Genomic DNA, 144,179 nt, shown 5'->3' on the forward strand with positions numbered 1-144,179 from the left:
AAGAGTGGTTTAGGACAAGCTGTTTTATGGCAAAGGCATATTTGATAAGTGGGAGGCCTTCAAAAGTGAAATTTTGAGAGTACAAAGCTTGTATGTGCCTGTCAGAATAAGAGGTAAAGATAACAAGTGTAGGGAACCTTGGAATTCAAGAAACATTGAGACCCTAGTTAAGAAAGAAAAGGGAGGTGCATAGCAGGCAGAGGCAGATAGGAACAACTGAAGTGAATGCAAGGGAACAGTTAAGAAAGAAATCAGAAGGGCGAAGTGAAGGCATGAAGTTGCACTATCAGACAAGATGAAGGAGGATCATAAGGGATTCTACAGATATACTCAGAGCAAAGGGATTGCAAGGGACAAAATTGGTCCTTTGCAAGATCAGAATGATAATCCATGCATGGAGCTGAAACAGGGAGAACTTAAATGCATTTCTTTGCATCTGTACTTACTCAAGAGATGGGCACAGAGACCAGAGAAGTAAGGCAAAGAGGCATTGACTTCATGGACCCTATACAGATTATAGAGGAGAAGGTGTTTGCAGTCTTGAGGCAAATTAGGGTTGATAAATTCCCAGGGTCTGGCAAGGGATTCCCTTGGATGCTGTGGGAGGCAAGTGTAGAAAATGCAGGGACCCTAGCAGAAATACTTAAACCATTTGTATCTTCAGGTGAGGTGTCGGAGGATTGGAGGATAGCTAATTTTTTTTTCTTTGTTTAAGAAAGGCTCTAAAAATTAAACGAGGAAATTATTAGCCAGTGAGCTTGACATCAGTAGTGGGAACACTGAAGGTATTCTACGAGACTGGATATATAAGTATTTGGATAGACATGGACTGATTCGAGATAGTCAGCATGGCTTGGTGTGTGGTAGGTTGTGCTTACCTAATCTTATAGAGTTTTTTGAGAAAGTTACTAGGAAAGTTGATGAAGGAAAGGCAGTGAATGTTATTTACAAGGCCTTACACAAGGACTCGATGGGAGGTTCATTCGCATGGTATTCAAGACAAGGTAGTAAATTAGATTAGTCATTGGCTTTGTGGGAGAAGCTAGAAAGTGGTATTAGATGGTTGCCTCTCTGACTGGAGACCTGTGATTAGTGGATTGCCACAGAGATTGGTGCTGGGCCCATTGTTGTTTGTCATCTGTATGAATGATCTGGATGAAAATTTGGTTAACTGGATCAGCAAATTACGCAGATGATATTAAGTTTGGGGGTGTAGTGGACAGCGAGAAAGACTACCAGAACTTGCAGCAGGATCTGGACCAGCTGGAAAATGGACTGAAAAATAGCAGATGTATTTAATGCAGATAAATGTGAGGTGTTGCACATCTGTACAACCATCTGGGGTAGGTCTTACATGATGAATGGTAAAGCACTGAGGATTGCTGTAGAACAAAGGTATCTGGGAATATGGGTCCATGATTCATTGAGAGTGGTGTTACAGGGAGATCGGTTTGTAAAGAAAACCTTTGGTACTTTGGCCTTCATAGATTAAAGTCCTGAGTAGAGGAGATGGATGTTATTTTGTAGTTGTATAAGACATCAGTGAGGCATATATTGGACTATTATTTGCAGTTTTTGTCATCTGCCTACAGGAAAGATGTAAATAAGGGTGAAAGAGTGCAGAGAAAATTTACAAGGGTATTGCCAGGACTGGAAGACCTGGGTTATAAGGAAAGATTGAATAGGTTAGTACTTTATTCCTTGGAACACAGGAAATTGAAGGGAGATTTGATAGAGGTATATAAAGTTATGAGGAGTATAGATAGGGTAAATGGAAACAGACTTTTCCCTCTAAGATTGGGTTCTGACTGCAACCAGAGGTTATGGTTTAATGGTGAAAGGTGAAAAGTTTAAAGGGAACATGAGAGGAAGCTTTTTCACTTAGAGAGTCATGAGAGTGTCGAGTGAGCTGTCGGCCCAAGTGGTGTATGCCAGTTCAATTTCAAATGTTCAGAGAAGTTTGGAGAGGTACATGGATGGTAGGTGTATGGATGTCTTTGGTCTCGGTACAGATCAATGGGAGTATGCAGTTTAAATGTTTCTGCATTGACTAGATGGGCCGAAAGGGCCTGTTTCTGTGACTGGATAAAACGTGAACTGTGCACCCCATCCACAGATGCTGCCTGTCTTGTTGGGTATTTCCATGATTGTTTCTGGCATCTGAAGAGGCCAGTTGGCCCATTGTGCTAATTCCTGCTCACAGAGCAATTGCTCCTGTAACCTACCCACAGACATAGAACATAGAACAGTAGCTCATAACATTGTGCCAAGCCATTTAAATTAGCAATTGAATGGCCACCTCAACTAATTTAATTCTGCCTCACAATGTCCATATCCTTCCATTTTCTTCATATTCATATACTCATCTGAACATCTCTTAAAAGTCTCTAATGTATCTGTCTGTACCATTACCCCAGGCAGCACATACCAGGCAACCACCACTCTCAGTGTGTAAAAAAACAATCCCCTCACATCTCCTTTGAAATTATCTCCTCTCACCTTAAATGTTTGCCTGCCAGTATTAGATATTTCAATCCTGGGAAAAAGATACTAACCTCTATTCTATCTATGCCACTCATAATCTTGTAAACCTCTGTCAGATCTATCAGCCTCCACCACTCCAGAGAAAACAACCAATGCTTGTCCAACCTTTTGCTAGGTCATGCCTTGGCGCATCCTGCTTAAACCCCTTCTGCACTCTGCTCAAAGACACAACGTCCTCCCTATGATGGAGTGACCAGAACTGAACGCAGTACTCTAGATACAGCTAACTAGAGTTTTGCAAAGCTGCAACATAACTTCCTGACTTTTGAACTCAATGCTTTGACTAATAAAGGCAAGCATGCCATATGTCTACTTAACCATCCTATCTATCTACGTAGCCACTTTTAAGTAGCTAGGAACTTGAAGTCCAAGATCCCTCTCCACATCAATATTGTTAGGGGTCTTGCTCTGAACAGTGTACTGTCTCTTTACATTTGTCCTACCAGGGTGCAACACTTAACGTTTGGGTGGGTTAAACTCTATCTCCCATTTCTCTGCCCATATCTGCAACTGAATTCTTTGCCAGTCACCTATGTTATCCAGAACATCACTAATCTTCTTATCACCTTCAAACTTACTAACTCACCCATCTACATTTTTATACAGGTCATTTATATATGTCACAAACAGCAGAGGTACAGATCTAGCACAGATCCCTGCAGAATACCATTCATCACATACCTCCAGCTAGAATTATTCTCTTTGACTATTACCCACTTTTTTAATGCGCAAGTTGGTTCTGAATTCAAATGACCAACTGATCATGAATCCTATGTTTTTAAATAAACTGGATGTGCCTCCAATGAGTGATCTTGTAGACAATATCCACAGTTCTATCTTCACCATGCACCCTTGTCACCTCATCAAAAAACTCAATCAAGTTAGTAAGACCCAACTTACACAACACAAAACCACCTGGCTTTCCCTAACTCGGCCATAGTTTTCCAAATGTTCATAAATCCTCTCCCTAAGAATTCCCTCCAGTCATATCCCTGCCACAGACATGAGATTCACTGGTCTATACTTTCCAGGAATATTCCTGTTCCCCCTCCTGAATAAAGGAACAACATTAGCTACTCACCATTCCTCTGGGACCTCACCTGTGGCTAGAGAGGACACAGAGATATTGTTCAAGGCCCTTGCCTCTCTCAATAACCTAGGGTATGTCCCACCGGGCAGTGGGGACTTATCCACCTTAATGCTTTTTAAGAGACCCAACACTACCTCCGCTTTTACACTGAAATAGCCTGGCATATCAATATGCTCAGGACAGATATCGCCATACTCCAAGTACTTGCCCTTTGTAAATACTGATGTAAAGCACTCATTAAGAAGCTTCCAAAAATACTCTACATCCAAGTAAATGTTCTCCCCTTTATCCTTGTCATTGTCCTACCCTGTCTCTAGTATCCCCTTCCTCTTGATGTATGCACTGAATGACTTGGGATTCTCCTTAATCCTACTTGCCAAAGGACTTTTCATGGCCCCTCCTGGCTTTCCTAATTCCCTTCCTGAATTTTTTTCTGACTTTCTTATACTCCTCAAAGGTTCTGTTTGATTTCTTCACCACTGAAGTCATCACCTCTCTCGACAACCGAGGTTCTCTTACCTTGCCATCATTGACCTTCCTTCTGACTGCAATGCACTTGTCCTGTGTGCAGTTGGTTTTTGAACACCCTCCACATGTCAGATGTTTACTTACCCAAGAACAGTTGTTCCCAATTAACTCTCCCTAGTCCTTGCTTAATGCTCTCAAAATGTGCACTGTTCCAATTTAATACTCCCACAAGGTCCACCCTTATCATTATTTATATCTATCTTAAAACTTAAGGAGTTCTGGTTACTGCTCCTTAACTGCTCAACCACCTCAGTCTCCTGTCCAGGATCATAACCTAACACCAGGTCCAGTACAGAGCCTCATGTTGTTGAACTAACAACATATTGATTTTAAGAAACTCACCTCAATGCATCTAACAGATTTTGTGCTATCTAAACCCTTTGTACTAAGAAGATCTCAGTTTATACCAGGTAAGTTGAAGTTCCCCCATGGCAATACCCCTATTGCTTTTGCTCATTTCCTTAAGGTGCTTGCATAGCTGTTCTTCAGTGTCCCAGTATCTGTTGGGGTGGGGGAGGCAAACTCTGTAGTACAATCCCATTAGAGTGATCACACCTTTCCTTTTTTTTGAGTACCTTGGGAGCTATGATAGCTTAGCAGTTACCATGATGCTATCACAGCTTGGGATGTTGGAGTTCAGAGTTCAATTCCAGCACCATCTATAGAGTCTCTCTATGTCCACTCCAGGGAGCATGTGGGTTTTCCAAGGGCGCTTCATTTTCCTCTCCCAGTCCAACGACCTACCGTTAATTGTTCATTGCAAAGTATCCTGTGATTAGGTTATGGTTAAATCAGGGCTATTGTGGGTTCCTGGGGTAGGGCAGTTTAAAGAGCTGGAAGGGCCTATTCCACACTGTATCACAAAATACATGATAAACAAAATACTGACTTAGTGAATGAGCTCTCCATTATGTCCCCTCTGAGTGCATCTGTTGTATTGTTCCCTGGTTAGTAGTGCAACTCTGCATCCCTTCTTTTACTTCCCTCTCTGTCTTCTCTAAAACTTCAAACCCTGGGATATTAAACATCCATTCCTATCCCTCTCTCAAACAAGTCTCTGTAATGTTCTCAGCATCATAGTCCATGTTCCATGATCCATGCTCTAAGTTCATCACCCCTACCCATAATACTCCTGGTATTAAAATTCACACACTTCAAACTATCCATCCCATCATATCTATTACTTTGCTTCTGCCTGTTACTTAGGTCCTGACATCTACAGTTGATACACTCCCTGGTACCCTCTGTAGATACTGACACACTTCGTAAGAACTGATGTTAATACTAACACATTCCGTGTTAGCCCATGTAAATATAGACACACTGCTGGTCACCCTTGGTAAACAGTGACACTCTCTATACAGTCTGCACATCAAGGCCAGTTCAACAATCTAACTCCCACTAAAACTAGTCCCTTTGGCGTGTTTCCAGGATCCCACCAGTTCTTATAGATTCTAACCTTCACACACACCCGAAGCTCAGCTCATGGGTTGTGGGAAGAAACAGGAGTACCTGGTGGAAGCCCAGCAGGTCATAGAGAGAATGTGTAAACTCCACACTGATATTGCTGAAGATTGGGATCAAATCTGGACTTCTGGAGCATTGAAGTCGTGTCCTGTCACTGAATTAATGTTTGAGGATCAAACTGATTATATCCCTTAGGTCACAGCTTATTGGGGGCCCTGGGAGTGTGTCAGTAGATACAGGAGGTTCTGGAGAGGGTGTCAATGTTTATAGCGCACACTGGGGTGTGTGTCTGTATTTTATGTATGTCAGTGTGGCTATCAGGAAGACAGATGACAGGGCAAAATTGCAGCCAGTGGGATGAGTTGCAGTGTAACATGGGGACAAAATTGAAAAGGATGACAAATACAGAACAAAAGGTGATTTATTTGTATGCACACAGTATATGGAATTAGGTAGATGATCTTGCAGCACATTTAGAGATTGGTACAGTAGGTATGATGTTGTGGGCATCACTGAGTCGTGGCTGAAAGAAGATCATAGCAGGGAGCTTAAAATCCAAGGATACGCATTGTTTTGAAAGGACAGATAGGTAGGCAGAAGGGGAGGGGTGGTTTATTTGGTAAAAAGATGAAATCAAATCCTTAGAAAGAGGTGACATGCAGAATCCTTGTGGGCTGAGGTAAGAAAATGCAGGTGTAAAAAGATCCTGATGCAGGCCAGAATGTGGGCTACAAATTATAACTGGAGGTGGAAAATACATGCCAAAAAGGCAATTCTATCATTGTTGTGACGGATTTCAATATGCAGGTAGATTGAGAAAATCAGATTGTTACTGGATCCGAAGAGAGAGAATTTGCAGAACGCCTATGAGATGGCTTTTTAGAGCAGCTTGTGGTTGAGCCCATTTGGGGGAAGATTATTCTGGATTGGGTTTTGCATAATGAACTGGATTTGATTAGGCAGCTGAAGGTAAAGGAACCCTTTGGAGGCAGTGATCATAATTTGACAGACTTCACCCTGCAATTTGAGAGGGAGAAGCTAAAGTCAGATATAACAATATTACAGCGGAGTAAAGGGAATTGCAGGGGCATGAGAGAGGAGCTGGCCAAAGCTGATTGGAAGGGGACACTAGTCGGGATAATGGCAGATGAGCAATGGTTGGCATTTCTGGGAGTAATTTGGAAAATACAGGATAGATACGTCCTGTTACGTATCCAATAAGTGGGTTGCCAAACCAGCAGAAATGGATCACTCAGTTGGAGTCTGGATTACTAGAACTAAGAAAGTTTTATTAAAGAAACAAGCAACACAGTACTCTAATCAAAAGGATAATAAATGCAACAGTTCAGCAATGATAAACACACATGTACACAGAATTAAGATAACAGGATTAATCAAGCTCTATCGTTGTCTAGGGGTAAATGACCAGTTTCAAAGTGATGCAAAGTTCAGTTCAATTTAGTTCAGTTCAGTTTGCAGTAATCATTGCCATGGCAATGGACAGTGGGGGGAAGGAGAGAGAGAGCAAAACGAATGAATATTCAAAAACAGCTTCCACACACAGACCTTCGCAGTCAGCTTTCGGATGAGTCCTTTGTGATGTCATCTGAGGTCACCGACCGTGACCCCTCCGTTTCCAGATGCGATTGTTTCCCTGCACTGAACCTGACACCCAGGCAAGGGTGGACACACACCAGGTTCCCGCCGATCGTGCCTTTCCACCCTGTGCGTTTATGGCCCGGTACTTCCCACCGACTTGTGAGAGATGCACCGCTTCCAGGGTCTTGTTACCTTGGGTGTCGTGTGTGTCCTGCCTTAGTGAACCTGTCCCTTTTTATCCCCCTGCTGGCGTATCGCCTGTCCATCACTTCAAACAGTTCAGGATTCAAAGGGGGAGCCGCTCTTGACAGCCCCCTCCTTCTGTTACTCTCTCTCCCGTCCCTTCATTACACATCTCCAAATGCTGCTCCATTGTTTTCCTTAACTCTCTCTCTCCTGAAGACAGGTGGCAGACCAACTGCTGATCACACAGGACAGCGAACATCTTAATCTATATGTATTCTTGTCACAGTCCCAAGAAGATAAAGTATTCTAAAGGCAGGATGATGCATGTATGCCGACAAGGGAAGTCAAAAACAACATAAAAACCAAAGGCAGGGCGTATAATTGAACAAAAATGAGTGGGAAGTTAGAGGATTGGGAAACTTTTAAAAATGTGGAAGGCAACTAAAAAGCCATAAGGATGGAAAATATGGAATATGATGGTAAGCTAGCCTATTATCTCAAAGAGGATATTGAAACTTATTCACATAAATAAAGAGTAGATATTGGGCTACTGGAAAATGATGCTGGAGATGTAGTAAAGGGGGCGAAGGAAATGAAAGATGAATTAAATAAGTATTTTGCATCCACCTTCATTGGAAGACACCAAAAGTATGCCAGAAGTTCGAGAGTGTCATCGGACTGAAGAGAGTGCAATTGCCATTACTAGGGATAAAGGTGCTTTGGAAGCTGAAAGGTCTGAAGGTAGGTAAATCACCTGGACCAGATGAACTACACCCAGGGTTCCGAAAGAGATAGCTGAAGAGAGTGTGGAGCCATTAAAATAATCTTTCAAGAATCACTAGATTCTGGCATGGTTCCAGACAACTGGAACAGTGCAAATGTGACTCCACAAATTAAGAGGGAGAGAGGCAGAAGAATTAAATTATTCGTCGAGCACCTCAACTCCGTCCACCACAACAGACGGGATATCCCGGTAGCCAACAACTTCAACTCTGCTTCCCGTTCCCATTCAGATATGTCCATACATGGCCTCCTCTACTGCCATGATGAAGCTAAACTCAGGTTGGAGGAGCAACACCTCATATACCATCTAGGTAGTCTCCAGCCCCTTGGTATGACCATAGAATTCTCCAACTTCCAGTAATTCCCTCCCCCTCCATTCCTCTATCCCTATTTCACTCTACCCCCTCCCCCAGCTCCCTCATGGTTCAGCCTCCTTCTTCTCCAACCCACTGTTTGCAGGGCTATGACGTCAATGCTTCCCCTCCCCCACCCCTTTGTCTTTCAAATTACTGGTCTTTCAACTGAAGCTACAAGAATTCTTCAAATCCTTCCCCATCTTTCATTCTTCAGTCCTGACGAAGGGTTCCGGCCCGAAACGTCGACTCATCGTTTCTGACTGATGCTGCCCGACTTGCTGAGTTCATCCAGTGTTCTGAAAGTGTTGCTTTGATCTCTTGCAGCATCTGCAGATTATTTTGTGTTTGTAGTGAATTATAGGCCAGTTGGCCTAACCTCAGAGTTTCGGAAAATATTGGAGTCAATTATTAAGGCTGAGGTCTCAAGGTACTTGGAGATAAGTGATAAAATAGGCAAAAGTCAGCATGGTTTCCTTAAGGGAAAATCTTGCTTGAAAAATCTGTTGGAATCCATTGTGGAAATGGCAGGCAGGACAGGTGAAGGAGGATTAGTGGATGTTACATACTTAGATTTCCAGAAGACCTTAGACAAGGTACTGCTCACGAGACTGTTTACCAAGATAAGAGACCATTGTATTAGAGGAAAGATACTAGCATGGACAGAGGATTGACTGATTGGTAGGAGGCAAACTGTGAGAATAAATAGAATCTTTTATGGGTGATATGTCCATGACTAGTCAGTGACTAGTGTTGTCTGCAGGAGTCACTGTTGGGACCACTTCTTCTTATGTTACATGTCAACGATTTGGATAATGGAATTCATGGTTTTGTGGCCAAGTTTGTGGCCAATATGAAGACAGATGGAGGAGCAAGTTGTGTTAATGAAGCAGGGAGGGTGCAGAAGAACTTAGACAGATTAGGAGAATGAGCAAAGAAGTGACAGATGGAACAGAGTACTGGGAAGTATATGGTCATACACTTTGGTTGGAGAAACCAAAGTGTAGACTATTTTCTAAATAAGCAGAAAATTAAAACATTCTGAGGTGCAAAGGAACTTGGGAATCTTCATGCAGAATTCCCTAAAGGGTAATCTGTAGGTTGAATCAAAGGTGAGGAAGGCAAATGCAATGTTAGCATTTATTTGGAGAGGACTAGAATATAAAACCAAAGATGTAATGCTTAGGTTTTATAAGGACTGGTGAGGCCTCACTTGGAATACTATGAGCGGTCTTGGGCATTTCATTTAAGAAAGGTTGTGCTGACATTGGAGAGGATTCAGAGGGGGTTTCACAAGAATGTTTCTAGGAATGAAAGGGTTCTGGCTCCTCATCTTTTTCCCAGTGTTGATGAAGGGTCTTGGTCTGAAACATCGACTGTACTCTTGTACTCTTTTCCATTGATACTTCCTGGCCTGCTGAATTCTTCCAGCTTTTTGTGTGAGTTGCTTGGATTTCCAGCAACTGCAGATTTTCTCTTGTTTGAGCTGTCATATAAGGAGTGTTTGATGCATTTTAGGTCTGTACTCACTGCAATTTAGAAGAATGAGGAGGGAACTAATTGAAACCCATCAAATGTGGAAAGGCAGAGACAGAACAGATATTTCTATAGTTGGGGATTCTAGGAGCAGAGGGCACAGCCTCAGATTAGAGGATGTGCATTTAGAATAGAGATCTGATGGAATTTCTTTTGGCAAAGGATGGTGAATTTGTGCAATTTGTTGTCTCAGGTGGCTGTGGAAGCCAGGTCATTGGGTGTACTTAAGGCAAAGGTTGATAGTTTCATGATTAGTCAATGTGTGAAAGGTTATGGGGAGAAGGTGGGAGAATGGGATTGAGAGGCAAAAAGGATCAGCAGAACATGCTTAGTGAGACAAATGGTTTAGTTCTGCTCCTCTCTGTTGTGGTCTTATGGTATTTACAGAGGGTCAAGGGAGTGCTGTCAGTACTTTCAGGAGGTCCCCTTGGGAGTGTGTCAGTTTTTACAGGAGCCCCATGGAGCTTGGCAGCACTTAAAGGGGAATCCATGGAGTGTGCCTGTATTTACAGGGGGCCTTGCGGAGTGTGTCAGTATTCACATCAGACCTAGGGGGTGTGGTAGTATTTACAGGGGGTTCTATGGACTATAACATTTAGTAAGAATGTCTTTGGTATTGTAACAGTTTTTAACAGATGCACTGGGAAGTGTGTCAGCACTTACAGGGGGTTTTAAGCAGTGTGCCAGTGTTTACATGACATCCTGTGGAGTGTGTCAGTATAGACAGGGGGTCCCAGAGAGTGCTTGTCAGTATAGACAGGGGGTCCCAGAGAGTGTGTGTCCATATAGACAGGTGGTCTCAGAGAGGTTGTGTCAGTATAGACAGGGGGTCTCAGAGAATCTGTGTCATCCTGGTGTGTGTGTCTGTATTTACATCATGTCTCTGGGTAGTGTGTCATTACTTACAAGGGTCCTTTGGAATATGACTGCTTTTACTGGCAGTTTGTGGAGGGTGTCATTATTTTTAGTGGGTTCTGGTAAGTGATTTCCAGGGGATCCTGGGGAGTGTGTCAGTATTTCCAGAGGTACTGTGGAGTGTGTTAGTGTTTTCAGGGGCACCGGGGACCTTGGCAGTATTTACAGTGGGGCCCTGGGAATGTCCAGAGATTTACTGAGTTTCACTGTGGGGTCCCGGGGAGTGGGTCAGTATTTGTAGAGGTACCAGGCAGTGTCTCAGCACATACAGGGTGTCCCAAGGAGTGTGCCAGTATTTAAAGGGAATTCTAAGGAGTGTGTCAATATTACATAGGGTCCAAGGGTGTGCAATGATATTTATAGGGGTTCAAGAGAGTGTGCCAGTAGTTACAGGGGGTCCTGGGAGGATTAGTATCTACAAGGGCTTCTGGAGAGAGTGTCAATATTTACAAGGGGATTTGGGGAGAATGGTAGGATCAATATCGGTGTTGGTGAGAGTGCCTGTATTTACTAGGGGTGCCGGGGGAATGTTTCTGTATTTACAGTGTGTCCCTGGGTGTTGTTTTCGTATTTACAGGGAAACCTTGGAGAGATTGTCAGTTTATGCAGGGGGCTCCAGGGAAGATGCCACTATTTACAGGATGTCCTGGGAGTGGGTCTGTATTGACAGTGTGCCCTTGTCAAGTTTGTCAGTATTTATATCGGTTTACCATGGCATGTTTCAGTGTTTTTAGGGAGGGGTCCAGGATGTGTGTTAGTATTTATAGGGTGTCCTGGGGAGTGGTTTTGTATTTACAGGAAGTCCTAGGACAGTGTATCAATATTTACAGGGGCTCTCAGTGAGCTGGTCAGTATTTATTGAAGGTCCTGAGGAGTATCACACACAAAATTGTTGGAGGAACTCAGCAGGTCAGGCAGCATCTGTGGATATGAATAAACAGTTGACATTTTGGGCTGAGACCCTTCAACACCGAGAAGGAAGGGGGAAGATGCCAGAATAGAAAGGTGTTGGGGGGGAAGGGGAAGGAGGCTAGCTGGAAGGTGATAGGTGAAGCCAGGTGTGTGGGAAAGATCAGAGCTGGAGAAAAATGAATCTGATCAGGAGAGAAGAGTGGACTATAGGAGAAAGAAAATGAGGAAGGGACCCAGAGGGAGATGATAGGCAGGTGAGAAGAGATAAAAGGTCAGAGTGGGGAATAGAAGGGAGGTGTTGATATTTTTCTACCGGAAGGAGAAATTGATATTCATGTTTCCAGATTGGAGACTCCCAGATGGAATATAAGGTGTTGTTCCTCCACCCTGAGGGTGCCCTCACCTAGTACAAGAAGAGGCCAAGGACCGACATGCTGGAACGGGAATAGCAGTTGGAATTAAAATAGTTGTCCACTGGGAAATTCCGCTTGTGGTGGATGGAGTGGCGGTGCTCGATAAAGTGGTTTCTCAATTGACGACAGGTCTCACCAGTGTAGGGGAGGCCACATCGGAAGCACTGGATTCAATAGATGACCACAAAAGATTCACTGGTGAGATGTTGCCTGACCGGCAAGGACTGCTTGCTTCCCTGAATGGAGCTGAGGGAGGAGGTGAATGGGAAGATGTAGCACTTTGGCTGCTAGCAGGGATGTGCCAGGAGGGAGATTAGTGAGGAGGGACCAATGGACAAGGGAATCACAGAAAGTGGAGGGGGTAGAGGTAAAGATATGTTTAATGATAAGATCCCTTTGGTGATAGCGGAACTTGAGGAGGGTGATGTGTCGTATTTGGAGGCTAATTGGGTGGTAGGTCAGGACAAGAATAATTCTGTCACTGTTAAGTCAGCAGGAAGATGAGGCAAGTGCTGCTGTTTAGGAAATAAAGAAAATGCAGGTGAGAGCATCATCAATAGTGGAGAGATGGAAACCCCGTTCTTTAAAGAAGGGGGTCATCTCTGACGTCCTGCAATGGAAAGTTGCTTCCTGGGAACAGATGCAATGGAGGTGAAGGAACTGAGAAAAGGGTATATCATTTTTACAGGCGATAGGGTGGGAAGATGTACAGTCAAGATAAACATGGGAGTCAGTAGGTTTATAAAAGATGTTGGTTTATAAATGTTCGTCTCCAGATATGGAAGCAGAGAAATTGCAAAATGAGAAGGAAGTGTCAGAGATGGATCAAGTAAATTTTAGGGCAGGGTGGAACTTAGAGGCGAAGTTGATGAAACTGATGCACTCTGCATGAGTGCATCAAGCAGCACCATTGCAGTCGTCAATGTAGCGGAGGAAAGGTTGGGGAGTATTACCAGGGAAAGCTTTGGACGTGAATTGTTCTAGTAGCCCATGAAGAGGCAAACATATCTGGGGCCCATGAGGGTGCCTGTGGCTACCACAGAGTATGGAGAAAGTGGGAGGAGCTGAAGGAAATATTGCTGAGGGTGAGGGCCAGTTCTACCAGAAGGAGGAAGGTGGTGCTGGAGGGGAATTGGTTGGTTCTTTTATTGAGAAAGAAGTGCAGAGATTTAAGGCACTTGTGCTGGGAGATTTAGGAGCTGGATATCCATGGTGAAAATGAGGTAGTCAGGCCCAGGGAATTGAAAGCTACTGAGGAGACTGAAAGTATGAGAAGTGAAACAGATGTAGGTGGGAAGGGACTGAAACAAGGGGGTAGAATGCAGTCAGGGTATGAGGACACAAGTTCAGTGGGGCAGGAGCAGACAGAGCCAATAGGCCTGCCCTGACTGTCATGTTTGTAGGTCTCGGGTAGGAGGTAGAAGAGAGTAGTGCGGGGCAATGGAACTATGTGTTTGGTGGCAGCAGATGGGAGTTCCCCAGAGTTGATGAGGTCAGTGTTGGTAGATATTGAGTGATGGTACATGTCTATATTTTACAGTGGGTTCCTGGGGAGTTTGGAGGACTGATCATTATTGGAACATTTTCTCTGTGCCTTTTTTACTTTTAATATTTAAGTGCTACAGAATCTGTGCACATTTTCAGGCAGGTAAGTGCTTGCTCAGTGGGTTCAGTAGCGTCATTGTGTGGTGTTTACGGTCAGTTCTGTGGGAATCTCGCGAGGTCAGGAAGCATGTGTGTAAGATAAACAAATGTTACGGTTTTAACAGCAAAGACCTTCAGCGCATTTGCTCTGATGTGAGGTCTCCCAACAGAAGTGTAAACTCTGTCTCTCACCAAAGCCATTGCCTGGCAGCTCCTGTTTTTGTTTGTACGTTGAGGTTAGTGACTGAGCATGGAAACATGCCCTTTGGTCCACTGAGTCTGTGATCGCGAACAGTTTCCACTGACACCAATTACTCTCACCATCTACACTTTAGCTCCAATTCATGAACATTACTCCTGGAAATGGGAGAAGGTAGCTCACTCTCTCCCTAGGTAAACAGAGGGGGACATCTCACACATAATCACAGCTAGCGTACAGAGATGTTCCCAACAGGACTGAAGCAATCAGGTATAAGTCCGTCCTGGCATCCATGGCCCCGTGTTTATAAGTTACTACCTTCTGACCTCATCGCGGATTGTACTGTAAGCACACACCATGCGGAGATGAATAGATAGAGAGAGAGAGAGAGAGAGAGAGAGAGAGAGAGAGAGAGTCAGTCAGAGAGAGACAGAGGTAGGGAGAGGGAGGGAGGGAGAGAGAGGGTGAGAGAGAGTGAAGAGTGATGAAGAGAAAAAGGGAAGCAGCGGAGAAAGAGGTGGAGAGAAGGTAAAAGAATCAGATGGGAAGAGTGAAAGAGAACAGAGAAATGAAGGCAAAGAGAGAAAAAGACAGACAAAGATAGAGGCAGGGAGAGGGAGAGAGGGAAAGAAAGATAGCAGGGAGAGAGACAGAGAGACAAAGAGAGAAGACAGCGTGGGCACAGTGACAAAACAAGAGAATGCAGACTGAGAATAATGCAGTGAGAGAGAGGCAGGAGGAGAGATTGGCGGAAAGAGACAGAAACATGCAGGCGAAGAGAGCAAGAGAGAGATGCAGAGTGGGAGATGTAGAGAGAATGGCAGAAAGAGGCAGAGAGAGAGAAGCAGACAGAGAGAAAGTGAGTCTGAGAGAAAGAGAGGAATGCAGAGACAGGGCAGAGTGGCAAATGCAGAGAGTGAGACAGAGAGGGAGAAGGAGAGCGAGACAGAGAAGTAAACAGGGAGGCAGAGAAAAGGTGAGGCAGAGTTGGAGAGAAGCAGAAAGTTGAATGGAGAGAGTCGATGGAGAGAGGGGGACAGAATGGAAGAGTGAGAGAAATGCAGAGAAAGGGGTGCAGTAAAAGGGGTTCAGCAAGACAGCTTCAGAGTAAGAGGCAGAAAGAGGCAGATGAAGATGGCGAGCTGGACAGAGAAAGAGAGAGCAAGGCAGAGGGAGAGGGGGCAGAGTAAAAAGCAAAGTAAGAGGCAGGCGGAGGGGCAATGGGGAAGAGATACAGAGAGTGTCCAAGGGCAGGGAGGGACAGAGAGAGAGAGAGAGAGAGAGAGAGAGAGAGAGAGAGAGATAGAGAGATAGAGATAGGTAGATAGATAGATAGATAGAGATATAGATAGATAGGGATAGATAGAGAGATAGAGAGGGAGAGAGAGAGGGAGAGAGAGAGACAGACAGAGAGAGAAAGAGAGAGAGATAGGGAGAGAGAGACAGAGAGAGAGAAAGAGAGAAAGATGGGGAGAGAGATAGAGGGAGAGGGAGAGGGAGAGGGAGAAAGACAGAGAGGAAGAGAGGGACAGAGAAAGAGAGAGACAGATAGAGACAGACAGAGAGAGAGAAAGAGAGAGAGAGAAAGAGAGAGAGAGAGAGGGAGAGAGAAAGACAGAGAGAGAAGGAGAGAGAGAAAGAGTGAGAGAGAGAGAGTGAGAGAGTGCGAGAGAGAGAGAGAGAAAGAGAGAGAGGGAGCGGGAGGGGGAGAGAGACAGAGAGAGGGAGAGGGAGACAGACAGAGAGAGAGGGAGAGAGAGACAGAGAGAGGGAGGGGGAGAGGGAGAGGGGGGAGAGAGAGAGAGATAGAGGGAGAGGGAGAGGGAGAGAGAGACAGAGAGGGAGATGGAGGGGGAGACAGAGCTGTGAATGTTTTACAGTCCTGGTATACAAATAGACCACCTCCAGTCAAGTTCAGCGGAGAATTTGACTCAGAGTTACAATTGGGGAATTTGATATGAGTTCTCCTGACTGTAATGTGTCCAGATGGAAAATAGTTTGTTTCGTTCACGTATCCTTGAAACAGTGCGAAGAGGTCATCGTGAGAGTGGGGTGGGAAATGAAAGTGACAGGTCGCTGCTGACGTCTGAGTGCAGTAGCCACGCCAAGAGATGGCCCAGTCCGTGACCTGGTCCTGGTTTCTCCCGTCTCGGGAACTTCATTGTGAACACTGCCTGTAGTGCACTCGACTTAAGCAGTTGTGTGTGTGTGTGTGTGTGTGTGTGTGTGTGTGTGTGTGTGTGTCTGTGTGTGTGTGTGTGTGTGTGTGTGTGTGTGTGTGTGTGTTTTCAAGCGCGCGTGTCTGGGAGGGTGTTTGCTCTTTGCAATTTTCAAACCGCCCACTTGCGGTCCAACGGACTCCCCCCACCCCCCAGCGTGCGCCAGCTGAGGACTGGTCCTAGCCTCTTCAAGGCAGTGGAAACTATACGTCTTTGAGATACTTTCCATTGCCCGACACCTGCTGACTGACCCACTTTCCGGGACGCACTGAGTTCCCGCAGCCCGGTTCTTTGCTTCCGGCGAACGCGTGTCTAAGTGGGTCAAACGCTCAGAAGAGTCGGGCTGGGGGGAAGGCTGCGAATGACGCTGCCTTGCCATTCAGCAGGAAGGGGAGACGGGCGACATCAACAACCGCAGGTTTCGGGTGTTTGCAGCTACAACAGGAAGTGAGATAACGATCACCTGCAACTTATGAGAAAAACATGTTTATTTCTTTGCGCTGAGAGACTTCCTCCCGTTGCCTGTCTCACTCAAGAAAAGAATAATTGGTTCACCGAGTTTCCCTCACGCAAATGGATTGTCCTTGAAGTGACAGGTGTCAATCCTTGTTTTGGAATAAAGTGCTAAAGGATGTTCCGATAACTAATACACACACAAACACAGATACACGCACGCGTGCACACACACACAAACAAGCAACCAAAACAAAACACAGCTGCTGTTGTTTGGCCGGGATTGGACTTGTTGTCCCAAGCTGGCCTAAACCGGCAGCAGATAAGTTGTCTTGAGCCGGATTTTCCCACAGGGCGCTGGACGAACGAAAATAGCGGGTTGTGCAGCATCTGTGAAGGGAAACAGATAATCGACGTTTCAGGTTCAGGACATCGACTGTCCATTTCCCTCCACCGATGCTGCCTGCTCTGCTGAGGCCCCCAGGAACTGGCTTCATCGTACTGACTCACTTTCGGGGAGAACTCTTTGTCTCATGTTCTCGAAGTTTATCGGTTATTTACTTATTACTATTATTATTTCTTTTTGCATTTGCGCAGTCTGTTGGGTGCGGTGTTTCACGACTGTGACGATTGGATTTGCAGAATTTGCCCGCAAAAAATGATTCTCAAGTGATTAATATTTACTTTGACAATAAACGTATTTTGAACTTTGACCCGTTGGATGTGCAGTACTCCCTTGACGTCCCTCCTGCCTCAGCACCGGGCCTCCCGCAGTGCGGCGCTCCTCGCCTCTGCCTTATGCCCCGCAGTGCGGAGCAAACCTAGCGTTGCCTCATCACCAGTAGCCGGGTCTAGTAGACGCCTGTGCGCTGCAAGGTAAAAGCCGAGACAACACATAGAATGGCAATGAATCGGGACAAACTTTGAAGGTTTCGTGCATTGGAGATCGTTTTATTTCACAAAATATGAATTTTCGACGTATCTTTCCTTCTGAAATGTGTTTTTTAAATTGGGTATTCGCGAATACATCTGAACTGGGCTATTGGATGAAAGTTTCCAATAAAAGTTAACACGATGACCCAGTTTCTCTCCGTATATGCTGACTGATTTGCTGAGTGCTTCCTCATTAGTTTAAGATTTCCAACGTATACAGATGTTGTTTTAATTTTAAGTTTTTAATACAGGTATCTTAAATGCTCTCGTCATCAGTAAGAGGAAAAGCCCATTTATGTCAGTAGACATTTCAGTTAACAGGGGGCTGTGGGGGCCTGAGGGAATTACAGAGGCGGGTGGGCTGGAGAGATTACATGGTCAGAGAAGGGGTGAAGGAGCCGAGGGGTTTACAGAAATAACGAGAGGCGCCGGGCCCTTGGGGGTTACATAGATAGGGAAGTATGTAGGGGCAGGGGCAGTGGGGTGGGATTACAATGGCACAGGGTGGTATAGGAGACAGTTCGGTTTACAGAGGCAGGAAGAGGTGTGTGTGCGTGTGTGTGTGTGTGTGTGTGTGTGTGTGTGTGTGTGTGTGTGGTGGGGGGGGGGAGTTAAAAGGGATGATGGACCATATGGGATTACAGAGACAGGGAGAAGTGTATGGCCGAATAGTTTACTGAGATAAGGACGGGGAACGATGTAAGGGAAGCAAGGAGTTATAGAGATAAACCATGGTGTGGAGGCCCGAAAGGGCTATAAGAGACCGGGGAAGGGTGTAGAGATCTCAAAGTGTTATAGAGATAGGAAGCAGTATAGAGCCTGGAGGGGTTTACAGAGACGGGAGCAGTATAGGATCCAGAGGAGTTTACAGAGAAAGTGAGGTTTGTTAGGGCAGTGCGGGTTTACAGAGAAGAAAGAGGGGTGGGTCTCTGGAGGGAGTTACAGAAACAGGGAAGGTGTAGTGACCAGAGAGTTGGGAACTGGATGAGGGTTACAGAGATAGGGAACGCTTTAGGGGTACAGAGGAGGTTACAGGGATTGGAAAGGTGTAGGGGCTGGAGGGCGCTACAGAGAATGGGAAGGGTGTCGGGGAGGAGACAGGGAATGGTGAAGGAACTGGAGCGGTTTGCAGAGATGAGGTGGGGTATTGGGTCTGAGGACTTTGGAGGCAAGCGGGAATGTGATTTCTAAACGACCCAAAAGCAACAATCACAGATGCTGATAGTCTGAAGCAGGACATTAAATGGGGAATAATTCGACCGGTGTTGCAGCATCTGAGAAGAGAGAAGCAGAATTCTCGTTTCAGGTTGAAGAACCTTCATCAGAATTTCAAAATTATAGTATTGCTTCAATAGGACACTAGAAGTAACTCCAACCTCCGTGATTTACCTCATAGAACGATAGAGTCATAGACCACAGTAATAGGCCCTTCGGCCCTATTCGTTTGTAAAATTATAGTATTGCTTCAATAGGACACTTGAAGTGTCTCTAACCACAATGACTTCTCTCATAGAATGATAGAGTCATAGAGCACATTAACAGGCCCTTGGGCCCGATTCGTCCATGCTGGCCAATATGCGGATCACATTTTTTACACCTAGGCGATATAAATTTAATCCTTTCCTATCCACTTCCTCTGACAGCCTAGAACATCTGTCCTTCAGATAAAACCAGCGAGACATAGAGTAGACATTTTGACTCATCTATGCCAACCATTATGCTTATCTATACTGATCCTACTTGCCGTCATCGATTATACACCACTCTCTACCCATTCATGTACCCGCCCCGATGCGGGTTGTGTAATGTTTCTGCCTCCATCTCATCTGGCAGCTCATTCCCGACACCAGCTGCTCTTTGTGTGAAAAAGATCCCCTCTGATCCAATTTAAGTCTGTTGTCTCTCGACTTAAGCCCACGCCTTCTTGTTTTAAAGTCCCCTAGCATGGGAAACAGACTCTGTGTAGCAAGCCTTTTTATGCCTCTCCCGATTTGATTATACTTCTATAACGTCGCCTTGTTTGCTCCGGGGTGTTTGTGTGGGTGTGTGTGTGTGTGGGGGGGGGGGGGGGTGGAGGCGGAGGGGATCCATTCTCCCCTGGTAACTCGACTTCTCCAAAGTGCTGAATCTTCACCGCATCATTTCAGAAGACCATAAGTCCATAAGATATGGGAGCAGAATAAGGCCATTTGGGCCATCAAGTCTGCTCTGCCATTTCATCATGGCTTATCAAATTTTCCTTTCGGCACCAATCTTCTAGCTTGACGACCGTATGCCTTCATGCCCTGACCAATGAAGAATCTATCACCCTCTCCATTAAATACTGTATACATAAAGACTTGGCCTCCGCAGCTGACTTGTGGTAAAGGGTTCCACAGCTTCACCACTCTCTGGCTAAAGAAATTCCTCTTCCTCTCCATTCTAAAAGAACGCCACTCTATTCTGAGGCTGTGTCCTCTGGTCTAAGACTCTCCAACCATAGGAAACATTCTCTCCACATCCACTCTGTCAAGGCTTTTCATCATTCGATAGGTTTCAATAAGCACCCCCTTCATTCTTCTGAATTTTAGTGAATGCAGGCCCAGAACCATCAAATGCTCTGGGCCTGTGTTAACAAGAATTCATGAGAATGAAGGGTGAACTAATATTTCTGACCGAACCATTTTCTTTCTCCTAGATGGCGATGTTCCAAGTGTGACCTAACTAATGTTAGTTCAGGCCTAACGTCTTGTTTTGTGGCTGGCTTTTGACACATGATAAGTACTGGTACCAAGAGCTTCTGGATCACAACCAGGGTTCAAATACTTGCGTCCAAGTCTCAGCAGACTGGATGGGACCAATGTTTGCAGGGAGAGATGCAAGGCCCGACATCACCCTTGTCCATTTTCGTTGAAGTCGCAGAAACTCTGCCGGGATTTTGACGGATAGTTCCTTAACCAAAACTGATGCAAAGAAATGAATCACAAGGAGCTACTGAGTGATATCAACATAGAATTTATTGATATGACGGAACGGTTTGGAAAGTCACACTTCAATTGAAACCGACATGATATCTGTATTGTTTGGCTTAGGCAATGAGCGAGAGCTATTTTTTCATTTGTTACCATTTACAAAACTCTTGAAATATTTACATAAGTTCGCCAAGAAAATGATTGGGTAGAGAGAGCTTATATTCCATAATAGCTTGACTTCCCTCATGGTCTGCCCTCTGTGCCAGGGAAGCTTAAGGGGATGGGGGAAGGGGCGACGTTCTTTACCCTTGTGTCAAGGTTATCAAGTCCATTTTATTGGTCATGGTGATAACTGGATGAGCAACTAGGCTGGCTGAGAGAGTTAGCGGGCTGTGGTAGGATCTGGACTCAATATGTGGGCCCATTCTGCGTCCACGAGGAGGAATTTTTTCCATCACAGACAGGGATTTTAACATCACAGTTGACTGGTTTTAAACTGAATATATGTGGAAAAAATCCCCCTTCCCAAATTTCAGATTATTTCTTGAATTTGAATTCTTCAGACGGTAGTCGTGCAATTTGAACTTCAGACGTTGGATTTTTTATACAGGCACGTCCATCTAAGGACCGGTCCACCCCCAAATTTACTGGGAGCCCGCGCCGGGGATGTGGGATGTTCCCCGGGGCGGGAACCACTCTTCTCAGCGGAGTGAAAGAGGAGATTCAATGGAAGCGGGTTCAAACTGCGAAGGAGGAGAGGGTACTGTTGCTAGCAGAAGGGTCATGAGGGGCACTGAAAGCGAATGAAAGGAACAAGAAAAGAATTGGCAGGGTCGGGGAAAGGAGCACGAATCAGGAAGAGTTCTCTGGGAGTCGGCACGGACTCAATGGGCCGAACAACCTCCTACCTTGTAAGCACTCTCAGGGTAAGGGATATTCATAATGCAAAGCCGTTTATATAGAGGTAAGAAAATGATGCAAAGCTGATAAAATCTAAATCTCACAGGAGCGAACAGTATAATATATTGTATACGTAAATGCAGGAGAAAGGGTTTTATTTTACAAGATGTTGAGGTTGCAAAGGAAAGGCGATATACGTCAGGCATTTACAACAGCAGGAAACTTCTGTCGATTACAGCGGAGTTACTGCCTCTGGATTTGGATCGCTTTAAACATTTTTCAGCAAGTCCACCACTCCTGGCTCCGGTTTGGCTGCACGCCGGGGTTCCAGGTAGATGACAGGTCCCTGGTTCTGTCTCCATCTAGATGGGGAGAGAGGGGGAAGAGCTTAGTTTTCTCACTGTTTCTCTGTCCACCCAAATTGGTCTAACCGCGGTCCCTATAGGCCAGGCCTGCAGTTTACTGTCGAACTGTTGCAGTGCACAGCCAGCCGATTTGGCTCAACATGTTCGACGTTCTGTTCTCTGTTATTGAACCCCACCCTTCAGCCACATCATACTGTCAGCATGGATGTTAAGGGAGCGTCTCAACGTGGAAGGGGCGCTTTGAGGAAGTGCGGCACGTTGGGTGGATTGGTACTGAGGGAGATCTGTGAGAGGGGTGGTGCTGATGGAGGAGTGCACTGCAGTGCTGCTAATGTTAACAGTCCTCTTTAATTCTGCAATTACCATCAAATCAGCTATTCACAGCGTTTAGGACTTCGGGCTTCCGCGCTATCAGAAGCCGTTCGGTCCGTCGACCCTCTGTTAGCTCTGCCCCTCACCTTATTATATCCAAGCACGAGCAGTCATCAAGATGTTGAAGATAACGCTTTTGAAGAACAGAATCCTCAATCCGAAGACTGTGAGTGAGAGCTCTCGTACTTCTTTTTCTACCGGGGGAGAAAGGAGAGGAACAATGAGATGGCGTTCAAAGTTGCCCTTGGGAATACGAGAAAACGGAACAGGAGTCGTGGATTCACTTAGCCATATCTGCATCTTCCTGCCTGTTGCCTACCACTCTGTATTCTAAGCTTAGTCAAATCTCTCGCTCATCATGGCTTCGGATATGTCCAGGGACTTGATCTCCACAGCTATCTGGTGTCAGGTCCACAGATTTACTTTTCTCCTCCAGGAAGACACGTACTCCTTCCCGTCTTAAATGGCACCTTTCCTGAAATTTGTGCCCGCTACATAGTGTTGGGACCAACTCCACAATGGGAATCTCCCCTCTAATCCTCACTCTCTATCAAAGTCCCGCACAATCTCTTTGAATCGAATTACCTACCTACCCTATTATTGACCCAGCCTGCTCATTCCCAAACCCCACACTTGACCCAACCTGTTTACTTCCCGACCGCACTGTTGAGTCATGCGGCGAATTCCCCAACCCCATAATGGACCCGAGATTTTCACTCTCCAACTGCACTGTTGATTCAGCCTGCTTATTTCCCAACCCGCCTGTTAACCGATATTATTGCTCATACCCAACTCTCCTTACTTTAGCTTCTATCTATAGTTTCTGAGAATATAGTGGGCTACAGTGGATTGCAGTTGGTATTCCCAAAATTCCTTCAAGCATAAAGTTTGCATCGAATATTTATAGCAAGAACTTACCGTCTGTATCATTGTCAAATTCAACGCAACCCGCCTGGATATCATCTGAAAGAGATACAAAGTAACTTCATGAGTCTAGTCCATGGACAGTCATCAAATGTCACACTGATCAGACAGGGTAAGGAGCGCACCAGGGTCGGGGAATGAGCAGGTTCTGTCAACGCTGGAGTTGGGGAATGAACAGGTTAGTTCGATAGTGGAGTTGAAGAATGAGTGTGCTGGAGGACAGCAATGAATTTGGGGAATGAACAGGTTGGATCAACAGTGGGGTTTCTGGTGAAATGGTTGCATCAGCACTGTGGTTACTGAATGAAAAGGTTCGGTCAGCAGTGGTATTGAGGAATAAATAGATTGGGTCAGCAGTGGAATTGGAACGAGGAAAGTGGGTCAACACTGTGATTGCCAGTTGGGCAGGTCGATTCAAGGCTGAAGAATGAACAAGTGAGTTCAACGCTGGTGTCGGGGGAATAAACAAGTTATATGGAGAGTTACTAGCGTTTGCATAGTGGTTTTATTACAAGGATATTTGCTGAGCGAGGATTTCCTGGTCTGGGAGAAAGAGTAAGAGGTTCACACTTTAAATCAGGGAGGAACGGAATTCACCCCCTGGGTGTGAGGTTGAGTTTATGGGAATGATCCCAAACAAAGCTGCGGAAAGACCTGGTAAATACAGATGAGAGATGACCGCCACTTGTGATTCTATAACCATTTAGTTCATTTCCTAGCCGTTTCCCCGTGGGCTTCTGTAGTTCGGCACCCGAACTACTGATGTTTTGGGCTCTTGCTCGGTAGATGACGTTTGCAAATTCCACTCACTAGTGCCCCAGTTCCCGCGGAATCTTTCCCACTCACTGTGTCCCTGGTTCTTTCCCACCCTTGAATACCGCCAGATTTACTGAAATATTACAGTGCAATTTTTTTTTCAGCGTATTAACATATGCCATTTGAGTCGAGTTTTCGTGTTAAAACGATCAACGTACCGTCTGAGTAGTTGGTATTGTTGAGTAGGCATTTCATTTCATTCTTCACACTGGACCATGGCGCAGTCAGAAAAGCCAGTAGGCTGTAACTTCTGTCCTCGATGGACAAGTGAGAATCTTTTGGATTTCTCTGCTGGCTATCGCTGCCTACCGACAATTCGAGGGAGTAATTATTGGGGAAGTAGTCAGCGGCAAGGCAGGCAGCCGATACCGGTACGTCGCCGGCGTTCGGCGGAGAGGGTCGGAGATAATAGACGGACGGCGTCGGTGTCTCATGCCGGTCTGCAGAGGGAAAGAAGAAGACAAGGTGAACCCCTTGGTCAGCGGTCTTGCTCGTACTTCCGCCGATCCTGGACTGAACCCTGTGACTGACAGAACGGTCACAGCTTAGACACAGGCCATTCGGCACACTGCCTGTGTTTACTATATACCTCAGATCCCTTTCCCTCCTCTGTCCTGGACATACAGCGACACAGCACAGGCTTTTCGGCCCACCTAGTGTGGATAGACCATCGAAACGTGAAACGTGGTGCTTTTTGGGAAGTCAAATAGGGTAGGGCATACACCGCATGGCATTTCTGTCGATGAACATAAGGGCATTTAGGCTTTGGTTTCTAGCTCTTTGAAAGTGGCAGCACAAGTGGATATGGCGATGTATAAGCCATTTGGCTTCAGAAGGCATAAGGCCTGGATGCCTTAGAGAGGATGCTTCCGGTAGAGCTGTAGTCGAGGATCCTAGGGCACCAGCTAAGAGGAAAAGAGCGTTCCTTTAGAACTGAGGTGAGGAAGAATTTCATAAGCCTGAGGATGCGGAATCGGTGAAACTCTTTGCCCAGAAGGGCGGCGGAGACCAACTGGGTGGACTTATTGAGGAGATTAACAGATTCTGATTGGGAACTATGCTAAGAGCTGAGAATGGATGAATGAGGTTGAACAATTCAGCCACAATTGAATGACGGTGCGGACTCAATTGCCTGGATGGGCGAATCCTGTTCCTGTATCTTACATTCACCCTCTTGCCTTCAGAGGTGGTTTCTTATAATATCAGATCTAAACCTTGTAACCTTACAAGACGCTGGTATTGGCTATAAGGCGAGGTTGGGCTGATTTCTCTGGAGCGTCGGATGCTGGGGTTTGAACTGACAAGTGTTTTTTAAAAAAATTCTGAGAGGCATAGATAGGGCAGAACATCCACCCCCAGACTGAAAATGTCACAGACTGGAGGATAGTTTAAAGGTGAAAGGGGGAATGTTTGAAGGAAATTTTGGGGTAATTTGCTTTTACAAATATAGTGACAGGGACCTGGAGACGTATTTGGATAGACACACAACATGCAAGAGAACAGAGGGTTATGGATTATGTCCAGGCTTTAGTATAATTTGGCATCATCTTCGGCCAAAGGGCCTTGTCCTGTGGTCTTGTCCTATGGCCACATTCAGTTCCCTTCATTCTTTTTGCCTTGGCTCTCTGACCATGGTTTCGAATGAGCTAAAAGAGTGAGGGGTGAGGGCTCACTGTCCTCCTTGTATGAAAATTCTAAAGGTTTACCATAGTACATGGGATGGGGGCAGGAGGTGTGTGTACCCGGCCTCGTAACCAGAGAGAAAGAGGGAGTGGTAGGGGACCCATAGGAAGCAGTAATAATTTAATATGATCAGACACTAAGACCATCAGATATAGGAGCAGAATTAGGCCATTGGTCCAGTTAGTTTGCTCCGTCATTTCATCATGGCTGATCAATTTCCCTCTCAGCCCCTATCCCCTGCCGTCTCCCCGTATCCCTTTATGCTCTAACTAATCAAGGATATATCAAACTCTTCTTTGAATATACCCAATGATTTGGCTTCCATAGCTTCCCGTGGCAACCAATTCCATAGATTCACCACCCGCTGGCTAAAGACAGGCCTCATCATTTCCGATCTAAACGGACGTCCCTGTATTCTGAGTCTGTGTCCTCTGGTCTGAGACTCCCCCACCATAAGAAACATTCTCTCCACATCCACTCTATCGAGGCTTTTCAACATTCCCTAGGGTTCGATGAGCCCTCCCCTCTACCCCCCTTCTTCTGAATTCCAGTGAGTAGCGGTCTAGAGCCATCAAACAGGTCAACGTCTGGATTTGTTTGATAGTATTCAATTCAATAATAACTCTCTTTTGTCACAATTTACTCCTTGTCAGAGCCATCTCAGTGAAGTTAATTAAAGAGGTGGCAGACGCTTGGAAACTGCAATAAAAACGGAAAATGAAGAAAATCCTTAACAGATCAGGCAGCATCGGTAGAGAGGGAAACGGAGTTAACATTTCAGTTCTGGGGCTTTGGGGTCAGAACGGGATAAAAGAGAAAGCAAGTTAATTTGCAGTAGCAGTGAAAACTAACTCGGTTTTCCGATTTCTTGTTTCTGTACAAAGGGACTTTGGCTTGTAACGCCAACGATTCGTCTCCCCACAGATGCTACCCTACCTGCCGAATTTTCCAGCACTTTCTGTTAACATTTCTAAAGGTGAGGGATCTCAAACTGGATCAAGTTTGACTTAGATGAAGTTGTGGTTAATCAAGTTCCAAATCAAACTATCAGTTTGTATTCGTAGTAGTTATTATATGCAGAGTTTCAGACAATCGTACAAAAATGAGGTTTAAATGTTACATTGTTAAGTTCAATCAAACGTTATTTTTGTTGAACATGCTACTTTCTAATATACAATTACACTACGTACGCATGACTAATATATTAAAGTGATATTTACATTACATGTCCTTTATTAACGTATTGTCTCTGCTTGTCTGCGTCTTTCTCATTCCCACCTGCCCCTGCACATTTATCTGTCCGTCGATTCCCCATTTTTAATCAGCAGATAATTAGATTGCCTGCAAGCCGTCAACTTTACAAATGCTATTCGGAGCACAAAAACTTATCAAGCTGAAATGTCCTCTGACCAGAATGAGAATTCAGAAGTTAACCATGTCATCTAAAGAACATACCATGCGCCATTAAATGGGTACTGGGTGCTACGGGAGTTCTGGGTGCCTGATAGCTGGCATACTCTTAGCTCCTGAACTTGTTGTTTTATGCTGTATGACTGAACTCGTGGTTTTAGTTGTAGGAAGAATGTAGGAAGTGGAGATTATATCTCACGGGAACATTTGTTTTACACGCTCTTCCAATTAACATGAATAATGCTTATCTTTAACCGTTATTAGTTATTGAAGCAATCGACAGGGAAACAACCCTTTTTACATATTGGGTCCATCAAGCACATGTTTGAATTAATTCTAGAATGGTTTCATTTTATTGGATCCACATTAAAATTCGTCCGGACAAACCAATAAACCTCTCACCTACACCTTATGGTCAACCTGAAGTGACTAAGCCAGTGGCGTGCGTCTGTGTGTTGGGGGGTGGGGTGGGGGAGGTGCTTGGTGGTGGAAGCTTGTGGAAAAGACCGGGAAGTCGGGATCGAACCCAGTTGCTGGAACGGCGAGGCAGCGGTTGTGCCTGCTGTACCGCTGGATTGATTTCACCACACCACATGTAGTGTGTCTGGATGTTAGGAAGTGAGCAATCCTTCTGAAACACGGCTGGCGCCCTGGTGAAGGTGCTGCTACCATGCTGTCTGGGAGGGAGTCCCAAGGTTTAGAGCCAGTGATGTCTGGATGCCAAGAATATGTCAGTGGAAACTAGTCAGGTGAAGCTGAATAAAGAGTACTTGGTGAAGAAGCTTCTGGTCGTTGGGATCTATTTGCAGTAGAATTTTCCAATCTGGGGTTAACGGTAGGGGTCCATGACATAAAAAAGTTTGGAAACCCCTAGTCTACAGTCTCTATATCAACTCCCTTCTTCGTCCTTCCTCCAATACCCACTAATGTTCCCCTCCAGCTGGACATCTTTCCCTTCTGAATAAGTCCTTCTGGACAGCTCCGTAAGGGTGATGGTTTCACAGTATTCTTGACCTAAGGCAAGATAAAATCCAGAAAACATAGCATTTGGTAGGGAACTGAGTGAAGTATTGAACAGGGGAGCTGGGGTTCCTTTCCAAGTTCTTCGACCTAACAGTCAGGTCCAAACAAACATACAACACCACATGCGTCAGAAGTCCCCAGTCTTTCCTAAACGAGGAAACTAGTTCAATCAACGAACCAGACTTGCCGTTCACTTATTTCCAAGCAAGGCAGACTCACATAGAGTTATAATCTATGCTACTCGTATCATTCACACAGCATCACTTGTCCACACATAAGGTCTGTGCCGTGGTTGTATGTGTAGCAAGTGCATCTTACAGGGTTCACGAAGAGTGCATTGAGGTATCACATTCTCACTTACACTCTCTGGAATGTCTCTGGATTGCGGGCAATTTTCTGCTAAATAGACCATGTCCTAGAGCATATTATCTGAAAGTCGGACTAACTATAGCTTAGATTTCAGGAATTTCTCCCATCGCACTCTTATACTTACCCTCTCTCACCCTTGCACTCTCCCACATTGCTCATTCTGTCTATCTACTAACTTGCTTTATTCTACCTACTGATATCAGTCATTTTCTCTTCTGCTTACTTCCCTCTGATCCCCCTTCTCTTTACGTCTCAGTAATTATTTATCTATATATGTGTCTCTCAACTTCCATTACTCTCTACATACATTTCAACCATATCTCAGCTGTCTGTATTTGTCTATCCGACAGCGCCCTATCTATGTATTTGTTTATCTTCCAGTCTGTCCATTAGTTTGCTTCTCTCTGTAATTGTTCTTTGTCTTTGTAGCAATATTGTGGTTTATTGGAAACATTTCATTTACTGTTACAGTTTTAATATTAGAGTTAATATTTTAATTACCAACTTATAGCGAATGTAACAATTTTTAAAAGACAGATATATTAAACTGCCTTTAATTTGGGATGATAATTAAGTGAATTGGTTTACCAACTATTTAGCAGATGAAGATTACATATCTATTCAACTCATTGCTGAGAAATCTGTTTTTTATCTATTAAACTAATTGCTGAGAAATATGTGTATTTTGTTTTACTAACAGCTGAAAACATAGTAACTCCCAACGCACTCACTGGCTCCGATACTCTCTTTAGTTCTACGCTCAAATATTATCAGATAATACACTTCAAAGTTCAAAGTTTCCGACCCTCTACTCGGTGGCGGAACCAGTGTCATTGAGTTCTAGAGCCATAGGGTCCACACAACACAGAAACAGGCCCTTTAACCCATCCTGTCCATGTAAAGTATCAAGTACCCATCTATATTCATTAACCCCGCCTCTTTCTACCTTCTCTGCAACGTAAAACTTCCTTTCGTCCAAGATTATGGAACCTTGAATGACAAACATTGTTGAAGTTTGGATCAGGAAAAAAAAGTGAATGGATGATCAGTACAAACAAGCAAATCCGTTGAGCAATATAAAAGATGTAGGAGAGAATTTCATAACACAATAACAGCGAAATAAGAGCGGGAGTAAGCTCGTCAAGCCTTTTCACTATTAATTATGATCATGTCTGACCTCAACACTTTTTCTGTGCTATTTCCCCAAACGCCCCAGTTCCTCGGCCTTAGTATTTATCTATCTCCACGTTATCTTTTATTTAGATAGGCAGTAATCGGTACAGAGAATGTGCTGCTAGGAGAGGTCTTAGAGGCTGGTATCATTACAAATTGGAACATAACCAAATTCATGAATATGAAGTGTTTAAAGAGATATGCGGCAAATGCAGCTCAATGGCCTTATTTTCGCTTGGCATCGTGGTCAGCTTGGGCGAGTAAGGCCAAAGGCCTGTTCTGTGCTGTACAAATGGATGAATTTCCACGAATCTATAAATATATCAAATGACCTGCCTTTCATCTTCATTTTGGGGTAGAGAATTTCAGAGATTCACTATACTTCCAGGTAGAGCCTGGGTAGCTCAGTCGGTAGAGCATCCGACTTCTAATCTGAGGGGCCAGGGTTCAAGTCCCTGTCCAGGCGCTGCTTTTCAATTTGGAACAGTAAACTGCCTTTAGTAGACGATATTATCGAAGACATCTCAAGGCTTTATTTTTGGAAATCTGAAGGATATTCCACACACATGGTGGTGGTTAAATGGATTACGTAAGCTTGGGAAGTATGCGTTCTAACTGATCTAACACACAAACACACACATGCTCCAAGCTTTTTGTGTATCCGTCCTTGAACTCACGAGGCTGCAAGTCTTTCTCCTTGACAATTGCAAATCAGGACTATTCATTTAGGACCTTTCCCACATTCCTTGCAACGGAGGGCCATATGTTCTTTCGCAGAATACTGTGGGGAAATAGGGGAAGATTACTGGCATCTCGATGGAGACTTTTGCATCTTCTTTAGTCATAGGTAAGGTCTGAGCAACCTGGAGGATAGCTCGAATCTTTCCTTTATTTCAGAAGTGCAGCATAGATAATCCAGTAACATCAGAATAGTGAGCCTGATGTCAGTGGTAGGGAAATTATTGGAGATAATTATAAGGGCGACATTTGGAAAGACAGGGTGTACTGACGGATAGGCAGCGTGGCCTTGCGTTGGGAAAGTCTGCCTCATTAACACGATTGAGTTTTTTGAGGAGGCAACTGAGAGGACTGACGAAGGAAGGGCAGAAGACATTGTCTGTGGACTTCAGTAAAGGCCTTATGGAAGGCTCTACCACAGGGCCCTGCGTGGTAGTCTGATCCAGAAGGCTAAGTTAGATGAGAGTTAAGACTGTTCAGCTAATTGCATCGAAAATGAACTTCAGGATAGGAGACAGAGGGTAAAGCTGGAAAGATATTTGTCTGATTGGAAGGCGGCATCCGAATATTTAAATTGAACTAAAATGGTATCATTCGGGAACAGCAATGTACAGCAGTATATCATTTCAACTTTTCACCCTGGATTCTAATCCTATTGTCCCCTGACCCAATTCATCCAGTTTTCCTTGATTTATAACGAAGGATTTTTCTCTCTGAGATGAATTGTACCAAACAAAATCAAGGTTGACTTACGTGGAGTTACAGTCACAATCGTGCCAGATCCAAATGTTATTTTGTTGCTGATACCCACACAGTACTGGACAGCCTCACGAAAACACTACTTACGTGGAGCGAGAGTCAAGCTGAACCCAGGTACAAATATTATTCGCCGGCTTTTACCCAAACTGGGGCGAAAACCTCACCAAAACAACGTCTATGAAGTGGTACAGAAATACAAAACTTTGGGACTGATGAATATGGAACGCAATGGTCCCTGGACTTTAACAGGACTTTATAATTTTACATCTATCTTTTATCTCAGGGTTCCAGCATCTGTGGTTTTTGTGACAACACAAAAACATTTAGGGTACAGGATTAGACCCTCAAGCCTGTCTTGAACTTGAACTGATTTGTCCCAGGTTCGATCTCCTGACTGTAAAAGTTCTCCACAGCCTTCTATCTTAAGACAGGAGCAGAATTCGGTCATTTGGCCCATCGAGTCTGCTCTGGCAATTAATCGTAGCTGGTCATTTCCCTCTCATCCCGAATCCCTTCATGCCCTGACTAATCAAGAATCCCTTAACCTTTGCTTTGAATAAACCCAATGACTTGGCCTCCACAGCCACCTGTAGCAACAAATTCCACAGATTTACCACACTCTGGTTATGGAAGCTGCTGCTCATCTCCGTTCTAAATGGATGTTCCTTTATTCTGAGGCCATGTTCTCTGGTCTTGGACTACCCCACCTTAGGAAGCATCTTCTCCAAGGCCTTTCAACATTCGATAGGTTTCAATGAGTTTCGCGCCCCCTCCATTCTTCTGAATTCTAGAGTGTACATGCCTGGAGCTAGCAAACGCCCGGAATAATTTTCCTGAACCCTCTCCAACGTCAGCACATACTTTCTTAAATAAGGGGCCAAAACCGCTCATAATACTCCAAGCGAGTGCCTTACAAAGCCTCAATATTACATCCTTGCTTTTATATTCCAGTCCGCTCGAAATGAATGCCAACATCGCATTTGCATTCCTCACCGTCGGAATCAACCTGCAAGTTATCCTGTAGAGAATCCTGCAGGAGGACTCCCAAATTCCTTTGCACCTCAGACTTCTGAATTTCCTCTCAATTTCGAACACGTTTTTATTTCTTCTACCAAAGTGCATGGCCATGCACTTCCCGACACTGTGTTCCATCTTCCACTCTGTGGCCATTGTCCTAAATTGTATAAATCCTTCCGGAGCATCTCTGATTCTTCAAAACTACCTGTCCTTCCACCTATCTTCGTATCATCCGCAAACTTGGCCACAAAGCCACCAATTTTGTCATCCAAGTCATTGACATATAACGTAAAAAGAAGCGGTCCCAAAACAGACCCTTGTGGAACACTACTAGTCACCCGCAGCCAACCAGAAAAAGATTCCTTTATTCCCACTTTTTACCTCCTGTCAATCAGCCAATGCTATATCCATGCTAATATCTTTCCTGTAATACGATGGGCTCTTAACTTGTTAAAGAGCCTCATGCGTGGCACCTTGGCAAAGGCGTTCTGAAAATCCAAGTGTACAACATCCACCGATACCCCTGCTTGTTCATTCTTTAAAGAATATGAGCAGATTTATTAAGCAAGATTTTCCCTTAAGGAAACCATGTTGACTACGGCCTATTTTCACATGTGCCTCCACGTACACTGAAAGCACAGCTTTAACTATCAACTCAAACATCTTCCCAACCACTGAGGTCATAATAACAGGCTTTCATTTCGTTTCTTTTCCCTCTCTATCCTTTCGAAGAGTGGAGTGACGTTTTCAATTTTACAGTCCCCTGGAACCATGCTCCATTACTTCTTGAAAGATTATTACTAATGCCTGCAGAACCTCTTTAGCCATCTCTTTCTATTTTCTGATCATCCAGAACTTCACCCGTTGATAGTACAACACTCAGAAACACCCAGAAGGAAGAAATAAATGATGCAATTCAAAGGAGAAGAAATCACTGGAATCCTCAATTTTAAATAAAAGATCCCTTCCCCCATATGTTCCTTAGACAAGAATCTTCAGTTGGTGAAAATCCTCCTCACCCAACCTCCCAGCTTTCTCTTAATCTTACTCGGTTCAATAAGATCAGCTATCATCCTTCTAATATGCTTATTTTCAAGACTTACTTGGTTGTACAAGAAGCATGATCTAAGTAGCAAGTATTGATGTGCTGACGGATAAAGGTATACAGAGTCCCTGATTCCTTAAAAGATACCTTTATGGTGCCAATCGCACCAACAGGTCAACAGAGCGCCTTTTCTGGCAATATTTCTATGCTCCAAGAGGGAACAACGGATCAAATGATTGATAAGCAAGGATGACTTACTTGGAGTTACAGTCAGTCCAGTTCCAGGTCCAAATATTATTTTGAAGTCACTCTCCACACAGTGTGACACATCCATTCAAAATCTCTACGATCAATTGTGGCGTGCGGCCCGTGGGATACTGTGCACATTTACATGATGCTCACACTTCACGCTTTGGAAGGGAATTGTGCACCGAACGAAGAAATGAAAACATATGGACAAGAGTCGCTCGTCTGGCCCTCTGAGCCGGTTTTACCAGTCAATACAACATGGTTGATCCACCATCGCAATAACATGCACAACTCGCCCTGTACTTCTCCGTGCTTTATGCATAGACATAATTAGCTGCTGAGTACACGATTGGCTAAAACATCTTTTTAAAATCTATAAGGCCAATAATAGATATGTATAATTGCTATCTATTTATCTATCTTTCCATCTTATCTTTTTTATCCATCCAGCTATCCAGCCGTCTATCTACATTTAACCATTTATCAGCCTGTCTGTTTTTTCATACACGTCTCTGACTCTATCTTTCAGTTCGGCTTCATTTGAATCTCGATTCATCAGTCTGCCTGTTTGTCCGTCTAACTAGATTATAGACTACAGTAGACATTTTATTCCTAGACTGTGACATCTGAAAATGATTTTCAAAAGAAGGAGTAAGTGTTGAAGGAGGCATACAGAATATTTGTCTTCGCTAGGCAGATAACTGCAGGAACTTTGTGGAAGAAAATTAGAAACGATTGGTTTGGTCACCTTTGCAATATTATGCAGCCACTCTATAGGAAGGATTTGACGGTGTTGGAGAGTGTCCAGAAAAAGATTCATTATGCTGTTGCTCAGGTTGGAGAATTTCAGCTATAATTGATAGTCTCAGTTTGCCCTTATATCTGGCGAAGGTGAGAGTGTCCAGGTTAAGGTGTACACAGTGGTCTGGGGCCAACTTCAGCAGCAAAAGTTGGCTATGGGAAAGGTACGTAACGATGGAGGACATACGTTTAGAGAGGATTGGATGGTTATTCATAGAGGAATCTTTCATCTAGATGATGGCCGGGATCCGGAACGCCCAGCCAAAAGTTGTGGAAGCTGTACGCAAAATATTTCATAAATACGTAGACGACAACTTGAATCGCCAAATCATCAAATTCTATGGGTATCCGTCGAAAAATGGGTAGGTAGGAAGCTCATTATTGGCGTGGATATGTTGGGCTGTGGACTGTAACAGTAATATTACCTTCAAATTCTGTGAGTTAATCAATAACATGTCCTACTTTTTACTTTTCTGATGAAGAGAAACTCTGCCATTTTAATTACTAAGTTGAACAACGAGTTTTGTCCCACTTCCAAACGTTAACTTGTTGCCCATTCCATATATCACACACTAACTGAATTTAATACAATAAATACCCGCTGACCACCCCATTATAATACTCCAAAACTGAAACAGCCTGGTTACCGCAGCCAATCCCAAATTCAGGCACATTGGAGCTAATTATGCTCATAAACCTTCCATGTTAAGAGCAGGTGAGGGCGACTTACTTGGAATCACAGTGACTCTGGTTCCTGGTCCAAAGGTTAATGGTTGGATGTTATTCACACACTGTTAGATAACATTACAATAACCTGGATCGAGTAAATGACACTTTATGGGAAATATTGATAAGTGGCCTTAAATATAATGTCTGCTGTGCTGCATTATAAACTACGAATATAACTAATGTAAGTATTTGCTGATACATTATTTTATTTCTATTTGTTAAAGTATGGATCAATCTATAAATGGACATATTAGCTCAGTCACAGAAAGATACATCTTAGAAACAGACCCTTCAGCCCAACGAGTCGTACTGACCATTAAACGCCCACTTGCACTAATCATAAGATCGTACAGCACCGACACTGGCCCTTAAGCCCAGTTAGACCCTCTTGCACGTAATTACAGAAATCCTACCCTAACTATTTTTCTCTTCCCAAATTTTCATCAACTCTTTTCAGACTCCTGCATTTGCACACACACTGGAGGCAATATGTCCATTATCATTCCAAACTGCTTGATATTGAAACGGGGAAGGAAGTCAGAGAAAATCCACAAGGTCGCAGGAAATTCAGGCCAACTGCACACATTCAGCTCTGGAGCTGAGGATGGAATGCAGATCTCTGGAGCTGTCGTGGCGTTACCTACTGCCCCACTCTGCCATCTCATCTATGTGGGACTTATATCTCTTTTTGTCTTTCAGTTAACACTTTTTGCCTTCCAGCCCCTCCATTTTTACGTGAAGTTTAAGACATTTCAATAAAAAGAGTCCGTTATCCAATTTTATTTTCAACTAATCATTGAGATGGTAATCACCTAGAAAAGGAATTTATTTCACCTGAAGTAAATTGACCTGCAACCAGATTGAAAGCTAACCGATCTATCTAAGGGTTAGAGGTTGCACCAAATCGTATTTTCAGACATGTTGTGTCCCAGATTTACACTTCTTCCTTTAGCGTAGCCAAACATGAGCACTTACTGGGTCTATAGTCACGTTGGTCCTACTCCCGGATATTAACTTGCTATTGCCTGTATCATCCACAAAGTATTTGACCCTCTTTGAAATGAACCCGTTTCATTATATTTTAAAAGGGTCATTTGCAATGCCTTCCTTGTTAATTGACCCTAATTAATAAAAATACTAAGAAGGTTTTATCAATGATGTCGTCTGTATCTGAATCTAGGGGATGTGGGAGAGGTCTTATATTAGCACTGCCCTACTATTCAACATGAACTGATTTGTCCCAGGTCCCATCTCCTTTTTTGCACGAGATCGTCATAAGCTTGAATTTTCCAATCACACAGAAATTCATCTACTTACTCCTTCAATATCACCGATGGTCCACCTCTCACAATCAGTTGTGGTGTGGACTTCCAGAGATTCACTCGTCCCTGAAAGAATAAATCTCTAAATGCACAGTTTCAAATAACAGATCCTTTCCCTTGTTTGTCCCTCATTTACTGGTCTTCAAATGGTGGAAACATCTTCTCATCTAACTGTCAAACCTTTTCGAAATCCACAGCTTTCAATAAGATCACCTATCGTTCTTCCAATAGATCGTAAATCTAACTTTTCAACATTTTGTACAAGGTGCGTGGTCGCACTAACAAGTATTATAACAGTTGTCGGCTTCAGATCCGTACAGTAGCTAAGCCAATATCAAGATACTATCAATCCCTCCTGCAAGGCCACAGAAAGACCAGAAAGTAAATATTTCTAGGCGGCAATAATGCCAAGCGGGAATAATGGACCAAGTGATTGGTGAACTAGGGTGACTTACTTGGAGTTACAGTGAGCCTGGTTCCCGATCCAAATATTAATTTGACGTTATTATTCGCACAGTGTGAGACGTCCACCCAAAAACTTGGCCCCATTGCCAGATGTGGCGTTTGGCTCATGAGATTCTGTGCACATAGATATGTTATTCATATTTCTCATTGTGGAGGGGAATTGTATTCTAGAAAAAGGCCCAGGGGCAGGAATCAACAATTTGGTCCTCCTTGCTGGCTCTGTCACTTAGTACAATCATGACGATCCACCATCTCAATGCCATACACTACTTCAGGGTGCTTTTTGCATAGGGATAATTATCGGGAAATAAGTGACAGAACACTGCCTTTGAGATATAATGGTAACATTCCATACATGCAATTCCTGACAATCTATCTGTAAAGAGTAAGCACTTATCTGTCTATATGTTGTCAGTCCGTGTACTTACCTACCTACCCATCTATCGATCTATCTGTATTTTCCCATGCATCAGAATGAATCAGAATCTCTTTGTCTGTGTACCTTTCGTTTCGTCCATTTGTCTGAATCTCGATTAATCTGTCTGCCTATCTGTCTATACAAATAGATTACAGGTTATGGTGGGCATCTGCTATCCTAGGCTATGAGACCTGAAAATCGTTTTGAAAAAAGATGGAAGTGTTGAACGAGTCACACAGAGTACTTGTCTTCACTAGCCAGGCAATAGAACACAAAAGCACGAAGGTTATGTAACAAGTTTTCAAAAGGTTGGTTTGGTCACTCTTGGAATATTATGCAATGTTATGGAGCCTCACTATAGAAAGGATTTGATTGTGTTGGGGAATGTGCATGAAAGGTTCGTAAGGTTGTCGCCCAGGTTGGAACAATTCAATTATGATAGATAGCGTCCGTTTGTTGCTCTTGGAGCTGTCCAGCAAACGTTCATGAAAAAGGTACTTAAAGTTAGAGGACATAGGTTTAGGGAACGATTAGAGCTCTTAGGGTTATCCAAAGAGGTTTTTTTTTTCACCCAGAGGATGGATGGGTCGGTATGCACGTTATTTAAGAATTATGTAGAGGATAGCGTGAATGGTCAAATGATCAAAGTGTATAGGCGATTAATTCGTATTTGGGTAGGTAGAAAGCTGATGATTGGCGTGATAATGATGGGCTGAAAGGCCGCATTCCTTACATTCTAACTTTCATATTACCTTAAAATTCTGTGAGTTAGTTGCATATTTTGCCGGTTTTGGTAAAAAGGCAAAATGTCCTGCATTTCCTTCACTGAGGAAGAGAAACTCGGTCATTTTGCTTTCTGTGTTCCACAAGGAGTCTTGGTCCACTTCTAAACATTAATTTACTGCCCATTCCACAATTTACACAGGAAAAGAAACTCTTACAATAATATCCGCTGACTAACCCATTGTAGTGTTTCAAAGGAAATCAGTACTTTTATTCCAGTGAATCCCAAATTCAGGCATATGAATGCCGATTACGCTCATAAACTGTTTATGTTAAGAGCAGCTGAGGGTGACTTACTTGGAATCACAGTCAGTCTAGTTCCCGATCCAAAGGTTATTGGTAAGTTGCTTTTCACACACTGTTGGATAACATTACAATAACCCGGAGCCACTAAGGGATTCTTTATGGGAAATATTAGTGAGTCCACTTTAACATAATATTTGCTCTGCTTCATTATAAAACAGAATTGCAACTTATGTAAGCAACTGCTGATACATTATTTTACTTCTGTTTGCTAATTAATGCGTGAATTTACTAATGGACGTATTAGGCCAGACATTCAAATTTACGAAACAGAAACAGATCCATCCTATCACTTATTCATTCAGCTATCTATTTGTTTATCTACATTTTACCATTCATCAGACTATTTGTTTTCCCGATTGTTTTCTGTGACTCTGCATTTTTCAGTTCGTCTATTTATGTGAATCTCGATTCATCGGTCTGTCTGTTTGTCTGTCTAACTAGATTATAGGCTATAGTGGACATTTTTTTTCCTAGTCTGTGACATCTGAAAATAGTTTTCAAAAGAAGGAGTAAGTGTTGAAGGAGGCATACAGAATATTTGCCTTCACCAGCCAGATAACTGCAGGAAATTTATGGAAGAAAATTAGAAACAATTGGTTTGGTCACTCTTGGAATATTATGCAGCCACTCTATAGGAAGGATTTGATAGTGTTGGAGAGTGTAAAGAAAAGATTCATCAGGCTGTTGCCCAGGTTGGAAAGTTTCAGCTATAATTGATAGTCTCAGTTTGTTTCACTTGGATCTGGCGAAGGTGAGAGTGTCCTGGTTAAGTTGTACACAGTGGTTTGGTGCTAACTTCAGCAGCAAAAGTTGGCTACGGGAAAGATACGTAACGATGGAGGACACAGGTTTAGAGAGGAGTGGAGCTTTTACAGTTATTGATAGAGGGATCTTTCATCTAGAGGATGGTTAGGATACCGAACGCCCTGTCAAAAGTGGTGGAAGCTGTATGCAAAATATTTCAGAATTATGTAGATGACAACTTGAATCGCCAAATCATCAAAGTCTATGGGGAGCCATCGAAAAATGGGTAGGTAGAAAGCTCGTTACTGGCGTGGATTTGTTGGGCTGTGCACTGTAACAGCAATATTACCTTCAAATTCTGTGAGTTAATCAATAACATGTCCTACGTTTCCTTTTCTAATGAAGAGACAATCTGCCATTTTACTTACTAGGTTGAACAACAAGTTTTGTCCCACTTCCAAACGTTAACTTGTTGCCTATTCCATATATCACACAGAAACTGAGCTTAATGCAATAAATACCCGCTGACCACCCCATTATAATACCCCAAAAATGAAACAGTCTGGCTACCGCAGCCAGTCCTAAATTCAGGCATATTGGAGCTAATTATGCTCATAAACCTTCCATGTTAAGGGCAGGTGAGGATGACTTACTTGGAATCACAGTCACTCTGGTTCCTGGTCCAAAGGTTAATGGTTGGATGTTATTCACACACTGTTAGATAACATTACAATAACCCGGAACCAGTAAATGACACTTTATGGGAAATATTGATAAGTGGCCTTAAATATAATATCTGCTCTGCTGCATTATAAACCACAAATATAACTAACGTAAGTATTTGCGGATACATTATTTTATTTCTATTTGTTAAAGTATTTCTCAATCTATAAATGGACATATTAGCTCAGTCACAGAGAGATACATCTTAGAAACAGACCCTTCAGCCCAACGAGTCGTGCTGACCATCAAACGCCCACTTGCACTAATCATAAGATTGTACAGCGCCGACACTGGCCCTTAAGCCCAGTTAGACCCTCTTGCACGTAATTACAGAAATCCTACCCTAACTATTTTTCTCTTCCCAAATTTTCAACAACTCCTTTCAGATTCCTGCATTCGGACACACATTGGAGGCAATATGTCCATTATCCTTCCAAACTGCTTGACATTGAAACGAGGAAGGAAGTCAGAGAAAATCTACAAGGTCGCAGGAAATTCAGGCCAACTGCACACATTCAGCTTTGGAACTGTGGATGGAATGAAGATCTCTGGAGCTGTCGTGGCGTTACCTACTGCCCCACTCTGCCGTCTCATCTATGTGGGATTTATATCTCTTTTTGTCTTTCAATTAACACTCTTTGTCTTCCTGCCCCTCCATCTGTACGTAAAGTTTAAGACATTTCAATAAAAAGAGTCCGTTATCCAATTTTATTTTCAACTAATCATTGAGAAGGTATCACTTGGAAAAGGAATATATTTTACCTGAAGTAAATTGACCTGCAACCAGATTGAAAGCTAACCGATCTATTTAGGGGTTAGAGGTTGCACCAAATCGTATTTTCAAAATGTTATGTCCCATCTTTACACTTTTCCTTTAGGATAGCCATACATGAGCACCTACTGGTTTCCATAATTACATTGGTCCTACTCCCGGATATTCTGACGTAGGGTCTCGGGCTGAAACGTCGACTGTACCTCTTCCTAGAGATGCTGCCTGGCCTGCTGCGTTCACCAGCAACTTGAATTTCTAGCATCTGCAGAATTCCTCGTGTTCCCGGATATTAACTTGCTATTGCCTGAATGATTCACAAACTACTTGACCCTTTTTGAAATGAACCAGTTTCATTATATTTTGAAAGGGTCATTTGCAATGCCTTCCTGGTTAATTGACCCTAATTAGTAAAAATACTAAGTAGATTTTATCAATGATGTCGTCTGTATCTGAATCTAGGAGATGTGGGAGAGGTCTTATATTAGCACTGCTGATCAGTAATCGACAGGGATAAAGACATGAAGGATAGCGGTTAATGTGGTGGGTTGGATATAGAACAGTTCTGAAAATGTGGCTTGAAACGCATATGGATGGATAACTTAACTCCCCAAAATCGGTGAAACGTTTTCCAGAATACTGTGGAAAACCAGGGAAATATTGCTGCATCCCGATGGAGAATTTTACATCTTCGTGTTTACAGTTAAGGTGTCAAAACACTGGAGGACTCCTCGCGTTTTCTGTTATTTCAGCAGTATGGCTAAAATAGGCTGGTGAACCTAAAATCAGTGGTCGGTGGATGGAGTAAATTTTAAGGAGCAGGAATTTTGTAGATTTGGCAAAACAAAATGCATAAAGGCAGTTCGCATGGTGTAGTTTGTGGTAAATTCTGCCTTACTAATTTGGTTGATTTTTTAAAAGGAGAATACCGAGAAGACTTACGAAGCTAGGGCAATAGATGTCTCTACAAACTTCAGTAAGACGTTACCGATGGTCCTACCACTAAAGACCTGCGTGGTAGCATGATTCAGAATGATGCAGATGAGAGTCACAGCTATTTTGCTAATTGGATGCAAAATGGACTTTATGATAGGAAGAAATGGGTAATGGTAAAATAATTTTCTTTTCTGATTGAATTCTAGTATCTGAATATATTAATATTTAAATGCAATCAGCTCGCAGCAGCAATAGGACATATATCCCAACTTACTTTCAAAGAAGCAGTCTGTGTGTGTGTATATATATATTTGCTTTTCACCTTGGAGTCTACTCCTGTTCTCACATGACACAATTCAACCAGGTTTTCTTGATTTTTAAACTTACGAAGTTCACTCAGGGATATATTGCACACAGTACAAGCAAAGTCGACTTACGTGGAGTTACAGTCAGGCTGGTTCCTAATCCAAATGTTATTCGGTAGCTCTGACCCACACAGTAGTGGGCAGCCTCTCAAAAACTCGTGTGCTAGGCGCTATAGAAATGTAAACCTTTGTTTTGGTAATGATGGCTGTAGATTGTGATGGCCCCAGGACTGAAACTTAGCAGGAGTTTCTTTTTTAAAAAAAATCTCGGGGTAGCAGAATTTGATTTTGTTTTCTGATTAGAAAGAAACTCTTATGGACAGGAGGCCACTCTGTCACTCAGACCTGCCCCGCTATTCAATATGAACTGATTTGTCCCAGGTCCCATCTCCTCTGTTGCACGAGATCGTCATAAGCTGGAATTTTCCAATCACACAGAAATTCATCTACTTACTCCTTCAATATCAGCGATGGTCCACCTCTCACAATCAGTTGCGGTGTGGACTTCCAGAGATTCGCTCATCCCTGAAAGAATAAATCTCTAAATCCACAGTTTCAAATAACAGATCCTTTCCCTTGTTTGTCCCTCATTTACTGGTCTTCAAATGGTGGAAACATCTTCTCAGCTGTCAAACCTTTTCGAAATCCACAGCTTTCAATAAGATCACCTATCGTTCTTCCAATAGATCGTAAATCTAACTTTTCAACATTTTGTACAAGGTGCGTGGTCGCACTAACAAGTATTATAACAGCTGTCGGCTTCAGATCCGTACAGTAGCTAAGCCAATATCAAGATACTATCAATCCCGCCAGCAAGGCCACAGAAAGACCAGAAAGTAAATATTTCTAGGCGGCAATAATGCCAAGCGGGAATAATGGACCAAGTGATTGGTGAACTAGGGTGACTTACTTGGAGTTACAGTGAGCCTGGTTCCCGATCCAAATATTACTTTGACATTATTCGCACAGTGCGAGACGTCCACCCAAAAACTTGGCCCCATTGCCAGATGTGGCGTTTGGCTCATGAGATTCTGTGCACATAGATATAATATTCATACTTCTCATTGTGGAGGGGAATTGTATTTTAGGGAAAGGCCCAGTGGCAGGAATCAACAATTTGGTCCTCCTTGCTGGCTCTGTCACTTAGTACAATCATGACGATCCACCATCTCAATGCCATACACTACTTCAGGGTGCTTTTTGCATAGGGATAATTATCGGGAAATAAGTGACAGAGCACTGCCTTTGAGATATAATGGTAACATTCCATACATGCAATTCCTGACAATCTATCTGTAAAGAGTAAGCACTTATCTGTCTATATGTTGTCAGTCCGTGTACTTACCTACCTACCCATCTATCGATCTATCTGTATTTTCCCATGCATCAGAATGAATCAGAATCTCTTTGTCTGTGTACCTGTCGCTTCGTCCATTCGTCTGAATCTCGATTAATCTGTCTGTCCAACTAGATTATAGGTTATGGTGGATATTTGCTATCCTAGTCTGTGAGACCTGAAAATGGTTTTGAAAGAAGAAGGAAGTGTTGAACGAGTCACACAGAGTACTTGTCTTCATTAGCTAGGCAATAGAATACAGAAGCAGAAAGGTTATGGAACAAGTTTTCAAAAGATTGGTTTGGTCACTCTTGGAATATTCTTGGAATGTTGTGCGCGCCTCACTATAAGAAGGATTTGGTTGTGTTGGAGAGTGTGCATAAAAGATTCGTAAGGTTGTCGCCCAGGTTGGGGCGTTTCAATTATGATTGATAGCGTCAGTTTGTTGCTTTTGGAGCTGGCCAACTAAAGTTCATGAAAAAGGTACTTAAAGTTAGAGGACATAGGTTTAGGGAACGATTAGAGCTCTTAGGGTTATCCAAAGAGGGTTTTTTTCACCCAGAGGATGGATGGGTCAGTACGCACGTTATTTAACAATTATGTAGAGGATAGCGTGAATGGTCAAATGATCAAAGTGTATAGGCGATTAATTCGTAATTGAGTAGGTAGAAAGCTGATGATTGGTGTGAATATGATGTGCTGAAAGGCCGCATGTCTTGCATTCTAACTTTTATATTACCTTAAAATTCTGTGAGTTAGTTGCATATTTTGCCTGGTTTGACATATGCGGCTTCCATTCTCGGCATAATAAATAACATGTCCTGCATTTCCTTCACTGAGGAAGAGAAACTCAGCCATTTTGCTTTCTGTGTTCCAAAAAGAGTCTTGTTCCACTTCTAAACATTAATTTACTCTCCATTCCATAATCTACACAGGAAAAGAAACTCTTACACAAATATCTGCTGACTAACCCATTGTAGTGTTTCAAAAAGAAATCAGTCCGTTTATTCCAGCGAATCCCAAATTCAGTAATATGGATGCGGATTACGATCATAGAGCGTCTATGTTAAGAGCAGCTGAGGGTGACTTACTTGGAATCACAGTCAGTATAGTTCCTGATCCAAAGGTTAATGGTAAGTTGCTATTCACACACTGTTGGATAACATTACAATAACCCAGAGCCACTGAGGGACTCATTATGGGAAATATTAGTGAGTCCAATTAAATACAATGTTTGCTCTGCTTCATTATAAACCACAAATGCAACTTACGTAAGCAACTGCTGATACATTATTTTACTTCTATTTGCTAATGCATGCATGAAGTTATTAATGGACGTATTAGCCCAGTCACGAAAATTTACAACGCAGAAACAGATCCATCCCAGCACTTATCCATTCAGCTATCTATTTGTCTATCTACATTTTGCCATTCATCAGCCTGTTTGTTTTCCCGTAACCGTCTCTGACTCTGCATATTTCAGTTATTCTATTCATGTGAATCTCGATTCATCGGTCTGCCTGTTTGTCTGTCTTACTAGGTTGTAGACTATAGTTGATATTTTTTCCCAGTCTGTGACATGTGAAAATGGTTTTCAAAAGAAGGAGAAAGTGTTGAAGCAAGCATACAGAGTGCTTGTCTTTACCAGCCAGATAACAGCTGGAAGGTTATGGAACATATTTACAAACGATTGGTTTGGTCACTCTTGGAATATACTACAGCCAGTCTATAGGAAGGATTTGATTGTTTTGGAGAGTGCCAAAAAAGATTAATCAGGCTGCTACCCAGGATGAAGAGTTTTACCTATAACTGATAGCCTCAGTTTGTGTCAAAATTTGGCTATGGCAAAGATACTTAAAGATAGAGAACATAGGTTTAGAGAGGATTAGATCTTTTATGGTTATTCATAGAGAGAGCTTTCATCTAGTGGATGGTTGGGATCTGGAATACACTGCCCAAAGTGGTGGAAGCAGTACGCACAGTGTTTCAGAATTATGTAGACGACAACTTGAATTGCCAATTCATCAAGTTCTCTGGGGATCCGTTGAAAAATGGGTAGGTAAAAAGCTCATTATTGGTGTGGATATGTTGAGCTGAAACAGCTCATTCTCTGCACTGTAACTTTTATATTAACTTCAAATTTAATATAAAAAATAAAAAAAAAACATTAATTTGTTGCTCATTCCATACTTCATACAGCAACTGAAACTTATATAACAAATACCAGCTGACCAACCCATTATAGTACCTGAAAAAGAAAACAACCTGGTTATCGCAGCAAATCCTAAATTCAGGCACATTAGAGCTAATTATGCTTATAAACCTTCCATGTTAGCAGCAGGTGCGGGTGACTTACTTGGAATTACAGTCAGTCTGGATCCTGGTCCAAAGGTTAGTGGTAAGTTGTTATTCACACACCGTTAGAGAACATTACAATAACTCGGATCCAGTAAAGGACACTTTATGGAAACTATAATATCTGCTCTGTTGCATTATAAAACACAAACATAACTAATGTAAGCATTTGCAGATACATCATTTTACTTCTATTTGCTAAAGTATGTATCAATCTATGAATGGACATATTAGCTCAGTCACAGAAAGATTCATCTTAGAAACAGACCCTTCCGCCCAACAAGTCTTGCTGACCATCAAACACTTATTTGCACTAATTCTATTGTCATACAGCACCGACACTGGCCCTTAGGCCGAATCAGTCGTCACCGACCTTCTTGTACCCAATTACAGCATTGTACCCTAGCTATTTTTTCTTCCCAAATTTTCATGAAATCCTTTCAGATTCCAGCACTCTCCCACACACTGGGGGAAATTTACAGTAACCAATTACCCGTCCAAGGCAGTCGGAGAAAATCTACAGGGTCGCAGGAAAATCAGGCCAACTGCACACATTCAGCTCTGTAGCCGAGGATGGAAATTGGATCTCTGGAGCTGTCGTGGCGTTGCCAGTTTCCTCACTCTGCCATCTCATCTATGTGTGACATATATTTCTTTTTGACTTTCTATTAACTCTGTTTTTCTCCCCACCCGTCCATCTAAACATAAAAACTTTTCAATAAAAATGTGCGTTAACCAGTTATATTTTCAACTAATCTTTGAGAAGGTAATCATTTAGTGAAGGAACATATTTACCTGAAAGTAATTGACCTACAACGATACTGAAAGCTAACTAATTTGTTTAAGGGTTAGAAGTTGCACCAAATCATATTTTCAAACATGTTATGTCCCAACTTTACACTTCTTTCTTCAGTTTAGACAAATATGAACTCTTACTGGGTTCCATAGTATATTGGTCCTACTCCTGAATAACAACTTGTTATTGCCTATGTGATTCACAAAGTACTTGACTCCCTTTGAAAAGTATCCGCTTCAGTTTTAAAACCTTCCTTGTTAATTGACGCTAAATGATAAAAAAAATTAAGTTAAGTTTATCCCTGAGACCAACGATAGTATTTCCACAGAAATCAGCCCAGTTGTCTTTCTACAGACGCATCAAAAACCTAAAGTAGTTTACAGCCAATGTAGCTTCTGAAGGTTTAGCCACCTCTTGTGCAGAAAGGTTCAGTCCGAACCTTGCAGTCCAAACTGTCCCCAAAGATGCCGTCTAGTTTTGAATCTAGGGTATGAGGGCGAGGTCTTAAATTAGTACTGCTGGTCAATAATCGCCAAGGATATGGACATGAAGGATAGCGAAACATGTGTGTGTGTGTGTGTGTGTGTGTGTGTGTGTGTATGTGTGTGTGAGAGAGAGAGAGAGAGAAAGTCGGTGAAATGTTTCCCAGAATACTATACAAAACAAAGGAAATATTACTGAGATTCTGATGGAGAACTTCCATCTTCTGTAGTCATAGGTGAGGTGTCAAAACTTTGGAAGTCACCTAGCTTTTTCTATTATTTCAGCAATATGGCTACAGCAGAGAATTACAGGGGTGAGCCTAAAGTCAGTGGTCAGTGGTTGAAGAGAACTCTAAGGAGCAGGAATTCTGTACATTTGGGAAAACAATGATACATAAAGTAGTCAGCATGGCATAGTGTGGTAAATTTTGTCTCACTAATATGATTGATTTTTTTGAGGAGGCAGCTAAGACTTATGAAGGCAGGTCAGTAGACGTTGCCTATGTGAACTTCAGCAAGGCTTTCCTGATGGTTCTACCACAAAATCCTACGTGATCAAGAATGGTTAAGGTAGATGAGAGTCATGGCGATTTAGCTAATTGGATCCAAAATGGACCACGATAGGCAATAGGTAATGGCAGAAAATATCTGATGGAAATTCTGTACAGTATTCGAATATATAAATTGATCGAAAATGTCAGCTGTTAGGGATAACAATATTGCTATTTTATATTCAAAAAGAGGAGCAGGATATATTTTCGCGTTTCAGCCTGCCTGGGTTTGCTGTTTCTCTCTGATCTGACTTCCGTGGTCTTTCTTTGTTTTGAGGCTACATGGAGAAGATTAACTTCAGAGTGCTGCATCAATACTTTGATAATCAATGAACCTTTGAGCTTTTAGAACCTTTGGATTATATGCCTTTTGTCACCTGACACAATTCAACCAGATTTTCCTGATTTCACACTTACAAAGTTCTCTTAGTGATAATTTGCACACAATACAAGCAAAGTCGACTTACGCAGAGATACAGTCAGGCTGGTTCCTAATCCAAACGTTATTTCATAGTTGCCACCCACACAGTAGCGGATAGCCTCACAAAAAGCATGTTTAATTGAAACTATAGATATGTAAACCTTTGGGACTGATGGCTATGGAATTTGATGGCCCCAGGACCGAAATTTAGCAGGATTCGCTATTTATTTTTAATCTTGGGTTTGCAGCATCTGCTTTTTTTTCCGGATGTCTAAGAAACACTTGAACTAGGAATAGGCCACTCGGTCCCTCGGACCTGCTCCACTATTCAACATGAACTGATTGTCCCCAGACTCCATCTACTCTGCTGTACGAGATTTGCTCTGTATTTTCCGATCTTCAAGAATTATATCTAATTAGTCCTTCAATATCGCTAATGGTCCAACCCTTACATCCGGCTGTGGTATGGAATTCCAGCCATTCACTCTCCATGAAAGAGTAAATCTCCAATTCCACAGCTTCGAATGAAAGATCCCTTCCCTTGTTTGTCCCTTATTCAAAAATGTTAACTGGTGGACACATCTCCTCATCAAACTGTCAAGCCTTCTCGGAATCTTACACGTTTCAATAAGATCACCCATCATTCTTCTGACATGTCTTTAATCTAACTTTTCAACACTTTGTACAAGGAGGATGGTCGCACTACTAGATATTATAGCACTGTCTTCCTCAGATGCAAACAGTGTCTGACCTAATACCAAGATACGTACATGGTATCAATCCCACCAGTAAGTCCACAGAAAGCATCTCACTGTTAATATATCTAGGCGATAATGATGCCAAGCGGGAACAATGGACCAAGTGTTTGAAGAACAAGGGTGACTTACTCGGAGTTACAGTGAGTTTGGTTCCCGATCCAAAGATTACTTTGAGGTTGTCATTCACACAGTCTGACACCTCCACCCAAAAACGGTCATTTGTGGCGTTTGGCTCATGGAATACTGTACACATAAATATGATGCTCACACTTCTCATTTTGGAGGGAAATTGTATTCCAGAAAACAGGCACAGGGCAGGAATCAACTGTTTTTCCCTCCGAGTTGGTTCTGTCATTCAATGCAATCATGGTTGATCCACCATCTCAGTGCCATATACTATATCTGGGCGCTTTTTGCAACGATATAGTTACTGCCAATAGTGATAGAGCATTGCATTTGAGATATAATAATAACATTGCATCCATATTATTCCTGTCCATCTTTCAGGAGTCAGCATCTATCAGTCTATATGCTGGCTGTTCTTGTACCTACCTGCCCATCTATCAATCTACCGATACTACACCATGCATCAGACTGAATATTCCCCTCATACACCTCTCAGTCTCTCAGGTATCTTTTACAGTAGTTCGCCCATTCGTTTGACCCTCAATTCACCAGCCTGTCTATCCATATACTAAATTATAGGTTACAGTCGAAAATTACTTTCCTAGTCTGTGAGTTCTGAAAGTGATTTTTAAAAGAAGCTGAAAATGGTGAAAGAGGCAAAAGGATTATTTGCCTCAGCTGTAATGTTATTAAGCGTTCTGTACGTCTCACTACAGGAAGGATTACTCGCACTGGAGAGCGTACAGAGAAAGTTCACCTGGTTGCTGTCTGGGATAGAACCTTTCGGTATGTTGTGAGACTGTATAGTCTGGGTTTGACTACTTTGAAGCGAGGAATATTGAGTGGAGGAAGGACCTGATAACTGTGCGCACAATTATGAGGCATTAAGATACAGTAGCAAACATTCTCCTGTAGCAAAGTTAAAAAACAATAGAGGACAAAGGCTTAGGGAAATATAAAAATCCTTGTGGGAATAATTGGAGGATCGTGTTTTTTTTTCGCCATGAGGATGGCTGGTATCTAGAACACATTGCTTGATGGAGTGAAATAAGCAGTACTCACAACATTTAAGAAATACGTAGACGAGGACTGGAATTCCTGAGACATGAAAGGACATGAACGAAATGCTTTTATTTCTGAATAATATAGGTAGAAATTCGAAGATTGTGGTAGTTGTGATGGACTCAATAGATTGATTCTGTACAATCTAAGGGTAATTTTCCTCTCAAATCCTGCGAATTAATTGCAAATTTTACACTTTTTCTTCGAAGATAGAGCTTCCATTCTCTGCTTAACTAATTAAATGTCTTGTGTTTTCCTTTACTGAGAAAGGGAAACACTGCTAGTTTGCTTACTGGGTTCCACGAAGAGCTTTGTTTCTCTTCCAAACTTTAATTTGTTGCCCATTAGGTAATATATACAATGCCTGATCCTCTTACAGAAATTACCCGCTGGCTAACCCCTTACAGTATTTAAAAAAGAAGGCAAGCTAGCTATCAAAATGAATCTTAAATGTCGGTAATAACGATAACCCGACTGTGCTAACAATGAGTGTTGGCGACTTACTTGGAATCACATTCAGTATGGTTCCTGATCCAAATGTTAATGGTAGGCCACTATTTACACACTGTTAGATGGTCTTACAATAACCCTGAGCTATTAAGGGAAAGATTAATGAGTGCACCCAACTATAAGGTTTGCTTTTCTTCTTCGTAGACAACAAATTCAATTTGTATAAGTAATTGCTGATATCTTACTTTAATTTTCTTTGCTAACGTAGGCATGAATTGAGGAATGGACATATTAGCTCATAGTCACAAAATGATAAAACTCAGAAACGCACCATTCAGCTGAATGAGTCCGTTCTGACCATCAAACACTAATTTGTACTAATCATAGGATCATACAACACAGATAGAGGCCATTTGGCTCAACGAATCTGACTGACCCTCTTGCACATCAGCTCCTTTCAGATTCCAGCAGTAATTTGCAGTAACGAATTAGACTACCAACTTCTCTTCCTTTAGAACGAGGGAGGAATTACAACAATCCTGTAGATCACAGGGAGAACCTGCAAACTACCAGGAACTAAAGATGGAATGCGGATCTCTGGATCTGTAGTGGCTTTGCCACCATCTCCACTGTGCCATCTATGTGTGACATTTATCTCTTCAATTTTCTATTCTCCCAAAAAAGATCTCTCCATCCATGCACTGATACATGAAGTTCTAGTCCTTTCAATTAAGGAGTGTGTATTTCAATTTTATTTTCATCTGGCTATCAAGAAGGAAATAATTTGGAAAAGAGAATATATTTTGCCTCAGCCAAATGACCTGTAACTAGATTTACGGGTTGGAAGTTGCTTCAAGCTACATTTTCATACCATATGTGTTACAATTTGTGTCTCAGGATCTACAATTATAAACACTTATTGGGTTCCATAGTCACACTTGTCCCAATCTCAAAAATTAAAGTGTTATTACCCATATAATTCACATAATGATTGACCCTCTTTCAAATATATCCGCTTCACTCTCTTTCATCCAGTTCATCCTACTTTGTGAAGGACCTTCCTCGTTAACTGACCCCAATTGATGTCAATATTTTGTAAGTTTTATCCCTGAGAACAACCACCGTAATTCCATAGACACCAGCTAAATGTCGAAAGGATTGTATTTCTATAGCATGCCTCGCATCCCTAACTCAGCTCACTGTCAGTACAGCACTTTGAAAGATTAGCCACTGCCAGCTTGCAGAAAAAAGGATAACCAATATAGGCGCAGCAAGTTTCCAGATGCAGCAAGCCAGCTCCGCATGTAAACGTTGGTGCTAACTCCCAAAATGACTCTCGAATGCAGAGTCAAGACAGTTCTTCACTGGACATTTGTAGGCGATGGGACGTGGGGTTGTGAGAGACTGTGAGGGACTTTGGGATGACCAAGATAGGGCAACGCAATAAACTGCAGGGGCGTATTAAAGATTTTGTTGACTAGGCAAATAAATACCAACAACCTCAGCAGCAATTAAAGAGGAGAAGTCTGCTATAATGGAAATAATATGCTCATAATTAGCTTTGAAATATAGCGGCCATTTTAACAAGTATTACTTTTCAGTGAATGAATGAGTTTACACTGGAATCATTTACCGCTTGCATTCTCCATCCATTTTAACTTTCTCTTTTTATCTTCTCTTATATTATTTTCCTGCACATTTTTCTCTATCTCTGCAGGTCCACCGATCAATAGAATGGTCATAACAATCGTTTCATATTGAACGTGATTTGCAACACCCTCTGGGTTTGATTTAAGAGATAGAGCAGACAAATAATGACATTTTCCCACGTTTTATGAAAAAAAAACACACAAATATGTTTTAAGCAAAATTGCTGCAAAATAACGATTGTTTCACACTTACTAGGTTCCACAATCAGTCTCGTCCCACTTCCAAATACCAGCTTGTCTCCCGCTCCATAATTCACACAGTATCTGATTCTCATACAATAACACCACTAGCCAGTCCATGTTGTTTTTCTGAAAATCTCAGCACACAAGGACCTCCTAACAGAAATATCTCTGGTCAATCTCTGGTCAATTAGAAATAATAAAGGATTTTTAAAAATTTGGAACCAAGAGTGACTTAATTGGAATTACAACGATTCTGGTCTCTGATCTAAAACATAGTCTGTAATTATTATTCACATGGAGACATTCACTCACATAAGACCTCTGTGCCATTACTAGTTGCGTTTTACCATATACAGCTAAATATTACTTTCATGCTGCAGATTAAGAGATAAAACTACTGACTACTATTGATGATACTAAGAGACATAGGAATTATGAATGAATCTTAAAATTATTCATTATTAATCACATGATTATGAATGCTTTTAATATGTGCTTGTCATGACTTCATCAATCTGCCTATTTCTCTATATTAAAACAGAAAGTGCAGGGAAAATTAACAGGCTTAGTGGCGTCTGTGGAAGAAGAACAGGAGTTATTTATAAGCTTGATGAAGAGCCTTTGACTTGAAGCTTTATCTCTGCTTCTCTTTCCACGGCTGGTGTCTGACCTGCTGAGTGTTTCCAGTATTTTATGTTTTTATAGTTACAGAGCAGGACAGCAGAGAAGCTGGTCCAATAGCCTAACATTTTTATCCCTCCCTTTTGCCCGTCTACATTAATTCAATTTCCCGGCATGACCACCATATCTTATCACTTGCCTGTTAATATGTCTCTCTAAATGACACTATCTACGAGATTTTATCTCATTCCACCACCTCTTCTAGCAGTCATTCCAGATATCAATCACTATGTGAAAAAAAAATCACCCCCCGCCACAGAATCCCTATGAAGCTCGGTCCCCCACTTTAAACCCTCTCCCCATTGTTTTTGATGTCACGACCATAGGAAATAATTACTATTTACGCAATCTGTCATCCTCGGAATCTTATATATCTCAACCAGAATTTCTGTTAACTAGTGTATATCGACTCTGTTTAGGAAATGGATAGTTGAGTACTGCATGATACTTTATTGCCACCTTTAAGTTCTTACAGCAATTAACATTGTTGTATAGTTTTTGATTTGCCAAGAATGAGAACATAATCATACTTCCTGTGTTTATTGGTCGATACACCTGAGCTTGTTTCCATTCTCGTTTCCTGAAATTCTCACATGAAATTCCAAATAACCTTTCCTTATTTTGGGGATCTGGGCAGAGCTGATCAATCAGCATTTATTGCCCTTGAGAAAGTGGCAGTAATTTAGAGCATGAGGGAAGCGTCTCTTGATAGGTCAGCACTCCGACCCATGAATTAGCCTGGGGATTTTCATTTGGACTGCTAATGACACTATATATGTACATAATATTCCAGAAAACACCTCATTATTTCTGAAAAATTGAAACAAAATCGCCCTATTCTTAAACTTTAGTCAGATTCACAAGAAATAATAAAATTTGTGTTCCTACTCAACGTCTGCCTTCTGTGATTTGCACACTAGAACACCGAGAACCATCTGTATTATCCTCAATTTCTTTCTTTCCTGTTATTAATTCATCATCTTCGTTCTCTAGAGGTCCGACACAAACAGTATTTCCTTCTTCATGCTTATATATCGATAGAAACTCTTATTGCTTGATTTGTTATTGCGTGGAAGTTTTCTCTGAAAAACAAATTCGACCCTTCTGTGACCATTTTAGTCTTTCTTTGCTTGATCCTAAAGGAATCCTAGTTCTTTGGCCTACAATCAGTCCTTGCTATTTTGGATGCCCCATCCCTCAATTTTCACATGATCCTAGACCTAATTTATGAACCAGATTGTGCATCTTTCTCAGTGTATCACTCTTTCTTGTTGAGTGTTATGGACTCATGTGTTGACCTTTTGACTCTCGTCATCAACCAAATCATCAACTTATGTTTCCACTCCATTTTCGACAACTCCACCACCACGCTATTATAATTGCTTTTCTTGAAGCCGAAGACAGTGTGATTGGTCCCGTCATGCTTTCCCTCAAACTGAACTTGGATTATGGTCACTACTTCTGGGAGATATTTCACCGCAAGATCTCTTGAGGATTCTTCCCCACAGTTCATGATCAAATCTTACATTGCCTGTTCCTGGTAGGTTCTGTAGCATAGCGATCCCTGATGTAATTCACAAATACCTTCTCTGCAATATCCTAGCCAATTCAGTTCTCCCAATAAACACGGAGATTAAAACATTCCACGACAACTGATGTTCACCCTATTTATTGGTAGTGGCGGAGTAATCTAATAGGCACCCAGAATCTGATCTTTCGATAGAACTTTCCGCAACTTTGCTTCGATCTGTCCCTCATATCGTTTTATTCTATCACAATTCAATTAAAATATATATTGCGTGTAATGCATTTCATTTCTTCATAAACGTTAATAATTTCCAATATTGTTAATTAGGCATTTATTACAGTGTGCATTACTTACTTGGTGTCACGGTCAGTCTGGTACCAGACCCAAATGTTATTTCATAAGTACTAGACGCACAGCATCAGAAAACCACACAAAAACTCAGCACCGTGGCCAATGGAGAGATGAGTTTTATGGGATAAAGTGCTGAATGACTTTTACTGAAATATTCGTCTTTCTACAGAACCCCGTAACATCTATGCCGATTACACTTAATGCAATTAGTATTCTATATGATATTGTAATACCTTAAAGGGGCCTGGGCCAAAGGTTCTATTAACACTTCTCATCTCCACAGATGCTGCCTGCCTGACCCGGTTTTCAGCATTTTAAATTTAGAATTCAGCTTTTCTTATTGAATATCTGTTTAACTAACAGTCCACCTATGCACTTGTTTATCTTCTCCTCTGTCCGTCTGTATGCTTGCTTGTAGCTATGCTTAACCTGTTTGACAGCCAGGTCATTTTCAGCAACAATGAAATATCAATTCCGAAAATGGGAAAATAACTCACTGATACGCATTTTCTGAAGAATGTACATTAATTAATATGCTCCCTTCTTTGATTTGGGATATGCAAAAACATCTCTTGTCATTTGCGTATTTGCTAAAATGTCCCATTTAGAACAAATAGTGAATGTTTTTCATTGAGTCAAGTGCTGTGAGATAGACTGGTTTTCTCTTCACCTACTTGGTCAAACAATTATTCATAAAATATACAACAGTACAACGCAGGAAAAGGCTAAAATGTTGTGTGGACCATCTAAAAAAACAAATCAAAAACATCCAAACACTAATCCCTCCTACCCGCACAATGTCAATATCTCCACTTCTTCCTTACATCCATGTGCCTATCTAAACGTCTCTTAAAACCGTATTTGCCACTATCACCATACCTGGCCCGGTTCCAAATATTAACCCCAAAGTTTTTTTTCTTTGATCTAATTTTAGGAAACAACTTTAATCGCTTTCTGAGCTATTTAATTCCAGACCCAAAGCTGATTTGTACAGAATTCCTGCTCGACTTCACTTCCACAAAAAGACTACAACTCAATAGAAATAAGAATTATCTTGCGCTCCAAGCGAAATCACTGCCCACGTCTCTGTAGGATTTAATATTCTCTATGTCAGAGTTCCACCTGTATCCATTATTTCCAGTAAAGTAAAATATGGGTGAAAATGAAAATTTTTATTCTTGCTGGTCCTCATTTTATCAGACATCTCCTCCTCCCCGTCACATGGGGCTCCTCGGAATGCTGATTTAGTTCCGCATCCCATGGATGTGCGAATCAGCAAGATGATTAGCTGCTATAAGCTTCCCCCTGTGCAACTGGGGAGCAAAATATTTGGGAATATGTGAGGTTGCAAGGAAAATTATTCGGTGAATAGAATTGCTCTGTGAGCGGGCAGAAGCTCAGTGGGCCGATTGGCCTTCTATGTCTTATGAAAGTACACTTCTATTAATTAGCTTTCGAACTTTCACATCTTCGTTAACAGACCAATCAATTCAAATCAATGACAGAAAAATAACACACCCAACGTGCCAGGCAGCATCTGTGGAGAGAGGAACTGCGCATATTTCAGGTCTGAGACCCTTTGTCAGAAGTGTGAAAGACAGTGGACAAGTTGTTCTTAATTTTCAGTGTGGGTGTGAGAGGGATATATCGGGCAACTGGAAGATGATGCTAGCTGTCTAACGCTTGGGTACTTCCACCTTTTTCCGCCACGGGAAATAACATCCCATAGACTCTTTTCCTATTTGCTTAAACCTAGCATTTAGAATAAATTACACACGTTCGACTTTAATTACGAAGTAAGACAAAAATGGCTTTCTTGAAACTTACTCGGTACAATAATCACTCGAGTCCCAGCTCCAAATATTATCTGTTGGCTGCCTCCAAAATTCACACAGTGCCTGCCCCCCTTACAAATACACCTACTGGCCTTAAGAATCTCCACTAGCCCTTTCCCAAATAACAATGCAGTGATCGCAATACCCACTAAACCTAAGATACGTGTTGGTCATCTGGTCTTTATTTTTATAAATAGTTTTAAAATATTTTTAATAACCATCTCTTTCTGTGGACACCACCTCCAAAGCTGCCCCACTCTGCTGCTGAGTTCCTTTCAAACCGAACATCCACAAAACAACCCAGAATGAAAAAAGATTTACTTGCGCAATCATGTTGTAGTTGTATTTGTTATTATTTCTCCTAAGACTTCTATGGAGCTTCGATTTTCAACATTTTGGTTTTGTTCTTCCTCATTTTTTAGTTGTTTGCTCGCCCCAACACCTCCGTAATGTGTTTCTCCCAGAGTGTTTTGGTTTTCTCCCAGATCCCAAAGATGTGCATTACGGTTAGGTGACTGGTATACACTGCTTCCTGCCGAATTACTGGAGAGTGGGGAGAAGTGGTTACAGGGAACATTTGAGAGCAAATGCAAATGGCCTCCCCTTAAGTCGTATGGAAAGAAATTCCTTTTGCCCATTCTCTACATCCTTATTGGCCCTCTAATAACTTTCATCCAAAAATGGAGAATAGCGGAAAACAAAACTCAGCGGGTCAGGCAACATCTCTGGAGAGAGAACTAGCGAACATTTCAAGTCGGAGACCCCCTGTTAGAACAGAGAAAGGGAGAAGGCAGGATGGGTTTCCGTTTTAGGGATGGATTGGACAAGAGGATGATGATGTTAGCTGCCTGATTTCTGAATGACTGCAGTGTTTTCTGATTCTTTCTCCAATCTCACGCTTTCAGAGATATTCCCAGTGATTACACCATTCGTCCCTTATCAATTTTGCAACGTTAACCTGCTTTCTTTTTTTTCATCCTCCCTGACTGAACCACAATACACTCAATTCCATAAATACGTAAGGATCATATTCCAAAGGGGGCAATATTTATCGCCTATAAATCAATCTGTATGTAAGGAGGCTTTCTCTGAATTTTCTACTAGATTAACAAACTATTTAGATATTTTGATATGTACTATCATATTGATATGGTGAACATCTCTTTAACTTTATGCATTTTTCTATCTTATCAAACCCTTGTACAGAGGTCACACACTGGACACACCTTTTCCTCTCAATCATGCATAATCTTTGCAATTTTATTTGAATGCCAAGCCTCTGATATTTATCACCAAAGCAACATTTTTTAACACCGAGAGTCGAACTTACTAGGTTCCACGTTCAGCTTGGTTCCAGATCCAAATGTTATGATATTGAAGGAATCCACACAGTACTACACACCAGTACAGAAACATGCTTCTGGTCTCAGATTCTACATACGCCACAGAGTCTTACATTCACAAAGCACAATTACAGACCCTGCCGCCAGTATTGCATGCTGCCCATCAGATAAATATAAGACAATAATACACAGGAACAGAATTAGGCTATTCGGCTCGTTGATCTTCCGCTATTTCATCATGACTGATTTATTATCCCTGTCAATCCGCTTCTCCCCGTGACCTTTGAAGCCCTTACTAATCAACACCTATCAACTTTATCTTTAAATATGTCCATGGACTTGGCCTCCACAACCACCTGTGGCAATGAGTTCCACAGATTCACCACCCTCTGGCTGAAGAAATTCCTCCTCATCTCTGTTCTAAAGGGAAGCCCTCTTATTCCTAGGCTGTGCCCTCTGGTCCTAGATTCCCCATTATAGGAAATATCCTCTGCGTATCCCTTCCATCTAGGCCATTATATATTATGCATGTTTCAATGAGACCACCTTCCGCCGTTCCTCAGAACTCCAGCGAATACAGGCCCAGCGCCATCAAACGCTCCTCATGCGTTAAAGCTCTCATTCCTGGGATCATTCTCGTGAACCTCTTCTAGACCTCTCCAATGCCAACATATTCTTTCTTAGATAAGGGGGACCAGAACTGCTCACAATATTGCAAGCAAGGTCTGATCAATACCTTAATAAGCCTTAGCATAAGGTATTATGCTTATCATAAGGTATTAAGCCTTATTACAACCTTCCACTCCTATTATCCTACACTTGATCCATAGCCTTCTATGGACTAGTGATTCAAGAGCCTGTCCACATACTTGTTAGTTTTGTAACTGCCTCCACCAAGTTCTGAGACAGACTGCAATCCCTTCCTGAGTGAGAGAGTTGGCTGGTAATAGTTGTCTCCTGTGTGTGGCTGAACGGCAGATTCTGGGGAGATGTGAGAGGAGTATTTGGAGCATGGATGGGATTTTGTGAGGTAAGTGAAACTGGGTAGTTGATGATCTACACAGGTTTATGGACGAAAGGTCTGTTTCCTTGCTATATGGCTGTCACTCATTGGGCATTGGCGACTCAAGTCCTTAATTGCGCGAGAGTCCCTGTCACTACCACTTCTTCAGCAGTGCCTTCCAGATTACTACATACACTGCATAAATAGAATTTCTTCTTTGTATCCCATTTAAACATTTACTGGTTACTCTAAGTCTATGCCCAAGTTATCATTATGAATTATGATTCACAGAATTCACCTAAGATTTTATTTGATGAATGAAATTAGTGTGGATTCAGTTGCTTCCATGGTTTTGGAGCACCGAATCATGTTATGAGAAAGCATAGATGACGTCCATTACCAACAGCATATCATTTGATCTGAATACCGAATGTGATTAGAATCTAATAATGAATACCGTATTGATAACTTACCAGGTTTAACAATAAGCCTTGTGCCGCTTCCAAACACTAACTTGTCGACCCCCCCGGAATTCACACAGTAAATGAGCCCCTGACAAGAATTCATTTCAGTGGCTCCCCCCTTGTGTGCTATTGGCACCACACATTTATTTCAAACCTTAAAATATCTTCTTCATCTATTTGGTCATTTTCGTTGCCTCGTTGAGGGAATAATTGGTTTCATATTTGGAGTAATATTTATTAAAAGTATAATGCTTACTAGGACCCTCAATTTATCAAATAACTCCTCAAAATACAACCACGGATTTCGAACTTTTGATACACTCTTGCACTAACTCAAGGGAAACGAAGTGAGATACTCAGCACTCACTGGGCTCTGCAATCACCCTGTTGTCTCTTCCACAGATTAGCTGGTTGCTTGCATAATTCAGACAATGCTGACCACTTAGAAAATAAAACTTTGACAATCGAAGATTGGCTGATTGAAGCAATAATGTAGATTACTCCCCGTTTTTGATACTTATATATTCAAAGCATAAGGAATTATGCAGATGCTAGAAATCCATAGCAATATACACAAGATGGTGGAAGAACTGAGCAGATCAGGCAGCATCCATGGAAGTGGATGTTTTGTGCCGAGACCCATCTTCATGACTGGAGCAATACATACTGTGCATGTATTGAGCTGTTGTCAGCTGCTGTCCCTCACTTTCTCCACATCACGTTCTCTCTCTTTCTATCTGTCTCTCTAATTTTTATCTCTGCCTGTTAACCTGTCCAAACTCTCCAGCCACCCATAGCTTCCTTTAACAGGGGTGATAACCAGTTAATTGCGAGTACAATGTTGGAACAATCCTGAAAACGGGGAATTGGTTGGTTGTCCCGATTGTGCCGAAAACCGTGTTCTAAATTAAGATACAGCGGCCACATCTCACGGCATTGCCATATTTGCTGTAAGGCTGCAATTCGAATAAATGACAGTTATATTTAATTTCAATAGGAGTTGTAAGTATGATTGCTTTCTTAACACTTACTTGGTACAACAATTACTCTAGTCCCCGTTCCAAATATTAACTTCACGCTGCTAGCAGAATTCACACAGTACCTGACCCCCTTACAAATACATCTATTGGCTTTAACCATGTCCCAATGCCTTCTTCTAAGAAAATGAAATATAGCGACAGCAACGCCCATTAAACCTCAGATTTTTCTCGTCAATCTCTTCGCCTTTGGTAAATAATGTTTAATTATTTTCCAGCTATTTAATTCCTTTGAATCTGTGCAATCATGCTGCATAAATGTATTGAATTCCAGAAAATAATGCAACATAATTAAAAGTAAGCAAGATTTATCTGGGCTCTGGAAACAAAATAACTGCCACTGTTTGCACGTGATTTTCTGTCGTTTCAGAGTTCTCTGTGTATCTTTGATTCCCAGTAAAAAGTTTATAGGTGAAAAATTGAGTAACCTCTTCGCTGTTCACTCTCATTTGTTCAGAGATTCCCTCTCCCCCTACGGTGCACTTTCTCCAATCTGAGAAAGAGGGAAGACTAGTTAGCTTTAAGTTTTAGAGAGGGTCACGTAGTATGGATTGGACAACTGGAGGATGATGTCATTGTCTGAATTCCGTGGGTTTCTGCATTGTTTCTGATCTCACATTCTCAGAGATATTCTCAACGACCCCACCATCCCTTCCTTATCCTCATCTGAAATTTTAACTGGTTTTCTCAGATTCCTCCTTCCAAAACTGATCTCATTCCTTCAATTCTTTTAACACCCAACAACCACATTCAAAGTGATAGGGAAAGCACCTATAAGAGAGCATTTTTATATCAATATTTTCCAATGAATTAATAAGCCGTTGAGTTATTTGTGTTTTTTTAATACATTATCTAAATGTTGAAAACCTCTTTAAGTTTAGGTTGTTTTGGTATCCCATCAATCCTTGCACTGTAGTCAACTACAAAGACACACCCATCCACTCAATCATTCCTAATCTCAACAATTCGCTTTAAATGTGTAGAACATGATATACATTAACAAAATAAAATTTGAAGTCTTCAGAATTTCGACGCATCACATGATGAATTGGCCTTAATGGGTTCCACCCTCAGTTTGGTTCCAGATTAGAAGCTATAGTTGCGAATTATCAATCATATACGTTCAAATATTCATCTTGCATTTTACCTGATGAATCAATTCAGTGCAGCCTGAGTTATCTTCACGTATTACTGATACCTAAGTAGTTTATGACAAAATATAGCTGACATCTATTGGTGTCTATTTCCCAGTTCATGTCAGGTTGCTCAAGTTACAGAATGGGATTGGAATCTAATTTTGAATATTGATAACTTACTAAGTTTAACAATAAGCCTGGTGTCGCTTCCAAACTCTAATTTGCTGAAGGGTACAGAGACCACACAGTAAATGGCTCTTTCGCAAGAACACATTTCAATTGCTGCTCCCTGTGCACTATCGGCATGACATATTTAATTTCAGCAATAAAATAGCTTCATCATCTGCTTCGTAATTTTGTTTGACAGTTTAGGATAACAGCTGCTTTTCCGATTTGAGGCACTGATCATTCAATGGAAAATGTTATTGGGACCCACAATTTATCAACACTTGATGAAATTATGAGTAGAAGTTTCCAATTGTTAACGCACTCTTGTACTAACTGATGAAAATTACCAAAGTAGAACATAGATTCAGCACTTACTGGGTTGCACAGTCACTCTGGTTCCACTTCCAAATATTAGTTTTGTGCCCCCAGCATTCACACAGTGTTCAACCCTCTTACAAAATTCTCCCCGCCTATTCAATGTTGGCAGACTGTGTGAAACAATATTGTAGATGGATACTCAGTGTATCATATTTATTATATATATATTGTCTTCTATTCTTCCGTCTGCGCACCTCCCTCTCTGTTCCTCGCTCTTATCTCCCCGCTCTTCCTCTCTCCCTCTCTCCAGCTCCATCTAAACGTATTAGTGTCTCCTCGTCTGTCTGCAGTTTTATTTAACTTGCAAAGCTGGAGCAAAAACTCTGAAAATGCGAAAATAATTTTATGATAGAATGTATTAAGTAACATACTCTTTCTTGATGTGGGCCATTAAGAAACATAGTATATTATCTAACAGGAGATGAGGTTACATTTACATTTTTTCTGAAGTCTTGTTTTTAGAATTTATAAGATGGTTTGGGATTTTAATCAAGAATTCTAGGGAAGAATGGGTTTTTTGAAACTTACTTGGTTCGACAATTACTCGAGTTCCGGTTCCAAATATTAACTCCCAGCTCCCTCCAGAATTCACACGGTGCTTGCCCCCTTTACAAATACACTTTCTAGTCTTAACAATATCCCCGTGGTTTTCTTCCAAATAATGCAATTCAGCGACCTCAATGACCCTGAAATTTCATTTTTTCGTCAATCTGGCCTTAGTTTATGAAGCAATTACAATAATTTTCACACCATTCAAATTCACTTCATTGCAGCCCAAGTTCCTACTCATAAAGTCAGTAAGTTCCTGTTCAACTTAGTCTTCACACACAGATATATCATAATAAGAATACATGGTCCCATACATGATTTAACTATGGGACCTAAAGGAAATAATTTTATTAGCTTGTGTGTGATTTTATTCATCTTCAGTGTTCCCTCTGTATTTTTTTAAAATCCCGGTAACAGGTGTTTAGGTCACACAATAAAAATATATGGTCCCGTGATTTATCTATGGGCCCCAAAGGAAATTAATGTGTAAGATTGTGTGCGATTTTATTTTCCCTCGGAGTGCCATCTGCATGATTAATTTCTATAAGCAGGTGACTAGGGTGAAAGATATTGCTGTAACTTCTCTTGAGTATGCTCGGGTAGTTCCCCCTTACTGTCCTATGGGTTTGATCGGGTTATCTCCAGTATCTCCAACATCCCACAGATCTGCAGGTCGGTAGATTAATTGACAGGTGTCAACTGCGCCGAATGATAATGGAAGGCAGAAGTGTTTGAAATTCTCGGAATAGAAGTCACAAGGAAAATCTGTGGAGGAATTTGATTGCTTTGTGAACGGCAGAGGTTCTTGTGCTGACTAGACTTCTTGAATGTCGTTTTGAAATAAATCCCCTTTGCCCTCTTTCTAGAAGGTTTACTTTCTTATTGACCTGATCAACACTTTAATTCAAAAACAGTGAACTGGGAAGCAAAAAGGCAAGCTGGGGTTAACTTCTGAGTGTTCCAAGCATTTTCTGATTTTTTTTTTGTCCCCAAATTCATCTTGTCGGAGATATTCCCTCTGACCCCTTTATCCCTCCACAGCCACTCTGCGACTTTAACTTGTTTTCTCTTTTCACTTAACCACACAAGAAGAATTACCCTTAAGTCAATAAATGCTGAAGAATCATATTTAAAGTGACAGTGGACATCTCCTATAAATCATTCTGTCGGTACAGAAGCTTCCTGTTAATTGAATTGGTTATTTATTATGTATTTTCATAGCACCACGTTTTGAATCTTCTTTTTAGCTTGCGTATTTATATCCATTTTATCAATACCTAGCATAGAAGTCACCCACTCCGACAAACCTCATCTTCTGATCATTACAAGTTACTTTTATGGCACCGATCTGACGCTGATCATCAAATTTCATTGTGAATTCCTGGCATGTGAGACATTGCATAATATACCAGACTTACTGGGTTTCACCTTCAGTTTGGTTCCAGATCCAAATGTCAGTACATTCATGTTATTCACACAGCACCACAGACTTGTACAGAAACCCCTCACCTAGTCCCAACTTCAATATTCATTCTATCTAGAACAAAACAGATCATTCAGCCATATGAATCCATACTTATTTAAGTCCCCTTCCATTGCATCTGATGAATTAGTGTTGGAAGAATTATTTTCACGTGTTATGGCACTTATGAATTTAATGGTAAGATATCACTGAAATCTACCGTGATCCTTTACATATCCCATAATATATTGACAAGGATATAGAATTTCTTTAAACATCGATTTTGAATATTAACACCTGAACAAGATAAAGAATTCTGGTGTCACTTCCAGCATTAATTTGCAGAGCTCACCAGAATGAACAGAGCAACCACTTCTCCCTCTCAAGAGCTCAATTTAGTGGCTGCTCAATGTGCATTGTTGTCTTTGGATATTTCACTTCGAAGATTAAAGATTGACAATTTAGCAAAATGGATTATATTAGATTTTGGAGCATTATTCATCCGAAGTCCGATCGATACTGGGGTCCATAATTTATCAGGCACCTCTATAAAGTACATGCATGACTCTATACAAGAGAAAATCTCACTTAAATCAATCATTTAAAATAAATAATAATAATAATAAAATGATTTAACCAGCAGTTCGAGGAGAAAATGCATTTCGCAGCACTTACTTGGTTGGACAATTATTTGAGTCCCAGTTCCAAAGAGTAACCCCGTGCTGGCTGTATTATTAGCACGGTGCCTAACCCCTTTACAAATACACTAAATGGTCCCCACTATGTCCACGCTACCTTATTTCAAATAATGCGACTTATTGGCCGAAATGTCCATTATATCGAAGTTATTTTTCTTTATTCTAGCTTCATTTTAGTAAATAGCTTTAAATAATTTTACAATCTTCTAAATCCTATTGCTGAACCCCAGATCTGCCCCATGCAGTCAACTAAGTCCTGTTGAACTTGGATTGAATCAAGGAATCAAGCATTATTGCAACCGTGTTTCACTACCAAAAATGTTTGGCTAGGTTTCTGTACGATTTAACTTCGCTTGACAGATGCCTCTGTATGTTTGATTCCCAGTTAAAGATGCTTGGAAGAAAAAAAATCGCATTTTTGACTCCCTCATTTGCTCTGTGATTTCCCCCTCTCTGCAGTGTAAGTTTCAACTAGGCTCTCCGGATTTCTCCCACATCCGAAAGGTGTGCGCCAGATACATTAGCTGGCTGCTCTAAACTGCTTACGGAGATGATGTGAGGTAGAATTTTTGGAAATGTGCGAAAGGAGTTGCAGGGGAAATTACTGGGTGAATAGGATTGCTCTCTGAACAGTAGAGACTCGGTAAACCGAATAGTCGCTTTCTCTGTCGTAGGCTAATAAATTCATTTTGAACCATCCCAAAAAATGTCACATCCTTATTGATCCACTAATTAATTCCACTCAGAAACATTGAATGCTGGAAGTACTAAGCAGGCCATGCAGCATCTGTAGGGAGAAGAACAAGTGGAATCGTTTCAGGTGGAAAAACCTTCGTCAGAACAGGCAGAGAGAAGACAGGATGGTTCTGAGTTTGTGGAAGGGTTGAGGAGGGATATGTTAGACAATGGGAAGATTGTGCCATCCGATTGATGTCTGAATGTTTGTAACATCTTATGATTTTGAATCTGATTTTAACTGACCTTACTCTGACCTGGTCTGTCAGAGTTATTCCCAGTGCCTCCTCTATAGTCTCTGTCTGCACCTTAATTTATTTTCTCTCTTTCCTCTTTCCTGTACTGGCCTTCTTACCACATCAACTCAACAAATGCCCAAGGATCATATTCACCGCAGCAGTGCATACTTCCCAGAAATTAGTTAATCGGAAGGGAAATTTTCATTAATAAATCCTTCATTGGATTAGCAAGATATTGAGCTACTGGGCTACGTATTAGAAGAAGAAGAAGCCACATGCCCTAGTCACTTCTAATCTTTATAAAGTGCTCTCTATGAATACAACATAATGTCTGTTAATAAAACCGCTTTTTGCACTCTGGAATGTAGGCATGTTACATCATAAGTTGGACTTACTGGGTTCCACCATTAGTCTGGTTCCAGATCCAAATGTTAGCTCATTGTAGCTATTCACACATCACTATACAACAATACATAAACCCTTTACCTGTCCCTATATTCAATCTACGTCATCGAGTCTCAGATGAATATAGCAGGAAAGCAGGACATTCAGTCCAACGATAATAATTATTTAAGTTAAAATATGCACCTTTCACCCGAACCAATGAATTAATGTCGATTCAGCTCATTCACACACTCATGGTACATGTGCATGTTGTGATAAAATATAGCTGAAATCTCATAGCATCCATTATCCATACCATAGTATGTTGAACAGAGCATAGAACATTCACATCCTTATTGACATACTGATAAATACCATACAGAAATAGAGAATGGTAGAAACACACAGCGGGTCAGGTAGCACTTGTGGAGCTCGCAACAGTAAACATTTTAGGAGGAAGAACCTACGACAGGCGTAGGAATGAGAGGATAGATCGGTTTTGAATTTCTGGTAAGGTAGGAAAGGTACAGATCAGACAGTGGGAAAATGTTGCTATTCAAGATTCAAGATTTCAAGATTCAAAAAAACTTCATTGTCATTCTAACCGTACATCAGCTCTGCAGGGCAGAATGAGAGCTTTTTTTTTCGTTCCACTTCTGAAGGTTTCCAATATTTCTTGATGTTGTGTCCCATCTCAATCTGTTATAAATATTCTCGGTGACCCCACCATCCCTCCCCACCCTCTCTGAAACTTTGAATTGATTTATTTCTTTTTATCTTCCCTACACTGACCCCAATAACCTCAAGACAGTGAATTCTCAAGGTCATATTCCAAGTAGCAGTATGCACCTCCTGTGAATCATACTCCAGGTAAAGAACTTCCGTTTGAATTCTGTGTTAGATTAACACACTATTGAATTAATCTGCGACCTATTGTACAACGCTTTAGCTGCTTTTATTTCTACTTTATTTAACCTGAGCAAAAGCACCCACTATAAGACCTCCGAATTTGTTTTAATTTGTACAAATTGTCCTAATGCCAGCAAACCGACTTCCATCAGCAAAACTGCATTTGACACTCTAGAATGCAGAGGCACTGCACAATTATACGGACTTAAAGTGTCTCATCTTCACTAGTTCAAGACTCAAATGTCAGTACATTTAGGTTATTCACAGAGCACCATGGGTCACTATAGAAAATTTTACCTGGGCGCAAATCAAGCTAGGTTATAGTCTTCGATTTCTACAGCATGAAATAAACGTTCGGTCCAGTATGTTCATGCTTATAAAGATCGCTTAAAATTGGAGCATTCTATCCGATATGTCGAATCTGTATTAGTGGTCCCTACTTAAGTTATAAAATATATAGAGGAACCCACTCAGCCTCCATTGCCCACATCACATTATATTGACCAAAATATAGCATCTGCTTGGAAAGTGAATTAGAATATTGCCATCGTATTGTGATTCACAATACGTCTGGTGCCGATTTCAAGCACGTTTTGTCCAGTCCTCTAGAAACCGCACAGTAAATGACCCACCTGACAAGAACTTCGTTTAGTGACTGCTTCCTGGGCACCATTGACATAGATTATTTTATTTCAAAGAAACATTCATCAATTATTTGGTAATTTTGCTCGATACGTTGGGACAATAACTTACTTTTATATTCGAAGCATCATTCATTCAAAGTATAATAATTATTACTAGGACCCATAATTAATTAAATATTTCCTCAAAATATAACCACGAAGCTCTTGCACTCACAGATGAGAACCATCAAAATAGACCACATATGAGGGATGTCTGCACTTACTGGGTTCTACAGTCACCTTGGTTCCACTTCCAAAGATCAGTTTGTTGCCATCATAATTCACACGGTGCTGAACCCTCTTACAAAATACCCCATGCTAATCAAACATTGGCTAACTGAACGAAGCAACATGACAGTTAGCAACTCATTTCTTGCACATTCATATTACCTATCTATGCAACTAAATGTCTGTCTGTGCTCATCTCTCTTTCTCTCTAGAGTCCACCATGTCTCTACTTCTCCATCTTTTACTCTGTATCTATCTATCTGCATATCATCCGTATGTGGCTTTAAGTAACATGTGTGATGGCCAGCTTATTATCAGTGAAGATACAGTAACAAATCTGAACATGCGAGATTTTTTTTTGATTGAAGGACAGAATGGTTTTCTCACCACTTACTTGGTTCAACAATTACCCGAGTCCCGGTTCCAAACGTTAGCTCAGTGTTGACTCCATAACCCACACAGTGCCTGGTTCCCTTACAAATACACCCATTGGGTTTCATTAAAACAGTCGTCCTCTAAACATTACAAGGCTTCTTAAGGCTAAGAATGCTTCTTCAATCCACTCTATTTTTTTTCTGAATGGGTTGAAATCTTTATGAAACCTCTCTAATTTCCTTGACTCCAGCCCTATATCTGCACTATACAACATCGAATTTCTGTCCAACGTAATTCCCACAAAATAATTTAGCAAGAAAAAAAATGGTAATGTGCATAATCCAAAGGAAATCAGTGCACTGGTATCAATGAAATTTTATTCCTTCTCAGAGATTCTCTGGATATGTGATTCTCAGTAGAAAAAGTTCAGAGTTTATAAAGATTTCCCTCATTTCCCTATCGTTTGCCCTTACTCGCTTGGTCCTATTAAATTCCATTTTAATTTTCCCTAGAATCATTACACCTTCATTGAACAATTAACCAATTCCATTCAATTCAGAGAATGGTGGTAACACTCAGCAAGGGGATACACTATCTGAGAGCAGAGAGAGGAACATGGTGAACAGCGGAGTCCATTCGTCAGAATCAGGAAAGGCAAATGACACTACGGTTTTGAGCTTCAGAGAGGCTGGGGTTGTGAAGGGGGGGTGGTGTGGGTGGGGAGGGTGGCGGGTGTTGGGTGGAATAACTGGTCAGCAGGAAGGTGAATGCCATCCACCTGACATCTGAGTATTTCCAACATTTCCTGCATTAATCTCCAACGTCACACAGTCAGAAATATTCCCAGTGTCCCTGCTTTGTTTGATGCACGGTAGCCAATTTATTACCAGTAAAGATGTAGCAACAATTCTGAAAATGCGAGATTGTTGTTTGTTTCCTTTCCGTTTTTGGCTGTAAGATGCTTCCTTCCCAGTCTGTCCACAAAGTGAACTTGTTTTTCTAACTTTCCTCTTCCCTGCACTGATCCCATGAATCTCAGTTCCAGAAATGCTCAAGAAGCACATTCAAAGTGACAATCTACACCTCCTATAAATCACTCTCCAGGTAAGGAGGCTTCTTCTGTATTTCTATTGGATTAACAAGCTGTTGAGTTATCTGCTACCTTATTTTAATAGTGGCATATTTTGAACAGCTTTTTAAATAACTCCTGTTTCCCACCTTAGAAACCTTGCACAGAATGGACTCAGCATGATACACCCACACTAGCAATCACTAATAATCTCTATAATTTGTCTTTAATGACGATGAAAAATGCACATAAAAGCAAGCTCTGCAGAAATTAGACAAATGACATAACAAGTTGGATTTCCTGGGCGTTACTTCAGTTTGGCCACAGATCCAAATGTTATCACATTGAAAGTATTCATACAGCACTGCCAATATACAAATACTACCCAGACCCCAAATTCAACTCGTTATGGAGTCTTAGATTCCTAGAACACGAAGCAGTTTCTTTGGCCCACCATGTCCGTGTCAATTTAAATTAGAATATCTAGATCTCATTTTATATGATATATCATATCTGTGTAGATTCAGTTCTTTTCCCCTATTAGTAGTGATGTATGATGCAGCATATAGCTGAAATCTCTTGGCGCCCATTGCCTACTTCATGTTAGGATGACTAGAATATCGAATTTGTTTGAAAACTAATTTTCAACATTAACATCTTACCGGGATTAACAATAATTTAGGTGCTGCTTGCAAACAGCAATTTATTGAGCACTGAATTTAGTGGCCGTTACCAGTGCACTATTACCATTGCCAATTACATTTCTAAATACTAAAATCACTTCATCGCAGATACGGATTTGATTAGGTTGGAGAAAATAAAGCTTATTTTGAACCATCATTCCTGCAAAATACAATGCTTGCTGTGACCTAGATTTCAGAAAATTCTCCCTGTAAGTATAAAGACGGGTTTCCAACCATTAACCAACACTGGCACCAACAGATGGAAACTGAAGTGGGAAATTGCAGTAGGAATGTCAACACTTACTTGGTTCTACCGTCACTATGGTTCCACTTCCAAATATTAGCTCGTTGCCTGCATAACTCACAAAATAACCCTCTAACCCTCTTACAAAATACAGCCTTCCAATGCAATATTAGTTAATCGTTGAAGCAATAATGCAGATAGGCACTCATTTTAGCGTATTTATTTTCTATATCTATTAGTCAATCGGTACGTCCCCCTGTGCATCTATCTGAATCTCACTGTTGCTTTATAGCTCCCTCTTACTTTACATATCCATCTTTTTTTTTTCTGTCTACCTATCTGGATATTTTCTGCCCCCTCCTGTAGCTTTGTTTTACCTAGTAACAGGGAAACTTATTAGTGAAATTTATCATTATTTATGATCAGGGAAAATGAGGCAATAACTCTGAGTACTCGACTATTTTTTGTTGCTGATTGGCCTTCTCAGTACTTACTTGGTTGAACAATTACTCGCGTGCCGGTTCCAAATATTAACCCAGTGTTCCCTGCATAATCCACACAGTGCTTGACCATCTTACAAATACACACACCGCTTTTAACATTGTTAACATCGTCTTACTCCACACATGCAATGTAGCGAGCGCAAACCCAACACAATTTAACATTTTTTCAAGATACTTTCATTTAAAAAAAAAGTTTTAACCATCTATTCAGCTCAATATCGGCCTTATGCAGACAATAGGTTCGTATGCAATTTAGCTTCCATAAGTGAAGGTAGCAGAATAAACAAAATAGGATTTATCTGTTTGATCCAAAGAGAATCATTGCGTATATTTTTGTGTGATTTTATTGCTCTTTAGAGTTAAATCTGTATCTTTGACTCTCAGAAAAAAAAAATCTGTATGGCTGAAAATTATTTCCGTAATTTTTCTATTGTTCGCCCTTGTTTGCTCAGTCATTTCTCTCTCTCTCTGCCCTGCCTCCCTAGGGTGCTCTGTCTTTTTCTCACATTCCTAAACTATGCGAGATGATAGGTTAGTAGCCCGCTGTGAACTGCTCTAAGTGAGGTGCGAGAAAGAATTGTCGAGGTTATGGTGAGAAAAGGTATTAAAGAAAATTTGATGAGGGATTGATTACTATATGAACAGACCGAGACACTTTGGCGTGACTGGCCAACTTCTATGTCTAATGCTAATATATAATTTTTGCACTCTCCTAGCAATCTTCCCAAAGTTATGGACGTAGTGTTATCCATTGAAAATCAGATAATACAGGAAGATTTCAATAGATCAGAGAGCGTCTGGGAGAGAGAAGCAGTGAATGCTTCAGATCAAAAGCCTTTGATTAAAACTGGGAACGAGAGAAGAGAGGTTGGTTCTGGGCATGGCAGAGATTCGGGGAGAATGGATTGGATTGCCATCTGCCTAATCTCTGAGGTTTCCAGTATTTTCTGAATTTGCCTCCCATCTCACTCCATCAGAAATGTTCCCAGTGACCCTAACGTCCCTCCCTACCTCCTCTGCAACTTTGAATTGATTTATTTATTTTTGTATTCCCTACACTGACCCCACTACCCTCAAGACAGGAAATGCCCAAGAATCTTATTCAATTTAACAGTATGCATCTCCTGTAAATTATACTTCAGACAAGGAAGCTTCTTTCGTATTCTCTGTTGGATTAGCACACTGTTGAATTAATTGGCTACTCATTACTGTAGTCTAATGGCTAGGGATTTTGTACACCTCTTAAGTTGTTTTTATTTCTATTTTATTAAACTTGTGCACAAGCACCTACTATAATACTTTCCACTACCCAATCTCTTTTAATCTCTAACGTTTGCTTCTAATGCCAGCAACTCGACCTCCATCAACAAAACTGCATAAGGTACCTAGGCTGTAGTGACACAACCTAATAAACTTTCTTCACTAGCTTCAGATTAATTTGTCAGCACTTTGAAATTATACTGAACTCAAAGCACCATAGACCAGTATAGAAAAACCTTAGGTGGTCCCAAACTCAACCCACGTTATAGGTTCTTCGATTTCCCCGGCATGAGATAGGCTTACGGTCCAGCACTTTCAGGCTTATTAAGTTAACTTTAAATTAACATCGATAATTCCATCCGATAAGTTGGATCTGTGTAGATTTTAGTTGTATATAAGTGTTAGCGGAGCATACGTAAGTTATTAAAATACAAATGAACTCTCTCAGCGCCCACTGCTTACATCCTATTATATTGACCAGAATATAGCACTTGCTTGAAACTGAATTATAATATCGCCACCTTACTAGTATTCACAATACGTCTGGTGCCGAGTTCGAAAACATTTTAGTCCAGTCCTCCAGAAACCGCACGATAAACGACCTGCCTGACAAAACTCCGTTTCGTGACTGCTTCCTGTCAACTATTGCCATTGATTATTTTATTTCAAAGAAACATTCATCACTTACTTAGGAATTTTTTCTTGATACATTGGCAGAATAGTTTACTTTCAGATTCCAGGCATCATTCATTCAAAGTACAATAATTGTTACTAGAACCCACAATTAATTAAATGTCTCCTCAAAATATAACCACGAATGGTCAATTATTGACAAGCTTTTTCATTCACAGATGGAAACCATCAATATAGACCGCATATTAGGGATGTCTGCACTTACTGGGTTCTACAGTCACCTTGGTTCCACCTCCAAATATTAGCTTGTCTCCATAGTTCACACAGTGCTGAACCCTCTTACAAAAAACCCCAGGACAATTTAAAACTAGCTAACTGAATGAAGCAACATGGCAGTTAGCAACTCATTTCTTGCACATTCATATTACATATCTCTGTAGCTACATGTCTGTGTTAATTTCTCTTTCTCTCTATCTCTCTGTCTAGGGCCTACCCTCTCTCTACTTCTCAATCTTTTACTCTGTTTATACATCTGTATATCCATCCGTATGCCTGTGGTTTAAATTAACCTGCGTGATGTCCAGTTTATTATCTGTGAAGATGCAGCAACAATTCTGAAAATGCGAAATATTTTATTTTGAGTGAAAGACAGAATGGCTTCCTCACCACTTACTTGGTTCAACAATTACCCGAGTCCCGGTTCCAAATATTAACCCAGTGTTGACTTCATTGCCCACACAGTGCCTGGGTCCCTTCCAAATACACCCTTTGGTCTTTGTTAGAGTCTTCCTCTGAACATTGCAAGGCTTTTGATAGCTACGAATTCTTCTTCAATCTAATCTATTTTTTTTTCTGAATAGGTTGAAATCTTTCTGAGACCTATATAATTCACTTGACTCCTGCCCAATACCTGCAGGACACAACATCGAAATCCTGGCCAACTTAGTTCCCGCAAAATAATAAATCACGACAAAAAATAATGCTTATATGTATGATTCAAAGGAAATCAGTGCACAGGTATCTATGTAATTCTATTACTCATCGGAGTGCTTTCTGCATATATGATTCTCCGTAGAAAAAGTTCAGTGTTGAAAAAGATTTCAGTAATTTCCTTATCGTTCACCCTTACTTGCTTGCTCCTAATAAATCTCATTTTCATTTTCCTTAGAATCAACACATCCTTATTGAAAAACTAACCAATTCCATTCAAAGCAGACAATAATGGCAACACTCAGCAGGTGATACAGTATCTGAGAGAAAAGGGAGGAGCATAGTGAATAGTGAAGAGCATTCGCCAAAATTCAACCTATATTGTGTACTCTTAGATTCCAAGAACTTGAAACAGTCACTTCGGCCCGCCATGTTCATTTGTATTTAAATTAAAATATATAGATTTAATTTTATCTGACGAATCATATCCTTGTAGATTCAGTTCTTTTCACGTATAGGTAGTCCCAATGTATGTTATTGCAAGATATAGCTGCAATCTATTGGCTTCCATTACTCATTGTATGTTAGGATGGCCAGTATATCGAATTTGTTTGAAAACTCATATTCCATATTAACATCTTATCAGGATTAATAATAAATTTGGTGCCGCTTCGAAACACCAACTTATTGATCCCTGAAGATCATATTAAGCAAATGATCCCCTGAGCTTGGATTAAAGGCTGTCCCAGTGTCCCCAGTGCACTATTGACAATGCTAATTTTAACCCAAATATAAAATCAACCTTTCACCTATTCGTCAAGTGACCGTCATTAATCTGGAGAAAAAAGCTTACTTTCAGATTTGAAACATTATTCCTGCAAAATACAATGTCTGCGGAGAGTCAGATTTCAGAAAATTCTCCCTGCAAATATAAACACGAGTTTACAACCGTCAACACACACTTCCTGCACTAACAGATGGAAACCGAAATAGAAGTTGCATTAGGAATGTAACACTTATTTGGTTCTACCTTCTCTCTGATTCCACTTCCAAATATCAGCTTGCTGCCTGCATACTTCTCACAGTGCTCAAACCTGTGACAAATTAGAACCTTCGAATGCAATATTAGGTGATTGCTTGAAGTAATAATGCAAATAGGTACTTATTTTAACGTGCTTATGAATTGGCCAATTAGTATGTCCGCCTCTGTATCTATCTGAATCTCACCGTGTCCCTGCAGCTCACGCCCATCTACATATTTATCTATTTTCTTCTTTCTGTCTATCTGTCCGTATACCTGCCCACCTGTCGGTAGCTTTGTTTCAGTTGTGTGATTGACAATTTATTATGTTCGAAAATGTAGTGAAAATTCTGAGTAAGCGAGTTTTTTTTTTGTTGTTGTCAGATGTAGAGGCCCTATCAGTACTTACTTGGTTGAACAATTACTCGAGTGCCGGTTCCAAATATTATTTCCCTGTTGCCTCCATAACCCACACAGCGCTTGACCCCCTTACAAATACACACACCGCTTTTAACATTGTTGACAATGCCTTACTCAGCATAATTCAATTAGTGAGCGCAAAGCCATCTCCATTTAATATTTTTCTTCAAGATATTTTAATTTTATTAAATAGTTTCATGTCTTTTACTACCTGTCCTGCTCAATATCGGCCTCATCCAGACAATAAGTTCGTTTGCAACTTAGCTTCTATAAGCGTACATAACATAATCATAAAGTAAGATTTATCCGTATTACCTCAAGAGAATCATACACATAATTTCTTATGATCCTTTTCTCCTTAGAGTTACCTCTGTATCATTAATTCTCAAAAAACATCTTATTGCTGAAAGTCACTTCCGCAATTTCTGTCTCGTTCGCCCTCATTTGCTCAGACATTTCTATCTCTGTCCTGTCTCCCGAGGGTGCTCCTTTTTTCTAAATCCCAAAAATACGCGGGTCTGTAGGTTCATAGTCTGCTTTGAACTGCTGCAGGTGAGGTGGAAGGAAGAATTGTCGAGGTTGTGGTGGGAAAAGGTATTACAAAAAATTAGAAGGTGAATTGATTACAATATGAGCAGGCAGAGACACAATGGCCCGAGTGGCCTTCTTCTATGTCGTATGATAACATATCACCATTGCACTCTTCCAGCAACCTTCCCAAAGTTATTGACCTCTCAATCAATTCTATGGAAAATCACATAATCGTGGAAGAATTCAGCAGGTCGGGCAGCGTCAGTAGAGAGAGAAGCAATGAGAGCTTCAGGTCAAAGATCTTCGATTATAACTGGGGAAGAGAGAAAAGAGCTTCGTTCTGAACTTGAGGGAAGGTTTTGGGCGAGTGCTTTAGAGATGGGAAGATGTTGCCATCTACCTAATTTCTGAGTGTTTCCAGCATTTGCTGCTTTTGTCGCCAATCTTATTTTCTCAGAGGTATTCCCAGTGGCCGCTCCATCTCTTCCACAACAACTTCAACTTGATTTGTCTCTTTCTTCCTGCACCAATTATCCTGAGGTCAATAAATGTCCAAGAATCATATTCAAGTTGCAGTATACACTTCCTGTAAACTGTTCTCTGAGTGAGAAGGCGACATCTTCAATCGCTATTCGATTAATAAAATATTCACTAATTTGGCTACTTTCTACCTCATTTTAATAGTTACCAGTTTTGAATGCCCCTTGAAGTGTAGTTATTGGTTTCCTCATGTTAAACCATTGGTAGAAATCACTTAATAGGTTATACTCTCATTCACTCCTAATCTCTACAATTTTATTTAAAAAAATGTAAACCCACATCTAACACCAGAACTACATTCCGACACACATAATGTAGGGACGTTACATGACGAATTGGACTTACTGGGTTTCACCTTTAAATTGGTTCCAGATCCAAATGTTATCTGATTGATGTTATTCACACAGCACTACACACCAGGGCAGAAACTCCTTCCCTGGTCTCATATTCAACTTTTGCTACAGAGTCTTATATTCATACAGCACAATGGAAGTTTGGTCACCATGCCCATGTCCAGTTGTTAAAACATATAAATTTCATTCCATGTAACGAATCGGTGTAGATTTAGTTGTTTTCACATATTGTGTACTTTTCTGTTACTACAGAAAACAGGGTAACCGTTTGTTATTCCTTTCCAAATGTAATGTAAACCAGGATATAGAATTTGCTTGAAAACTAATTTTCAATATTGGTTAACACAAGCATTAAGAATATGTCAGTGCCGCCTCCAAATACTAATTTGATAAGCCCTCCAGAATACACACAGAAATAAATACCCTCACAAGTAGTATTCCTCCATATCTTGATCAGTTCGGAAAATAGCTTTTTCTTTCTGCATATCTGGAGCCTTATTTATCAAAGTACAATGCTTACTGAGATCCACAAATAATCATGCACCATCCCAAAAATATAAGCAAGGGTTTCTAATCTTTGACATACTCCTGCACTAACTATTGGAAAACACTGAAGGAAGCAAACATGAGGTGTGCCAACTTACCGGTTCAAATTCCAAATATTAAATTGCTGCCCCCATAATTTACTCCTTGCCCGACTCCTATGTATACTTCTTCCTTATCATTTTGCGATTTGCTCTAGTTCTATACGGTTATGGGAAACAGTGACATATTTTGATTCGAGTGGTTGCTTATCCATCTCCTCCCTCCCCCCTCTCTATCAAGCTCTCTTTATATCCTTCTAGAAATGTTGTCCGTATATTTGTCTGACTATCTAGTTTTCTCCTTTTCCATCCCTTCCTTCTGTCCATCTATCCTGTTATGTATTTGCCTGTCTATATGTGTCTGTTTGCATAACTAATTGCTGGAACATGGTGTTCGACTGAGTTTTGTTTGGTTGCTCTTGGTGAAATCGCCGTTGGAACATAATTTATACGCATTTTGCTTAGGAAGATACAAACTACTGCATATCCCTTGGATTTTTAAGTGGTCCAATCTATTAATTAAAGTTAAAATGTACCTTTTTACTGAGTTATGAGAACTAATACAAAAATCGCACTTACTGGGTTCTACAATTAGTCTAGTTCCTCCTCCAAATATCAGCTTGTTATTGCCTCCAAGATTCTCACAGTGCCCGGCCCTCCTTCAAAAATACTTTCTGGCCATACCAGTGCCTGTCTTATCTGTGAAAAATGCAGCCCATCCTTCACAAAGAGCTTTCACAAAATATAATGCTATCAATTTTTCTAACCTGAGAATATCAATTACAAAGCCGATCCATAATTATGAAGGATAAAGCATCTTGAGAATTTTATCACATCATTTAACAGAAGTTACACGCAATATTAAAAACTGATCACATTCTCTGTACTGTCCAAGGTAAATTGTTCTTTAGGATGTGCCATTTATTTACTTACTAGGTTCAACAGTCACTCTAGTTCCGCTTCCAAATATTAACTGTTGTGCAAAATTCACACCGTGACTGCCCCCTCTACAAAAAGCAATTTGTTAGCCAATTCCCACTGTTTAGTTAACTTTCATTGGCAACCTCATTGGTAACTATTCATTTAGTCTCGTTCAACGTGAATTGGTAAATTTGAGTTAAAATTGTTTGATCTTGTTCGTAGCTTTGCTTTTATTAAGGCAAGATTCTCTGAGGCAAAGTTCTCTAAGAATTCCCCTTGCAACTAAAACAAACATTGGATGCTAGTTTTAACAATGTCCAAAGGTTTTAGTTTAGTCCCAGTTTAATATAAGGATTTTAGTAATAGATTCCAAACTTTTCTCCCAGGTGTAGACGAACTATAGAGAAGAAGTCACAAAATGATCCAGTAAACAAGTGGAAAATAATAACTGCTGATAGTAGAAATTTAAAGTAAAATCTGAAAATGCTGGAAACACTCTACAGGCCAGGCAGCAACTGTGTAAAGTAAAACATTAAGCGTTCTGTGTCCTAGAATGGAAAGAACAAAAGAAAAAGGAGTTTTCAGTAGGAGAGACAATGTGTAGGAAAAATATCTGATAGGAAAGGCTAAGTAGACGAATGAGGATAGTAACAAACGCATTTAACAACCTTTGTTTGTGCAAAGCGTTGGGAAAGCGTTGTGAGACAGAGCCAAGGGGTAAGAAAAACCGAGCCTAGTGACAACTGGTGCAAATATCTGTTTCTGCTACATGAAGTTGGAGAATTCGCTAATTTGACAAGATACTCCGGAATATGTATAATCTGATTTGGTTACATATTAATAATAGGACAACGAAGATAGGATCATGGACTGTGTAACTAGCACCCCAAACATTTGGTCCATTATCCTCCACTTATCACATTCTTATTACAATTTACTTCCCTGGTGTTACTGTTGGCTTGGATCCAGACCCGAATGTAAGCTTCTCATATATCACATTGCACGTCATATTAGTGAAAAAACCTATCGCCCTATTCCGATGTCGAGTTCCACACTGGACAATAGATAATAACCTCAAGAGCATTACGTTCCTACGTCACCTTTGACACAACACACACTCAACTTGATGCACTGCTGACAGTATCTACAGAGATTTCAATTACACTTCGGAAACTAATCTCAGTAGTATTCCAAGGGACCATAGAAAAGCGAGTCAGTGCCAAAAGTGTATTGTCTTCACTTCACTAATATAACCCGACTTTTTAAGCACACTGAATGCTTCATTGCAAATAAACGAGAATATTTCCACGGAAGTAATGTCACATCGGTTCAAAGGACGATATTTACCGAATCCATGTATTCTTTGCCATTTTCTGTTTGACTCCTACATCATTCGAGACTGCACCATGTTTGCCTGGCAATAACGCAAAATTTGTCCGGATTTGAAGTGGCTAAAATATGGAAAGATACTAAGTATGTTGTAATTGAATGAATATTTACACTGACTGAATTTAGGTTAAATTGTGAATGTTATTGGCATTATATTAATGATGTAGCCCAGGACAGGGTATGGAAAATACATACCCTCTAAAAGGCCCTTAAATAGTCTCAGCAGAAAGAGTGGGTCTTCTGTTGCTTGGTTGTTCCAAGCGTCTGCTCCCGTGACAGAGCGCAAAGATACCGACATACAAGTTTGCCGTAAATTCCCGAGGGGGGGGGGCAGATAGAGGAAGCGGAATTGGACTGGAGGGGCGAAGGCATGTGTCAGATGTCAATGAGACAAGTTATCCAGGGTGAAGAGAATAGAAAGCACAGTAGGGGAATTTGTGCTTTTATCCTCAAACTACACCCAAACATCATGTAGGGCAAAATGTGGAGGTTATTCAATTAAATCAGTGGAGTTATGATGTTTTAAGGCCTGGTTGTGCCATGATTTTCCCTCGGTCATTAGCAGTGTGATTACTCTGGCTGGTAATATATTAACGATAGGCATCTGCATCACCCCACTGGAGTTAAAATCCCTTAATTGTACAATAGAACTGTATAGAGTTACATAACTATAATCCTACTCCAAACATTAGCAGGGGATATAACAAAGCATTTAAGAGCATCGGAATGATTGTGTGGTATTACTCATTCGGGTAGTTTCAATCTCAGCTACATTTCATGACTTTGGAAACCCTTATCACATTAGTGAAGAATGTCACACATTCCGAGAGAAGTTCAATTTAGTTATGTATTTTTCTACAAGCAACACATATGGAAAGCACTTCAGTTTACTCATTGTTTATGGTAAGATTGACAATGAGATTGAAAACACCTTTTGCTTTTAAAAATAAAATGTGTCGTACACAGCTTAAAAGATTATGCAAAAAAGTGAGGAGATATTAAACCACTCACTAGGTTGAACTTTAAGCCTTGTTCCTGATCCAAATGTCAGCCTGCCAGTGTTATCATCCACACAGCATCATACCCTCAAACAAAAATCTATCGATTCAAATTTGTTTCTTCCAATGCACACTAAGGGAAGATCCACTTTTTTTTTTTTACGTGTTGGATGATTGCAGTGATATAATTCCTGCAGCCCATATTGATGCGAAATTATTTTCCAACTTCCTTCTCTTTCAGTTCTGCTCTCTGCTAATCACACGGTGGTCACCACCATTCAGCTGTCCTGTTCCTTCTAAACTATTCCACCTTACGCTCCCCTGTTTACAGAATCCAAATACTAGTTTTCCCTTTATTTCACCACCAGTCCTGATGGAAATCCGACGTCCTGAACCATTAGCAAGACAATAGGAACTGGGGCCTTCGACCTTTCTTCCTGCTCTCCAATCTCCAAGATCATGACAGATATTGTTACTCGTCAGCTTCAGATTCTTTGATTCCAACTAGTATCAATGAATTCAAATACCACCCCACGCCGTTTTGAATGAAATTAATGCCCGAACCTTCACAGTTCTCCGATCCGGTTAGAGAATTCCAAAGACTCACTTCCTCCAAACGAAGGAACTGCTGCATATCCCAGTCATACCCCTTATTGTGTATTGTGGCGCATTGTTCTCGATTCCTCAACCAAGAGAACATACACCCCGATCCACCCCAGTGAGGTAGCGGCATGGAAGATGCCCTCTCAGTGTTCTAAACTAGAGTATTTAGGCTAAGTCTATCTATTTCTTCTCCCCCTTCCTTACCTGCATCTTAACACTTAGAACTGTCGTCTCTTCTTTCCATCTATTGACCTAATTGAGAATCCAACTTGCCAGAACTTGCCTCACTTTTATGTATCTCTAAATGTTCCTTCATACAGGTCTTGCTTGAATTTCCCATGGGTATCTAGGCTATTTCTGACGTATATCTGCTTTATATCTCCTCCTCATGCAAAGAATGCTATAACGAATTGGATCTATCAGACGGTACCTCATTTAGATGCCTAATTTTGTTCTTCCTTAAAATCAGAGAGATCTTCTCAATATCTGCCTTTCCTTATGTCTGTATAATTAGGGACATTCTTTATTAGATTATCGTTCATCCAACTTGTTTATAAAGGAGGACTTCATCTACAGATGACCTGGGAAACTATTTACTGTTTTAATTCTAACAATCTCACAATAGTTATGAACAGAGAACTCCAGAGTCTGGCATTGCCGCACTTACCTGGTTGTACGGTGAGTTTGGTCCCAGATCCAAATATTATCTCGTTGCCAGCAAACGCACAGTGTTACACATCAGTACTGAAACCCCATTTGATCCTAAGCATGCAGATCATTTGCAAAACATGAGTTTTCAAAGATTTAAAGATAAAAAACAGGAATTCCGATATTCAAAGTAATATCCTAAAACACTAGTTTATTGGATGCAGGATGTCATTGAACTTACTTGGTAAAACTGTCAGCTTACTCCCTGTACCAAATAAGAGTATCTGTCCATAGTCCACACAGTAAGCCATGCCATAACATAAACCCATTTTCAGTTAAGGTAAACCATTCTCACTAGTTAAGGATTCACCTATTTAACTAAAAAAAACATGCTACTGCTGTTATAGCATTTTGTAGCAGAAAAGGAACTGATCTTCCACTTGCCGTGAATTCTGAACTGTCAAATCTTCAGTACAATTATCGTGATCTGAAATTTTGATTTAGATTTTCTTTCACTCTGAATGCAGGTTAGACCTGCTGAGATTTGTGATACTTTCTAAGACGATTTAAATCTTCCAGTACACTTCGCTGTTTGAGTCAGAGCACGAACAAAATTTTCATGGATCTAGTAGAACAGGAAATGCTGGGATCACTCAGTAGACCAGGTAGCAAATGTGCAAAGAGAGACAGAGCAGATGGATCTGGTCTAAGAGCCTTCATAAGGAACATAAAGTGAGAAAATAAGTTACTTTAAGATGAGAGCATTTCTAAAAGGCGAGACCGGAATTGTCTAGGTGTTCCTAAGGTCTAATTTCCTGTCCCTGAATCGATGAGCATAATCGCCAGTTACCGGTCCACTGACAAGAGTCATGTTTTAGTACACTAAATTGTTTGACAGCTCACGTTATCTGAATTTTTTTTTTCAGAAGGATAGATTTGGCTTGTTATCATACTTCTGCAATTTCCTTACCAGAAGTCCATACCGGCCCTTAAAACAAACCTTTCATTCCCATTGCATTTATTTTCCAGTAATCCAAATTCTATTTCTAATAATTCTTTAAAGCTACAAACATATCAATTGTTAGGAAATGAACGGTTCTGCCATTGCCCTGAGTAGTCATAACCAACTGAATTCAGACTCCAGCTTATTAAATATAACAGGAAACTAAAGTACATAATGCATGGATATCGAGAAATTGAACTTCTATACACTTGTAGGAAATAGACTCAGGTTAAATGTTAATTAATACTTACTTAACAACACAGATAACTTAGTCCCAGTTCCAAAGATAAGTTTGGTATTAGCTCCTGCATTCACACAGTACTATACTCCAAACCAAAAACTCTCATTAGGCCAGAATTAGTAGATAACCACACCTATTGGTTGCTAGATCTGAATGCTTGGAATGATTCAATGGAATTATCCACAGGACGCTCATTTTCAAAGGAATGCTGATCAACACTCATTAATTACTTTGAAAGAGATTTTTGTTTAAAACCCATACTCCGCTTAATTATTATTAATTTTAAAGTGGCACATGATAGTGTAATCTTTGTTAGTGAACAAACAATCGAACTTCTGGAACAATTATCCAAGGACTTGAATATGAAACTTAACCGTAGTGGTTAGTGATTGATATTCAAGAAGGTCACTTTGAAATGGAAACGGCAAAATCGTCTCGGCAATGACGACCACGAAAGCGAATGGCTTGCCATAAAACTCCTTGGTGAATCTCTGGAAATCTCTGCACCAGAGAGCTGTGGCCACTAGATTACTGGGTGCAGTATGAGAAGATGGAATTGACTGTTTGAAGGAACTGGAAATGAAGCATATGGAGAAAGAGCTCAGAAGAGAAGATGACTGCTAAAGCAGATCACCCAAACACTGCTATAGGAAGAGACTGACATTAAATTGCAAAGGATGCAGAAAAGATTTGCATGGATATTACAGGGACCGGAGATCTTGAGTTGTTAGGAAAGAGTGGACAAATTGAGCTTCATTTCTTGAAGCGCAGGAAGATTTGGGGTGACATATAGAAGTATATAAAACGACGAGTAGCATAGAAAAAGTGAACAATCATTTAGGGGAGTCTAATACTGGATAGTATAGGTTGAAGGTGAGAAGAAAAAGACATAAAGAGGACTTGAGAAGCAGATTTTACAAAATCAAATGATGGTGTGTTTATGGAAGGAGCTGCACAAGAAGTTATAAATATGTTTGAAAGGCATTTAGATAGAACGAACCCGTACATTTCCGAGAAATGACCAACATTCCGACCCTTTCTCCTCAAATAGTCTGACTATGGATTTGAAGTTTAAAGAACAAATGAATTTGTTTTAAAAAGTCTACTAATGATTTCATTTTAGAGGTCTACTGAAGGCGGGGGAGCAGAAAGATGGGGGAGAGAGAGAGAGAGAGAGAGACGGAGACAGAGGGACAAAGAGAGAGAGAGAGAGAGAGGGAGGGAGAGGAGAGAGGGAGGGAGGGAGAGGGGGGGGGGAAGAGAGAGAGAGAGAGACAGACAGAGAGACAGACAGAGAGAATCCCTAACTACCATTTTGTAGTGATCAACATTAACTTATCTATGGAATAAATTATAATTGTGAAGAATGATTCAAGTTTCATTGATACGATCTGTAAGCAATTCCCTCTCACTGTACGTAAACGTAGAAGGGCTTTAAAAGCGATCAGAGAAACAGAAGTTGATCTACGTTTCTGCTCAGTTCGTAAGATACACCTGACTCTCAATACATAAATATGATATCCCAAAAGCTCCTACTTACTAGGCGTGATACGGAGCCTCGTGCCAGATCCAAAGATGATGTCGTTACCAACGTTCACACAGCATGAAATCCTAGTACCAAAAACCTTTGCGGGCCAGACGTTACACTGCCAGCTCTGAATGCAAGACTACATTACAGGAGCTGTGAATAACTGTCGAAAGTAGCCCAAAATCTTATTATTTCCACTGATGTATAATAATGAAATGCATTTTATTCTTGATTAGCAAATTTGTTTCTGAATATATGCTCTGAGTTAACTCCTGGCCAAGACATGTAGAAACATTAAATGACTACAAATTGTCTAAATTATATGAATCTATTACATATTTAATTATTCCCAACTGTTAAATGTTAATTGACACGAGTTTATCCTGTGTTAATGAAGCTCTGAGTCACAAAAGCGACACCACCTCTCCCTTCCCTATCTCTCTCCTCTCCCTCCCCCCCTCTCTCTCTCTTTGTCCCTCTGTCTCTGTCTCTCCGTATGTGTTTTGATTACTGAGAAACCTCAAAGAGTACAGTCTGAGGATAATTGGCACTTTTAGCCTGTGAAGATTTTTCCTTATTATCAAACATTTTCTATCCCCTGACCCGTTCTTTATGCGTCTAGAATTCGTACGTATTTCTACAAAGAAAAATCAACATCCCCTATGAAAACTACGGTGGGATTTGCTTCTAAGTCTCCTGACTGAGCTGTAGACCATAACATCTCGAATCGTCAATTCTCCCTGGCTAATGACTTCACATCTATGTCTCAGTCTCGGTATCCCTTCTGACAATGGGAGTGGTTACCTTTTCCTTTGCCTGCCATTAACTTGAATGAACACCTATCTCATGTCCTCCCTCGACTTGTCTTTTCTTATGGAAAAGAGTACTGTCGACGTTTCTGGCCGGAAAGACGCCAGATTTACCCATTCTATCCCTCTACCCAAGGAAACACTTCCAACCTCTCTTCTAAGTCTAATTGTTTCGAACGATTGGGTGCCAGAAATGGATACAGTGCTCCAGTTGTGGCCAAACCAGCATCCTAAAAAAGTGCTGCATAATTTTCTGCCGGGTCCCCTGCATTTTCATCCGATGCTTTCTCACGCTATCCTGTTACCATCAGCATATACTCGATTTCCCATTGATCCCCACCCTTTTATATTCCTCGTTATGTCACGTCGCCTCTTTGTGATCCAAATAAAAGCATATAATCGTTAGTTTGTCCTTGCTCACAGCCATAAAGAATTATCTCAAAGATCATCCAAATGAGTCAATTTATGTAAGTGATTATCTTGTAATCGTTCGCGATAATAGCATTAATCTAACATATCAATGGCCTCTTTCTGTTCTATTAGAAGTACAAAATAAGATTTATCGGGCTGTACAGTTAGACGTGTCCCAGTTCCAAAGGTTAACACGTTCGTGCTGTCATAAGCCACACAGTGCCCTATCCCCAAACACAACCCCCCCACTTCATTCTGACTATTCCTACATAATCAACTCATTGTAGTACTCAGCTAAAACAGCCAAAAGCGTAGATACCAAAACGCACAAACTAAGACTCGATGGGCCGAATGGCACAATTCTGTTACTATATCTTATGGTATTATTATAGCAGTATTGATCGCATGCTTATTTCATCTTCTGTTACATCATTACAATATACATGACAGCCATTTAATACAAATCCACACCCTTCACGAATAACCCTGGTAAATTGTCTCACACCTACTTGGTTTAACAGTGAGTTTAGTACCAGATCCAAATATGAGATTGTATCCACCAGCATTCGCCCACAGTGTGTGAGAGGTTGACAAAAACCACTTGTCAGAGGTAAGCAGCAAAGTACAAAGTCTTATAAATGGGCAACAGCCCTCAAAGGAATTTTTGGGATAGTCTCGCCATCAGTGCACGTCTATTTCGCATTGAATTAAAGAGAAATACCTTCACTCACAGGCAGATATATATTTTCAATTCTCTCCGCTGAAAGGCTGTGGATGGTGAAGCGCTAACCGCATCCACAACAGTGGAATTATACTTTAAGGAAATCAAAAGAGAGATAGGAGGTTGATTTCATCGATTTATCAAACTGGAGGGGCTCAATGGGCTCTCCCTGCCTTTGTTCCTCAGGCTTTACTTCCCTGTCGGACCACTATTAAAAGGAATATTGATGAAGGTTAATGGCACTGGCTTCCAGCTACATTTCGTTTGTTGTGTTTCCTAACCGAATCCTTTCCATAGTCAAAGGAGTTTGCTGTGTGGTTTGTTAAGAAGATTGCAGTTGTATCAGATCCATACAGTAATACAGCATGCAAACAGACACTTCGGACCAGGATGTGGAAGCATTGGAAAGGGCACAGAGGAGATTTACCAGGATGCTGCCTGGTTTGGAGATTATGCATTATGATCAGAGATTAAGGGAGCTAGGGCTTTACTCTTTGGAGAGAAGGAGGATGAGAGGAGACATGATAGAAATATACAAGATATTAAGAGGAATAGATACAGTGGACAGCCGGCGCCTCTTCCCCAGGGCACCACTGCTCAATACAAGAGGACATGGCTTTAAAGTAAGGGGTGTGAAGTTCAAGCGTGGATATTAGAGGAAGGTTTTTTGCTTAGAGAGTGGTTGGTGCGCGGAATGCAGTGCCTGAGTCAGTGGTGGAGGCAGATACACTAGTGAAATTTAAGAGACTACTAGACAGGTATATGGAGGAATTTAAGGTGGGGGGTTATATGGGAGGCAGCGTTTAAGTGTCGGCACAACATTGTGGGCCGAAAGGCCTGTACTACGCTGTATTATTCTATGTTCTATGTTCTATGTTCATTTCTGTGCTTATTCGGTTTGCGTTTGATTTTTTTTGTCTATAATCGCCCCACCCCGAATTTTTCCCAACCAAGTAATTTTCCAACTTTTTTTTCACATACCTTAATTGTGCCGCCTCTACCTCTTACTCTGGCAGCTCATTCCATATTCTAACCACCTGAACACGTTCCCCTCAGCTCCCTTTTAAATCTTTCCCTTCTTCCTATAAGCCAACAGCTCTATGGTCAGGTTCCATGACCCTGAGAGAAAGACTAGCAAGTTTTTACCCTATGCATGTCCCACATAGTGGTATTATTAGCTATAAATTTCTCACACAGTCTCTCTCATTCCAAGACAGAGAGAGTGAGTGAGAGAGAGAGAGAGAGAGAGAGAGAGAGAGAGAGAGAGAGAGAGAGAGAGAGACAGACAGACAGACAGACAGACAGACTCAAGTTTCTAGGAGATGATATGGATTACTTTGATCAACATTTTGAAGCAGTTCATTTCTGCTGTCCATGGAGGTAGAAGGACTTTAGAGAGAAATCATGTTGATACAAGTTGACACACTTTTCTGCTCAACTTCTGTGATACATCTGACTCCCAATTCACAAATACAATATGCTACAACTCCTACTTACTAGGCATAACCTGAAGCCTCGTGCCAGATCCAAAGATGATGTTGTTAGCAAGGTTCACACAGCATGAAATCCCAGTAACAAAACATTTGCTGGTCAGACGTTACGCTCCCATTTCTCAATGCAGGACTATATCACAAGAGCTGTATATGACTGTCCAAATTGCCTAAAATCTCATTATTTCCAGTGATGTATAATAATGCAATGTGTTTTATTCCTTATTAGCAAATATGTTTCTGAATATATGCACTGAGTAAACTCCTGGTCAAGCCTCATAGAAATATAAAATGAATGCAAAAGCTCTAAATTGTATGAATCGATGACACATTTAATTATTCCCAACTGTTAAATGTTAATTGACACCAGTTTATCCTGTGTTAAGAAAGATCTGATTCACAGCGGCGATTCCGCCTCGGTATGTTCTTTGATTATAGAGAAAGCTCAAACAGTACATTTTGGGGTTAATCGGCACTTTTAGCCTGTGAAGACCTTTTCTGTAAAATCAAAGTCAAATACTTTTCATCACCTGGTCCCTTCCATATCTGTCTACATCCTTTCCACTCCGCCACACGTAGAAATCCACATTCCCTATGAAAACTACGGTGGAATGTGCTTCCAAATCCCCTTCACTAAGCTGTAGACCAAATCTTCTCGTTGAGTAAATTCTTCTTGGCTAGTGATCTCATATCTGTGTCTCAATCTCGACGCTTCTGCCAGTTGGAATGTTTTTTCCCCTTCATCTGCCTGCCATTAACTTCAATGGACAATTATCTCATGTACTCCCTCGCCTTGTCTTTTCAGAGCGGAAACACGCCAGATTTACCCATTCTATCCTTCGGCCTATGGACACACTTTCCAAGTCCCTTCTAATCCCAGTTGCTTTGAAAGTTTAGCTGCCAGAAATGGATACAATGCTCCAGTTGTGGCCAAACCAACGACCTACGAAAGTACTGCACAACGCTTCCTTACACTACCGAAGCCCCTATATACACTGCACCCTATTGCATTCCATCGCCAGATACATCGCTACTTCGTGTTCTAAATAAAATTACAGCGCTCTTGTTTAGTCCTCGCTCTGAGCTATAAAGAATTACCCCAAAGATTCTAAATACGTTAATTCATGGACGTGATTATCTTGTAATCGTCTATGATAATCACATTAATCTAAGGCGATGTGTCAGCAGTCTCTTTCTGTGCTGTTAGAAGTACAAAATAAGACTTACTAGGCTGTACAGTTAGGCGTGTCCCAGTTCCAAAAGTTAAAATGTTGGTGTTGCCATAAGTCGCACAGTGCCATATCCCCAAACACAAACCCCTCACTTCCTTCTGACCATTCCTGCATAATCAACTGATTGTAGCACTCAGATAAAACAGCAAAACGCGTAGAAGTAACAAAGACGAATTCTGTTTGCATATTTTATGGTCTTATTAATAAATATAGATGGTGGTATTGATCTCATGCTTATTTTATCTTCTGTAACATCATCGCAGCATACATGACAGCTATTTAAAACAGATCAAAACTCTTCACCAATAGCTCAGGTAATTTTTCTGTTACGTACTTGGTTGAACAGTGAGTTTGGTACCAGATCCAAATATGAGCTTGTATCCAGCATCATTCACCCACAGTGTGTGAGAGGTTGACAAAAACCATTGTCAGAGGTGAGCAACAAACTACAAACTCCTATAAATGGGCAGCACATGCAAAATGCTGGAGGAACTCAGCCGGCCAGGCAGCATCTATGGAAGAGAGTACAGTCGACGTTTCTGGCCGAAATCCAAATGAGCAACAACTCTCAAAATAATTTTTCGGACAAACACACAACCAGTGGTTATCAATTTGGGATTGGATTCAAGAAAAATACCTCCTCTGCCAGAGTTATGTACTTTTGGAATTCTGTCCGCTGAACGGCTGTAGAGGCTGAATCTTTGATCATATTTATAAGCGTGGATTATATTTTAGAAAAAAATCTAGGGGTAGTGGGAAAGGTAGGAAGATGATTTCAACGATCTTATTAAATAGCAGAACAGATAATAAGGAACTTCGACCCAACACGTCTATGCCAACCACGATGTATTTATTTTCATATCCTATTTGCATTCGCTTTTTGCTTTAACCAAACCCCACCCCGCAAACGTTTCCCAACCAAGTACTTGTCGAAGTGATCTTTAGACACCATAATTATGCTGCCTCTATCATTTCCTCTGACAGCCTATTCCATATACTGAGCCCCTCATCTTCCTTTTAAGGGTCCCTTTCCCCTTTTAACCAATGCCTTTGTATTCAGACTCAATGACCCTGAGGGAAAGACTGGAACTATCTATCCCATTCATGACTGTAAAGGTTACTACATAGTCTGTTCCACTCCAAAGAAGAGTCAAAGCCTGAGTCTAAGTCTAAATAAATAATCTCTATTTATTTAGAGATCGTTGCTCCTCAGTCGTTAAGTCGATTCTCTGGGAGAACTCCAAACTCCGACGACCTAACTTCTACGCCACTGTGACGCCATTTTAACTGGAGTCAATAGTTCAAATCCAATTCAACCTTATAGCTCAAGCTTTCAAACATTCAAATTGGCGCACAGCAGTTTTGGTGAAACTTGCTGTAATTATTCCGACATGACACAAACCAAATGCAAACAATTGCAAACTTACTCGGAATAACAGACAGCTTTGTTCCAGATCCAAATGTGAGGGTGTAACCGTCATTCGCACAGTGGCAACATGGCGCTCAAAAACTCCTGGGCAACTGTATGAAATGTTATGTGTTTTGTAACCGAGATAATTTAAACCCTGCTTCTTTCTCCACAGGCTCTACCCGGTATGTGGAACATTTTCAGAACTTTTTGCCTCTATTACATAATTAGTGAAGGTTCCCCCAGCTCACTGTTCTTACTTGTTACAACATTTTACCATCTACTTCCTAAGGTTCGCAGGCACAGAACCAATTAACCTATTAATCCTCATCACCTAATAATACATCAGGGAACAGCAGGAATCCCACTCCGTCATAAGGAGAAGTTATAAACTCCATAAAGACAGCACCAGAGGTCAGGATAGAACCCGGGTCTCTGGAGCTGTGAAACGAGAGCTCTAGCAGCGGCACTGATGACTAGACGTCATTCTGATGCATATTTATCAACGTTTCACTGTTGCATTCTTTCAGTACACCATCAAATGCTGAAACAATAGAAATATAGCAACGGTGTAAACTCAATCTATTAACCAAAATCGTTTGCCTACCGCTGGGTTGAATTTCATGGGTTGCATTATGGTGGGTAAATCCACCATATATCGACAAATTTAAAGACCTTTCCTTGCATTCTATCTTTGGAATCTTTTATTGCATCGTCCCTAAGAAAATGATCGTCGTCATCTCTATAGAAACTCCCCAGTTATATCAAAGTAATCAATACTCACTTGGAATTACAGTGAGCTTGGTCCCAGCTGCAAATATAAGCTGAAAGCCAGATCCATCATATCCCACAGTGAGAAGGTAATGTACAAAAACCATTCCCTTTGCACCCGAGCATCCATCATGATAAATGCTCTCCAACATTACATTCGGGGTGTTGCTAAATAATACTAACTGCCTTAATCACATTATTAAGAGAACACTGTTAAGTTATCACTTTACCACTTTTCGTTTACTTCACTGGACATATCCCACAGGAAGACACAGTGTAATTCAGTAAGAGCGAAAGACTTTGAACAAAATTTGCTTCCAAAGGCTAGCATCGGAAATAATTAGCCAGCTCTTGCGAAGCCTTAAGGAAATCCCTGTGCTGATTGATAAGAGACTTGTCGTTTAAGCGGCATTGATAGACTAAAGTTATTAATGATATATTAATAAGACGCATTCAGGCTGTATTTTAGATTACTTTGCTCTGTGAAACATTAATATGAAATAATGTTTAAGCTTTATTATGGGAATATTGTCGTTTGTGTTATATCACCAAGAGACGTATTTTGCGCTATTGCATGAGAATTTTGTTTTGCATAATGTTATTAACAACGACATACTGTTTAAGCTGTGTTGTTGGAATGCTATCCTTTCGTGGAGATTTCGTAAGGGATCTTTGTTTAAGCTACTTTGCTTTTTTTGTTAGACGTATTAATTAATGGGGAATTGTTTAATGCCCTTTGTGATTTTAATGACATAAGATCAGCAAATGCCTCTTTCAAATTGAAGGAAATAGGAGAGAAAATAACAGTTACAAGAGCTTGCCTCAATGTTGAGAAAGCGTTAGCTCGATTTATGTAAAACCTTTCATGATAAAACAAACACATCAGACTGCTCTCAAATAATTTGATTATTTTTCATGGAAAAATCCAGCAGATCAGGCAGATACTGTGGAAATAGAAACTGACCTACAATGTTGTCTTCAATTCCATTTACACGGGTGCTGCCTTTCCTGCTGAGCATCACCACTTATTTCTTAAAATTCGGACTGAGAAGAATCTGATGAACTCGTCAACATGCTGAACTACTTACTCGGTTCGATGATCAATCGAGTTCCACCTCCAAATATCAGTTGACCTGTTGCTCCTGTATACACACAGTGTCTAACTCCGCCACAAAAACTTGTTCAATGAATATTTACGTACTCATGATGACCTTCTGATCGGTAAACTATAGGGGCAACATTTTAACACAATTGTTTCTCAATTCTTCTCTGTTCTGGCACTTCATTTCTTTTCTAAACCGTCATTAATTTTCAAAGGATCCACCTTCGATTCCTTCCGTGAAGACACATTACTCCTACAACATCTTACCCAGTGACGGGAACATTTCCAGACAATGCTAACTCAGTTTGCCACTGTCTACTTTCCAACCAGGCAGCCTGTCAAAGTCCACTGACTCCCCATACTTACCTTTTGCCTTTGAGTAACAGATTTCTTAAATTTCTGAAATTAGTTTAGGGATTTGGAGAGACAACAGGGAACGTCCTAGGAAGATGATCTTTCACTGGAGCAGTAACGCAGGTAGCAAAAGTTGCTGGAACGGAGACAAGGGATCAGTCTACCCTTGGGGTGCCTTATGTGTGGAGTTTGCTGTTTCTCCCTGTGATTGCCTGACTAACTGACGGCGATACTCTTTATCCCCAGAGCCTTAGGCGAATTACCACTGCAAATTGCTCCCAGTTTGCAGGAAAATGCAAGAAAGAAAGGAGAATAAAATAATGTAGCAATGTAGGATTGATATGAATGGTCTGCACGAACTCAGCAGGCTGAAGGATCGATTTTTGTGCTGCACCTCGTTAGAACTCACTGATTCTATTTCGCCTGTGTTAAAAAAAAATGTCTTTGACCTGAAACGTTGGCATCATGCCTCCCTCCAAAGCTACTGGTACACCTACTGAATTATTACATTTAATATTTTCAGTGTATGGAACAGAGCTCAAGCTGAGTAACGCAGTTCATCCATATTCCCAGACGTTGGTCTGATAAAAATTATTATGGTGTTTATATCTGGTTTGAAATTATTTTTACGAAATTCTAAACAAGGAGCTCAACAGGATTACTAGATGGTTTCCAGTATAAGTCTCCACAAAATATGCACCTTGCTTATAGAGTACTAAGGGCAATCTAGTCCCGCTTCCAGATATGAGGGGACACTTTTTCCCTATACTCCAACAATGTTCAACACCGTCACAAATCTTCCCCTGTCAACAGTTGCTTACTATTGCTACCTGCTGAATGCAAGCAAACTTCCAGACAAATAGAATTTTACTTTATCTTTAGTTATCTCTTGCGCTCTTCTTCGTATATCTTGGGATTTTTACATCTTGGGATTTTCAATTGTTCTCATTTCCCTCTCTGTCACTACTCAGGGTTCAGCCCAATCGATATTGCAACGGAGAAACCCACTCCTAGTACCCCTTACAAATGCATTGCGGGAATATATTCAGATATTTGTCTGGAGAATATATTTGGTCCATTTTTCTAACATGTAAAACCCAAAGAGTTTAATGCAGATGAATTTCCTTTCGAAATTCTTACTTGGTATGACTGTCAGGTTCGTTCCTGATTTCAACGCTAGGTAGTCAATACTGGAATTCTCATAGTACTATTCACCAGTACCAAAGCCATTTTGGGGCTGTTCTGGTCCGGAGAAAAGAGACTCAGCTCTATATAATTCTCACTCCATCCTTCCATTTGGAGAACGCGTGAATATAGAAAAGGATTATCTTCCTGTTGTTATGGATGAGTTACACCACACAGAGAGAAAACTACGCAGAAAGATTAGAGTCAACAAATGGATCATTAAACTGAGGCATTTACACTCTCCTTCTTCCCCCTCCTTCACATTCTCCATCGAGGCTGGCTGACCTGGTGAATATTTTCTAACTTCACATTTTTATTTCTTTTTTTTCTCCCCCAGTATCTTGAAATTTAGATGAGTGTGGTTTTTTGACCATTCAACCTTTCTAGTTTCCATTTTTTTTTGATAATCCAGGCATAAGATCTAGAGAATGTTCAGGATTACTTACTAGGAATCACGGTTAATCTGGTTCCTGGTCCGAATGTTAACTTCCTATCGCCTCCACTATTATTCGCACAGTGGCAATCAGCAGTGCAAAAACGCCAGAGTCTAATTTAGTGCAGGCGTGAACCTGTCGCCTCCGTCCTCAATCTGGTTATTTTCGTTTCTTTTAAGGAGCGCAGGAACACACGAAAATAGGATCGGGAATAGGAAACCAGTTCCTCTCAAACCTGGTCAGCCTTCTAACATGGCAATAGCTGATCAGTGCTGGTTGTTTGCTCATCAAATATTTGTCATCTCCGTCTTTAATACTTATAATGTTCTGGATTTCAGAGTCCTAATTCTAGCGATTCCATACCCTCGGAGAGGTTTTACAGATCTCAGTTTTAAATGGTTTCCGCCTTTAAAATGTAACTACATTTCTTTGTCCATTAATCTCCCACAAACAGCAGATACCTCCATCCTTATTCCTCTAACCTCTAAGAAATACAAACCGACCTACCCGGCCTCTCTTGGTATGCAAGACACCTTTATCGCAGGGTTCTTTTAACATGGAAATATTCCATTTATTATTACATCCCAGAGTTTCTTGTCATGATACTTATGCCTCATTCTACACAACTCACAGATGAAAACCTGGCAACAATTGAGAATAAAAAAAAAATCTGCGTAACGAGATCCATTTCTATTTGACAGGACTTTGACAGGTTTTCGCAAATCAGTTTTATCATGTATTGCTATAAGCTCAAGCTACATTATTAAATTAATTGCAAGTACTTCTTTGCATATGATTATCATTTGACGTGAGTCAACAAGTGTTCTGTAAGATTACGTTATTTCATTGGGAATGAGAAGGAAACAGCTGGCATTTGCATCACATGTGGGACAGCATCATTTTCCAATAAACTATAACCTTATTACAAGATCCAAGAAGCAACTCCTTACAGTTATCAATAAAATATGTTTTGCAGTGTGTATTGATCGCTCAGATGGATAACAGACAGCCAACAATAATTGATATATTATTGTTTATAATACCAGATGTTCTTTCCATAACACATTATAGTTGGTTCTAAATGTAAGGTTCAGGTTAGGTTAATAATTCGTTAAAACTATATTCATTAAATATTAAGACTCGAGCAACTGGTGTTAGCTGATAGCTGAGCCCACCATCGTATTGTTCTACTTACTGGGTTCGATAGTGAGTTTGGTCCTACCTCCAAATATGAGAGTATTTGATCCTAGAGTATTCACACAACGCTTAATCCCGTCGCAAGAACTTCGCTGACCACAGTTACTCAGTTATCCTGAAATCTCATGTAGCTCCAAGGGTCAAAGCAGGGTATAAAATAGGAATGAATCTTGCTTCTCCTTCCTCACACACCCTACATTCCCGGAACAGCATTTCCCTTGTTCTCGTTACCATATGAGGCATAAAAGTATTTTCTTCGATGCGCATTCCTAAATATTACGAATTACTCAGTTATATAGCGTATTTATGGAAAAGTGGTAAACAGATCCACAAATTAAACATAGAGAGAAAAAGTTGCTGGAGAATTTCTGTTTGCAAAAACACTAACTGGGTGTCATTGTTAGTCTTGTTCCCTGGTCGAATGTTATTTTATCATTGCCATAACACACACAGAACAAACAAGGAATACACAAACTCGGGGGGCTCTTTTGAATCTGGGTATAACACAATAGTTCTTCAACGTTCTGATTCTGAACTCTTTTTGACTGGAAACATCAGTTTTTCAATGACCTACAGCCAAATATATCACATGAAACCACACAGGTTACAATGCGTTTGTAAACTCTTACTGCACACTCCCAAATAATCAGCTTTCTTCGAACAATACAGAAACTTCAATTGAAGTTTGGTCAAGGAGACGTCTCCAGTGAATTGTTTTCGTACTCGAAGTGCTTTAGTCCACTTAACAATACGTACATGATCTAATATGAGTTCAAGCTATTTTGACAACTATCCTTATAATTTGTTACCTTGTGGTTACCTACAGATTATCTATTTATATAACTTTTCATAAAGTGATCAGGAGCTTCAAAGGTCTCTTTGTAAATCAAGTATTAAGGTGAGCTTAATGCTTTAAACATCCAGACACCAAATCATAAAGTTTGCTAATTCCCTTCAGCGTTAGTCAGGAATAAGGTAAACAGGGATATGAAGGGAGGGGGAGGGAGGGGTGGATCGAGCGAAAGAGAGCCAAGGAGAAAGACGGAGAGACAGCCAGAGATAGAGAGAGGGAGGGTGAGAAAAAGAGATGTTGGGTGAAAGCAAGCGACTGAGTGAGACAGGCAGGGACGAGCACTGGGAGGGAGAGAAGCAACGACAGATACTGGGAGTTTCGAGACAGAAAGAGTGAAAGGGGAGGAAAAGAGATGCAGCGTATGGTGGTGGAGGAGATATAGAGATGGACAACGATAATCACATAGATAATTAGATAGATAGAAAAGGACAAAAATTTAGTTAGACAAGTAGAGAGATAGATAGATAGACAGATAGATAGATACAGAGAGAGAGAGAGAGAGAGAGAGAGAGAGAGAGAGAGAGAGAGAGAGAGAGAGAGAGAGAGAGAGATTTTGTTTCTGACATCCCGCAGTTGCAGTTGTTTTGATCCTTCGGTTGTTATGATTTTTCTCATTTTTGACAGACTATTTGGAAAATTGGGAACCAGTTCCAGAAATTCGAGACAACAACTTGATTATTGCAGATATGCAGTTTGATACACTTACTGGGGCCCACATTTAACTTAGTTCCTGGTCCGAATGTTAACTTTCCAGCTGCTGAATCAGTGTACACACAGTACTAACTACAAATACAAAAATACTCGTATCCGTATTGCTCCCGCGAATATCTGCAGAACATTCACTAGCCACTTCCCAGTGGCACTTTTGAGACTACTTTGGAGATATGTTCCCTAGCCTTTCGATTATCATGTCAGGCCACATGCTTCGATCAAAATTATAGTAAATACCACGACTGCAATAATAAATGCCTGGCTTCCTCTCAAATTCACTTTACCGGAGGTCACCCTGCAGAACTCGCAACCGAACAGTTTCTCAACTTATTAACAACGAACAATATGGAAGAAGATGTCTCTCTAACTCTTGATTCTGATCCTGCTTTCCTGCTTCAGAAAATCTGTCCTTTCAAATGAACAATCACGCCACTGACAAAATTTCAAATTAGTTATTGAAACTGTAGATTTAGATTGATCCAAGAACATTCTCAACGAAAGATTTCTCCTAATGTGGATCAATATTATTTTCTTTCAAAGGCTATCTACTTACATGTACAAACAATGAATCCCCTGAACTATATCTTGAAGTGATCAGTAAAAGGCAATGATTAAATAAAATATCGACGCTCACTTGCCCATATATCCTTCCAGCTGAAAATGATTGTTGGCTCTCTAGGTAAAATTGGGTATGCAGTAATAATACTTTATTAAACCAGATAAACTAGATTTTGGGACTGGAGTAACTGTTGTTTACTGATGACCGAACACCAAAATACTTTCCTACTTACTTGGTTCTACGGTCAATTTCGTCCCACCACCAAATATGAGAGGAGTTGCTCCCATATCATTCACACAACGCTTAACTCCGTCACAAAAACATTTCCAGTCATCTCAGAGTTATACTTTTACCTCATGCAGTAATCCAAACAGGAAATAAGTCATGAAATATAACACTAACTTCATTCCCTTCTGACCTGTTTGTGTTCCATATCATGATCATTTCCTCTAGAATTCCTTCTTTCCCCTCCAGGAACAAGATTCAACCGAGTCTGAATTTTAACAGGCATCAGCTTTATCAGCCTCTAGTTTATACGAATAACTCCAGGTGCCATGTTCCCGTTACAAATTACAGCCGAAGGAAGTTATTCCATTGCAAATATCTGTGAATATTACGCATTACCCCGTTTTACAGCACATTACTGAAAATCTGGCGACCGCATCCACAAACGATTGAAAAAGAGAAGAATAGGATAGATTTCTGTTTGAAGCACTTACTAGGCGTTACTGTTAACTTCGTTCCTGAGCCGAATGTAAGTGTGTCTAACCCGGATTTCACACAGTGCCAGTCACCAGTACAAAAACACTTCGGTGTTATTTTGATCCTTGGAATAATCAGAAGATGGCTTCCTGGCAGATGAGGTAACTTGACGTTAAATTGACTTCTGGGCGTTTGAGAAATAATGCCCAGAGTTTGCTCCCTCTGCCTAAAGACAAGCTTCAGGAATAATGTAATACTACTTTTTTAAATTCTGTAAGTTAGGTTGGGAGCCTGATATCCGCATGTTGGTGCCAATAGTACTAATGAATTTGTTGCAAAACTCTAGTTCAGGATCATGGAGTCACGCAGCACGGAAAAGGGATTTGCGGGTCACAGAGTCCATCACGCATTTGCACTAAATTTACATAAATCCCACAGTATTTTCCTTATATCCCATCAACACATAAATAAGTAGATAGATAGAAGCAGACAGACAGTTAGGTAGACAGAGAGAGAGAGAGAGAGTTGGTGGGAGGGAGAGAGACAGTAAAGGAGTCAAGGAAATTCTCATTGACTTGTTAGGATGTGACATCTCTTTCTGCTAGAAAGATGCTGTCTACCTGTACAGATTTTTGTGCACTAAAGACTGCAGTTCATTTGACATTTCCACTGCTCTGTATTTCCTGAATTTTGACAGGATGTTGGAAAGATTGATAGCCAGTTCTACAAATGAGAGCCAACATTTTTTTTTCAAAACTACTGTTTGAAAATTATTGTTTTCTGCCAGAGTAGACTTTAGTTATGTTATAATACACTGCACTACTCCACACAAATTAGATATTAGTACTGGATGAAGTGGTTGTTGATGGCTGAACCGTTAATGTGATGAGCTACTTACTTGGATCCACGGCCAGTTTGGACTCATCGCTAAAAATGAGAGGAATTGTATCCATGCCTTTCACATAATGCTTAACCTCGTCACAAAAATATTTCCAGTCATCAGTTACACAGTTATCCATTTTCTTTGTGTAGTCTAACTGGAGAGGAACCAAGTCATGACACTCGACTGCAATCTTATTACAATTACCTTGCTTCGGGTACGTTTTGGTATCTTCCCTTCTCTTTTTCATCCCCTTCACTCTCAGTTCCTGGGAAAGGATTATCCCCTATCCGTATTTTAACATTACATCTCATTGCAATGCATCTGTATGTCTGATTACTGTCACATCTCTCAAATACTTCTGGATGATATAAATTATAATGGGATCTATGCTTCTCTAATCCTTTGCATCTGACTCATATTATTTCTTTGAAGATAATTGTGAAGAAAACGAATTGTTCAATTTTGTACCAAGCTTATGGTAACAACCAAAATACAAAGGCAAGAATTTTGATAAATTTCCATTTGAAACACTTCCTAGGAGATATTGCTAACCTCTTTCATGGGCCGAAAGTTACCTTAACGTTAATAACATCTGGACAGTACAAACCGCTGGCACAACGCACGTCAGGGCTATATGGATTTTGTAAGAGATCCGACTATTTTGAGAATGAAGTCTCTTTGTAATTTGCTTGTGAATATCTTCAGAATTTATATAATTTCCTGATTCCAAATATTGTTGTCTGAAATGTTTCAGAATGCGAGTAAGGACTTTCAAGACATGAAATATCGTGACATACTTATTGTGTAGATTGGCGTAATCGCTGCTTCTGTTTAAAGACAAACTAGGAATAAGGTCGTACGGGAGAAAGAGAGAAACGCAAGACGTAAAGACAAACAGAGAGAGAAGGAAACGGAGAGAATAAATGAGTGCAGCAGATTTGAGATAGATAGAAAGATGAAGATAGGTAGGTACAGAGACACATAGATAAAGGGAGAGAACAAGGCAACAACTGAGACAAACGGAGGAGAACGAAGGGGTGAAGAGACGGGAGACAAGAAGAAGAACAGAAGTTAAGAAGGAGAGAAAGAAAGGCAGAAACGATTATACAGAGAAAGCCAAAATCATTGCAAGGCCCGTTGATGGTACCTTTCATTTCCAGAATTTATTGATTCTGTTTCAGATTTCTCGCATTTGCAGATCATTTGACCTTTTCTGTGTTATGCCTGATTTAAGTTTCGACAGATTATTTAGAAGATTAGAAACCATTTGTGCAAATTGGAGCCAACAAATTTGAAACACTTACTGGGAGCCACGAATAACCTGGTTCCTGGTCTGAATATTATCTTTCCAGCAACTGAACTCAGTGTATACATAGTGGTAACTAGCAGTACAAAAAAGATTACACTCTGCATTGCTCGAGGAAAGATCTGCAGAACATTTACTAGCCATTCCCCAATGGTTTTTTTGTGACCACTTTGCAAATCTGTTTCCCAGCCTTTCAATTATCACGTCAGCCTACATCCCCTATTCAAAATTAGATTAAATACCACGATTGTCATAGTAAATTCTCTCTTCCTCTCCAAATCACCTTACCGGAATTCATTCTGTAGAAGCCGCAATTGAACAGTTTCTCGACTTAATTACAACGAACAATATGGATCAATATGTATCTCTAACATCAGACTGAGATCCTGCTTTTCTTAAGCATCTTTAAGAAACCAGTCCTTTGAAATTAGGAATGCCTCCTCTAACAAAATTTTAGACTAGATTTACCAAAAAATATAATATTGAAACTGAACTTTTAGATTAATACAAGTACTTTTTTAACAGAAGACTTCTCTAGATGTGGATCACAATTATTTTGTTTAATTTAGTTTCAACAGAGTTCCATACATTTATAACTAAATAATGCCCTAAAATATATCTTGACTGTTGAAGAGAGCAGTAGAAGGCCATGAATTAGCAAGATATCGTCGCTTCCATGTCCGGCTTTCGTTCCAGCAGAAAAGGATACTAGGTCTCTAGGTATGAAGTACTAATACTTCACTAAACCAGATAGACTTAATATTGGGACTGGACTAACTGCTGATTGCTGATGACTGGACCACCAGAATACTTTCCTACTTACTTGGTTCTACGGTCAATTTGGTCCCACCGCCAAATATGAGAGGAGTTGCTCCCATGCCATTCACACAACGCTTAACTCCGTCACAAAAAAACATTTCCAGTCATCACTGAGTTATTCTTTTACCCTATGCAATCTAGCCAAAGAAAGCAACTTTTGGAACTTGGCACCAATTTCATTCCATCCTGACCTGTTCCTGGTCAACATTGGGACCATTTCCTTAATAATTCCTTCTTTTCTCTACATGAACAGACGGGAATAAAACGGACAGAGAAGAAATTGATGGATTTCTGTTTGAAACACTTACTAGGCGTTACTGTTAACTTCGTCCCTGGGCCGAACGTTAGCTTTCCTACAGTAGAACTCACACAGCACTAATCACCGGTACAAAAACACTTTGGGTTTATCTTGATTCCTGGAATGGCTAAAAGATGGCTGTTCGATACATTAGAAACTTGACGTTAGATTGATCTCTGGTCGTTAGAGAAATAATGCCCAGTGATTGCTCCCTCTGCCTGAAACAGATTTAAGGAATAAGGAAATCTTATTTTTTGATTTTATAAATTAGATTGGGAGCGGGATTTCTGCCTGTTGGTACCAAAATATCTAAATGAACATGTAGCAAATTTGTAAATACGTGACATATCCCGCAGCTCGGAATCATAGAGTCACACAACATGGAAAAAGGCTTTGCGGCTCATAGAGTTCATCATCCATTTCCACTAATCTTACATGAATCCCATAGTATATTCATCATAATCCCATCAACACCCCAGAATCTTACCTACACGTCAGGAGCAATTTACAGTGGTAAATTAACCTACTGATACGTACTTATTTAGAATTTGTGAGGGGAACAAATTGCCAGAGGAAACCCACGCGGTCACTGGGAGAATGGCAAACTTCACATAGACATCGCTGGTTTGGAGGTGAGCCTCTAGAATTGTGATGTAGATGCTGAACCTGCTCTGCCAGTGTCACTGAGTTGAAGTTTTGTGTCAGTGTATCACTGCTAAATATTTCCTGCATTTCAAGTTTTCAGGATTGACAATTTAATTTTTGCTCTTTTCGTGCTACATCCTCTTTTGATTTCGACGAGGACTTTGACAGTTCGTGAACGAGATCAATCCTTTGGGAAACTTGCGAATTGGGTTTAAATTTACTTACTAAGTGTTAACCTTGTTCCTGGACAGAGCGTTAACTCTCCAATACCCCCAGCAGTAATACACACAGTACCACTACCAGTAAAGAAAAACAAACACCTGGGCATTCGTTGTTACAGACAATAAATGTTTCATGCGCAATTCCTCAATTGTCTTTATATTTGGGTTCCGTTTGTATTTCGGGCCCCAAGCCTTATAATGATCTCGCCAGAACACAATTCTCTGTTTTATGTTAAAAGAGTGCCCTCGATGACAACATTAAAAACATGGCTCACTGATATGATAACTTTACCATAGTTCACTCTGTAGAACTCTCAAATGAACAGTTGCACGAAGTATAAACAATAAACCAGAGGGAACAAGATATACTTCCGACACCTGAATGTAACCTGACTTTAATTTCTGGAATAGCTTAGTGAAACATGTCCTTCGAATTAAGGAATGCATACTTCGGATTAGATTTCGAATCAGTTTTAATATGAAATGCTAAGCAGTATTGTTAGATCCTACCGGGGGTTTATCTAACGGGAAATTTCTCCAGATGTGGATTAACATGTACTTTTCTATTCAGGTACAACATTACTAAAAGAACCTGCTGACAACTCTGAGCATTTGCAAATAAATCATAATCGATCATGATTATTGAGCATCCAATTGATAACAGGAATGACATAAGGGGACAACATATTGTAGCTGACATGCCTAGATGTTCTTCCAACAGGAAATTATTCTTGGATCTAAGGGTATCCTTTGAGTATATGGCAACAAATCTTCAAAAAAGCACGTAATCTTTCTATTAGTATTTGACAAATTGGTGGTTGTTGATAACTGAAACAACAACGTGACTTCTGTCTTCTGTGTTCTTTGGTCAGTTTGACCCCTCCTCCATATATCAGTGAACTTGCTGTTCCCGCATTCTCCCCCCCCCCCCACCATCAGTGAATCCCGTCGAAAAGGGAAGCACAATCAACTCTTGCACAGCGAAGCAAACAGTTTATCTTAATTTCCCCTCTGACCTGCCCCAAGTCCACTTCAGAATATTTCCTCCGTTTGTTCGCCACCCCACTCTTTTCATTCCCAACACAGGATTGTCTCCTCTCCGGATTATAACTGGACATCTTCTGCCAATACTATTTGCGGCACATTAAAGTCTATGCTTTAAGAAGGCTTCTGCATATATAAATTGGAATGGGGCCCGTTCTCGTGTCCAGATCAAAAACTGTAACAGATAGAACAGAATTCTGTCGGAAACACTTACTTGGAGTCACTGTTAATCTCGTCCCTGACCCGAATATTAGCTTCTGATTGCCAGCATCCACACAGTGCTAATCCTTGATACAAAAACACCACGTTTATTTTGATCCTGGAACTGACATCTTAGTTCTTTTCAATTTGATTTCCCACCTACTTTTCGTATGCAATAACCGATTTCTCTCGAAGATAATCACTATCAGCTCAATGTTCTGCGCTTCAATCATTTTAGTACAGCTGAACAAACTGCGTTCTTTAATCTCGCGGCTCTGCAGTATTGACTTCACAGAAATAATCAAAGGAAATAAGGATTTTCTTGCAGTTTTTGTGATTAAATGCAGAACATCCTTTACTTTTCAGATACATATATTATTCCTTGAACGTGATCAGATAGATACATATGAATCATTGTATATGAGGTATTTTGACATTAGATTATACGCCGGACGCTTAAACAAAAACACACAGCTGTTAATTAAATATTAAAAGACTGCTGCTACTCCAAGAGTAAAGAGGCACTATTTCTAGATGTTATATTTCATGCAAGGAGCCGAATAACTTCTTGCTGGCGCTGACTGCCTCGAGTGACTTGTTGCAAAACAGACAATATTGTACACATATTGCAGGCCAGATTCACAGAGCCGTACATCACGGAAAGATGGCCCTTCAGCCAAGTGAATCAGTCAACAACTCATTTACACAAATCCTGCAGGTATTCCATTCTACCATTCTATTCTCCCTACATTCCCATCATCTTCCTCAAATCTTCACCTACACCTCTATGCACCCATTTTCGGCATCTGTGGTTCATTTATTTTTTGCTGCTGACTATTATACTTTGTCTACATTTCCACAAGATTTTTGAAACACTGGGAACAAGATCTCACCTTTGTCACCAGGGCAATAAGATTTGCAAATTCTGCTTAATATACTTACTGGGTGTCACGGTTAACTTGGTTCCCTGGCCGAATATTAATTTTCCATATCCTGAACCTTCATTCACACAGTGCCAACTACAGTTACAAAAACACCGTGTGGTTAAAAGTAATTGTATTCTTTCTAATGGTATCATTCTACTGACTTCAGATATCCTTGAGTTATTATGCCTGCTTGTCATTGTGCTGCTCTCAATGTTACTTATGTAAGGCTTATCAATCACGTTGTAAAGTACAAGATTTCCTTGTCAAAAGGGTTCTATGCCTGAATTCCTGATTAACGAATTGCTACGATTGTTAAAATGGAGCATCAGTGGAATAATATTAAACCCGCTCTGCAATCATTTTACTCATTTTCTCTCTTGAGGTCATCATGTTGCTATTTCTTTTTCGATCGGTCTTTCTTTCGTTTCTATTCTTGGATTGTACGGAGATATTTTTAATTTGTACAAACTGTATTCTAAAATGCACCTGAGGCTCATGTTGGATGAATGTGAAACATAATTAAAACGATACAGGGAGAAAGAAAAGAAAGCGAGTGAAATCTTGATAAGCCTGCAGTTTGATTCAGAAGAGAGCAAAGACCAAGAGACAGGAGCCCATCCACCTAAACGACGCAAATTAAAGGCTCCTCGTACCCATTCCAATAATCTACAGGTTAAGTAGAGCCAGGTGTTCATTAAATATTTAACATATCACTGAACTTTTCTCTGTATCGGCCTCGTAGAGCGAGGAATGGAGTGTCTGCATTTGGACTTTAGCACCAGATACGCCCAATATTACTTGATTGGGGCACAGGATCTCCACGCCAATATATCTTTTTATAAACTAAGATTTCTTATTCTCTGAATTATTTCAGGTTAAGAATAGGTGCGTGTTTTCTAACGAAGCCAAAATTTAAGCAGCTTCACCAGGACCATCGGCAGAAGCTGCCTTACCTGCTGACTGTTTAGATCATATACTATATAATTTTTCTTCAATATTTAGTTTCTTTGTGAAAATTCAGTTGCAAATTCAATACTAGAACAACAAAGTCCTGATTTGGTCATGCAGAGAGAACTCACTCGGTTTCACAGTTAACCTGGTTCCACGTCCGAATATTATCTTGTCATAATTATAACTCACACAGTGCAAATCAGCGGTACTAAAAATTGGAGTATCTTTGGATACGGGAAGGACTTCTCTTTTCTCTAGTCTTTCAGGTTTACTTTTCAGATGGAATATTCTCTTTCATGGGAGCGAAATATTTCTCGATCAGTTTATTAGATGAGCAGATCACCTAGCCATATTTCCTTGATGTGATTTACAACTAAAGACGGGCGGGGAGTAGGGGTGTCCGTTCCTAATAGTAATTCGCTGAAGCTCAAATTCTTGCTCAAGTATTGATGCTTTTGAGCTCGAAGTGCCAATTCTACACGGGGAACGATTTTTAGCAACAATTAAGATACATTCTCTTCAAGAACAGTTGTAAGAATGAAGAGAAATTGACCATGCATATTGCGAACAGATGTAGACCACTCGTAGCAATCAGGTCATAGATTCAAAAATATCATGGATGATCTAATTAATATTTCAGCTACGTATTCTCTTCGACCCTCAGCGACCTTCTCGCCGAGATAGATAGATGGATAGATAGATAAATAGAGAGAGAGAGAGAGAGAGAGAGAGAGAGAGAGAGAGATACTAAATTGACCAAGAAGAGTCGATCTCTGGACCCGAAAGGTCTACTATTCATTTCCCTCTGTACATTTTGTCTGATCTGCTGAGCTGTTCCAACATTTTCTCCTGTGTTGCTCATCAGTAAGATTGCCCCTGCCAAACAACAATCGATTTATTGCATCCTACACGATACCCATTACAGTCACAAAATCCTTACCAACAAACTTCCCTCCGCTATTACCTTCCCCGACCAATCAACTCTATCGTTATTGTATTCAGTGAACCTGCAATGGAACGTCCGATTCTAACATTATTCCTTTCACTTCTCTACTACTGCATTTCTACGGACAACTGCACATTAGAGTCCCTTAGAAAATAACTTAGAGTTTCCATTTATCATTCACCACCCCCGGAAAACAATTGACTACTTTGGTTAATAATTTCAGGAAACAAACAATTAATTGCTTCGTTTTGTCTCTGACATTATCTGGAATAGCCATTTCAGTCACTTACTTGGCATCACGGTTAGCTTTGTTCCCGCAGCGAATATTAGCCTGTCATTACCCACATTCACACAGCCCCTATCACCGATATAAAAACTAACCTCGGATAATCAGACAGCGAAGCATTAAAAGCTAGTCTCTAAGTCTGTTACTTTCATCGACTTTAACGTATGACGATCTTAATCATGTTCTCTTTCAAAATAATTCGCAGCATTTGATCCCGTGTGCTGTGTGGAGATTGCACTTTTTCCCAGTAATCGCGAAGGCTTCCCTCACTGGCGCTGGTTTCCTCCTACTTTTTAAAGGAGTGCTTGGAGGTTATCTGGCGACTGCAAACGGGGGTTTATGGGCATTCAACAGACAGGGAAGTCAAAAATGGAATAGGACTGATGTGACTGTTTTTCCATGAACTGGTACGCACATGATGGGCTGAGTTGCATTTTTTAGTATCATGACAGACATATGAAAAGTAAGCTATACACCACTGGCGAATGAAGAGTTATTGCTCAGTAATAATGACGAATGAGGAAAAATATTCACAGTCTGTTACTATCTGACGTGGCATCAACCTGAAGAGGCTTATTTTTGACAATAATTAGTTTGAATCTAAGATCCAGTATTTGAAGAGGATATTCAGAATAATGTTAATTACCAGCTTCTCCTGTGATTTTTCCAAGTGCTGCTCTGTAAAATGTTATTGCTTTTTTTAAAAAAAATAGAATTAATAGAAGGCACATTCTAAATTACAAATGAATTATATGCGGTATGTACAGAATATAGCCATGTTTGCCAATCAGTAGTCATTTTAATTCAAGGTAGCTGCTGTATCAATTTATCGAAAAATTTTGTTTATAGATTAAGGAATATGCTACTGTATGACAAGGCACTTAATTACTGAATATTTTAGCAGACTTTCTTACTTACTGGGTTTTACCGTAAGTCTGGTTCCACTCCCAAACTCCAATATATTAGCAACTCCTTGATTCACACAACCGTTAACACCATCACAAAAACCTCTGTGGTCATATTCAATCACCTCTTCACTACTTCATCCGTTCCAACTGAATGACTTCCACCAATTTGTTTCGTTGATTTTCTAATGCCTGAGATGTCATCGATGTGAAAAAAGACGAAAGGCATTGAAAATGCTTTTAAATGTGAAATATAGGGTTCTTCCTATTTTAACATCGTTCATTCTTATAAAACTATTTTTTTCCGCGAATTCCTTTCTGAATATTCCTTATTTTGTTTTCTTTGTGAATTGAAAAGAAAGAACCCATCACCAGATCTGCCAGTCAGCACCATGTTTGAGAATAAGTGAAGAAATCCCACTTACTGGATGTCACTGTGAGATTATGAACCTTCTCTAAGGACACCAATCATTACAGAGGGACCAGAAAATGGACAGAGTGAACAATTCCAAGCCATTGGGTATCAAATCTCCGAGGAACTATCCAGGACCTAGCATGTCGGTGCAGCTACAAAGAAGGATAGACAGCGTTTGGCGTTTGAGGAGATTTTATATGTCATACTATGATACTCGTAAATTTCTACCATGGAAGGCATAATAACTGGCTGCATCACCGTCTGGTACGGCGGGGTGGAGGGCACCCAATGCAAAGGATCGAAATAAGCTGCAGAGAGTTGTATTCTTAGCTCCATCATGAGCACTATCATCCATTGTATCCAAGACATCTTCAAGGAGCGATGTCTCAAAAGGAGGCATCCATCATTAAGGGCCCAAGGATATTCACTGTTATTGCTTTCATCAGGAAAGAGGGACAAGAGCCTGAAGGCACACACTCATCGATTCAGACACAGTTTGTTCCCCTCTGCTATCGATTGTTGAATGGACATTGAATCCATGAACACTACCTCACTACATTTTAATTTTTTTTTTGCACTACTTATTTAATTTAACCATTTAATAAATATACTCATTGTAATTCATAGTTTCTTTCTCTAATATTATGTATTGCATTGTACTGCTGCTGCAAAGTCAACAGATGTCATTACATATGCCGGTGATATTAAACCTGATTCTGATTCTGATTCTCAGTTCCCGTGTCCAAGGTTAGCCTGAAATCATCAGAACCCACCCAGACAGTAACTGTCACTGATGCAAAAACACCCTGGGACAATTTGTTATGCAGAAGAGCGTTCAGACTCTAGTATAAAACCGTCTACTTGTATGACAAAGTTCTCTTCGAATTGTTGAGGTTCGCTCCATGACCTTATAATAGCGCTGCCAAATGAGAGTTTTTGCAACCTCACTAAACAGAGCGAGCTGCAACTCAACAAAGAAGAAAGATAATGGACATCAGTAAAGATAGTTATTTATATAAAAATAAAGCGAATTTAGACATTGGCATTTCACATCTGAAGTGTTTCAAGGAGAAATGCGTTTTTGGCCGAAACTCTTCAGAATCAAAATAACCTATTTCGGTTACAAATGAACACTGACGTATTATGCACACAGTTCTATCTTCCTTTTCCAAATACGAAATTGCTCTCCCCGTTGGACACTAAGTAGCTCCACCTTATTGAAATGCAATGGAACTACAGAATGGTGGTCATTAAATTTATTAATACGTTGTTTTACTTACTGGGTTCTGTGGTCAGTCTGGTCCCTCTTCCAAATATCATTAGATTCACACCACTTAAACTCACACAATGCATAACATCCTCACAGGAACCTTCCCAGCGGTCGCCTACTCAGTGATTACATCTTACTGTAAGCATGCTGTCTCTAGCGTCCTTTGTCCTGAGTCGTTAGATTATTAGCTACTTTGGACGAGAATTCTTGCCAGATTAAGCGGTTTGCATTGTCTTTGATAGTGAAAATTAAACCTCCCCCCCCCCAGAGGAATTTTCAAAGTTTCCACAGGATGAAACCTCATTCGTCTGAGCCTCAAATTGTCAATCTGCTTGATGTCTCCTCAGGAATAGCCACATCTCTTCCCAGTCCTCAAAATAACCAAATGCCGCCCCCCAGCCCAGAAATAAATCTGGACAACGGTTGTATAACCTTCCGCTATCTTTAGTAATCTCTTCTTCAATTAGGAAGGCTTTTCTGCAAAGAGCATTTAAGGCACCGTCTGATCAGGACCCAATATGATTGTAGTAGGGTACATTTACTTTACAATTGGGTTTCGCTTGTAATATAGTTTACTTTACTTGGTTTACCTCTCTTGTGCATTGCTATTCATTTTACAAATCTCCCTCTAAATATTAACTGCTTCCACAACTAATAGCAACATTTATCTTTATTCTATTTAAATCGGATGAAGTCGCATTTCTCCCATATGTACCATCTCCTAAACCATTCTCCTAGAGATTGCATATCCCATTCAAGTGCACCCGCAGCACTATACCAATCCAGAAAAAAGCATTACGAAGAAGCACTCACTGATTGTCACGATTAACTTCGTCCCAGGGCCGAATGTTAACCTATTATCACCAGCATACACACAGTATTAATGAACAGTGCAAAAACGTCCGAGAACATCAGTATCGTTCTATGTACTTGCATTCCTTTCCATGTAATGTGTATATTAATCCTGCTTTACCTTCCATACAATGTATAATCCTTTCAGTAAATTTCCAATTGCACAGATTATGCTTCCATATTTATATAAAACAATGATTTTGCATGCTCTTTTGATCCTCACATAAATCAAATCTACGCTAAAATTGAAAACCCCGCAGTTTATGGGATCATTTATTAACTCTTTATTTAAAGGGGAATCGGTTTGTAATCAGTTCAGACAGTTCACCGATATAATGCTTTCAGGGGGTTTAGTGTTTATCAAAAATATGGCTTAGACTTATCAGACTGCCTCCTGGATGCAGTTGCGAACCTGACGCATCATTTGCTCAGACACCCAGAGGCAGTGCTAATATTGGCAACATTTTAGACAAAAGATTTTTTTTGCATAAGTTATTTGTTTATATCTTATCTTTAAGATTGTTCTTGATCATGGCAAGAAACAGAGTGTGGTCACTTACTGGCCTCGACACTGCACTGCACTCACACCCGACTAAATGGAGCCGTTCAGTAATAATGAACATTTCATAAAGAGAGGTTAATATCCGAAGCACCTTGAGCGGAACTCGTCTTTTAAGACTATTGATGGACTACCTATGGCAATATTGAGAGATGCACTACTTACATGGCGTGTTCGACTTAAAACACTACTCTACTTCTCTGTCCATTGACGCCGTTGACTTGCCAATTTTGTAGTTATACTTCAAATTTCTATCATTTGTTGTTCCCTTTTAACCGATAGTTAGAATCACACCGATTTCTCGCCCTTCTGCAATTTATATCCGCTTTATCCTTTAAACGGGATAACAATTACCTTGCTACCATTAAAGTACGAGGTATTATATCGGATATACTATATATCTTTCCTTACTCGCCGAGATATTCTCCAAACACAGAATAATGTCAGTGTGGTGATATGTTACTAAACCATACATTCTTCTTGAGGAACTGACTGTAACTAACAACACCTGGTACTACTTACTGGGCTCGACGGTCAGCTTCGTCCCACCTCCGAATATCAGAGGAGTTGCTGCTCCTCCATACACACAACGCGTGAGCCTGTCACAAAAACCCCCCGACTGAACACTTATTCGTTCAGTTCTCTGGTCCAGTTACAGGGCAATAGAATAATGGAAATAAAATAACTCCGATTCCTATTCTTCGTGTACATTCTCCTGTTCACCCTTTTCATCTCCCTGATCCATTATTGGGGTGCTGGGGGCAAATAACTCGCGTTGCCTTGTGTAATAGAGTACATTCTTCATCTAAACGTCCTATTACACTCCATTGCATTTAATTATCAAAAAAACTGTATAAAATTGACTTAATTCAATTTTCATATTAACATGACATAGGATGCCATTTGTCTCATTTAGTCTATTCTGAACATTCCCTAAGTTCCATGTCTCCACTTATTTCCATGTAAACTATTCTTTCTCATATTCTGTCATCCACATATGCTGTGGCAGTTTACAGTGGACACTGAACCTTTCATCACGCACGTTTAGATGAAAATACGTGACACGCAGTCATTCAGACGAGGGGAAATATAAACAGAGCTTCTTCGTATAAACCAGATTTAGCGACGAACAACTATTTTTTTTTTCTAATCATAGGAGCCTCTGGGTTAGGTCAGTTTAAAAGACGCTAATAATCAATTTTTCAACTTATTTTGTTTACGAAATAAGAATAGTAGAACTTCGTGAGTTCTACAATTAGTCGGATTTCACTCCCGAATGTTAGCTTGTTGGTGCTTCCATTAATCCACACAATGCCTGAGACCCTTGCAAAGGTTACTAAAATTTTAGTCTTTTTCAGAAAAAGCGTAATGTTTCTGCTACGTAATTTATAATTTACCACTCCAAGTTAACATTTATGATCCATAAATCATTTCACCATGGAACAGCCTCTCTAACTTCGTTAAACACGAGCGCCTGAAATCTTAGTGATTTGCACAACAATTGGTTATATTTTACTCGTTATATATTTTTGGTTATATATTTCTTAGGTTCTAGGGGAAGGTCATTGGCTGTATCAAGCCCATTCAGGTACTTGGAACATACCACAAATCATCCTCTCCTTCCTATATTCCTCGAAGACGTGGAATATAAACTCTTTTCGTTCTAACTCTCCTGGAACCCACCCGCATTGAAGAAAATTTGAAGCAGCAAATGCACTTCTGAACCAGCACGACTTTGGGAAGTGGGAGGAAAACGGAGCACCCTGGTAAAGTCATTCCTCCACCAGAACCTTGAAAACCCAAACGGCTAGCACTGGAGATCAGAATGGAAAGCAGGTCACGGGAGCTATGCGGCAACTGTGTGGAGACGAATACACAAACTCAAACCGAGCGCAAGGAAATTTAAGAATCATGGTCTGAAGTACTCACTCGGTGTCACGGTTAACTTAACTCCTGAGCCAAATGTTAGCCAAAACTGTCCTAATACTTTACAGAACAGTGAGAAATATTTAAAACTAGACTGCATTGCACACGCCTATAAGATTTTATCATACTATTTTGTATTTTAGAGGGATTATTCTTGTGTATTGCATTCACCCGTTAGCTGGCTTACTTCTTGTGTTCTGAGACGCCACATTTAAATAACAGAATATATTGGAAAAACACACTCTATTAAAATCTAACTTCGTGACATAACCGTCTCCGGTCATTTGCTGTCTCATAGCCTTCTGATGCCTAATTAAGGTAGCCAAAAATTACATTTTAATAACTTCCATCAACGTTCTGTACCTCATTGACCTTCTCCTGATACAGTCTGAACATATCGTTTCATTTCATTGAATGTTTAGCATACTTCTTCGGACGAGCATTATTTAGTTTTATATTTGCATATATGTGCTAAAACATAGCTTCTATACAGTACACCATTCATTCCTTCAGAACATTTTTTTCCTCTGAAGATGTGCTACAAATTCGTGATGTTGCCAAGGACACAGCGAAATAGGGGTTTGAAGCACTTACCAGGTAGCACCCTTAACTTGGTTCCTGATCCAAAGATCAGCCCACTTATGGATCCACCAGCATTCACACAATGATACTCACCAACTCAAAAAACAATGGAGCTCTTTTGATGTCTATAAAGACAGACTACTCATAAAATTCTTGGAATTTTAAATAAAATACTTGCAGATTCTGGAAATCTACAACTAAATATGTTATCCTGTAAAAACACAGCAGATCAAGCAGAATCAGTGGAAAGATAAACAGGACGAATACTGTTTCTCTTTAGCAGAATCATAGTGTTAGACAGCATGAAAACCGGGTATTGGGGCCAAATCATCTATGGCAACCAAGTTGTCAACGTTAGCTAGTCCCATTTTCCTTCATTTTTTCCATATCTCTCTACCTTCCATATCCATGTATTGAACTCTAATGCCCGTTGATTCTGGCGATTGCCCTGCCTCTACAGTTTTCTCTCGCAGCTCATTCCATATACACACCGCTCTCCGCGTGAAACTTTGCCTCTCCATATCAAATCTTGAGTTGACTTCACGATAACGATTCCTATCTGGATTATATGATTATCTGAATCGTTCATTCAACACATTTTTCAAATTACATTAATCTTAACAGACTCATCTTCCCGCAGAAGTCAGACTCGAGAACTTAGCGTCCTTCAGCTATAATGAACAGAATTGTTACACATTTACTTTTAAAGGCTATGGTTTATGTGATGGCCTCTGTATCTGAAGAGCCTTACGAAAACGTACATTTTATCTGTCCTCAATCACTTCCCTCGAATAATCGATGCAATTCTAAAGCACCGTTCTTTGTCTGCACACACTTAATTGCTTCCGCCCCCTTATTGTTCCTATGGTGAGATTCAACGAATTTTGTTGAGAATTAGCAAACGAAGAGAGGTAACAAGATATATATTAACACTTTTTTTTGGTTACACGTCTGGGTGGTATACCGATAGGGAAATGCTGTTTCACAGATATACCTCTTTAATAATATTTCACTGAACCATATATTTCTGCCTTCAATTAGAGTGACTGGCTGTGGATGGCGATTCTATTTATTCGCATGTTATCTTACTTACTTGGTTCTATGGTCAGCCTGGTCCCACTTCCAAATATCAGAGGGGTACCTCCTCCAGTATTCACACAACGCCTGACTCCTTCACAAAAACCTCCCCAGTCTCCTCATTAACAGTTTTTGCTGCTTCCTGTCCCAGAAAGGGCACTTCTTCCACCAAAAAATGCCACGAAGGCAACGAATAAGTGACTCTGTTCAAACTATTCTGTTGAACAACTGTATCCCTTGAGTAAACTGATTATTTTAATCGCAGAAGATTAATATGTGGCCATGTCAAGTTAAATGGAAGCTTTTCCTTAAGTAACTTCACATCTCGACACACTGCAATCTCAGAGAATTTTCCTGCTTATGCTTCAAGGGGGATCTATCACCAACCTTTCGCTGATTGCCCAATTCTGACCCCATTTCCAGGGATGGACATTTCATTGCTAACAGCAACGACGTTAACTAATTTCGCTATTATGTCCACTGGGACTTACTGTGCGTGTTTTACACTGTAGGTTAACGATATATTTTTTTGTGTTATATTACAATTTAACGGCAGACATTCGCCTCTCTAATTAATGCTGGCTCTTTTCGTGCATCATTTACGTTTTTCGATCACCTGGAGTGGACGTTTAGAAATTAGATACCAGTAATCACCATCTGAAAAACTTACTAGGTGTAATGGTTAACATCGTTCTTCAGCCGAATGATAGCATATTGACGTTTGTATGAGTACCCGCACCGCAATAGCCAGCAGTACAAAACATCTAGAGACTATGTGCGTTTATTTAGGGCCTCACTAATGTGATATTCATGGATGTTTCTATTTGATATGTCTTGTATTGTCGACAACATAACGAAAATTTCCTGGATCGTATAGTTATATGGACCGATTATTTTACTGTTTCCATATCATATTCATTTTGTTTAACTTCACTGTACGTAACTCACCGTTGAAGAGTTGTTGAGGTTCAGTTATGAATAGCGAACATTCAGCCTGGCAACCACTTGAATAACATTGCAAGTTTTGAAAATATCTATTCTGATTTCATAAAGTCTCAAGATGGCACTCTCCACAAATTTTGTCAATAAACTCGACATCTCTGTAACCAGTGAAGTGAATCCTCGCTACGCTCCCCTGTGAATTAATTCCCATTTTGGGCACTATTAACAGGAAAAAAAAGCTAACTCTCAGAATAACACGACGGCTGCTTTCTGACTAAAAGAAATACCGAGTGCGGACAGCATATCCTTCATTCACAGGCCCGGAAGTTATTTCAAGGCTGACTATTTATTAATCGTATTTATATACTTCATTTGGTGTTTGTAATATTTCACATCCAGTTCTAGTTACCTCCTGAGCAATGGGCTTGGCACTGAATGGATTCATCAGCATAATCTCTTTTTTGCTCGGGATGATGTTCAATTGGGCTCCCTTTTCAAATATCGGTGGAGTTTCTCCTGTATATACAAAACGCTTAATCTCGTCTCAAAATCCTTACCGGTCAAAATTTACTCAACTCTAAAGAACTGCTTTCAGACTCAAAGGTGAACAATTCAGAAACCTTGAAACAAAATGTTATTCAATTCTTTTCCATTTTGACATAACTCCAATTTTTATATCTTATTGTTATCCCTCCTCTTCTACCTGTATCCCATAGTGTGTGGCTGCTCCTAGTATTGCCCTTTAATCTTCAGCATTATTTATATATGTATGCAGACTCCTATCGTAGATCGATGGCCCATTTACCTCCATAGATGCTGCATGACTTGCTGAGTACGTACAACTTCTGCGTATTGATCAGAATTTGCCTATTTGCAAATTGGACACTAAAACCAGCACTACAAATCATACATCATTGAAGGGTGTGGAAATCTAAAATAAGGAGAGAATACGGAAGTAACACGGAGCAGGTCGGGTTTTCGAACTGAACCGTCAATACAGAAGTGTCCCTTTCCATAGTTTCTGTTTGACCTGTTGATTATGTTTAGATTTTATCATTTTGTTACCAGTACAAGGACATTAATGAGCGTTACGTTGATACACTTACTGGGCGTCACGGTTAACTTGGTCCCTGATCCGAATATCAGTTTGTTCACACCGCTACCAGTATTCACACAGTGCCAACCGGCAGTACAAAATACCCTGTGGCTGTATTGATCTGTAGACGACGGGTTGACTCACATTTCTTTCACGGACTACGTTTAATTTTCCCGCGTCATACCATTTTTGACATAATGATAGCTACCTGTATCACGAAACGAACTGGGCAGAGAAAGCAACCATACGACTGACATTTCGCCATTTTATTCAACTCGGCATAGCTCGCATCTGAAAACACGGCAGCACTGAAGGAACGAGGAGTTATATTAATCATGATTCTCGGCTCAATCATCTAAATTAGCATTGTGGTTAATATAACTCCTCAATAACAGTGGTGTCTCAGGGAAGTCCTGTTCATTAGCCTCGTTGTGGTCTACATTATTATTATTAGTCGGCAATGAAATGCCCGGACAGCGTAATGGACGTAATACGCATTACTGGTTTACTTTGTGATAGTTTCTTCGACATTATTCGTAGTTCCCCCGACAAGCAGTTAAGAGCATAGGACCCATTAAAGTTCCTACAGTTCAGAGCACAAAAGATTATCTTGGTACAGTGGTTTGTTGAATTTTCTTAGATAGGTCAATGGAGTCACGGAAAGATGCATACTGACAACCACACAGAGATTTACAATGATCCGCATCAGTACCATTGTATTCTACCTACATTCCCATCAAATTCCGACCCCGCTCCCGATGTGTCCATATACCCACCCGCCAGTGCCAATTTCCAGTGACCAACTAAACCCCTCCCCAAACTCGCAAGGATTTAGAATGTAGACGGAATCAGATGACCCGAAGCAACACCACACTATCAGAAGGAGAACGCTCACGCTCCATGCAGACAGAAAGCACTGGAGGTTAGAGTGGTGGCTGCAGTTTCGGTAACTGCGTTACCTTGCCGCACAATAAAAGGATTTAGTTTAAAGATAAAAATTTGGCAGGAGTTAATACGCACATTGTCAATTACTTTGCTATCAATTGACAATCACTGTTGACACTTCCTTAAATATATTGCCCTACTTACTGAGTTCTACTGTCAGCTTGGTTCCGACGCCAAATATCAACGGCGTTCCTACTGCTCTATTCACACATCGTCCGACCCAATCACAAAAATGTTTTGCAGTCAGATCTGACTCTGAACCTATCTTCTTCTGCCTTACTGAATAGTTTGAAACCTGCCATCGCCTCACAGGGCTACTTCCAACTCTGTTTTCTCCCCTCCACTATTTGTGGGAAACTCTGTTTTTCGGCAAATGTTCCCAATAAATTCCTTTATGCTTCAGTGAACTCTTTATTTCTTTTAGAATTATAATAGAATATCACGGAACCACATAATTCTGTCCATCGATTCCGCATAGAGCATCAAGTACCCAGGTCCATTGATCCTTCACTGAACCCATTTTATTCTCTCAGTAATCCTATCAATTCCTTCCGATTACACATGCACACCAGGGAGAATTTACAGTGGCCAATTAATTTACCAACCTCAAAATCAGTAGGATATAGGAGGAAATTCAAGCAGTCTTCGCGAGAACATGCAAACTCCATGCAGGTAGCATTGGAGGTTAGGATTGAAAGATGATAGCTGGAGCTGGACGGCACCACTTTGCCATCCGTGCTGTACTGTTACGTTCTCGTAAATTATTTCAACTTTAGTATAGTTGCCTGTTGTATTAGTGTGCCCAAATGTCTTGCAAGACAGGAGAGCAGATTTAAAAATTAGAGGATAATATTTTTGAGACTTGCCTATCTCAAACACTTACTGGCTGTCTCGGTTGCGCCGGTACGCCGCCGATATTTTAGATAATTGAAAGCCAGAGCAGCAGTTTGAACCAGTAGTTTAAGAACACATTCGATGTGTCCAGTTGAGGGTTTACTATTATAATTATCCATTGATAGTCAGCCTAGGAAATTTTCATATGAGAGAGAATAAATTGCGGGGATAAAGGGGAAAGGGGAAAGGGGAAAGAGTTAGATGAGATTGCTCTATCGGGAATGTTTCTGGGACTCCTAGCTTATATTGATGGCTCATTTACCTGCACAAATGCTGCCTGACTTGCTGAGTGCCTACAGCTTCTGCGTATTGAGCAGAATTTGCCTATTTGCGAATTGGACACTAAAAGCAGCACTGCAGATCGTAAAACATCCTTGAACGGTTTGGAACTCTGAACTAAGAGGAGATTACGCGGGTAACACGGAACAGATCCGGTTTTCGAACTGAACCGTTAATACAGAAGTGTCTTTTTCCCTACCTTCCGTCTGAGCTGTTGATTATGTTCAGATTTTATCTATTTGTTATGAGAGCAAGGACATTAACGAGCATTGTTTTGATACACTTACTGGGCGTCACGGTTAACTTTGTCCCCGTTCCGAATGTCAGCTTGTTCGCACTGCCCCCAGTATTCACACAGTGCCAACCGGCAGTACAAAATGCTCTGTATTGATCTGTAGACGACGGGTCGACTCCAATTTCTTTCACGGGCTTTTTTAAATTTTCACGCGTCATACCGTTTTTGACATAATGATAGCTACCTGTATCATGAAAGGAAGTGGGCAGAGAAAGAAACCATACTAATGCCATGTCACCGTTTTATCCAAGGAACGTTTTAAAGGAAAGAGGAGTTATATGAATAACGATTCTCGGTTCAATCATCTAAATCAGCATTGTGTTTAATGTAACTCATCAGAAGCAGTGGTGCCTCAGGGGAGTCCCGTTCATTAACTTCGTTTGTGTGTACATAATTACCATTAGTCAGCAATGAAATGCATGAACAGCATAAAGGATGTGCAGTTTTGGTCCCCTAATCTGAGGAAAGACATCCTTGCCATAGAGGGAGTACAAAGAAGCTTCACCAGCTTGATTCCTGGGATGGCAGGACTTTCATATGATGAAAGACTGGATCAACTAGGCTTATATTCGTTGGAATTTAGAAGATTGAGGGGGGATCTTATTGAAACGTATAAAATCCTAAAGAGATTGGACAGGCCAGATGCAGGAAGATTGTTCCCGATGTTGGGGAAGTCCAGAACGTGCGGTCACAATTTGAGGATAAAGGGGAAGCCTTTCAGGACAGAGATTAGGAAAAACTTCACACAGAGAGTGGTGAATCTGTGGAATTCTCTGCCACAGGAAACAGTTGAGGCCAGTTCGTTGGCTATATTTAAGAGGGAGTTAGATATGGCCCTTGTGGCTAAAGGGATCAGGGGGTATGGAGGGAAGGCTGGCACAGAGTTCTGAGTGGATGATCAGCGATGATCATACTGAATGGCGGTGCAGGCTCGAAGGGCCGAATGGCCTACTCCTGCACCAATTTTCAATGTTTTCTATGTTTCTATAACACATATTAATAGTTTACTTTGTGATATATTTATTGGACATTGTTTGTATTTTCCCCTATGAGCAGTTAAGAGCACAGGACCAATTAACGCTCCTGCATTTCGGAGCTGAAGAGTTTATCTTGGTACAGAGATTTGTTGAACTTTTAAATAAGTTAATGGAGTCACCGAAAGATGCATGCTGACAGCCAAACAACTATTTGACAACGATCCACATCAGTACCATTGTATTCTATCCAGATGCCCAAAAAACCTCTCTCCCTCCTGCTCCAGATTTGACCATGTACCCACCCGCCAGTGCCAAATTCCAGTGACGAAGTAAATCCTTCCCCCAAACTCGCAGGTCTGGGTAACGTGGATGGAACCAGAGGACCCGAAGCAATCCCACACTGTCAGAAGGAGCACGCTCAAGCTCCATAAACAGACAGAAAACAGCGGAGGTTGGAGTAGAGGCTGCAGTTCCGATATCTGCGTTATGTTGCCGCACAATAAAGGGATTTAGTTTAAAGATAATAATTTGGCAGGAGTTAATACACACATTGTCGACACTTTGCTATCAATTGACAATCGCTGTTGACGCTTTCATAAATATATTGCCCTACTTACTGAGTTCTACCCTCAGCTTGGATCCGACGCCAAATATTAACGGCGTTCCTGGTGCTGTATTCACACATAGTGGAGTCCATCACAAAAAACGTTTTGTAGTCAGACCTAACTCTGAAACTATCTTCTTCTGCCTTACTAAGTTGTCCACCAGATGGAAACTTGCCATCTCCTTACTGGCCGACTTTCAACAGTGTTTTCTCCCCTCCACTATTTGTGGGAAACTCTGTCATTCGACACACGTTCCCAATAAAATCCTTTATGTTTCAGTGAACTCATTATTTCTTTCAGAATTATAATAGAATATTACGCCACCACATAATTCCGTCTACCGATTCCGCAGAGAGCATAAAGTGCCCAGATATATTGATCCTTCACTGAACCCATTTTATCCTTTCTGTAATCCTATCAATTCCGCCCGATTTCAGGTGTAAACCAGGGAGAATTTTCATATACAGTGGCCAATTAACTTCCCAACCCGCAAATCTGTAGGCTGTGAGAGGAAATTCACGCAGTCTTCGCGAGAACGTGCGAACTCCATGCAGTTAGCATTGGAGGTTAGGATTGGAAATTGATATCTGGAGCTGGACGGCACCAGCTCTGTGTGATGCGCCACTGTGCCATCTGTGCTGTACTGTTATGTTCTCGTAAATTATTTCAACTTAAGTATAATTGCCTGTGGCATTCTTGCGCCCGAATGTCTTGCAGGACAGGAAAGCATTTTTATAAATTACAGGATAATGTTTTGAGACTTGCCTATCTCGAATACTTACTGGCTGTCACGGTTACGCCGGTACGTGGCCGATATTATAGATCATTGAAACCCGGAGCAACCGTTTGAACTAGTTGTTTAATGTGATGTGTCCAGTTGAAGGTCTCCATTATAATTATTGATTGATAGTCAGACTTACAATTATAATTATTGATTGATTGAATGTCTTGCATATGAGAGAGAATAAGTTGAAGGATACAGGGAAAAAGGGGAAGTGTCAGATGAGATTGCTGTATCGTGAACGCCTATGGGACTCCTAGCTTATATTGATGTCTCATTTACCTCCACAGATGCTGCCTGACTTGCTGAGTGTCTACATCTAATGCGCATTGAACAAAATTTGTCTGTTTGCAAATAGGACACTAAAACCAGCACTACAAACCGTAAAACGTCCTTGAAGAGTTTGGAAATCTGAACTAAGGAGGGAATAGGCGGACAACACGGAACGAGTTGAGTTTTCGAACTGAACCGTTAATACAGAAGAGTCTTTTTCCATACTTTCTGTCTGACCTGTTGATTAGGTCAGAAATTATCTTTTTGTTACGAGTGCAAGGACATTAACGAGGGTTATTTTGAAATACTTACTGGGCGTCACGGTTAACTTGGTCCCTGATCCGAATATCAGTTTGTCTGCACCGCCACCAACATTCACACAGTGCCAACCGGCAATTCAAAATGACCTTGGTCTATATTGATCTGTAGAGGATGGGTTGACTTCAATTTCTTTCACGTGTTACATTCATTTTTCACGCGTCCTAACGTTTTTGACATAATGATAGCTACCTATATTATGAAACTGCACCATTGAAGGAATGAGGAGTTATATTAATCACGAGTTTGGTTTAATCATTTAAATTATGACTAGCCTTGTGCTTCATATAACTCCTCAGTAGCAGTGGTGCCTGAAGGAAGTCCTGTTCATTAACCTCACTTTAGTGTACATAATAATTATTAGTCGGCAATGAAATGCCTGGGCAGCATTATGAGCATGATAGGCATTACTGGTTTACTTTGTGATATGTTTCTTCGACACTGTTCGTATTTTCCCCTATAAGCAGTTAAGAGCACAGGACCAATTAAAGTTTCTGCAGTTCGGAGCTTAAGAGGTTACCTTGGTACAGAGGTTTGTTGGTTGAACTTTTAAATGCGTTAATGGAATCACTGAAAGATGCATACTGACAACCAAACACGACCCACAACAGTACTATTGTATTCTCCCCACATGCCCATCAAATTATGCTCCCTCCCGCTCCAGATTTGACCACATACCCACCGGCCAGTGCCAAATTCCAGTGACGAACTAAACCCTTCCCTAAACTCGCAGGCGTTTGTAACGTGGATGGAACCAGACATCCCGAAGCAATCCCACACTATCAGAGGGAGAACGCTCAAGCTCCATACAGACAGAAAACAGCGGCGGTTAGAGTCGAGACTGCAGTTCCGGTATCTGAGTTATGTTGACGCACAATAAAGGGATTTAGTTTAAAGATACAATTTCCGCAGGAGTTAATAAACACGTCGTCGACACTTTTGCTTTCAACTGACAATCGCTGTTAAAGCTTTCATAAGAATATTGCCTTACTTGCTGAGTTCTACTGTCAGCTTGGTTCCGACGCCAAATATCAACGGCATCCCTGCTGCTATATTCGCACAATATCCAGCAAAAAAACCTTTTGCAGTCAGACCTGACTCTGAAACTATTTTCTGCCTTACTAAATTGTCTCACCAGTTCGAAACCCGCCATCTTCTTCCTGGCCTGCTTTCAACTCTACTTTCTTCCCTCCACATTTTTGGGAAAATCTTAATTCCTTTTTAGAATTATAACCGAATATCGTGGAACTACATTATTCTGTCCATCGATTCCGCATAGAGCATCAAGTACCCAAGTGCACTGATCTTTCATTAAAACCATTTTATTTTCTCTATAATCCTTTCAATTCCGCCGGATCACACTTACTGTGTACCAAATTTAATCGGTTTCATTCTGCAAATGCTATCTTTCGTTGCATGGCTTCATAATCACACGATAGACTGAATTTTACAGGAATCCACCATATTACTTGAAGTGCTACGATGTCCATTACTAGCTTATTATCGTTAGTTTTGATTTATGCATTACCTAGCCACTGGGATTTTGCTGACTTTGGTGCGGTGGTAGGGGAAGGAAGTATTTACTCGATGTCATATTGAATTTAGTCACTATGGCAAATATAAGCTATTTAGATCCTGCTGCCTTTGCACACCAATAAATGTCCAAGCAAACGCTCGCCCGTTGACTGTTATTCCGCACGTATCCTAACGGGAGCCGCATGCTCCACGGAGGACAATGCACTTGATGGAATCACCATCTTATGATCATCCCTGCCTATGAAATAATAGAAAGTTATGTCTCATAAATTTCATTTCGTCTGCACTGTTTAACAAATAAGAAGTAGCCAACTGTGATTCTGCGATTGGAATCATCTCCGTCCTTCTTTCGAACATTTGGACCATATTTAGTCTTGCCAAACCGTGGCATAACATCTTACAAATGCATTCAATCAGCGAGAAAGATTTTCAAGCAACAAAGGCATTTGCGAATGCAGAAAGAAATTAATCCCGTTGTCGGGGAAGTCTGGGGTTCTGTACTCCATTGACTCTAGTTCAATTCTAACCTCCGAAGCAGCTTGTTTTAAGTTTACATGTTCGTTCTGTGAATATGGGACTATCCCGCAGATGCGCTAGCTTCTACCCGTTTCCCAATGACACGTTGGTAGAATAAGAAGCTGCTATAAATTGCCCCGCAGTGTAAGTAATGGCAAGGAATAAACGAGGGCATGTGTACGAAAGGCAGAATATGTTGCTAGGACATAGGGAATTAGGGAATTGAGGAATGAGACTGATTGTGTTGCTCCATTGGGAACGGACGTGCGTCCAGAGTCATTTATCTATGTCTTTATCGGTAGAATTATGCACTCACAGGATAGTCGAAGTCGGAGACGCCTTTGACAAATAGAGATAGCGTCTCTGTTAGTTAATTAAGCATGTATGCGATTGATATATTAATATTAGTAGACATGGGGCAAAGGCGGGTACTGGGCATTATGTCCTGGGAGAGATAATTTATCCTTCTGTGGTTATGTTCTGTTTCTATATTAGCTCAGCTAGTGGAAACTCACTTACCTGGTACCACGATTATGCGGGTTCCTTCTCCAAATATTAACTTTCCTTGCGTGCCTCCATAATCACACAGTAGACTATGCCTTAACAAAAACCCATTGTACTCAATCACATTATTTGAGGTGGGACAATGCGCTATCTACCTATTATTACTGCATCCCGTTACTTTTGATCAACAGACTATTTCACTCTCTACTCTGGCATGTTGTAGTTTTGAATATATAGTAGCTTTGAGCAAGAATTAAAGCTGGATGGACGTTTTAACATGATGTCAGATAAATTACGAAGCTGCTGTACAACATACTAATTAAAAGGGATATATTGAAAAAAAAACACGACTATAATTCCCTAGGTCCTGTGATATTCATTCATTTACTATTTTAGCCCTTTCTTTAGCAGAATTGTCATAGAAGATTACAAGTCCGTTTTATTTACGATTGCTAAAAAAATACAACTTTCATGCCCATCAATTGTACACAATGACATGCATGTTAAGGAACTTACTGGTTATCACAGTTAGTTTCGTTCCTGGACCGAATATCAACTTTTCAGAGCTTCCAACATCTTTCACACAGTGACACTCACCTGTACAATAACTCACTCGTTCCAATGAGCAATAGTGAAGGGGGTTAACTACAAAATTGTGACAGCTGTACAGCGAACCGGTGAAGTGTATACCCAATTGAGACCGGCCGATGCCATCACAGGACGAGAAGGCTATTCGGACCATTAATTGAATGTTGACTCCAAGAGCAGGAACAATATTAGAAGTGCACAACTTGCTTTATTATGATGAAGTCCCTCATATTTTTTCCACTTACTTGCTAAATTTCTCTCTTTAACCTGAACACAGACGTCTTCCCTTGATTCTCTTGTCCCTTTCTTACACGAAATAATGGTTTACAATTTGTATTTCAGCATGTGAGAGGAACACAGATTACCCCTAGGGTAACTCCAAGGACCGCAACAGGGACTAGCGAAGTGTACACAGGCAGAATCAACAAGTGTGAAGAGAAAAATGTCAAATGGAGGGGGGATGAATATTAGACTTGATCTTCTTATACAATGAAAATGTCTTTTATTCTAATATGAAGAAGCTAGAAAAGCGACAGAGAATAAATCAGCTGCTCGATTTTACAAATAGGCAGATTCCTTCCCCCAACCCAGTCTGAAGTGTTTTCATTAATAACCCCAGAGTCGATTTTGCAAAGGAAACACATGGAGCTCAGCAGTTTTATTTCGCAGCTCAACAAAGTCCTTTCTTTCCTACCACACAACACGCACATTTGCTCTCTAAGTTTAAGCCAATTTCGCGACGAGAGCTGATTCTAAGCCTTTCTGCTTGCCTCAAAGATTTGCAGCGACTGCCAGGAAGAGGATCAATGAATCTTTCTGAGCCACAGTTTCCACTGGAAGCTGACGTGATGTCAGTTAACATTTGAAGGAGAGCTGCAGACAACATGCAGACATCCCTGGCCAAAACTATTGCTTAAAAATGTCTCGCGAACTGTGCCCAAGTATTGCAAAACACTCACATCCCAGGAAAAGGGCAACAAATTCGTGTTACGCATCTCGACTTACGTTGCTACACAGCCATCTTACATAATCTCATCGCATCAACGCATCTTTGCCTTTTACTTTCCTGTCCGTAACTCCAATGAACTACACTCGAGCAACCCGTTTCAATCCTTTGCCGAGCTAAGATTCCTATTCAAATTACTCTCAACCTTCCCTCCTACAAAATTAGAATCCCCTTCCTACCAGATAAAGGTAATCTCCCGGAAGTGGTACTGTACATTGTTCTAATTATTTTTCAAACAAAACATCTAACCATAACGCGATAGCACTATCCTTTAGTAGCTTACTAACTCGGAGCGTTAGAGGGACGGGTTCAGTCATGAACTCCACACAGAACGTATTCAACACTAACTATGTGCAGTTTACTCGTTCTCCCCGGTTATCTCTCGGGTGCTCTATTTTCCCCAACATTCCGAAGACATGCAACAGAATAATTGCAAATTACCCCTTGATGCAAGTAACTATCGAAGCGGAGGTGACAGGGTTCGAGAAAAAAAAATGACGAATGAAATAGGACTGATAGGGTAGCACCACTTAGAGCCACATGCATCTCATGGGCTGAACGACCAGCTTTCGTTTCTCGTGTGCCCACTGATTATTTCCAGATCTATAAATACAACTTCAAGCTTCGGTGAAATCTGGTTCTGACTGCAATAGATCCCCATTCCTAAAATCTTGGACCTTTAAGGCAGTACACCCAATCGTGCCACAATCGTGCCTTACGGCTCTGTATTTAATGAGGAATGCTGTAAACCGGCTGCAGAGGTAGTGTCGCGGAGATGGAAGTACTTACTTGGTATCACAGTGAGTTTAGTTCCAGATCCAAACAGAAACTTCTCTAACCCTGCCATAGTCACACAGCGGGAAACATACGGACAAAAACTACTCCCGCCCTCTCACCGCACACAACACGCGGGTGCAACGCTATCAGGGGGTGAACGACGAAATCTAGAGTCAGGAGCTTGAGAGAATAGAGGATTGTTGTCCAATAATAATGATCTTAGAATGATAGAAACCTGCGCTAAAGAGGAATGGCCTTCGTTTTACTTTGTTTAAACCAAATAAAGCACCTTAACCGACTGTGATTCTGTGAACGTTAGCCATCTATTCCATTGTTCTAAACCTGGGACTAAAGCACTTTAAAGATGCGGGATATGAAATGCTCATTCAATTACTTTTCAAATGCAAAGAAAATTACTTGCTGTTCTTGATGCCAGCAACCTTTCCTTCCCCACCCAGTTTGTAGTCCCTCTTCCCACCGTGTCCCACAACTCTCTGGGAAAATTATTCCTGCTATTTGTCTGAATTCCACCCCCGCCGCCTCCGTTGCTGACTTCCAACTGGAGTTAACGGAAGAATTTTTTTTTTCCAGTGATTTCAGTCGCATTCACAGAAGTGACTGGCTTACACAACATACACAAAAATGCTGGAGGATCTGATGAAGTGAGGCAATGTCTATGGAGGAACATGAACAGTTGACGTTTCGGCCAGAGACCTTTCATTATCATCGCCTCATTGACACAGAAATAGGCCATCCGCTGCACTGAGTTCACCGCAACCATAAATAAGTAATTTAAACTAAACCCATTTATTCTCCATTTAGTCCTTTCAACATACATCCCCCTGATATTAGTTCCCATGTGTGTTAAAGGCAATTTACAATGGCCAATAAACCTGCTGGTAGGATAACAGGAGCACTAGAATGAGCGCAACACAGTAAGAATGAGTAAGTTCAAGCCCAACAGACAGAAAGCACCGAAAATTAGATTGCGAAACCAACCAGGCAGCACCGGGACTATTAGCTACTGTTTAGGATTTTGATTCGAGTTGGAAACCCGGTATAGATATGTTTCTGCTGACACTATAAGACACCAGGAGACTTACCTGGGGTCACGATCAGACGAGTTCCTGCTCCAGAATTGAGTTTGCTCCATGTTTCGTAGTCCACACAGTCAAAGATTCCTCAAGAAAAAAGAACGCTGCACGTTCCTCCTCGAGTGCTTGCATAACAGATCGACGTTGTCCGGGTGGGCATAAGCCATTTTAAATCCATATTGAAGCTTTTTATTTGAGCTTGAGATGATAAATGCCAGCCATAGATATAACCTCTGAGCTCTTGCAAATGTTATTTGGATCAATTCAGTATTGTTTTCATCAATGAAGTCATTTATTTCAGGATCGGAACCAACCTGGGCCATTTACATGTCAATCTCCGTGTTGCATTATAGTTAATAAACTGTCCTAGAATGACAAAACCATTTTTGCTATACATAATTCTTTAAATGCGTGTAAGACTTTTGCGCAGTACTGTATATGGACGGAAAATAAGAAGAGAGTCATTCATACTTATTGGAAGTCGCCAGAGCCAGATCTCGACAGCCTACTCCAGACTCCCAACACATCAAATGTCCCTTAAGACAAAGCCCCCATCACCAGAAAATCTCTGCCAGCTGTTAAGTTGACAGAGCAATTTTTTGTGACCCCCTCCCCCCCCCCATTTCCCTTCATCACTCCCACTTTTTGCTTCTTTTAAGCACTGGATAAAGTTATCTGCTAAAGTTTAACTGCTGGTTATCAATAATGATGATAACAGTACAGGTAATAACAACATGAATAATAGGATAAACAAGCTAGGACAACTTCCTAAATAAATATAGCCATTCCAAATAGATATACCATACAGAGATCAATGTGCCAAATAGCTGAACTACGCTGAATGAAAAAGTGGAAATTATAAAACAGTGGAACATGAACAGGGTATACGTTGCCCCAACAGTAATATCTACAACAAGTACCATCCCAAAGTCACTACACAACGACATTAAACAATTAAGCCAACAGACCAATATTTGTGTAAATCTCCTGAGAACAACAATGCTAAACACTGCTAGAACAGTCCAAAAGTTCCTTGCAATTGAAAAATGGGTATGCCTGGTTATGCCCGTACTTAAAGTTTTATCAGCTTGAGCACAGAAAAAAATATAATGATCATAACAATTATATAATAACAATATAAATGACAATGATAAAAAAATAAAATACCGGAAATGGTCAGCGGAGCCTACAGCGACTGCAGAGAGAGAAACGACGGTATTCTTTTTGGTCGATAACGCTTCATTTGAGCTCTAAAATGTTAATTTTATTTTCCTGTTTTCTTAGTGGGCAGCACAGTTCAACGGCTTCGCAGAAAGTAGAACTACCGTCTCGCAGGTCAGCAAACTCCTAACCTCTGCCCTTCACTGCCTGTGTGGAGATGGCACGTTCTCTCCGGCGTGCTACAGTTCACCCCGCGCAGCCTGAAGACGTGCGGCTGGAGGGTTAATTGTCCACTGTAAATTGCCCCCATTGTGGAGATGAGGGGTCGATCGTGGGAAGAACTGAGAAACGAGATTAATGTAGAGTTAGTGCAACAGTGGCGCTTAATGGTCGGTGCAGACCTGATGGGTTGAAGGCTCTGTTTCCCTGAAGAGTCACTCTATGACTTTATCGATGGCCTTTTTTGTTTTGTCCTGTTTGTGGCTTTTACGGATACTTTCAACTCCAGATTATTGCTTATGCTGATGACCTAACTGCCTGCTGTGCTTATCTGAAGCTCATTTGGAGCAACTTCTACATTAAAAAAAAGGATTCTGCACTACCACCTGGACATTCACCTGGACTCCATTTTTGAAGCTTGGAACTCTCTGCCTGTGTCAAAACTCCGCTGTACCGAGCAACGTTAGACTTTATACAAAACGTTAATATTTGAGTACTGACTGAGTTCTATGTGCAACTTGGTGCCACGGGCGAAGGGTATCCTGTACGACCCTGTATCACCACCCACTGAGCGTTGAAGCACACTGCAAAAACTAAGGCCAGCGCAGCGTTTCCACAACGTAGCAGTGCTTTAGCAGGTAGTGCTTTTGCCTCCCAGCTACCGTGAACTGGGTTCGTCAACAACTTCTGCTGGGAGATTGCGCATTCTTCGTCTGATGGCGTTCGGGAGTCCCGCGCTTTTTCTGCTCTGATATCACAGTTTACTGGCCCTATCAACAAAACTTTAGAAATGACTGTAAAATACCTCACCAGCCCTTCGCTGGAATCTTAGACTATATTGTCTAAAATAATTGAAACTATTTATCCAGTGTAACTGGATCTTTCGCTCTTATTGCCCTGTTTTGCAATCCGAGATCATTAACAATACTATAGCTTACAAAATCCCTTTGAGACAATTCTGTTGGTAACCAAATTGTGATGGGAGTCTTAATGGGTTGTCACTTATTAGCAATAAAAATGAATTAGTTAGCTGCTAGTAGAGATGATTGCATAATGATTCGCATTGTCCTGTTGAGCCGAAGAACTGGCAATGATCAAAATTTAAAAACCTGTCTTTTTTGCGAATATTTTCTCTGCACTTTAATCGACAGGACTTTGGCAGGAAGCGCAATTCTGCTAATCGAAGACATTATAAGACCATAAGAGCATAAGACAAAGCAGCAGAAGTAGGCCATTCGGCCCATCGAGTCTGCTCCGCCATTTTATCATGAGCTGATCCATTTTCTCCTATTATGTGTCTGCTAAATTAAGTATGCTTGCAACTTCGAGAATATTACTTCTGCGAAAAGTAATGCACAGTAAGTAAAAGTAAAATGCTCGGCTCAGCCGTATGTCCTACTCTTGAGTGAAGTATCAGTTGGAATGCCTTTGTCACTCTCACTCTCATAAAAGCAAACATTTTCACTGGTCCACTATACCGGCTCCCTCAGCCGTGTTGCTACAATAAAAAAAAACGGATAAATATACCAACCCATTAACCATTTGTTTAGAGAAGAAAATGCGTAACTCAGTCAAATTCCTTGTTGATTCCAACTAAGCATCTGAACATTTATCAGTCATTACGGAAACTAATGAACAGATCCTATTCATTAGATGAATTTATATGTTAGTAGTGAGTTAACTTGGGCTTCTAAAACAAACGAAATGGGGATACCACGTACTTATTCCCAGTCCCAAATTAATGACCCGTGAATATTTCTACCGCAGGCATCGCGGATTTCGTTTGATGAAGGGAAGGTCTGGTTTACTCACTTGGCTCCACCGTCAGTTTCGTCCCTTCCCCGAAGATGAGCTTTGTAGCGCCTGAGGTTATCCACAGCATGACACGCTCTAACAAAAACTACAGTCCAGTCTGCACCAACACACAGGTAACACAGGGCAACCACGTATCCCCTGCAATAGTAATAATCCATAATTTGATGCCTCGACTCAGGCTACGTAAATTCGGTACCTCTGACCATAAAGCGCTCCCGGTCTGAATTATAGACTTCTGTACTTATACTGTAAAGCCCGCGGTAAGATCGTTACTTCCTGATGTAGGGCTTACTTGAAGAACTGAAACCTATATAATTAATAATGAAATATTTCACAAAATAACCCAGATGTTGCAGGAAAGAGTTACTTTAAAGAAATTCCTACACTGGCCAAAAGCACAAACAAACCCTTACAAAACTCACTCGGCTCAACAGTTAGTTTAGTCCCAGTTCCGAAGATTAGATGGTACCCCTTTCCAGATCCACTCACACAGCCTTAGATGCCATTGCAGAAACCTTGTCCTGATTACTTAACCGGGCGAACAAGCGCTTTCCTCAGCACCTCGACAATTTCCTGAATCCAGTTCCTTCGAAAATCGCAGTTTATGATGCATTACAACTTTATCCCACTGCTTCACTCCATCTGATTTAGATTTCAATTCTCTTAATAACCCTTCATCTAGATCCTTACGTGCATTTTCAATTTTGCCCTTACAACCCCCTTCCAGAACTGTAAGAAATATATGAATAATATGAACTGTTTGCTCAGGTAATCTTGCCAAATTAGTATTGAGAATTTCTAGATATCCACCCTGCTAAGTGGTCCGCGCATGTCCCATGGGTAGGGTAGGGTCCAGTCCATCTTTCAAGAAGGATTGGGCGCCTTTCAAGGAATCATCTTGACAAAACGTTTGACACATCAAATTTCTGATACAAGAAGAGCACCTACCTAACCTAACTCCGTGGCTGTATTTGAACCCTCTCACCCATGTATACGCAGACACACACACACACACACCCGTATGTGATTTATTTTCTCTCCTCCCCTCTTGCTTTGCCTCCAGTTTCTCAATCTCTCTCACCGCACCCTCTCCCACTCTCTGTCTCTCCTCACCTAGGCACACACAAGCATGGACGCAGGTACCCACGTGTAGTCAGACACAAGCACATAAAGGCACTATTTGTCAGGCACACATACACAACTTACCACACTTAAGCAAAGATACGAAAAAATACCAGACACCAACACGCTTCCATTATGATACACATATTAAGATGTAAATACAAACACAAAATGACACACACTACATATATGCTTTTAGCCATTGACACATGCATACGCAAAACAAAAACTTGAAGTTAGAATAATCTAGTTTTACATTTTCCCGCAGAGATCCAGACAAAATTCTCAGATATAATCCAGACAGTTATCCTCAAATCAGAAATATTGGCGGTGAACGCAATTATATAAATCAAAGGAGTATACCACTATCTGTCAATGTGGTAACATATTGTATAATGTCTAATGTTATTTGAACGAAATGAGGAGGACTCAAATTATTGTTTTCAAGGCTCAAGAATAGCTTCTATCCAGTTTTTATACGGTCATTGAACGATTCTCTAGTACGAGAAGGTGGAATCCTGACTCCCCCCACACCGCCCCCACTCCCCCCCCCCCGCCAGTCTACCTCGTTATAAACGTTCAACTTATGGTCTACCTGCACTGCATCTTCCCTGTAATCGCAATAATCTTGAAATCTGTTATTGTGTTACATTTTACAACCTCAATGCACTGTTATAAAGAATTAATCTATGTGAATGGCATGTAAAATCGATTTCCAATTTCACTTCGGAAAATGTGTCAACAATAAACCAATTCAGCAATCTGCTTCTTTTTCAAGTACTGGCCTTAGACCCTGGTTGGTCACGTTGACTTAAAATGATCAACTTCAGTTCCGTCAGTTTGCCAAATTTTGTAACAAATCGTGCAGTCCCCACACTTAGTTATCGGATTATTGATGGTAACGAGGTAATTACATCTATTTCCATACACGATTATTGGTTATGCCACCGTTAAGCAGCCCTCAACAACGCCCAATTTTGCAGATAGCCGAAACTCTGGAATACCCTCTCTGAGTGACTCTTATCTTACAGACTCTCCTCGTTTAAGTCGCTATTTGAAACCAATCTCATCGTTATCTGCTATAATATCTTGCAATGCAGTGGGCTCATATTTTATTTGACATTTTGTTCGTATCTTGCGTCAAAATTGTAGATGTTTGTGGGGAACTTGTGACAAACGATTCTTCATTTACAGCACCAATGGTGACATTGAATAGAGAACAGCAAGAACAGGCAAAGTAACATCACTTCAGGACATCTCTTGCACGCCACTAAGTATATGCAATTTTTGGAACTTTCCCTGAATTGTATTACATGCTTTTGTTCATACTTACTGGGTTCTACTGATACCTTCGTCCCCTTTCCAAAGATTAACTTGTCATTTGCTCCTCCGTAATTCACACGGTGTGTAAGAAGCTTGCAAAAACTCCATTCAGTGCTTCGAATCTACCGTGTGGTACCTTTCCACATCAGTTGTCTGAGCTGATCATTCATTTCCAGGCGCTAAGGCTTTGAACCGCTTTGGCTCATCACTGTGATTGTGTTTAGTGGCGGATGAAATATAACTTCGGCGATTATTTTTCATAGGCTTTCTCAGCTGAGGAAATCGGCAATTCAAACGCTTTCAAATTATTCCTTCTACAGAGCTGTATGTAAGGTTTTATTACATAGTAGGTAGTTATTATCTCGAACACGCTGACTGAAAATGCCGTTGAATCCCATGAATCTATTACATTGTAGAGTAGTAACACCTAGCTAGATGCTGAAAGATAGTATAGAGGGATACGTTTCTAATGGAGGCAAACAGAATTAATGTCGATAGGGGGCATATAGGCATGGACATGATGGTGTAGGAATCGATGACTTCATGAGCGAGCGAAAGGGCAAACAAAATGCTCACTGACTCGGATGAACTGTTAGTTTCCCATTGCTAACGCAAGTTGCTGAATTATATGTTTTTGTTCACACTTACTGGATAATGCTGGATTCGTGCAGCAGGTTAGTTGGCAACAATGGGGGAAAGAAACAGGCTGGTGCCACGCCACGCAGTTTTTGTTACAAACGGGAAAGAAAGAAAACAAGTAAATTATTGTGGTTGCAATTTTATTTGAGACTGGTCGGAATTGGTATCCTAGTTCCTCCCTTTCAGTTTCATATAATGGTTACAGCACAGAGCATCTACTTACCTCTTTACAAGGAATATTAGAATTCCACACCCTGATCCTTACGGCCTAGACCTGCAATTTGAACATAATTCGACATTTATCCGATTCTCTCCCAAAAGCGACAGCATATTAGCTGAGCACTTTCCCGATTCTAACCATGCACAGTGTAGAATACAAAATCCACTCATTGGGCTGGAACTTCAAGACTGTTCCGCTACCAAAGATCATCTTCCATCCACCCGTGCCTATATTCACAGTGGGGAGCTCCCTGAGAAAAAACACCACATTCCGCCCACTCCCAACGGGCATTTCAAATTTTCAGATGATGTCAAAACTTCTGCACTATAAAAATATAGAAACGTTTTTGAATGGGCGAGGGCAGATTATGGGATCTGGTGGGATCCTGATGATAGCTGGCTGACACTTGAACCACACATCAAATCTGTCTGCTCAATGATTACATAAAAGTTCCGAAGGTGGTGCGGATATTCAGTATTGTCCCAGTCTAGCGTAGGATTGCTGAACAGATGAGCATCTGACTTGTGGACTAGGGCATGCATTGTTGAAGTCATTTGCGTTGTTTTTAGTTTGAGTGCCGCAGAGTTGTCCGTTTCATAATGGGTCACGCTTCTTTTTCCGCCAGGGAGCTGTGGATAAGCCATTCCGACTCCAAGACTGTGCAGGCGCTTTGATACACTCGAGAAGGAAGACGACACTACCACAAGGAGGCGGTAGAGTGTGATGACGGCACCTTCAGAGGCACCGTCTCTCCGTTGAGGTGAACGAGAGACATATTTGTTTTGTCTTTCGATGAGGTTTCATGACATGATCTTGGCGAGCAGCTGTTTCCACGCTGTTGACTCAGCCAGCACTTATCCTGCATCCAATTTCAGCCTGCTGAGTTGGATAAGGTACTCCAAAAGCAGAAACCAGCCGATGTTGTAGACCTGCAATAAACAAAACAAAAAACAAAACAAAAACGGAACGTGTCTGGAGATAAACAGCTACTGAGGCAGCAATTATACAGGAACACACTTGCTTACAATTTTTGTCAATGATCTTTCTGTATGTCAAAACATCGAGAACATAAGTATTCTTATAATTAGTTTCAAACGGGGAGAGTAGGAAATAAAGAGGAAGCAGAACCATAAAGTTGTGCTTGATATGATGGTGGTTTTAACCTTCCTTCAAGGCTCTACAGTTCAATAACATTTTGTATAAACGACTGCAGAATAACAGCTTAAAACCTACCTATCTTTGCGAACGGGGTGATTCTAGTCTCAAAGTTCTGTTTGCGACCCTAGCAGAGTACAAATTCAATTATATCTGGTCCCAGCTACTACAGGAGACCTTGACTAACCAATTAGTAATCCTTCTCCAGATGGCACCTTGATTACTCGCCACGTGATCAACAGCCACACTCCCCTTTGCACCATCAGCGTGTTTCATCTTTCACTCCCACGTCATCTGCACTGTCTATGGCTTCCACTATGTTCTCTTTCCACGGCATCCCATTACCGTGCTCATCTCCTGGTGGCATAGATTCACGTTCCATTTAGTATGAGTGTTGAATGCTTTGGAAGCCTCTAAGATGTCTTCAGCCTGAGGAAGCTGGTGAAGTTGTTGTCTGACTGAATCAGGGACCCGGTTCCAAACCTGGTCTGCAGTGCTGTCGGTGTGTCGTGAGCATGTTATTCTTGTGATTGAGTGTGTTGCTCTGCGCTCTCTGATTTATTCCCATATTCCAAGAAGGTCAGTGTTTAATTGACCGCAGTATATTGACTTCATTGTTTAATTGAATAATAGAATGTGAAGCAGGGCGTCTTGATGAAACAAAAAATGAGCAGAATTAAAAAAAAAGATTAAAGTAGAGAATTGTAAATGGGTAGATTATGGTCACGAAGATTCAATGAGCTGAAGGGTATGGTTCAAAGTGAAAGTCAAAGTTAAAGGAAATTTATTCACCAAGTACGTACATGTTACCATATACTACAGCGAGTTTGCTGTTCTTGCTGGACTTTTCAGGAAAATAAAGAAATACAGTAGAATTTATGAAAAAATGCACAAAGGCTGGCAGGCAATCAACGTGCAAAAGAACAGAGTTTCTGCAAGATAATAATAGTAAGAAAATCGAGATCACGATTTGTAAAATCCTTGAAAGAGTCAGTTCAGAGTTCTGGTGAGTGAAGTTGTCGACACCGGTTCAGCATCTTGAAGATTGTAGTGTAATAATTGTTCCTGAACCTGTTGATGCAGTATCTTAATGTCACGAGCCCTGCAGGCCTATATTCTTGCAATTGTTAATTATTGTCTTATCTGGAGTAGTTAAGCTCTTGTGCTTAATCTTGTCAAGTTTATTTCACTGGCATTGGCTTTCTGCGGACTGTGGTATTTGAAGGGGACTCCCGATTAGCGCTTATTGCGAGGTACTTGCGGTGCCGCTCAGACAAGCTACCAATATTCTATTGGAACTCGTATCAGTAAGCTCTTGCTTCTGTATCTAGATGGGAGTCTGTCATTCCTTCGGTCCTAGGTTCAGTCGTCAGTCAGCGCTCACTGAGACACCAAGTCTAGTGTACCTCCTGCCGAATGCTAATAGCGATAACAGAGCACAGTGGATGTAAGTGCTATTGGATGATAACCATTGCGGTAGTTTGCCCTATTCTTCCTGGACACCTGCATGATTGTACCATGCTTGAAGCCAGTAGTTACCTTAAGCTGCCAAGGATAGAGTTTGAATATGTTCTCAAACATTTCAGCCGGTTTAGCACAAGTCTTCAGGAAGAGTAAAGAGTAAAAGACAGGTGAGAGTAGATATAGGACCGATAGAAAATGATGCTGGAGAAATCGTAATGGGAGATGAGGAGATAGTAGAGCATCTGAACAAGTATTTTGCATCAGTCTTCACCGAGGAAGACAGCAGTATACCGGACACTCAAGGGGGCAGGGAAGAGAAGTGTGCGCAGTCACAATTACGACAGAGAAAGTACTCAGGAAGCTGAATAGGCTAAAGGTAGATAAATCGCCTGGACCAGATGGAATGCACCCTCGTGTTCTGAAGGAATAAGCTGTAGAGATTGCGGAGGCATTAGCGATGATCTTTCAAAAGTCGATAGATTCTGGCATGGTTCCGGAGGACTGGAAGATTGCAAATGTCACTTCGCTATTTAAGAAGGGGGCAAGGAAGCAAAAAAGGAAATTATAGACCTATTAGCTTGACATCCGTGGTTGGGAAGTTGTTGGAGTCGATTGTCAAGGATGAGGTTACAGAGTACCTGGAGGCATATGACAAGATAGGCAGAACTCAGCATGGATTCCTTAAAGGAAAATTCTGCCTGACAAACCTATTACAACTTTTTGAGGAAATTACCAGTAGGCTAGACAAGGGACATGCAGTGGATGTTGTATATTTGGATTTTCAGAAGGCCTTTGACAAGGTGCCACACATGGGGTTACTTAACAAGATAAGAGCCCATGGAATTACGGGAAAGTTACATACGTGGATAGAGCGTTGGCTGATTGGCAGGAAACAGAGAGTGGGAATAAAGGGATCCTATTCTGATTGGCTGCCGGTTACCAGTGGTGTTCCTCCGGGATCAGTGTTGGGGCCGCTTCTTTTTACATTATACATCAACGATTTAGATTATGGAATAGATGGCTTTGTGGCTAAGTTTGCTGACAATACGAAGATAGGTGGAGGGGCCGGTATTGCTGAGGAAACGGAGAGTCTGCAGAGAGACTTGGCTAGATTGGAAGAATGGGCAGAGAAGTGGCAAATGAAGTACAATGTTGGAAAGTGTATGGTTATGCACTTTGGCAGAAAAAATAAACGGGCAGACTATTATTTAAATGGGAAAAGAATTCAAAGTTCTGAGATGCAACGGGACTTGGGAGTCCTCGTACAGGATACCCTTAGAGTTAACCTCCAGGTTAAGTCAGTAGTGAAGAAGGCGAATGCAATGTTGGCATTCATTTCCAGAGGAATAGAGTATACGAGCAGGGATGTGATGTTGAGGCTCTATAAGGCGTTGGTGAGACCTCACTTGGAGTACTGTGGGCAGTTTTGGTCTCCTTACTTAAGAAAGGATGTGCTGACGTTGGAGAGGGTACAGAGGAGATTCACTGGAATGATTCCGAGACTGAGAGGGTTAACATATGATTAACGTTTGTCCGCTCTTGGACTGTATTCCTTGGAGTTTAGAAGAATGAGGGGAGACCTCTTAGAAACATTTCGAATGGTGAAAGGCATGGACAGAGTGGATGTGGCAAAGTTGTTTCCCATGATGGGGGAGTCTAGTACGAGAGGGCATGACTTATGGATTGAACGGCGCCCTTTCAGAACAGAAATCCGAAGAAATTTTTTTAGTCAGAGGGTGGAGAATCTATGGAATTTGTTGCCACGGGCAGCAGTGGAGGCCAAGTCATTGGGTGTAATTAAGGCAGAGATTCATAGGTATCTGAGTAGCCAGGGCATCAAAGGTTATGGTGAGCAGGCAGGGGAGTGGGACTAAATAGGAGAAAATGGATCAGCTCATCATAAAATGGCGGAGCAGACTCGATGGGATGAATGGCCTACTTCTGCTCTTTTGTCTTATGGTCTTATGGTCTTATGGACTCGGGCTGGTGCGCTGGACCAAGTTCAAAGGTTATGGCGGTTCGTGAAGTTAGCTCTACGTTCTGCCCGTCAAAGCGAGCATAATATGCATTGAGCTTATGTGGAAGCAAATCCTTATTGCCATTTATATGGATATCAAGAGTGTCTGAGGATACCAAACGTTTCTTCAGATACGTAACGTGTAAAAGAGAAGCAAGAGTGTATACCGTACAGCTGGAAAATGAAGATGGAGAGGTTGTAATGGGAGACATTAAAATAGTGGAAGAACTGAATGAGCATTTTGTATCAGTCTTCACTGTGGAAGACACTAGCAGTATGGTGGGTGTTTCAAGTATCGGGGGCATGAAGTCTGTGAAGTTACCATAACTACAGAGAAGGTTCTTGGGAAACTGAAAGGTTCACCTGGAACAGATATTGAACACTCCAGAGCTTTGAACGTGTTGACTGTAGAGATCATAGAGGCATTAGTAATGCTCTTTGAAGAATCACTAGATGCTGGAATGCTTCCAGAAGACTGGAAAATTGCAAATGTCGCTCCACTCTTCAAGAAGGGAGGAAAGCAGAAGAAAGGAAAGTATCGATCAGTTAGTCTGACCTCAGTGTTTAGGAAGATGTCAACTATTAAGGATGAGGTCTCAGGGTTCTGGAAACATATGATAAAATAGGCCGTAGTCAGCATGGTTTTCTCAAGGGGAAATCTTGCCTGACAAATCCGTTGTAATTCTTTGAAAAAGTAACAAGCAGGATAGACAAAGGACAATCGCTTCATGCTGCGTACTTGGATTTTCAGTCCTTTAACAAGGTACCTTACATGAGGCCGCTTAAGAAGTTACGAGCCACTAGTATTGCAGAAAAGATTCCAGCATGGATAAAGCAGTGGCTGATTGGCAGGTGGCAAAAATCGGTAATATAGAGTGCCTTTTATGACTGGTTGTTGGTGATTATTGGTGTTCCGCAGCGGTCTGTGTTGTGACCGATTCTATTTATGTTATACGTCAATGATTTGGAAAATGGAATTGATAGATTTGTTGCGAAGTTTGCAGACGATGTGAAGACAGGTGGAGGGGCAAGTAGTTTTGAAGAATTAGAACGGATAGAGAAGGACAGACAGATTAGGAGAATGGGCAAAGAAATGGCAGATGAACTACAGTTTCGGGAAATGTATGCTCATGCACTTTGGTAAAAGAAATAAAAGGATTGACTATTTTCTAATCGGAGCAAATGATACAAAAACTGACACGCAAAGGCACTTGGAAGTCCTTGTGCAAGATTCTGCGACGGATAATTTTCAAGCTGATTCTGTGGCAAGGAAGACAAACGCGATGTTAGTATTCATTTTAGGAGGACTAGAATATAAAAGTAAGGATATAATGTTGAAACTTTATAAAGCACCTGTGAGACCTGATTTGGAACATTGTGAGCAGGTTTGGGCGCCTTATCTTAGAAAAGTTATGTTGAAACTAGAGCGCTTTCAAAGGAAGTTCACAAAAAATGTTCCAGGATTGAATGTCTTTTCATATGAAAAGCGTCTCATGGTACTGGGCCTTTGTTCACCAGAATTCAGAAGAATGAGGGGTGACCTCACTGAAACCTAGCAAACTGTGCAAAGACCTTTATAGTTGGTGTGGGAGAGTCTAACACCAAAGGGCATAGCTTCATAATAGAGGATCATCCTTTTAAAACGGAGATGAGGATGAATTTCTTTAGCCAGAGGGTGGCGAACCTGTGGAATTCCTTGCCATAGGAAGCTGTGGAGATCATCTTTATCTATATTTAAGACAGAGCTTGATAGAATGTTGATTGGTCAGAGAATGAAGGGGTACGAGGTAAAGTCAGAAGGTTGGGACAGAGAGGATAATTGGATCGGGAATGATGAAATGGCGGAGCAGACTCGATGGACCAAATGGCTTAATTCTGCTCCTACATCTTATGATCTTACGGTCTTTCTGCTTCTTGCTTTTGCTTTGTAGAGAGCCGATGGCATTGAAGCCCTGGCAAAGTAGTTGAACATTTTTCTGTAATTCAAGTTTATTTCCGAACTGTCACTTCACTCTGTACATATGCTGTCGTCCAACAGTGTTCTTCCATATGTCGGTGTCAACCATGGCGTCTTAATTGAGATCCCCCGATGAGTACTTGAACATGGTCTATTCCACCTACTCGAAGCAGTCCCGCAGCCCCTCCTTTGCCACCCGTGACCACCTCCTTAACTTGCGACTTGTTAAATAGCAGGAAAGAAGTCAATTGTGCAGGAATGGAAAACGATGTATGGCGCAATGGGACTAGTTACATTGTTCTTCCTCAGAACCATTATGGAATAGACATGTCGAATGGCTTTCTTTTGTGCTTCCCCTTGCTTGCGCAGATGCAGAGGAAGAAACAGAGTTAGTATTGTAGGTCGAATTCTTTCCACCAGAGTATAACCTGTATTGTCCCTTTTTAGGGTAGTCACCAGAATACACATCGTTATACCACTGAGATGCTAGAAACATTTGGTAAAATTTCCCTGCATGCATATATTGATAGCGTTCGCGACGGTCACTACCTCGTTGTACCTGACAGTTTCATTACGAATTTGTTTCTAGCTTGTGGCTGATATCTGAGACTCATAACTCAACAGAAGGAGATAGACGCTGACAACTTTGTCGGTTCTGCAATCAGCAGTGTGCCAAGTATGTGATCTCTGCCACAATCTGAGATGAAAAACAATTTAGAGACTGTAATTCATTTTACCTCGTTTGCGAAAGGGTTCATAATGTAGCCAGTTCTCCAGTTTCTTTGGACTGAATTTATCCTATGCCACTGTAAACTACACATGACCAAGAGAAGAGACTTTCCCATGTTGAAAAGCGAAATTGAAAAGCGAAACCAGCTCGTAGACCTCTCGCTCTCTATATAGTTTGATATACATATATATTTCATTTTTCATAGGAACTGGTGGATAGTTTAATTAAATTGTCCTGCTGTACACAATTGCAATGGGCAGAGATGTGGGAAGGTGCGGAGTAGCAGACTTAACCCAGTCCATCACGTGGTCATTCTTCCCCACTATAGGTAGCATCTGCAGGAGGTGTTGCCAGAAATAGGCAACATCGATCGTCAAAGGTACCCATTATTCGGGCCACGTGACCTTTTCACAGAAACCATCGGGCAGGAGGTACAGAAGCCTCAGAGTCCACACTATCAACTCCAACACCAGTTACTTGAACTGCTTTATAGAAGATGCATCAGCTACCTTACACAAGACAGTGAGCGACAGGCCTCGGGTCATGCACCTTGTAAAAACAAACAGTACTATTACATCAGTACAGAAAGTACAAAACTACTGATACAGCATAAAGTTGAGGCAAAAGCAGACGGATTTGAAATGACCGCGAGAAAGAGCATTATGTTTGCTCTTAGTAAAGACAAACAGTGTTGATTAACGCTAGAACAGTTTTTTACAGAGTGGCGTTAGATCACCCTTGAGCGCGTGCGATCGACGCACCAACGTCATTTCCGGTTCCGACCTGCCCGCGTTGCCCAATGGGAACAGAATTTCATTTTATGCACACACATAGTACCACATCTTCCTCCTTAAGAAACAGAGACAATAATATGCTCTCACAAACCTGCAAAAACCAACAATCCATTCCATGAACGATATTTGCATTCTGCAGCCAGTCCCTTTCTCACTCAGTGTTTGAGGTTGTTTTATGGCCCATTTATTCTGCTATACTGTAATTGTTACGTTAATACCTGTGGCAACTCTGATCAGCAAGTTTATTTTTTACGTCTCTGCTCGCCCCTTTGATGTACTGTCAGGTGATATGTCATAGCTATGGGTTGTAACTTGCGATCGTAGATCCACACGGTTCCTTGGCAGAGGTGTTCTTCGCTCCGTAGTAATGTGGAGCAAATTTCTCCTGCACATATCCTAGAACCTTCTGGTGCACGAAAACCTGTTGACACTTAAAGTATCGTAAGGATACGTCAGCCCATTAGCTTTTGGGCTACTGACAGGTCATTCTATATTGGTGCACTTCTATACATCACCAGACTTTTGTGGAAATCTTCTGGCCCACCTTGCACTTGTTTCATGAGGCCCCATCTCTACCTTGACCTACCTCCCTGCTAGGCCATTAAATTCTGGGTGATGTGGGCTGGAAGATGTATATTTAAATCTCACAATCTGTGGCAAAGGACTCAAATTCAAATCCTGAAAATTGTGGACCATTGTCTGATACCACTTCTCATGGAAAAAGAAACAGCTTTCAGAAAGGCGATGACCACTTTAATAGATGTTGATTGCAATGTTGCAACCGTTGGGTAATTGGATAAGTAGCCTGTTACAATAATGTGACTCTTCCTATTATATTAAAAATCCACTCCAGCTTTCATGTCCGGCCTGTCTTGTATAGGAAATGATGTAAGCTTGCTTCTTTGGTCTGTAAGTAGACATATTTTACATGAAGCAGTGGTATGGCTAATGTCTTGATTCATGCTCGGCTAGAACATCACTTCACGAGCTCTTCGTTTATATTTTTCTTCACCAAGTTGACCTTCATGCATCTTTTGGAGGGTTTATTTGTGGCAACACTGGAATCACAAACCTGTCCCTTTTGAAGGCTACTAAGAGTTCAACTCTGTCTGCCCCAAAATGTCGAATACACATTTGGCAGTCATCCTTAGTTGCTGGCCATCATTTCAGTATTCTCTCATTGAGTACTTTGATTGTTTCATCTGTCACTGCTACTGTCCTATTCATCTCTGTTCTATCGGGAGATATAGCAATGGAAGCGACAATCATGCCACCATCGGTTTGTATATCTACATCAAACTCCTGGTTACATTTTTTCTTTCATGTTGACTGCCGGAGACATCGGATCAGCAACAAATATATATTTTCCCAGTGTATGGATTATCTTCATGGATTTGTTAAAAAGCTTTGGCACTTGTTAAAACCCTTGATACATAGGCCATATACCATCTTGCTGCGGCAGTAGTAGTGCTCCAAGGCCGTACCGGGACGCATCTGCCGATATTCTAGTACACCTTTTCGGATCATAAAACGTCAGCAGGCCTCTTCAGTTAGGAATCTTTTCAGCATCTAGAAACACTCTTCTTTCTCCTGAGACCACACCCACTAATTTCGCTGCTGCAGGAGTGACCTAAGTGGTA

The 144,179-nt window shown here is 40.9% G+C and overlaps 1 protein-coding gene and 1 non-coding gene across 30 annotated transcripts; one reads left to right on the forward strand and one right to left on the reverse strand.

Annotated features, from left to right (window-relative positions):
* Positions 1-20,779: 20,779 nt before the first annotated feature.
* LOC134352742 (T cell receptor alpha chain MC.7.G5-like) lies at positions 20,780-116,591 on the reverse strand. Of its 29 annotated transcripts, none has more exons than XR_010019448.1 (5): positions 116,546-116,591; positions 24,261-24,542; positions 23,281-23,325; positions 22,449-22,556; positions 20,780-21,987 (listed from the first exon to the last, which is right to left on the reverse strand). XR_010019448.1 is itself a non-coding variant. In XM_063060153.1 (5 exons), the coding sequence occupies exons 1-4, from the start codon at positions 112,523-112,525 to the stop codon at positions 22,453-22,455; spliced, it is 441 nt and encodes a 146-aa protein (XP_062916223.1). In that variant the 5' UTR covers positions 112,526-112,555; the 3' UTR covers positions 20,780-21,987; positions 22,449-22,452. The 29 variants fall into 29 exon arrangements, 13 of the variants coding, with proteins under 13 accessions (XP_062916223.1, XP_062916221.1, XP_062916225.1 ...); XR_010019453.1 differs by lacking the exon at positions 116,546-116,591 and adding an exon at positions 111,435-111,455; XR_010019441.1 differs by lacking the exon at positions 116,546-116,591 and adding an exon at positions 107,830-107,943.
* Positions 30,154-30,226, forward strand: trnar-ucu (transfer RNA arginine (anticodon UCU)). The gene has a single exon. It is a non-coding gene; the product is annotated as a tRNA-Arg (tRNA).
* Positions 116,592-144,179: the final 27,588 nt, after the last annotated feature.

Source organism: Mobula hypostoma, chromosome 10 (assembly GCF_963921235.1).
Source record: "Mobula hypostoma chromosome 10, sMobHyp1.1, whole genome shotgun sequence".
Taxonomy (NCBI): domain Eukaryota; kingdom Metazoa; phylum Chordata; class Chondrichthyes; order Myliobatiformes; family Myliobatidae; genus Mobula; species Mobula hypostoma.

Coding starts and splice junctions, on each gene's coding strand:
- LOC134352742 (XM_063060144.1), bottom strand. CDS start 38,540: ATGAAGCAGAGCAAATATTATGTTAAAGTGGACTCACTAATATTTCCC. Junction 23,326..24,260: donor CAATACCAACTACTCAGACG/GTACGTTGATCG, acceptor TATCTCTTTCAG/ATGATATCCAGGCGGGTTGC. Junction 22,557..23,280: donor ATTTGACAATGATACAGACG/GTAAGTTCTTGC, acceptor CTCCCCCGGTAG/AAAAAGAAGTACGAGAGCTC.